This window comes from Fringilla coelebs (assembly GCF_963513975.1).
Source record: "Fringilla coelebs genome assembly, chromosome: 18".
Classification (NCBI taxonomy): domain Eukaryota; kingdom Metazoa; phylum Chordata; class Aves; order Passeriformes; family Fringillidae; genus Fringilla; species Fringilla coelebs.
The window spans coordinates 10,661,483-10,803,450 of NC_140044.1; the positions used below are offsets into that span (position 1 = coordinate 10,661,483).

General features: G+C 46.3%; 5 protein-coding genes across 8 annotated transcripts; all 5 read right to left on the reverse strand.

The window, feature by feature from the left end:
• Nucleotides 1–388: 388 nt before the first annotated feature.
• Nucleotides 389–29,452, reverse strand: DHX35 (DEAH-box helicase 35; the record flags this gene model as incomplete). 3 transcript variants are annotated; one of them, XM_084217730.1, is made up of 22 exons in its annotated part: nt 389–2,055; nt 4,406–4,544; nt 6,144–6,215; nt 6,759–6,840; nt 7,539–7,668; nt 8,774–8,851; nt 9,425–9,519; nt 9,880–9,975; nt 15,247–15,301; nt 15,747–15,871; nt 18,223–18,433; nt 19,693–19,851; nt 20,930–21,026; nt 21,185–21,297; nt 23,201–23,260; nt 23,857–23,926; nt 24,572–24,633; nt 25,486–25,590; nt 27,171–27,248; nt 27,407–27,499; nt 27,882–28,015; nt 29,398–29,452. In XM_084217730.1, the coding sequence occupies 22 exons, from the start codon at nt 29,435–29,437 to the stop codon at nt 2,011–2,013; spliced, it is 2,139 nt and encodes a 712-aa protein (XP_084073856.1). In that variant the 3' UTR covers nt 389–2,010. The 3 variants fall into 3 exon arrangements, 2 of the variants coding, with proteins under 2 accessions (XP_084073856.1, XP_084073857.1); XM_084217731.1 differs by having other exon boundaries at nt 4,433–4,544; nt 29,398–29,437; XR_014616603.1 differs by lacking the exons at nt 389–2,055; nt 4,406–4,544; nt 7,539–7,668 and having other exon boundaries at nt 6,138–6,215; nt 29,398–29,437.
• A 4,164-nt stretch (nt 29,453–33,616) lies between these two features.
• Nucleotides 33,617–37,077, reverse strand: LOC311160929 (protein FAM83D-B-like; the record flags this gene model as incomplete). The annotated part of the gene is made up of 5 exons (XM_084218095.1): nt 33,617–34,007; nt 34,254–34,378; nt 34,952–35,119; nt 36,014–36,689; nt 37,070–37,077. 5 exons carry the CDS (start codon nt 37,075–37,077, stop codon nt 33,617–33,619), a joined length of 1,368 nt encoding a protein of 455 aa, XP_084074221.1.
• Nucleotides 37,078–38,451: 1,374 nt separating this feature from the next.
• Nucleotides 38,452–43,782, reverse strand: LOC311160915 (protein FAM83D-like; the record flags this gene model as incomplete). The annotated part of the gene is made up of 4 exons (XM_084218066.1): nt 38,452–39,406; nt 39,758–39,882; nt 40,585–40,752; nt 43,333–43,782. The coding sequence occupies 4 exons, from the start codon at nt 43,780–43,782 to the stop codon at nt 38,452–38,454; spliced, it is 1,698 nt and encodes a 565-aa protein (XP_084074192.1).
• A 971-nt stretch (nt 43,783–44,753) lies between these two features.
• On the reverse strand, nt 44,754–88,464 carry PPP1R16B (protein phosphatase 1 regulatory subunit 16B). Of its 2 annotated transcripts, XM_084217879.1 has the most exons (10): nt 88,099–88,464; nt 58,492–58,562; nt 56,463–56,608; nt 55,230–55,333; nt 54,824–54,948; nt 52,944–53,069; nt 52,532–52,607; nt 52,046–52,175; nt 51,104–51,272; nt 44,754–50,542 (listed from the first exon to the last, which is right to left on the reverse strand). In XM_084217879.1, the coding sequence occupies exons 1-10, from the start codon at nt 88,343–88,345 to the stop codon at nt 50,021–50,023; spliced, it is 1,716 nt and encodes a 571-aa protein (XP_084074005.1). In that variant the 5' UTR covers nt 88,346–88,464; the 3' UTR covers nt 44,754–50,020. The 2 variants fall into 2 exon arrangements, with proteins under 2 accessions (XP_084074005.1, XP_084074006.1); XM_084217880.1 differs by lacking the exon at nt 58,492–58,562 and having other exon boundaries at nt 88,099–88,131.
• Nucleotides 88,465–129,744: 41,280 nt separating this feature from the next.
• On the reverse strand, nt 129,745–139,144 carry ACTR5 (actin related protein 5). Its single transcript, XM_084217753.1, has 9 exons — nt 138,753–139,144; nt 137,823–138,052; nt 136,801–136,970; nt 135,342–135,559; nt 134,827–135,009; nt 132,788–132,910; nt 132,121–132,260; nt 131,122–131,254; nt 129,745–130,657 (listed from the first exon to the last, which is right to left on the reverse strand). Exons 1-9 carry the CDS (start codon nt 139,134–139,136, stop codon nt 130,412–130,414), a joined length of 1,827 nt encoding a protein of 608 aa, XP_084073879.1. The 5' UTR covers nt 139,137–139,144; the 3' UTR covers nt 129,745–130,411.
• Between the last annotated feature and the right edge of the window lie 2,824 nt (nt 139,145–141,968).

The following is a 141,968-nucleotide window of genomic DNA, read 5'->3' on the forward strand; positions in this document are numbered from 1 at the left end:
CAATTTGAAAAACTGCTAAAAAGTCTCAATCTTTTTGTTTTGTTTATAAAGACCTACTGCACTCATTCTTACCTAACTATGATGGTTTGCAGCATGTGACAAAGCTTGCACATCCCTGGGTTCTGACCTCAGCAGGACTCACAACCACTCCTAGAGGAAATTCTGCAGCTGTGCAGCCAGGTAAAAGAACGAGACAGGTCTCCAGAGCCACCCAAAATCCTCAGAGCTGGCAAATGCAGTGGCCACCCACTGCCAGCCCAGCCCAACACACCCTGCTCAGGCCAAAGTAATGCATTCTCAAGCTTCCTCAATTCAACAGTTTTATTTTTCTTAAGAATACTTCCAGAGGACAGAGAAACACAGACAATTGACAAGTCTTCATATTCAGTTCTTTCTCCGATCCTTTAAGAGAAAAAAACCTGCAAATGAAATCTTTTGAGCGAGTTCCAACACTGCTCTCAGCTCTGGCTAGGAGACAGTCCCTGCCCCGAGGAGCTTCCAGTCTAAGAGAGTGATTGATACAAAGGTGAGGGGCACAGGGACAACACGGAGGAAGGTGACACAGTTTTCATGCTGCTGGTGCCATTCCTGGAGACTGGTACATGTGTTTGTGCTGGCAGTCAGGATGGACACACTGAGGAGACCACGCAGTGCACGTGGCACAACGTGTTCTCTCTGCAGGTATTTGGAAGGGACAAGGTAAAGAAGCTCTCAAGAAAGTTTTCAAGGCAGTCCTGTGATGAGGAAGGCATTTTTTCTATGTAGAAATTTTTGCCTATTTACATTCTTTTTTTTTTTAAGAAAATAAAACAGTTAATATGCCAAAAAACACATTCATCAAATCAGTTGAATTAGAAAAATAAAATTTTCAAGCGATGTCTTTCTAAAATAAATAGCAATAGGTAAAAATGGAAAATGGAAATAAATAAATATGTGTATCCAAGCTGTCTTGTTAAAACACAAACAAGCATAATTCCTTACTGAAAAGTAGCCATGGAATCCCAATTAAAGCAGCAACTGTTCAGAGCATCCTTCTCCTCAGTAACAGAGGAAAACGAGTCCCAAGCAGCAAAGAACAGATTTGTAATAAAAGAAATATAAAGGACTGTGTTCCTTGCAGGAAAGTATAGAACATTTCCTTCTTTGCTGATCAACAGAGGCTAAAAAACAGAGTTCCATGATATTCTCCAATGAAATTTACTGGCATTTCCAACCAGTGGAAGGTCAACATTTTTTCCCTCATAGGATAAAAAAGAAAAGTAAAGCCCCTTCTGTGAACTTGATTGATTGTGAACATACATCTTTAGTGCCCTGATTGAGCAGAAAATTAATCCATCTTAAAAATACTGAGCTGCTCTTTCTCCCCTTCCCCAAACAGCAACTCCCATGAGCAGAACCCAGACATTTGAGTCCCCAGGGACTGCTCAGCACAGTGGGCTGGGCCAGCTCAGCCTTGGGCAGGACACTTTTACTGCTTGGGAGCACAAGCTGCACCAGTTTGGGATGGTCCAACAGGAATCCATGTTTCCATGGCAGCACCTTGCATTTCAAGGGGTAGTTGATTGCCCAGTGCTCCTGCTGGCAGGAGCCAGGCTCAGTTTGGCCGGTGTAAGTCACAGTGCTCTGGGTGACAGGAGGCAGGGTACCCTACTCCCCACGCTCATAAGGCAGTACCACTCCAGGAAATCTGTTTCTTTCTTGAAGGTTTCAGGTTTTTTGTGGTCCTGTATGTCCTCTTACTTTTTAAGTTGTTTTTCTACCTATTTAAAAGGAGCAACATGCCCAGATTAACAAGAGAGGTCAAGAAGGCAAAGATTAAAATGTCCACAATGCAAGCTCTAGGTTTACAATGTACTGGTCATGCATAAACCCCTACAGATCCTGGCAGGCATTTAAACATTTAGGTTGATGGAAGATCAAATTGCTAATGAATTGACTGCTGAATGGACTGTAGCCAGCTTGAAATCACTGGTAGATTCTGCTTCTGATGTCACAGCAACTGAAGTCATGTCAGTGGTCATCTACTTTAGCCCTTTTTGCTTTCAAAGAAAGATGCTGCAAGAAAAGAACAAAAAAACTGCTTAGCAGATACACCAAAATTAGGGGAAAAAATCAACTACAATGCTTTCTATCCCTAATCACAATTTAAATAAATTCTAACTCAAATATCCACACCCATCCAACCTTTGCTTGCTACTGACACAACTAAAATAAACCCATTAAATAAAAACCCACATGTACCCCAAACTGATATTCTGGCTTGTAATAAAATAACTCCTAGTTCTTCTGTACTAGCTGCAAGCATAGAAGCAATTTCCCACTGGAAGCAAATTTCCAGGTGTAAAAATGCACAGAAAGATGTGTTCCCGACAATACATCTGCAAAAAACACCAGGAGAATGTATGTGAAGGATAAGATTTTAACAACTGTATTGATCCTGAAGTTGCACTGGATCTTTGGAACCTCTGTGCCCTTAAAGACATACAAATGTGCAAGGAAATATGAAAAGAATTCTGCAAAACTTGGAATGAGAAATAACTGACCAAGATCAAGCTGTAGAAGAACATTTTTTAAGAGTCCTATTCAGTGGTAATTTGTTTGTAACTTGACAAAGGAATAAAACCTTTCCTTCCTAGCACAAAGACGTATCCTTCAGTAGAAAAAGGGTCTGAATATCTACAGATTAACATAAACCTGTGTGATTTGCAACAGTTCACTTATTCAAATTTTACATGTATGACTCAAAGTTTTACATAAGAGAAATATTTCTAATTTTCAAACATTTTATAAGGACACCCAAGACTTTTGGCTGATATGGATAACTGACCAGGCTGGAAGAGAGAATTTTCCCCAAAACCAGCACCATCCTTTAGAGCTACCATTTATTTTAGGAAGAAAGTAATGATTAGATCATACTGCAAACTACCTTCACTTGATCAAAAGGTAAAAGACTTGGTAAAGACTGAGTTTTGATGTAATTTCCTAGAATATCTACAGCAGTAGTAGCACTACCCTGAAAAGCATGTTCCCTCATTCAAGACAAGTCCTCTTTGCTACCACCTACCTAAAGGAAAACCTCACCCCAAACTTCAGCCCATGGAGAGGTCACAACAGGATTTTGTGTGGGTGTGGGTTGCTAAATGTAAATTATGTGACAACTGTAAATATGTGAGTCAAAGCACTAATTATTGCAGGAACAGATTTGATACAGCATTGGCTCAGCTCCTTTTTACACCATGTCTGCAGATCATCTCCCAGCAGTGGAAGGCTCAAGGCTCTGCCCCACAGGGGTCATCACTGCCTTTGTCCAATGTCTTATAGGAAAAAGGCAAAAAATATTCAGCAGCTTAGTAAGTCCATTTATAGAGGGGAATTGTCTGGATAATTGAGATGAATTATCCAAGATGAGCATAAAAAACCCCTGTCTCAAGTCAATCACATGAACAGATACCAAACTGTTGGGAACTGTAACCACAGAGGTGTCCTAAGGTGCTCCCTGCACCACAGGATTCTCCATTTTGACAGAACTCCAAGGAACTGAAGAAAACAAACATCAGATTCTCCAAGAAGTCCAATAGTGAAGCAGATGTATAAATTAGAAACACACCACCTTTTTCATAGGTCTGATATGCATATGTATTTTTTCACTCAAATTTTGGAAATATTTCATTGATTTAAAATATAAAGCTCAGTAGATATTAATGTCCCATGAGAAATTCAAACACAAGATCAATTTGGAAATCTGTACAGTATTCATAGGCTATGTGGTACCAACAGCTCCAGCTGAACTAACATTTAGATAATATTTAATACCAATTCAGTTCTCAGAATGACCAGTAAGTCTGGATTGACAGATTGACATGGGACAGTCAATACAGGTTGGTGACAACTACTAAAAGAGACTTATAAATAAAAGGTATCTGTATCACACACAGCAATTTGCAATAAAGCTTTGCACAAACAGCAGCTGTTCTTTGCCATTTCCCATTTGAACAGATCAGAACTCAAAAAAAAAAAGGCTCAGGATTTTCACAAACAATTGCAAAACATGCAAAGGTCCTCCTAAAATTATTATGCAAAATGTGACCACTGCCTACCTACAGAGCTGCTCAGGGAAGTGCTACCAAGGCCCTATATTGAAATGTGGAATGGCTGAAGGCTTCGTTTCCCAAAGTGATACCATGGTAAATGTAACTTCACCAGCAAATGGATCTCATTTTGTAACTCTGAGACCCCCTGGCTGGATCATAGGGAAAAACATTTCATGCATCAACTTTTTAACCTCCTCCTTTATATTAAAACCACTACAACGACCAGAGCCTACTTAATTTCTGTCCCATTAGACCAAGCAAAACATAAACCCCTAGAAAGGTCAGACACAAGAGCTGCTGTGCAGCAATGGTACCGTTTGGCCTTTATGCCGATTCCGTACCGTTCCTTGCTGGTAAAAGTGGGGCGCCAGCTCCAACAGCCAGGAGGATTCCACAGCTGTCACATCTCTCATGTAGTATTTAGCAGTCTGTATGACTTCATTGTAGACTACCCTGGGAGAAAGGAGACAAAAATGAATAGTGTTTGCTGTCAAGCAATGAGGGAGAGCTGATTAACAGCATATTTAGACAGGTTCACATACATGCTGCCAGAGGTGGCACTTACAGAGTGACAAGAGAGTCCTTAAGCTGCAATTCAGCCTCTAGCCTCTTTCTCTCTGGTTGGTCAGAGCTGTCCACATTGAGACAATCCTTAGATTGCCATGAAAACAACCTCACATACTACCAGACCCTATGCGTGCAAGGTATACATGAAAGATTTCTTATAATAGGGTCAAGGGGGACTCACAACTGATGCTTTGGAAGACAGAATATGAATTACTCTGTGATATCATAAGGGAAAATGTCCAAAGCACCAAAACCCTGCACCCACAACAAGGAGGGCACAAACCCCAGCATGACTATCCCTGGCGCCAGTCTGCAGACAGGCGAGATAAGCATCAGAGGAAGGAATCAGCTTTAACTCCTGCCAGAACATCTCCTGGGAAGAGATTTAGGAACATCCAACCATGTGGACTCATCCCCACTGCCAGCACAGTCAGGTTGCCAGCATGGACAATCTATTTCTGAGGTCACCTTCAGTAGGTAAGGTCATTTTCCCCAAGAAGTGCAAACTCTTGCACTGAAGGGGCAGCTACCAAATCCTTAAGTCACCATCTGCCTTCTACACACAGCAGAGCTGCAAACACCTGAGGTTTGTGGTTTCTCATTAATTGGTATTTAGCTCTCAAAAGCAAAGGGGAAAGAATCCAAAATTCTCTTTGCCAAATGTGTCCTGAGACATGGCAACTAACACAACTAAAAATAAATCAGAGGGAAACAAACCAGAATGGAAACACATTTCCTATACACTTGTAGCAGAGAGAGAACTGAAGCCCTCAATAGAGGATGGCTGCCCAGGCTGCAGCAGCACTGAAATTTAGGTTGCTGACTAAGTTAACTGCTATGTGACAGGATGGCACCAGGCCAAGCTTATCCTTCTAAGTCTTAGCAGCAGGCAGTGCAAGATGGAAGTCCACATACTGCAGGCTGATCATGCTGACCTGAGAGCTCCACACACATTTCTGTTTGTTATCTGAGGACCTTTGACCTGCAAATGGAATGATCATATCCCAGCTAATGGGAGGCACAGCCAGTTTTTCCTCAATCTGCTGGACATCCATAACTTCTCACATCATGCATTTTATGTGTAAGCCCTTTTCCTGCAATCCATTTGCCATTTCTGCAGCACCTGTTTGACAGGATATTTCCTTAATAGGTTTAACGAAAGTAAATTAACCCTAGCTCTGTTTAGGTGCAGAGACTACTTGGAGAACAATCTGCAGTGCAAGATGTGATGCCCACTAAACAGGGTCACCTGGCTCTGCTTTCCAACCTCTGCAGGTTTCTTTGACAGTCAAACATCACTTTATTCCCCTTACTTATTTGGATACTCCCAAAAAAATGTTGCAAAGGAAACACCACATGGATTCTCCCTGTGGGAACTATGACCTTCTACATCTATTCCTCCAATGATGGAGAGAAGCAATTCAATTTGGATGCTGCAAATCCCTTTAAAAAATCCCCAAAGAAGAGGAAGCAGCTTTAACTTACCAGCGTGGAGGTTTCTCTGCATACAGCACTGAGCTGGGGTGGATATGGAGCTCGTGGTCATCACGGATAGTCCTTGAAAACAAGACACTATTTCAGACTGTGCTTCTCTTTATTGCTTAACATTTGGTTCCTTTCTGCCCCAGTATGAATGTTTAATAAAAGCAAGAATGAAAGGGCTGGAGTAAATTAACAATATTTGCATTTAATGAGCAGATGAAACCAGGCTCATATGCTGGCGAAAGGAACAATAAATAATTTAATGTCCTAAAAGAGTTTTATCTATATTAAATGAAAAAGTAGCATTTCAGGCTTTTACTCAGTGCTCTGGGAGTGCTACAACACTACTGCACTATAACTGTACTTGCTTAACTTAAAGCAATCTAATCACTACCAGTAGCTACCCACTATTAATAATTTTGGTTATATTTGCCAAAGAGAAGAGATAAACACTGAGGCAGTTTCCAAATACAGAACTTCAAATATTTAGTGCATTGATTGTCACATGTTCCTAATTGCAAATTAGGAGAAACATCTGCTTGTTGATTAAACTTAGATTTATCCATCAGGGGAGCTTTCCAAGCAAGCACCAGCTGTAGTGAAACTGTATATAGTCACCTGTAAGCTCCTGTGGAGTGGAATTTAGCTGCATTAGCAAAGAATCCAGAAACTATGCACCTCAAAACAGGATCTGGATCACCTGGAAAGAAGAATTTTTCTGTAAGATGAGTCAATGGAAAGGCAAAAATCCCTAAAATACCACTTAATCATCTCAAACAACTTTTCAGAGTGTATCAGGCTTTGACAGCAAAGGTAGGAGAGCAGACAAACCCTGCAATTCCTTTTGACTTCAGTTTCACAGCAAAGCAAAAATTGCTTCCTAAAAAACGAATGTTGCCACCTGTGTCTCCATGAAGAGTTTCACAGTCTCTAAAGCAGCCCAGTGTGACAGCTGAGCACTGAAGGCTGATTTTTCAGAGCACGTAGAGACAAGTGTTAAGAACCAGTCCCAGTACCCAGGCACACACAGCACAGCTGGAAATCACATCCCAAAGGCTGAACAGCATTTTGAACAAAAATGGCCTTTTTGAAAAGACAAAGAGGGAACAGAGTGACCTATTTATGAGTCTTTTGGAAAATCTGTCCATTAAATAGATAATCAGTGGTTTAAACTTTTGCTGGAAATCTCAACTAACGAAGACTGGACTAAAATTTAATTGTACCAACAGTCTAAAGTACTCATCTGCAGCCATTTTTAGGAAAAGAATCTGGTCTAAATTAACATTATTTTGAGGCCAGGATAAAAATACTCCAAAGGTTACAAGAAAAGCAGGGAGCAGACTGACAGTTTGGAAACTACTTCACTATGTATTGGACAAGAGCTTAAAAAACAATCACCTTCACTGGACTTCTTTGGCACTTTAAAGCGGACGAGAAGTTTTTTCAGCTGCTCTCTTACAACAGAAGCTCTCACAAGCCCTTTGTAGTTCAGAAAGTGTTCCTGACACCACTGGGAGCTCTTGCTGTGCTGTACAGTGAGAAAAAAAATCTTAATGAGATGCCATCAGCAAAGCAAACCCAATCTTTTAGATAGCCTTGTTCTGTCTTAATTCTGATCACCTGCAACAAATTTCTTGTGGTTTTCCCTGAAAATTAACTATTTACAGAGCAACTAACAAGGGTATGTAGCACTAGTAACTAAAAAACGTGTCTCAAACAACTTGTAAATAGCAGCAGATCAAATGCTATGGAGTATTTTCAAACAGATGTGCTTCATTTCTTCATATGTGGTGAAAGAGAAGAGCAGCAGTCATTCCATTTAATTTTCTCAGATCATAAACTCATCTGTTTTCAACCTCAAAATCTAAACAACCTTTTCAGTGCTGTTTTCATTGGTCTTCTCTCTGCAAAGGGCTGTTTCTCCAGAACCCAGCACTTCCTCTAAGAACTTTTGCATCTGACTGTTTCTAAGAGAATTACACAGATACAAAATGTGAAAGGGCAACATTTCAGTTGGTGCCTGCCTGGCTGCTTTGTGGCTGGGGAAAAAAAAGTCATGTTTGAACACTTGGGTGGTTACAGAGCTTCAACTCAGCACTGCTGCAAGTATTTTACTACAGAAGTGGTTTATGCCACCAAAATATACTTTTCCCAAATAGGTTTAGCAACTTCAAAACTATTAAATAAACCTCAGCTTACAGAACAGTACTAAGGTTGGTGTTAGACCTCAGGGTATGATGATCAATGAGTTAATTTAACACCAGAAAAAAGACTGCTAGATTTAAATGCAGATTACCATCAGTAAAACATGAAAAAAAATATTAATTTCATTGGAAATTTGTTTTTCCCAAGCCCCAAGACCAAATCCCTGTCTCCTCGAAAACACAGCTGTCTACCCATAAGATTTCCATGCTGTACCCCAACAAAATTTTCTTTCACTCCCTGTTCAGAGAACTGTGAAAGGTCTGTCATAAATGGTGACCAGAGAGTCTTTTAATGTAGACTTATCACTTGATAGGCTTGGTAAATCCTCAGCTTTGAGGTCTTTTTGTATCCAGAACTTCCAGATTCAGGAGTGAGAACCTCAGGCTCCTCCTGTTCCTGCAAATCCAAATCCACTTGAACTGACTTACTTTGACAAAGGCTTCATAAACATTCAGCATGGTCAGATGATCACCTTCCTCCACGGCAAACTTTCTGTGTTGCCTGGCCTGCAGAACAAGAAATACCATTTTATAGGCAGACTGATTTTTGCTGAAATCATATCTGACATGCCCAGTTCCCTTCAGCTCTGTATTTCCTGGGGACTGTTAAATTCTTACCATCTAGAGCAGCTCCTCTGGGCAACAGCAATACTTTAATAGCACCCCTAAACTCAGGAACACTTCTAAAACTGAAACTGGAAAAATGAACAGATCAAGAATCTCCATTCATTAAAATCAGGCTATTAAAAATTTGCTACATCCTCCCTGTTTTGTTCATCTCAAAAGGAAATGATGTGTGGGAAGGTTTTGGGGGATTTTTTTGCAAACCCTTCCACTGACCAATATTGCTTTACAACCTTTCATGTTCCTGGACCTCAGAAGGAGGTTTCTAGCACTACTAAAAGATTCCAAGGTTCCCCTGTTATTTGGTTTCTTCTACCTACAACAAACAGATACAATTCCAGACCTTCTTTTATTTTCAAACAAAGTTGCAGTTTGCAATAGGCACCAGTAAAACACTTGCCAGAAGTCCAGAAATGTGGGAACAACAAACAGAAAAGGAGACACAACTGAACTTACAGCCTGGTTTTTTTGATTTGGAGGGATCACAAAGATGTTTTGAATCTGCATCATGGCAGCAATTGTCAAGATCTCTTGGGAGCAGCCAAAATTTCCTAAAGAGTAAATGAAGAAATTCAATAAAGGAAATCTTCCATTCAACTTACCCCCATAGAGAATTAAATGAAAAAGAAGAAGAATCTTTTTTTATAGTATTTAAAACAAAAATACATAAACTCCTAGATTATTTTTTTTAGTATAAAAGTGAATGTTTTTAGTGGAAAACTTAAGAGGCAAATGTTAGACTTATTAGACTGTGAAATGTCTTAGACTAATTATTTAATAGAGATTTTAACCAACTCTTTTCACTGCAGACCACACCAAGATGAAGTATAGTTTGAGTTTAGCAAATGTCTAGCCATTCATTACAACTACATGACTGAAACTGGTGAAGAAACTGATCTTTTTCCTCCTACCTGATTCCAGAAGCATCTTTGCAAACATAGGATTCAAAGGAAACTCTGCTATTCTCATCCCAAGAGGCTCTGTTAATCGGCAGTGCATGTCCAAACCTGCAGCACATTAAGAAATGTAGCTGGGACACAGGCAAAACAGCACAGCAAGGCTTCTTTTACAGTTAAACTGTACTAAAGAGCAGAATTATAAGCTAAAATATAGCAAATGCACCTTGGAGTTGCTAAGTGTATATTACACTTAGCTTAAAGGCAATCCACAATACCCATTTACTCTCCCATGGGTCACCAGATTTATTTTTCAAAAATACTTGAACACACAAGTTTTTTAATTTTGACCAAGTTTTACTCTTACTGTCAATAATTTTAAAAACCTGTAGTCCAAGTCAATGCCATGGTCAGTGGGGATATTAGCTGTTAGACCTCTGATCCTCTTTTTAAATATTTAGTAACATCTTTGTTCATGGGGATGTAAAACAGATGAGAATGAACATGGGGGATAAACGTGGGACAGGCATTATTGCAGGAACAGGAGGCACTGCTGATGGTAGGGTGTCATTTTTCTAAGCACATCTGTCACAGACATATTTTCTGAAAAATCCTTTTGCCAGGATTTTTTTCTCCTGAGAAGCTGAGAAGCCTCAGAGGAAAAGAAAAACAATAATTTGCTGCTGTGGAATGCAACAGGTGCATCTTTGATTGGTCCATGTGAGTTGTTTCTACTTGATGACCAATCACAGGTCCAGCTATGCTGGGACTCTGGTCAGTCACAAGATTTTATTATCATTCCATTCCTTTCCTTTCTTTGCTAGCTTCCTGATGAAAACCTTTCTCTTTCTTTAGTATAGTTTTAGTATATCATTTTCTTTTCATATAATATATATCATAAAATAATAAATCAGCCTTCTGAAACATGGAGTCAAGATTCTCATCTCTTCCCTCGTCCTGGGACTCCTGTGAACACCACCACAGACATCTACTTAGGCCATGGAGAAAAATAATGCATTATTATGTAAACAAGAGATGCACAGCTGATAAAGCTTTTCTACAGTTTAGTCTGTATCATCCACCCAGCTGCCAGTCATGCTCCAGCTGTAGCCTTTTCCCTGGAGATGGCACAGGAGGGAGGCCTGACAGCTTGATCTGTGATGGCCAGAGCAACCCTGAACATTTACCATTTGAGAGGTTTGGCTCCCTCCTGTCAAACCCCTGCAGCAAGGGTGACTCATGCAAAGCACAGGTCACAGTCTAACTCTGAGCTTTATACTGAGATTTCAGGGAAAGATTTAAATGGAAAAGCCTTTCCTTTGCAAGGGGATGTAGAATTAAAAAAAAAAAATACACAGGGAACAATAATAAGGAAAAAAAGCTTGCTAAGAAAGGCAGCAAAGAGTAAAAATTGAAAGAGAAGACTTCAAGAGGCTAAATTGTATGGGGTATGACAAAGAGGTAAAGCACAAGGCTACACAAGCAGGGGTGAGAGCCCAATAGCAGGACTTTGGGGCACTGCAGGTTGCATAACCAACCACAGCAAAGCAACCTGAGGAAGCACAACCACAGCTTTCACATTATATGAACACATTATTTGTCAGACTGTGTGCTGGTAACAAAGCCACAGCTGCACTGCAGCTCTGTTTCACTGAGAAAAGCAAAACCACAACTCAGGTCAAGGAATGAGATCTCCTATAACTCATGTCAGCATATCTGAACCCACAGATCCCTCCAGCCAGTGTTTATTTTATTATTTGATATGCTATCAACTCATGACAACGTAGTGATTCATTCACACACCCCTACACTGTCCAACAAAACCTACCAGGCTTTTCACATAATGTCACAGAGTCTTCCTCAGAAACAGGTACCAAAGGCAGCTTTTGTGCAATGGTGAACTAACATATTTAAACACAAAGTCCCAGCACCTGCAAAAATTAAGGTATGATAGCTTTCATTTGACTAGTGCCATATGAGAAGTTTAACTTCTAACACAGCTAATAGCTTAGATAGGTTTTCATCTTCAGAAGGACAACTGCATCCTAAGTAGGAAAAAGGAAAAATTTCCATATATTTATGCACCACTTCTACAGGTGCATCAAGCCAAAATCCTTTGGCTTCTGCTGCATCCTACAAATGTCAATACAATTTTGTATGATCTATATATGGGTTGTGCACAGATCTATTTGTAGTAATAAGCTTGAATATAGCCTCCAATGGATACTAGTTTGGAATAGGTGAAAGTTTTCTTCAAATAATCCTGGAAGCAATCACTGAATCCACATATATACAGGAAATTAAAGATCTTAGAAAAAGATATTATAAAGATTTTAATTAATGTGCTCAGGAGAGATTATTCAAGTACCATGGCACTAAAATGTTTCAAGTAACAACCATTAGTGTGTGACAGGCTGAGGGCTTAAAACTATCCTTTTTAAACTTAGGTAGAGTGGTTGTTTCTGATAGGTGACAACTCTCAAACAAATCTTCAACAAAGACCTGAAATAACCCTAAAAATAAAGCCACTTTTTGCCTGCTTATTTACCTCTTAAATTATGCTTAAAACCAATAAGCTCCAACTGACAACTCAGACTCTCAAGAGGGCATCAAAGAAGAAGGCTGAGGAGAGATAGTCCTGATGTAATCAGTTTGCACCACTGTAAAAATAATCCCTCTACAAACAGTGGTGTGTTTATTCAACACAGCTATCTCACCTTAGGAGCATCTGCCCTGCACAAGGTGGCACCATGCTGGCACAACAGGGGCCTGACCCCAAACTGCCTTTCTGAATGTGGCTGCAATGCCAATGATGAAATTCATGTTCCTACTTGCACAAGAGAAATTTAATCCTCACTGCACCTGCAAATGCTTGGCCAGCTTCACCTCTTCACTTGTTATAAAATCTTTGTAATAAACCACTAAAACTTAACTTCACCTTAAACTTCAGGAAAAACTGAAGAGTGTATCACACACATGCACACACATTTCCTTCCATCTGAAACACCAAGATCAGCACTTCTCTGTTCTGCCACAAAGCTGTGCAGCCAAGAGAATAAGAGCTCTTTGAAGCTACACGAGCAGAACATTTCTGCCAAAACATCACCCAGCTAATCAGTGAGTTTATTGAACTTTCCTCTCCATTTCCCTAAGGTGGTTTTGGCCTGTGAATTCATCCTTGCAACACATTCCTGAGCCACTGTGAAGGTCCTTGTTCCAAGCTTGCAGAGGTTGCCAAGAACCAAGTGTCTTAAGTGAAACCCTCCTTTGCGAGACGAAACTGAACCAGCACAGGGCAAAATCCTGGCCAAGCACAGTTATAGCTCCATGAGAATAAAAAGAGAGCAGACTGCCACAAGTTACAGCACAGCATCTGTGAGTGGTCTAAAAACAGCCACAAACCCCTGGAAGCTTCCAAAACTTACACAATCTCCTTTATGCTGCCTCATGTTTATATTATGGAACAAACATTGTCAACTCTGAATTAGCTACAAACAAGGAGCTGAAGTCAAACACAGCTTAGTTTTTACCATTTGGCCTCACATCAAGTTTCTGTTTTGTTTAGTTTGTCGCATTCAAAAAGATTACACAGCTGTCAAAAAAAACTCAACAATATAACAGTTCTTCCTATAAACAAAATTAGGCAGCAGGAATCTCACTCACCACAGAAAAAGGAGTTGAAAACTGTGTATGAAAACATATTACTACAGTGTGATCTGAGTGTTAAAACTAGCCAAGAGCAGCATAATGAATAAAACCAGAAAGAACACACTTAGAATCAAAAACTATCTCAAGTTGGAAAGGACCCACCCATAAGGCTCAAGTCCAAGTCCCTGCTCCTGACAGAACCACCTAAAACCAAACCATATTCCAACAGTGCTGTTCAGACTCCAATGAATTGGAGAACAAGCTGTAATTAGTAACACAGAGAATAGAATTTTAAAAAAATATACTCTTTTAAGTAGCTAAATAGTAGAAAAGTACTTTGAATTATGCTCTCAAGATCTGTCAGACTAATCTTTTCTTTTCATTACAAGTTTGTGTGTATCTGTTGACTTGCCCATAACTGGCAAATTCCATACTAAAACTAGAACAGAGTCTTTGCAAGTGGCATGAATTTAAAAGCATGAAAAGCCAGAAAGCTCTTCACTGAAACACACACACTGCCTTGAGAAACACGTTCCAGCTCATCCAGGAGAAAATGTGCTGGTTTTAGGGATGATCAGGGGTTTTTGTTGCTGGTTGTATCACAGCTAATAGAATCACAACAGTTTGGTTTGCTGTGGGTTTGAACTTTGCCTCAGCTGCAGGACCAACAGCGCAAACTTGAAGAGCATTACACTACAGCAGGTGTAGCCTTTCAGCCACAGCCCATCCTGAATCCAGAGCAGAGAACAGACTGGAATTCATTTGAAAAATTATAATTAAATTAGCTCTTAATAACTTCTGTCAGTAAAACCTTCAAAATCATAGCAAGGAAGCAGTTTGAAAACGATCACACTCTCTGTGGGGTTTCATGCTCAGCCTCCAGGGACTGAGCTCCAGATCAGGCATCCCAGATCCAGGAATCACATTTGACTCACAATACTTAGGCAGCACGCACACAGCAAGATCAGATAATGACTGCAATATGTTAACAGGAAAATTTACAATAGACAGGCTATGCTCTTCAAAGTCCCACTAAGAAACAAAGTTGCAATTCTATCAGCCTTGGTAAATTCTGGGTCATTACAGTCAAACCTTTGTTTGCAACTTTTCCTGTTTATATCTGCAAGTGTTACATGTTTCCATTGCTGGCACAGTAACATGAAATAAAAGACCACCACACCAAGTCTTAGGTACATAACAATTTATCTAACTGGGTGCAGGTAAAGTTAGTGTCTAACTCCTCTACTGTTCTAATTAGTGTCCAAACTCCATTTTCATCTTCATACCACTCTGTAAGGACTGAAGGAACACAAAGAGGATCTGCCAGGGAAAAAACACCCTCATCAGCTCAGAGCCCTGTTCCTAACAAGGCTAAATATCTGGTTTCCTCCCATGAAATTGCAAGGAAATACAGATAAGATAGCTATAAAATATTCATTTACCCAGTCTGGATAGTTAAATTCTAGTTTAAACTCCATTGCTGCTGTTTGCTTGCTTACCCATCTGAAATACCCAAAAGAAAAGACAGTAAATCCAGAAGAGACTGAGGTACACTCTAAAAACCCACCAACAAAAAATTTCCTCCAGTCTCACCTGGGTTCCTCCTTCTTTCTCAAAGCACAGTTCTGAAATGCAAATTTTATTCATGTCCCTCTAACACCAAGTACAAATTACAGGTTTTTTTCACAACTCCTGCAATATAGCTACAAATAAAGCAAAGCATTAGAATCTCACCTCCTAAAGCATACAGCAACTCTAAAGCTTGCACCATCGACTGTGCAGGGGGTGGCTGTGAAGAGAAAATGTACATTCATTGAAGTTATCAGCACAGAACATGAATTCATACATCTTCCTCTTTTGCAAAATCCTTAACTACCTACTCTCTGTTGCAATATGAACAAAGAGCTCTCATGCTCTTCCTCCTTCATACATTCAGTGCAAAGGGACTGCAGTTACAATTCTACAGAACCTCACAGTTTGCTTTTTTAATTTCCTAACTTCTCAATAATTGAAACATGAAACTCTGGAATACAAATGGTTGTTTCTAAGTGGTCACACACATTATTTGCACTATTGATTCCCAGGAACACACTTTGCTGCCTGACAGGGGACAATGAGCTACACTTTCCAAACCAGCAGGGCAATGTGAATGGTTCTGTGGGCTATCCCCAGGTCATCCCCTGATCTCTCTTCAGCCCAAGGAAAGCTGGCAGCCTTCAGAGCCTGGGACTCACCGAAAGGAAGGGGAACCTGAGCACGTTGTCAATGCCCAAAGCCTTGAGCTGCAGGATGACAGGGGCCAGGTTGCTGCGCTGCATCTCCGGCACCGTGGACTTGGGCAGCTTCTCAAAGTCCTCCTCTGTGGGGGGAGAAAAACACAGCTGGGAACTGAGCTTCAACTCCCATTCATGCAGTCACCACAACAGAATCAGACACATTTCAAGTTTAAATTATCACATATGGATAATTAACAGCTGTTAAAAGACAATCTCTCTCCTAAAGATGATCTTTCTCCAATTACTTTATTTTACATTACTTTTATTTAAGTAGAAATTCAATGGTTTTGGCTACAGTTTTGATTTTGTAGTTCACCCACCCACATTTCAATTTGAAATGTTATAAATTCTTCACAGAAATCTGGAAATGTTTTGTTTCTCTTCTGTTTAATGTTTTTGTCAGAAAATAAAAGGCAGGGTGCAATACTACAAAAAAAAAGCATTTTTTTAAAGATTCATGGAAAAGTTTCAAAGCAACATACTTTTAGTACAAGAACACTATTTTTGTAACTACTCAAACAAATGGTTTAAAATATATACTTTAAATAAAGATTAAGGATGGAAAACCAATTTACTTAACAATGCCTTTTTAAAATCACATTCACTATTAAATCCAAGTCTGGAAAAATACTCCATGTGAGGATAAAACCTTCCACTAACCAACTGTTCTGCAGTAAAAAAAAGGGCACATTCTGCATAATTTTCACCCAAATTATTTTCATTTCTACAAAACCCTTTTCTTTCTCAAACCTTCCCTAGGACAAAGACAGTGCTGTTTCTCTGCTGCTGTTCACTCTGTGCAATTTCTTCTTTTCTTTTTTATTTTGCCCTCCTTTAAAACACTTCTTACAGCACTCCCTAGACCTTGAGCTCTTGAGCACATAAAAATATCTTCAGTGTAGTCATGGTTTCTCCAGTAAAACACTCCCAAAGCTATGTAAGCTTGGGATATTGTTTAGCACATATTGTCTCCTTATTCTTACTGGGCACATATAAATTCAGGGCATAAATCATGGCTTGGTTTAATGTGGCAACTGCTGGCAAGCACAAACATATTTTAAAGGAAAATGCTTCATCTCCAGCATCTCAGAGCTCCAGTAAAACTAGAGGGGACCTGAAGCCCATCAGCAATGGGAGTGTTCAGCTGCAAAGCCTTTTCTCATTAAGCAGCTGAGAACAGACACTTTGATTGCAGCTTTCTGGACAGTGTGAGGTAGCCAAGAGATTTATTTATAAGCGCAATTTTTGTGCACTGCCAGGGTCATTGATTCAAGGGAAGAATTTGGGGTTGGCAGCTATTCCTAGGAAAAAAAAGACATGAAGTTTTCTCTGAGTTATGTAAAGGATTTCCAGAGCCCTTTTGTTAAATGTGAGGTCTATAAAGACTTCAGTCAGAGAAAAGAGATTATAATACTGGTAAGTACAAAAAACTGAAACTGCTCAGAAACCAAAATCCTTAAAGAACAAACTTCTTAATAAGCTCACCACTTTTAACAGCTGCCTTAACGTTTCATGTTTGCAACTGTCTGCCTCATTTGTGCTTCTGATTCACAAAAAGATTCAGTTTCTAACATCTAGCACATAAGAATGAGGTATTTCTAAAGAAGCTAGAGGAACAACTGTGGGAATCAGAAAAATAGAAACTTCCACAGATACTAAAGAGTTTGATTTACAGCCTCAGAAGAAGCTTAAATTGATGTAAAAATACAATACACAGACATTAAACAGAAAAATCATAAACTTATGTTTCTATAGTTGTAAGTAAGAATATAACTTAAGTAAGTGACCAACTGTATTGATAAGATAGTGACAGGTTTATAATGTAGGGGTGAGGTTATATAGATTATGTAGGTTATAGATATGTAGTGTAGAGGCTATACAGAATAAGCTAAGAGTTTAGAAGTTATAATAGAAATGTGTATATGTATAACAGCAGCATGTGAGACTATATCCACAGTGAAGTAGAAGTGGTAAGTTAAAAAAACAAAATAAACCTTATAACATCTGTCCATTAAACTGGAAAGTACATAAATAGTTATAAATATATAACTAGAACGTTATATATTATATAAAATTATATCAATACATATAAATATTATATAAAATTATATAAATATTCTATAAATATATGACTAGAAAGTTATATATTCCTTTGTAACAAAGAAACTTGTGACTACTCTTGAACTATAACCAGCTACTTACTCTCAACCTCTAAAACTAATATTTATCTAAATAATATATCTCACAACCTGTAAAACTAATATTTATCTAAATAATAAATCGTTCTTAACCCAAAAGCAATCCCATGACAACCATGACAAATAACAAAGGGAAATATTGTTCTTTCGATGAATGAACAAGCAGAGCCTTTTCTCTTTACTCTCACACTGAAGGAGAAGCACACACACAGCAGTGAGGCCCTGGAGCTGCTGACCTGTGTAGAGCCGGTAGCACTTCCCGGAGCGGTTGCGGCCGGCACGCCCCGCCCGCTGGTTGGCCGAGGCTTTGGACACGGGCACCACCACCAGGCACTCGATGGCCGTCTTGGGGTTGTAGGCACGCAGCTTCACAAAGCCACAGTCGATGACAAAGGCGATGCCGTGCACCGTGATGGAGGTCTCAGCAATGTTGGTGGCAACGATCACCTGCAGGCACGGGCACAGAGAGGATCCTGTGAGCTCTCAGTGAGCCCATCAGCCAAATACCAGCCAGGGACATCTCAGCCATGAGAGGCCCAGGACACACTCAGGAGCACACACACAGAAAGATACAGTACAAGCAGCAGAAGGAGCTGTCAGCTTGAAATAAGCCCAGTTTGCACAGCAGTTCTCACAGCTTCATAACCACTTTCTTATTCAAATTTATTCTCTCTTCATAAAAGAGCTTGGCAGTGTTTGCAGAGAAAAAGATTAACTGACTGTAAATCAAGTGTCCTTACGTAGCAAACTAAGAATGTTTTCTTTCTGCTTCTCAGTTACACTGAACTATTCTTTGCACACTCACAAAGCTATGTAAGGCGAGGTGGGAAGATATAAAGCTATGGAAGGAGTAAGGTGGGAGATAGGAGGGGAACAGAGTTGATTAAGAGTTCCACATTCAGCATTCCTGCAGGGATTCACTTATATATGTACGCCCTAAAATAATAAAATAATTGTTCCCAGACAACAGTGGGAAACCTAATGTTTATTTCACCTGAAATTAAAAAGTAAATTTTGAAAGTTAACTGATTAATGTCATATCCCGGAGAGAATTATTTATATGAAATGTTCTTCAATGGCAGATGAACAATTTCACTTGTCAAACCCCAGCAGATACAAGAATTACAAGTCACCTTGGTGTAGTTTTGTCAGCTTATTTCAGCCCCCACACAGCCTCTGCATAAGCAGAAAGTGCTAGTCACATCCAATTGTATACTTCTGTGACATTAAATGTCCAAACAAGACTTGCAGAAGTCAAAAACTTTTTTCCCACTAAAATCAAGTAAGCTTGAACTTGCTCCTTAGATAAAAATACAGAACTTACCCCCTTTGTCACTAATTTTTCTACAACTGGTGGAAAACAGACAAGGACATTTAGATCACAAAAAGAAAGAAAAAGGTAAAAGCGAAGGAGTTCAGAGGGTAAGAAGACAAATACAAAGTTGTATGGAGACACTTAAAATTGCAGAGTTGATGAGGCACGGAGGAGAGTTGGAACTGACATGTCTGGGAGTGATCAAAGATGAAAAGGGAAGCCAGGGAGCATGTTCTTGGTTCCCAGTTTGAAACCTGACAGCACTGATGGGAGATGCAGAAAGCCTCCCTCAAAGCAGCATTTGCAATAGTCCCTTAACCTGATAAATGCAACCTGTGTGCTGCAGACAACCTTCTAGGTGGTGGAAATTGAGACAGACACAAGAGCTCACCTTCCTGACAGTGTGAGGGACTCTCTCAAACACTTTCAGCTGCTCAGGAGAAGGCAGCCCAGCATACATGGGCAGAACACGGAGGTGCTTCTTCATCCCGGTGCGAGCGAGGGCCCGAGCCTGCTCTATGAGCATGGAAACAACAGTCTCCACTTCCTCCTGCAGCCAGAGCAGCACAGGGCACACACTGAGAGAAGTTGCACTTTAACAGCACATTTCTGTCACCTAGATACAGAACCAAATAATACCACTGTAGTTGTCCCAACTCCAGGACTTTGACTAGCTCACTCCATGCTGTAATATTCTTAAGATAAATTGCTATTAGTAATAAATAAAGTTTTATACACATGTTTGTGTTCACTGTTATTTGAGTCAATGTCATATAACAAACATATGAGCAAAATCATGGGGAACCAAGCTTAGGAGGAAGTAAATTAATTTTCCTGTCTATCTCAACTGGTGAGAGCAAAATGGGAGGCCAAAATATTTTGGCAGAGCAGAATGCCGTGGGCCTGGATCAGGAATGGCACAGGAACAGCACTGACATCTCTTGCTCAACTTAATGTTTAATCTCAGCTGTGGCACCTCACTCTTAAAGACAGAAAACAAAATGTTCAAACACTGTCTCATAAAAAAGCAAATTCATATTCCAAAGTTAAATCAATAAAGAGGAGGAAGAATTGCTTTTGAAAATATGCAAGATGTTACTGAAGTTCTTCAAGGTAGCTCCTCACTGGAGAAATGAGCTGCCTCCCATTTGCTCTTCCCAGCTGCAAAGTGAGCTGACAAGCATAAATAGAGCAGAAGAGACCAGTACATTTTGATCTCATGGCAATTTGTTTTTCTGTCAGACACTTCGGATGTTAAGCCTAACAAATGGAAATTCCATTTGCCTTAACTATTAATGATGACTCACCGTCAATTTAACAACTGGGTATGTGTGACTTGCACCAGCAAACCACACAGAATTCCACTCACTAACAAGGCTGAGAAATACAGCATTAAATGACAAAAACTATCATCCATCACTAGCTTTGATAAATACAGGCCATATATTGTCTTCACATCTTTGGGACTGGCCTAGTTTTGCTCCCATCAATAGAGAAATGCTTGTCACCTTTACTGAGAATAAAGTAGGCACAACTGAGGAAAACCTCAGGAGACTGAGGCAGCTTTGCAAAGCTCATAATACAGCACTGTAAAGCAAAAAGAAAAAAAAAATTGCTTATGTGTATACCTGGCCAGTTAAAAATGCCAGTATATCACCATCATTCTCCATCTGGTGAATTTTCATTGTCGTTTCCACAGTTGATTTTATATAGTCAGGAACAGGGCTATGGGGAGAGAAAACAGCAGAGACATGAGCAGAAAAATAGGTACAGACTGCTCCCCTCCAGCAGGAACAAGCAGAGCAGCTTTGGGACACCAGAGCTCTAACCTAGACAAAATGATAGCACAGTCTCATTACTGCCAAGAGCAGACAGGAACACACCTCTGTAGGTAAAAGATGTCCACAGGAAACGTCCTCCCCTCAACAGTGAGGATCACACTGGTGTCTTTGCTGGGGTCACCGGTATCATTTTGATTAAAGAAATCCCTGAATTTCTACATTAAAATAAAAACAAACACTTTCAGTTTGACATTTCAAGGAATGGAGAGAAAAACCTAAAGACACAAAGAAGTTAAATTACTACTACTTGGATGTTTACTTCATCAATATGACAATGTCAATTAAAAAATATGAAAGTTTGATTTTGTTGCCTTCTATTCTGTCTGGGTTCAGGCATTTAGCACAAATAGTGTTGCAATGTCTCATTACTTTGAGTAGTAAAAATTGGAAAGGGAAATAAAATTAATTATATCAGCTGCTACAGTTGGAAAAAGAAGATGAAGAAACTTTTAACTGGAAGTTAAATCTATCAAATTAGCAAAGTCAAAGCTAAGAACTTATAAATAATTGGGGCAAAAAGGTTTGTGTAGGGCCTGCATATTCTCATCCATTTTTGAGTGAGTTAATTTTACAGCCCTTACTGAACACCGAGATAGCACTTTGTAAAAGCAGAGTTAGGCATGATCTATGAAAGTTTTTGATTTATGTATTGTGAGACACCTTCATAAATTTAGATCTATTGTAATGAAGTATTTTCAATAAATAACAGCAAAAGATGGAACTTAAGAACCCATATAATTCATCTCAACTTTTATGAGCATTGTAGAGATAACCATCAACTCTCTGTATTAAAAAATATATTTATGTAGTCACACCGATCATTTTGCTGTATTAACTCATTTTAGATTAACAGTCATCTATTTGAAATGTGGTTTCTGGCAGTTAAAATTCTGCTTTGTAATGTACAGAATATACATCAGTGCAAACTCTCCCAAAGCACAGCACACTACCAACATTCATGGCATATGGTATTTGTCACTAAAGGAAATCTCTGTGTGCCCACACCTTCAGTGCCACATGCAAGCTCTCACCACCACATCTTATTAAGGACAGAGCAGTTAGGAAAAGTGGAGAAGAGGAATGAACATGATATAGGAGATGGAATAGCTGCCATATGAGGAGAGACTGAAAAGGCTGTGCTTGGGGAGTACAAGGTTGAGAAGACACAGCTGAGGTTTACAGAATCAAAGGTGACAAAGTAAATGTAAAACTTGTTTTGGGGGTGTTTTTTTTAAACACAAATACCCAGTACAGGAACTGGGAGATCCTTGATGAAACTAACAGGTTTGAAAGAATTAGACCAAGTACTTCATTATACAGCAGGTGGCAAACTCCTGGAAATTACTCATGGTGTCCTGGAGACTTGCAGATTCAAAGACAAATGAACTAACAGCAGGTCCATAAACACATAGTAGAGGGAAACAGCAGGAAGGTGCTGACTAATATCTGTCCTACAACTACTGCAGCTGCTGAGGCAGCTCAGACTGAACAGACCCACAGCAGGTGCACAGCCTCACATGCTCTCCCTAAACAGCATCCCCTGTTGCTGCTGCTACAAGCAGAACACAGGGCTGGGTGAAACACTGCTCAGCTCCAAGAGTTCCTCTTCTATTCCTACTCAAAATTAAATTCAGGTTGTTTTTACTAAGTTTACGTATGTGTCCACAGGCCATGAGTCAATCAGGGATGTAGTAAGATCTCACTGATATTAAATCTATGAATCTATCACTTATTTTTACTTGTCTATAGTTGCCTCAGGTTATTTCTATCAGCAAAACTGAGCAAAATGTCCCTTAATAAATTAAGCCAAGAGAACATATTTTTATAAAGAATACAATAAAGAGAAAAAAGATATCAATATATAAAAAGCAAATTCGTATTTAAATTCACATCCAAAACAGTTTGCTAACAGAATATGAAAACCAAACAGAGCAACTGAACTACAGCAGATTTTTCCCTGCAACCACTCAAGCAGCACAGAGGATAAGCTGTACATGAATAGCAGAGGAGCTAATGTCCTAATGTCACCTCATTTCAACCCAAATCCCTGAGCTGTACCTCTGCATCCAAGGTGGCTGAAGCTACAATCAGGCGAAGATCCCCACGCTTCTTCTGAACCTGGGAGAGAGACCAACAACACCCAGAGTTAAAGCTGCTTTCTGAAATATAAGACTTAGAGAATCCAGATTACCAAAATCCTCTCTGTAAAACTACAAGACAGGTGATGAATGAAGCAGCCATATCGACCCACAGGTCTAAGAACCCAGTGACTGTTTGGATTTAATGTATTTATTTTAAGGGCATTCAGTCAGTTATTTTAATTTACTCCTGATTTCTGTTGGGAGTCAGATCTTTAGTAGGCTGAAAGTCAGCAACAAGCCCCAATCAGATCACTTCACATGATGAGCAGAAGCAGAATCAACAGTGTATTTTTGGAACCATCAGCTAAGGAGACATTTCAGCACCGGGGAAATAAACAGAGGATCCTCAATGTCAGATGACTAAAGTAAATAGCTGGGTATGTACAATAGGCTGCAGGATAAATGAGGAAGCAGCAATCACACTCTCTAAATGAGGAAGCTGCAATCACACTCCCTCAATTACCAGCCATCAGGATCAGAGGTTGAATGAAAAGGATGGAAATTAAAAGAGTTACAGAGAAGTGTATTAAAATCACCAAATTAAAAAATTACAGTGAATTAAAAAAGAAGTACCTTTTTTAGTAAGCCAATGGCAATGTCTGTATAAAGAGTCCTTTCATGAGCTTCATCCAGCATAAGGACACTGTGAAAAAAGCAGAAAGGTAAGGTTTCAAAAAGTACTTGACTGACACTAGAATCAGTATCTCCCTGTCTTCTAGAAACACCATTATTTGAAATCTGCTGCTGGACTATTACTGTTCATAGCCATTTACAGAACTGGGGAAGTTAAAAGAACTTGCAGCAGTGAAGCAGGGAGAAAAATGTACCTGACATCACATGGGACATACACACTGTTCTCTATTCAGGTTAGTTTTTGGAAAGGAGTAGAAAGAAAAAAGTCTATGTTTTACTGTACTGTATAGGTTTTCTGGATATCAGAAAAGCCTGTTTGTTGTTGATTTTTTACATTAGTATAAGGAAGAAAAAATAATCTAAAATTATGAAATGAAACAATTCAGACTCCATAAGGCTTCTTTAGCTTTCATCTCAAAACTACAGGATCAAATCCTGTTGGTTTTGGTGTTGCAATGATGAATTAACAATATGATGCTGCTAAAAACAATGTCACTTTTACAACATTAAGAATTTCTACAATAATTTTCACTTTTTTGGTATTTAATTTTGAATAACCACTAATAATTGACAAAAGCTGCTATCATAATAGATTGAAAAAAGCAGGTTTTTACCAAATTACACTTCAGAAAGCACTCATCCCATGTTTTCTTACCTGTATCTTGTTAATAAAGGATCAGCCATCATTTCCCTCACCAGCATACCATCAGTTAGAAACTAGAAGTAAATGGAAAAAAAAAAAGTAAAAAAATTCTTGTCATATAGTCTCCACTAACTGTGATTTTTATAGATGCTTTTGTAGGCTTTTGCCTGAAAGTTTCTTGGCCTCTTTCTAATGATCTATCAAATTAGACTGTGATTGCAACTGTGCTCTTGAACTAAGTAAGAATTGATGGTAAAACCCTCCAAATTTCCAACTCTAAACAAGTAATCATGTTTAAATAAATTAAATTCAGTTCTATTTAATGAACAAATATCTCCATTTCTTTCACTGTAAAAGGAACACCAGCCTCTAAAAAAAAAAAATCACAAAGCAAATTGTCTCATTCATCATCACTGCTATTGCAGCACAACTAAAGCAAATCCTCTGCTGCTGAACACAAGCAACACTAACATTGCTCACAGCACTGAAAAACAGCTGCAAAATTGCCATTTAATCCACCAAATTATCTCTCAGCCCACTCATCTTGGGTTTTATCTGTGCTTTTAATCAAAATCTATTCTTGGAGGAGGATACTTTTAATCTGTGATTCACTACAGCCTTTTCCTATGACTTTGAGCGACACACAGGTCACACCAGTGCTGTACCAACAGCTGGCCATACCTTGAAATTGTCCTCTAGATTTAAAATGGTGCTTGTCAGACTATCAGAATAGAACAGGTACTCATTTTATTAAGGTTTGGATTGCCACAGCCATTTCAAGCACAATTTTGTGGTACCCACCTGGGAAACTGAAATGTTACCTATTCTCTTGAGTGGGCATCACAAGGTTCTCATTAATTTTGCCAAAGAACTTGAAGAGTTCCAACTAATCCCTTCAGAGTAACCACACACTGTTGGTGTTTCACCTTAATTCTTGTAGCCTGTGGGTCTGTGCAGTCATCAAAGCGGATGCAATATCCAACCTCGTGTCCCAGCACTGCACCTCTCTCATCAGCAACTCGGCCTGCAACCTGAGAAAAGAGGTCCTCATGAGCAACAAACAGCTCAGCACCCTTCAGCCTTGTGTCATCACAAACTACAAAGACATCTATAAAACTCCAAAATACAAGAATTAGTGCCTGTAGAATTCCAACCACAAGTTAGTGTCAGTCATGTGAGTGACACTCTAGCCCATACCTACAGGCAGTGAATTCATTATTTCAGTTGGAATCCTATCACCCCATCAATTTCAGCCCAAGAATGCAGGATAATTGTCAGTCTGGGTAATGCAAGCAGAAGTGCAGGAATTTCTAAACTATGCTTTATAGCTTTGCAGCTACATTTCTTTATTTCTAACAACCCACATGCTGTAGATGGGAGAGCAGATAAGTCACCTATTAAAATAAAATATCATTTTCAGCTCAGGACAAAGCAATAAATCATCAGTTATATTTCTCATCTCCAGTAACAGCCACAGTCCAGGCAGTCTGCAATAACAGTCTCAAAGAAAAACCCTGCTGGGTCCATGTACTAAGCCTGAATGGAATAATCTTTCTATTTTAGGCTTAAAAATGACGCATTGAGACATGAAAGAGAAAAGAGAAGAGAGTTTGCTGTGAGAAATCATTGCAGCACTCACAACATCTCCTGTAAAACTTGTGCTCTGTCAGCTGGATGCCCTGTGAAGGAGAAAAGGGAGGACACTGCAGGCAGACTGCCCAAAGCACAAGATGCAGAGCACTGCTAGAGACTGTCCCCTTAACCAGGGCTGGATCTGGTCAAGGAATACTGGATTCTACACTACCTACTGAGGTAAATACTGGTGTGTTGTACATACCACTTATTATATTACAGAGAACAGGCAAAATGAGGGTCATAAAATGGCACCTCAGCTCTCTGTAAAAAAAGAATGCTGCAGCAGAAACTTCACCCAAATCAGAGGCTGGCAGCAGTTGTGAAGACAAAGGAGCAGTGGATGCTTTCTGTGCATGCTGCTACCAGACAGAAGAAGTCACTGCCCTCAGCACTACTTTTCCCCCTCATAGCACATCCAGATGATGTTATGCTCTCCAAGACAAATTATGCAAACATCTCTCACAATAAAACTGTTTCTCCTTCTGTCTGATTTTTACAAGGAGAAACAAAACCCCCACACCTCATAAAAACAACAAGAAACAAACACAAAAAAAATATTAAAAACCTGGTTATGAATTGCTAGAAAGAGGCACACAACCTCTTGTTTCTTCCACTGGCTGCATAACTATACACAGATTTACATCACTGTTTCACCTTGTGAAAGAAGTTGAGGGTCACACAAGCACAGTTCTAGTCTTGAGTCAATCACAGCTCAGCCTAAGTTCTGCACACAGTTCTGCTGACATCAGTCAGTTTTATTTCAAAGCTTCTACATCTGCAGTTCTGGAATGCTGGAATGTTTGGCCAGACGCACAAATCAGGTAGAATTCAGTGTGTAACACCAGCAGCTCTTTGAGAAAGAGAAGCAGAAACATCTTCTCCTTCAGGAGCTTGTGCAGATTCCTGCTATTCAGCAAAGCCTGCTGATACACTGGAGGTTCTAATGCCAACAGACTGGGAAGACGGGGACACTCACTGAAACTGCAGCAACCCGACGAGGCTGTGTCACCCCAACAACTCTTCCTTCAGCTGTCCAGCCAGCTTCTGCCAGGTACTGCAAACAACAGTGGGGATAAGAGAGACACTGTCATGCTGTGGTTGCACCAAGGTGTTAGCTCCTCACACTTTGTGTTTTTACTTGGTTCTGCTCAATATTCCATGGAAAATCCCCTGGGGGAGTACCTGATCTCACCAACCCAAACAGACACTTACTTGTGGAATCTGTGTTGATTTCCCACATCCTGTTTCCCCAATAATCACCAGGGTCTGGTAGTTCTCCACTAGGTAAAGTATGTGATTTCTTAGCTGAAAGATAAGATGACATTTAAACATAAAAAGCAGATTGTACAAAAATAAGAAAACAATTAAAATTACAATATTTACATATCTGGCGGTCACAGTAACTTCTTGTTACATGGAGTTCACTGCCAAAAGCTAAAGAGTCCTTTAAAATCTATAAATGACATGTACAGCATATAGTAAATAAAATCCATCAACAAAGCCCTTAGAACTGTCACTTACAGTTGCCAAACAGGACAATAAATTCCAACAAACAGAGAGCAAAGCCATAAAATTATTATTTATGTTGCAATGTGATTTTATACTGCTCTTAAAAAAAAAACCAACAAAAAAACACAAGAACCAGACATCATACAACACATTTAATAATCAAAAAGAACTCCTGTACCTTAAAAACAGGCAGCTTTTGCCTTTGCTGTTCAATGGAGAGGGAAGCATAAGGGTTGTAGATGACAGTGACAGCGCTGCTCTCAGCAGGGCTCTGCCTCTCCTCCGAGACACTGACACCAGGACCTTCTGAGCCTACACAACAGGAATGAATTTTAACTGGAACAACACACTTCTGCCTGGGGTATCACAATACAGCCAAAATAAACATGTTTCATACAAATAGGAATCAAGGGTGGCAGCATATTAAAAAAAAAACCAAACAAGTTTTCTGTGAAAGCAATCAAAAATTACCTAACAATAAACAAGGGATATGCCCCTCACTTCAGCTCTGAATTTACCTCAGGAACTGACACTTGATTTATTCCTGCTGCAAATTATCACAAAGCTACTGACAACTGAAACTGTGGAATCACGCAAGGGAACTAGAGGCAAAAACTCATCTCAGTAACAGAATGGGTCATCTCCAGCTGCAGATTCAACCAGGAAAGTCTGAGAGCAAAGAGGAGGAATCCCCTGTTCTGTAGGATTTCCTTGCTTGCACTTCTCCCACTGTTAAAAGGTTAGTCTTTTTCAGAGCTGCCAAGCAGTTCTGCCACAAATCAACATCAACATTATTTCCAAGGTGCTTCTCCACAGAGCTGCTCTCCCTGGTATTAACCACGGTTATTCCCACCCCTGGCCAGGATCTCAGAATTCCTTGGGATTCCCCTGCACACTTCACATCCCCTGGAGACCCCGGCAAAGGGCAGCACACCCACCCCACAAACCACCCACCCCACACTAGGCAGCACCCAGCCTGAGCCACAAACACCCCCGGGGCTTTGGCAGGGAGGGGACAGCCATTTCCCCACTGCCCTCCTGGATCATCAAGGTTGGAAAAGACCTTCAGCATCATCCAGCCCAACCATCACCATCACTGTAATCCCTAAGCCACATCACCCAGCACTAAACTCAGATGCCTCTTAAAAACCCTCACGGACGGTGACTCCACCACCTCCCCGGGCAAATTATTGCAATGCCTGACCACCTGAACAGTGAAATAAAAAATTATAATAGCTAATGGGAAAATTATAATAGCTAACAGGAAAATTGTAATAGCTAATGCCGTGTCTCAGTTTAAGGCTATTTCCTCGGTTCTCTGACGGCAGACACCGCAGAAGGGACCGGCTCAGCACAGCCTCCTGTCAGAGAGTTGTAGGGAGCGATGAGGTCACCCCTAAGCCTCCTCTTCTGGAGACTCAGCAAAGCCAGCTCCCCCCGCCGCTCTCCACAAGACACGTTCTCGAATCCTTTCCGAGCCTTGTTACCCTTCGCTGTAAATGCGCCAGCGACCCCAGAGAGCCGAGGGGGGCAGCGCCGCACCCCTCACCACGGCCAGCCAGCTCGGAGCTCTGTCCCCCACACCCCTCACCACGGCCAGCAGGGCTCCATTCCCCGCACCCCTCACCGCGGGCAACCCGCGGCGGTGCTCCGTGCGCCGCACCCCCGCATCCCGCACCCCCCACATCCCTCACCCGGCTTCCAAAACTTCACCGGCCCCACGGGCGCCGCCATCTTGGGGTGAGAGGGCGGCCGGAAGAGGCGCGCGGCGCCCACGTGACGCGGCCCGCGTTGCCATGGAGACCGCGCCCCCTCCCTGGGTTCGGTCCGGGGCAGATCTGCCCTTCGTCCCGTGAAAAATGCCTATTTTATATCGGCTTTTCGCAAATATTAAACTGGATATTATCTGTGTTGTGTTAGAAAGTAATGCTGTATTGATTCTCTTAAGTAGTGTGGTAAATATAGTTTTAGGTTATAACAAAATTTAACGTAGAAACTATGCTATGCAGGATACTTTTTTTTCCTAAAGAAAGAACTCACACCGAGATAGCAGCGACAGGACACCTACATCTTTCAGAGAAAGAGAATTTATTGCCCCATCAGGAGATATGAACTTCTTCCTGCCTCGCTCAGCCCTGAAGATGCCATCAGGATTCAGAGGCAGAAGCTGACACTGCCCAGACAGAATCCTGTGTGTGAATGGAATTGATGCATCATGGATGAGGTGTATGAATATGCAACAGGCTGTTGCTTTTAAGGGTTAATCCTCTGTTAATGTGGGTCCTTTTTCGGGCTTATTTTGCCCAGAAAGAGGTACCCAGACTGTCCATAACTCTTTGTTTCTATTGTCTCATACTGTCCTAATTCAAATTGTCCAAATTATTATTACTCTAAGTGCATTACTATTTTTATAATTTTATTACTATTAACCTTTTAAAATTCTAAAAACAAGCCACTGGCGTTTTTCACATTCCCTCTGCCTTTCTTCCCTCACAAGGCAAGGACCTGCAGCCAAGTTACTGTTATCACTTAATAACAGCTAGTTTGGCAAACTGCCTTGCAGGTGGCAGAGTTGGCAGTGGACTATGAGGGAATAAGGTACAAACTGGCATCAGGTGAGACCCTGGCACTCAGCAGCTGTGGCTGCCCCTGGATCCCTGGCAGTGTTCCAGAGCAGGTTGGACACTGGGGCTTGGAACAGCCTGGTATAGTGAAATGTGTCCCTGCCATGGCAGGGGTTGGGATGAGATCGGCTTTCAGGTCCTGGAACAGCCTGGGATAGCGAAATGTGTCCCTGCTCACGACTGTGTTATAAATGAGAAGCTTGACTAGGCCAATATTGAAGCAGCAATCAATTTATTAATTAATATGGTAAAGTATGAGCAAAACACTGCTGGGTACAGTGGAGGCAGTTTTCCCTCCAATTGCACGCCGATATTTGGGGCTTACGGGTATATATAGGGGTACTCATAAGCTTTCTCAGCAGTTTCTATTCCAATTTTTTTACTCATCAGCAGTTTCTATTTCTAATTTTTACATCACAATTCTATACACTATTGTGATTTAGTTTTTCTCAGGATGGGTCCCAAAAAGGAGGATCCCCAGATGGTGGTGGTAGTTTCTGAGATGTTGGTCCAGTTTCAGCAAGAATAAAGACGAATCCCATCTGGTGAAGACCAACTCCCCAGATGTGGGTCCCCCTTTTTATTACAATGACTGTAAATCTCACAACAGTGATGTCCGGCTTCCCTTGGTCGAAATTATAAATCCTTGAGATGATATCCATCTTCCTTTCTCAAGCTGTTTTTCTCAGTTTTGTTAAGACATGAGATAAGCATATTTCCTTTATATATATTCCAAAGCTATAGTTTCAAGGATACAAGCAATACTCTAAAATTATACTTCAAAAGGTTATTTTTGCAGTACTCTTTAAGGCCTGACTACAAGCAAAAAGCAACACCCTTAAATGCTCCTAAATCAATCCAGGTTAATTGCAAACAAAGGATAGGTTCAAAGGCCTTCTTCCATGCTTTACTTTCCTCAGTTATGATTAGAATTTGCAGCTGTCCCGTGGTCGCTGTCCACACGTATCACAATCACAAACACACACATTGCCTGTCTGTACCTGACACCAAACACAGCTTTGTATTTCACAGCAGGGGTTGGGATCAAATTGGCTTTGAGGTCTTCTCCAACCCAACCCCTTCTCTGCTCACCTGGGGGAGCACCTAGGATTTAACAAGGTTAAAGATCACTGCCCAGAAGTCCCTGCTCATTAATTAATTAGAGCTGATTCCTTCTGCAGTGAAGGATGCCTTCACACTACCCCCACCACAGCTGCTGCACTTTACACCAGGCAGCTGAAGGACAAGAAAGAAAATTATCACACTAATAGTGAAAAGATACAGCTGTGCCCCACCACAGGCTGCTTACAGCCCGTTTAAACCACAAACACACCCATGAAAGTCCATGGAAGTTACTATTGAATCAAACTTAATGTAGGCTTTGAGTTAATTAAGTAGAAGCTAAAGGAAATACAAAAAATAGCCCAAACTGTTTCTAGTAAGTTTAGTAATACTGTCATAAATTCATGCTTATGGGAAAGTAAAAATCTAATCACATCTTGTATTCTTATAACTTCCCACGCTAGCAGTGCAGTTATGGTGATTAGCACAAACTGCACCTCACAACACTCTACCTCCCTGGTCACTTGTTATGCTGAGTAACCACATGGAAAAGAGGTTATTAAGTTATAATTGTGATGTTCTTTAAAGTTCTAAGCATATGTTTTGATATTAAGCATACTTTTGATATTAAGTCCACACTATCAAAAATAAACACAACTCACAGTATTTTGTATCATCAATATATTAGTAATCGTTGAGAAAAAATCCCACATGGAAAGAGCTGCCTATTAAAGTAATGAGATGAATAACAAAGTGGTGAAGTTATGCTTGAGAAAATATATACAGATAATTATTATGAAAATAAGACTGCACAAACAGTATTTTGCATAGAGTCCAACATTGTATGGGGTTTGCCTTTATGGAAAATATAGCTAAGAATAAAAATACATGTTTCAAACTTTACATCTGGATGGAAGTTAATAGTACAAAGCTATAAACTATTGAATATTTACAGATTAGGAGAGCCAGAGTGATTACATTTCCATGATTGTCAGTGCAGAAAAAACAGGGCCCAGATTAGTTGCATATTAATCAGTATATTTTTGCGATGTACATTTCTGTAAGATACATCTGTCCAGTTTAATGTCACCTTGCTGCTGTTTAGCTAAAATTCCTCTGCCAGGTTTTAACCTTCCCCTCGGAAGCCCAGAACCCACAAGACACTCACAGAAGCACATATCTGAGTATCTGGCAGTAGAAGAGCCACAAGAACAATTGAGAAATGATAAACCTTTGTTGTGCCTAATGAGTATCTGCATTGGAAGGATGCTGGAACTTCAGTGCCCCAATGTGCAGCTGTTTGGGAGGATAGCTTATTCATTTGAGGGTGATTTTTTTCCCTCCAGAAATGAATGGATTAAAAAATAATAATAAAAATTTGAGCTTCCAAGAGACCTTAAAAATAGTTCTGTCACTGACTTCTGTGTCATTGCATTTCTGGTGAAATTAGGACTTCTGTGAAGAGGCAGCAGCTTCACAGATTTCAGATCTACTCAGCTTTTCCCACAAGACCAGACAGCAGCAGCAGCCACAAAGATAACAAAAAGTCTGTCTGGTAATGCCAAGGAATTGGTCTCATTTGGCTCTCCTACAAACATAGTGGGTCCTTTAGTATATTATCACTTGCACACATTTATTGCATGATGTCCAGCAATCCAACCAGTCTAATGTAAGGGCCATTTGAAATTCAGTCACACTAAAGCCTTGTTTGCTGACATTAGCTCCTTCTGCCTGCAAGCATAGCTTTGTATGAAGAAAATGTAACATTTGAAGAGTAGTAGTGTGGTACTGACCTACTGGTTTCTAGATTAGGGTTACTCCTGGTTTGTGTCATGAACCAGTTGGTGGAGAGCTTGTACAGGGCCAAGACTGATTTCAGAGCCTGCTTTTATCTTGGAACAGACTTTCAAGCAATATGAATTTCAATACCTAGATTTCTCAATTAAAAAAAAAAAAAAAGTGTTGAGCTACTGAGCTATGACACTGCCAACCCATCAGCTTAAAACATGCATGAACAGGTTGAGAAATGAAAATTTAACAGAATAGTAGAAGTCAATAATGGCTTTATAGTATTCTTCAAACAAAGCCACAATCCCAGTTTCATTTTCTCTCAGTCTGAAGTTTCTTTCCCAGCTGCCCTCACAAACACACTGCAGGACAGTGCTGGGCAGGGATGGACGGACGTGGTTCCTGAGATTCTGCTGCTTGCTCTGCATGGACATGCAGTTCATCTCTCTATGATCCAGTGTGGCCTCATAACCAGGGAGCCATTCCTCTTAGTCAGCGGGGGAGAGGTGTGCATCGTGTTATTTGGGCTGTACACAGCCTCCCTGGAGGCGTGCAGCCAGCTCCTCTTCCTCTTCAGATCTCCTACAAATGCTCTCAGATACAAAAATTCCATTCTCAGGAAGTGTTCCCTGGTCATGTCTCTGGAAGCCACTGTTATCCTGAACAGCTGGTCCCACACCCTGTTCTTCTTGCAGCTAGAAAACTCTTTGAGGTTGATAGGCTTTGACCGTGAATGAAGAATCCGAAATTCCAGGTCAAAGTGTGCAACTGTGGGGCCTGACAGGATCAAAATGTTACTGCTGTTCAGCTTCCCATCTGTCCACGTAAAACTAGCAAAGGAAAAGTGAAAAAATGATGAGTTAATTCAAAATAATCAGTAAAGAAAGTATTCACTAGAAATTCTCCTTCATCACATTTAGTTATGTTGTTCTTAAAACCCAACTGATGAGCAGTGTGCTCTTTTAAGGATAAATGTTAGTCATAAAATCTGATGAGGAAAGCAATCTGCAGTATTGCTGGTTTTGCTTTCCATGGAGAAAAATCATGTAAAGCAAGAGAAAGAAATTGGCACTTGCCTGTAGGAGCCTGTTGTCACTCTAATGCCATCAATCAGCATGAATTTTTCACGGACTTTTCCAATGATTTTGGTGCCCGACCTGGTGCAGTACGTGCTCCCCGTGATAATCCGAACCCTCATCAACTGTTAAACACACAGCAAGAGTCAGGTGCACTGCAAAGTTCAGTGATTGCATTAAAGGAGTAACACAGAAACAACTTCCCCTGATGCACTGGGACAAGAGTCACCCACAGGGAACAAAGTGAGGATTTTGTCTTGTTTTTGTAGGCAAAGAGGTGACAAACCCATAAACTGACTGTGCAGAATGGGACTTCGAAAATTCCTGTCACCTAATCATCAGGATCCAAATTCCACAGACTCCTGAGAACCTGCTTCTCCCTCAGCCTTCAAAGTCTCGGCAAGCCCAAGCCACTCCAGTCATGCTTTAGGAAGTGGACATTCCTCCTGCATTTCCTTGAACTTTCAATTAGTATTTGTGTTCAGAAAGCAGCTGTAACATCCAATTATAAAGGTTTCAGATTTTCTGTTAATTACTGTCTTATGTAGGAATAGTTAAATCTTCCAAGATAGAGCTGGAGCTACATAACACCAATTTTAAATTGTGGCAGCAGGTGTAATAATTTCTTCTTTTGCAGCTTAAATATTACAGTCATAAGAGGATCAGTTCCCGACCCCTATAAATATGACAAAGCTCACCTTTTCCTGCTCAAGGTCAACTCCCAGATCCTTGCACATTTTTAGAAAATGGGAAAATGAAGACTGATCTAGAAGGATATACACTTTAACTTGCCGTTGGCTACAGGCTTCCAAGAGGTCTGTGAAGATATCAGTGTCTGTGAAGGAATCCATAACCAGGGCAATCATCTGAAATGAGTTTCAGAAAAAACCATTAGGCTGTTTTCACAGTACTGCAAAGGAGATAGCACATGAGAAATATGAGTTTCAAATTAAATGCTCCCCCCTGCCTTTTTTTCTGGTGGTTATGGAGCATGGTACAGTTTCCTGTGATAAAGAATATTCTTTCTCGCCCTGAGACAGAATTAGACCCCTGGTTTTGCCCTATGTTAGGCAAATTTGATCTCTTCCTAAGCAGAAGAGGTTTCTTTCTTGAGAACAGATGTCTTTTCCTCAAAAGCACTGCCAGAAGAAAAAGTTGAGCTTACTTCTAATACTACAGTTTCCCCATCTTCCAACTTTTCAAATATGAAAAGAAACAGTAAGAAAACCAAAACCACCAGTGTCTGACTGCTCTTTATATCTCAGCTCTCTGTTTAACATAAAAGTCAGATTCGTCTTCACCTTTATTCAGATTCTAATATTTCAAGTCAAGATCTGAATAAAAGATCCCTTGAGAGCCAGCTCCTACCCCCGCAGATCTTCCCCATGGACTGAACCCCAGGATTTGCCGTGGATCCTCCGCAGGATGGGCAAGCAACGGCGATTTCAAAAAGCTGGGAATGGGCACTCCGGATTTATCGGTCACGGGTGCCAACTCCGAGGGAACTTAGCGGCACCCAGAGAGCCCATTCAGCAGAATAGGGGAGGGGGGGAAGCTGGTAAATTATGAACCTGATTAAAAAAATAACTACAAAAGATGGTGGAAAAGACATAAAGCAACACGAAACAGCAGAATAATTAAAAACGGAAGAGTAAGTAAGTAAGAGTATGTAAGAGTAAGCGGGGAGGACGCGCAGCGGGAGCAGAGCGCTCCGCGGGCACTCGCTCACTACTCACTCACTCACTCACTCACTCACTGACCTGTCGGGCGGAGCGGATCTGGCGCCGCACCGCCTCCTTGCAGCCGTAGATGCTGTCCCCGCAGCCGGGCTGGAAATGCGCCTCCACCCGCGTCAGCCCGCGGAAGGCGCCGCTGGCGAAGCCCGGCCAGCCCAGCTCCAGCGCGGGCGGCTCCAGGTCCGAGCGCTCGGGGAAGTAGGTGAGCGACGAGGCGTCCAGCGACGCTCCGGCCGACGGCTCGGCCGCCGGCTCCGGGCCCGCGGCGGGCGGCAGCGCGGCCCGAGCGATGTCCTGCACCTCGGGCTCCGACAGGAAGGGCGGCAGCTGCTCCCGCCGCAGGAAAGCGCGCAGCGCCTCGGGGCCGCCCGCCACCAGCTCCTCCAGCGCCAGCCGCTGCGCCTCGCTGTACGGCCCGGCCGGCGGCGGCCAGCGCCCCGAGCCCTCCTCCAGACACTGCGACGCGTTGGCCATGGCCGGAGCGCCCCGGCGCTGCCCCGGCTCTTTATAGCGCTCCGCGGGCTGCTCCGCGCCTTCCCCGCCCGGCTCCGCTCCTCCCGGCCGCTCGCCCACGGCACAGTCACGGGTGGCACAGCCCGCAGCTTTCCCCACGCCCAGGGAAGCGCCCGCAAAAGAGCCAACCTCGAAGGAGGAAGGATCGGCCCAGCCCTGGTCCTGCTGCCCAGCCCGGATCAAAAGGCTGCTCCAAAAGTTGGAGAGGGCAAATGGCCCCAGCCGGAAAGGACCAAGAGTGGACAAGTGACTTAGTCACCTCGATTTAAAATGCCAAATAAACAGAAAGCAAAGCTCAGCGATGATCAGGTGAAAGCCCCATGGCAAAAAGGAGTTTATTTGTAAACTGTTTCTTGTTCCTGTTAGAGTACCTTAACAGCAGCACGGTATAATAAAGTTTAAAAGCACATAGAACAAACAAGGTAATTTTCCGTACATCAAGAACTGCAGGACTTGAGCTCATAAAAATACAACTCGATATTGGCTTTGAAGGTGTAATCTTGGCTCCCTCCCTGCAACTTGGTTTGCTGCCAGTGTTCCAGATCCACAAATCAAGCAATAAAGTACCTTATCATTTTGAACAAGTGCAGACAGAACTTTTTTCCCCACCTCCAGCTTTAGTGAAGGAGTGGCTGCTTAGAAATCCAAGCAATAAAAGTAGCTAAGCCTCGTTCTCCACAGAGATTTCAGACAGAAATGCCAAAGTTAGTTACTCTCAACACTTGGAACCTTTTTGAGTTATGGATATTTTTATTCATTCATTCATTCTGTATTCAAGCCGACAGCTGAAATATGCCATCTACTGGACACACATGCTCCTAAATAAAAAAATACATAACCCAGACTCCGATTTGATTTGGCAGAATTCAGTGTGGTTGGTCACTGAATTACTGAGATGCAGGTCTAAAGAAAAATAGTACAGGCCAGATCTCAGGGAGACTGCACACACTGCTCAGGTAAGAGACCCAGCAAGCACAGACATGCACAGAAATCTGCAAACAGTCAGATAAAGGCTTTGCAAAGCAACCAAACCTCAGGTCCACTCAATATTGGAAGTATCTGCAAAAACTAGAGTGGCACTTTAGCTCCTCAAACCAAGTTAGTAGTGGAAAAATGATAGAGCTGGAAAGAGTATTTCAGACAGCAAAGTTAAAAAGAGAAAAATGTTAATTTAACTCCTACAGTTACTTGTAAATTAACATTACCCACATAACCCATAACATTCCCTAGTGCATTTGTCAGTTTACTATTGAACAGGGGTTTTGTCACATGCCCTCAGTAATTGTCTCGCCTTGGAGTTCACTGCAAAGAAGGAAGCACACACGTACACACACACATATCTTTATATATCTCTAAACAAAGGCATAAGAGCATGATCAAACTAAAGGTCTAGTTAGGTCATTCTGTTTCAGAAGGCTTAAACAAAGGAAAAATAATACAGTTGAAGATAACCTGCAACTGTTTCAACACTCTTTGCAACTTTAGTGGAAGAGTAACATATATATCACAGAAGTTAGAATAAAATCAGCTTTATAGCTCTTTGTAAAAGCTGATTCCTCTCCTGTCAAAGATAAGTAGAAATAAAAGCCAATATTGGAAAAAAAGATAGAGAATTGTTGATATAAGATCGATCTCCAAAGGTACTCTGAGCAAGTTCAGTGTGACTCAGATTTTTCCAAGTTTATATAAATTAAAACTAGGGCATTAGCTATCCTGGAAAGCAGTAACAAGTTCCTTTTTGAGGTTAAATACCCAGAATTAAAATGATCTTTACCACTAGTCTCTTTTTCATCACTTACATTGCATAGTATAAAACAAAGTGCTGGAGAGTGGTGTATTAAAAAAGTATTGAAGAAATAAAAGTGCTGGACGGAAGTGGAAGAATTTTTAGGTATAAAGTGACAGCAACTTGAGCCTGGGGTTTGTGTGATGTGTGGTCAGGGCAGGAATCACTTGTTGAGGGAAAAGAGCGAGGCATCGCGCAGGCTGTGCAGGCTGGCGCTGATGTCGCGCCTCTGCTTCAGGCTGCCCCTGGCAGGGAACTGGCTCAGGTAGGTGGCAGGGACACGGCCCCGCCGGGACAGGATGGCCACCATGTGGCTCAGCTTCGACCTGATCGTCGAGTAGTGGAACTGCCTCTCTTTGTGCAGTTTTTGGAAATATTGTGCCCTGTGACTACTGGGATAGTCAAAGGAGCGGAGAGAGGATATTGAGCCTGTAGAGCTTGCAAGAGAGCACTGGGACGATGATGAAGACAATGATTGCAGACTACAGTTGGATACTGCCTTTGCAGACAGAAAATACTCTTCTTTTGACAACTTTCTGGGAAGGAGGGGTGTTTCTGTGCCCTCCTCTTCCTTTGTCTGTGTCACTGCAGTCTTCATCAAAATGGATGTCTGAGTGCCTGTCACTCTGGCTGTGACAGAAGCCTGAGTGCCAGTGTCTGCTGTGGCAGTGCTGGCCTGAGTGGCTGCATTACATTTGGTCACAGCTGCCATCTCTCCCCACGGGCCAGTTTGAGTTGATGCACTTCTCTGTTCCACTGTGGCCACTTGATTGCTGAACAACTCCTCTTCACACAGGCAAGAATGCCCCAGGTTACAAAGCTTTCCTGCAAGAGTATATTCAGTTTGATCTGCTTTTTCCAGCAATTTCTTTGGCGTGCTAGACAGTCTGGCAAATTCTGCTCTCAAGTTGCCTTCCACAGTATATTCTTTGGAGGATTCTGTTCTGGTCAGCAGGTGATCAAACATGCCACTGTTCCTGCAGCTGGACGGTCGCTTTGGGCTGATGGGCAGTGACTGGGCATAAAGAATCCTGAACTGCAGGTCAAAGTGTTCAACCACCTGACCTGACAAAACCAGCAAGTTGCTGCTGTTCAGCTTTCCATCAGACCATGTAAAACTGTTGAAAACAAACCAGGACTCACAGTTAATCTCTAGTGCATTTCAACAATACAGCTACAGACAGCAAGACTCAGCTTAAAAAATGAAGATAAGGTAAGAAGTCAATAGACCATTCATTTCTGCTGGAAAAACTCTATTTAGCCATGACCAAGCTCTCTGCTAGCAACAAGCTGAGTAAACCAGTTTTCCAAAGGTGTTTTCAGATTTGTGTCAGCCCCATTTGGACTCAGCTAATCCATGTGCCATTGGCACTCATTAACATGGGGCAAACAGCAAAGTTAATACATTCTTTTGCAGCAAATCTAGATTTTTACAGCTTTACTGGGCACCAGCAGACCCCAATACTTGCCTGTAGGAGCCTGTTGCCACTCTAATGCCATCAATTAACATGAACTTCTCCTTGGCTTTCCCAACAATTTTGGCACCTGACCTCATGTAGTACGTGCTCCCTGTGAGACTTCGAACTCTCATCATCTGGTTCAGAAAAGAAAGGAAAAAAGTGACCTCAAATTTAACTTCCAAAAACTTTTGATTAGCAATTCTACTTATAAGCAGCTAAGCACAGTATGGAAGATAGGAGTGAAATGAACCTTTTTATACAGTCTGAGTGTTTTTAATCACACAGTGCTAAATTGCTGTTAGATTAGAAGACAACAGTCAGTTCCAATTAATTACTGCCCTGGAAGGCAGGAGTGTTTTTCCCTCTCCAGAGAAACTTTTACTGCAGTGAACATAAGCCTATCCAAGCCAAGCCATAACACAGCCATGTCCATTTATATTCACAGCAGCTAAACAAATCACCTGGCTTACATCATCCAAACCCTCTTAAAAGAAAGTATTAGGAAAGAAAACAGATGGTACCAGAGCTGTACCACCCTTCAGCTTCCCATGTTTCTGTTTTCCTTAGCAAGCAGTTCCTAGAGCCAAAGAATAAAGCTATTTAAACATTGCAAAATTAAATCCCTGAAAATTACTACATCCTCAGGACAGGGATCCCAGTGCACACAGCACATGGGGCTGGTACACATCATGGTTGTAGCTCCTGCATATGGACAACAGACAGGTTGCTTTAGCCTTTCAAGGCAGTCTGATGCTTTATAGAAAGATTTCTTTGATATGCATACACTGTACCACAAAAATAAAAACAAACCACACTGACCCCAATTCAGTACTTACACTTTCCTGCTCAGGACAAACTCCCAAATTGTTGCACATTTCCAAGAAATGGGGTACAAAGTCCTGGTCAAGAAGGATGTAGACAGGGACTTGGCGGTTGTTATAGGCATCCTGAAGGTCACTGAAGATCTCAATGTCTGTGAAGGAATCCATCACAAGGGCAATCACCTGCAAGGAAAGACACACCACTTACTCAAGAGACTTATTTTACACTGCTTCCCCCAGCCATTTTTTCCTGCTGCTATCATCAGGGCCTCATGCACACCTCCTTGTCCTCCTGCACAGGCTCTAGCAAGCTCTAAATGATTTCTATATTCCCACACCACTCCTGTAAATTCATTGTGCCTTAGCATGCAAAGCACAGACCTGAAGAGGTTTTTCCTCTGTCTGCTGCTTTTGTACACTTTCACTCCTCCTTTCCTACACAACCCCCTGTAAGTGTGGCCAGGCTGGGGAAGGTATCACAGCAGAATCTGGCCTCCAGACAAACCATCTCCACACCTGTTCTCCCAGTGATTCAAGAAGCTACAGGAGAATTAGCTCGAATGGCCTCCTTGCTGTCAGAGCTCACAAACCCCAGCTGATCTCCAGACTCTTCCTGGTCTTACTGAGTTTCTATCCCTTACCTTCACAGGATATCCCTCCACTCAACCAATAGTTCTTTCAAAAAGGCAAATCCTAAAATGGGAATATCACGTGTATGAACCATCTCTTTAGCTAATTCAGAGCCACCTCACACACCAATTTGGTGCTTGAGTTCTCACCCTTCCAAACCACTTCTGTGTAGGGACACAAAGGATTCAGCTTTATGACTGAATTTTCCACTTTTCTATTAAACCAGCATAAAGAACAATGAGAATACAACCACTGGGGGTACCTGGCACTTGCCCTTATCAGATGGGAGGCTGCTGCAGCACACCCAAGGTCTATAAGCACGCAACACAGCTGCTCTGTGTGTGGCACAGCCTGTACTCACAGGAAACCTTTCCCACAGGAACAGGCTGAGCTCTGCATTCCCACCTCTGTCCTGCTCCCTAAGGGACTGGTTCTGTTTGGCTGAGTTGACATATAACATGCACAAGCACATGGGTATTTCTAGATAAAGTTACTTTATGTTGGTGCTTCTTGCATGTGTCCTGAGGCTCTTGCCACCCAATCACTTGTCTAAGTGTTGAAGAAGATTAAAAACCAATAAGATGCTTTTGACAAGACCAGACGAGTAAGAAAACCACCCCTGAGAACAAAAAAATTCACACTAAATCCTTGGGAACACTGATGCCTTCATATGACAGCTCAATTCACAGCACATTTGAGTTCTAGTCCCAGAATTAGCAGGTGAAAAAGAAATGCAGTTTTGCCCAAAATGTTTAGAGGAAAGAGAGAAAAACCTTTTCTCTACTCATCCATTCAGGATAGCAAGGACAAGATCACAGCAGACACTTGAACTAACTGCATTTGAGTACATTAACTAGGGAAGAAATTATGCAGGATCTGAAGTTTTCCCAGTCTTCACATTAACTTGAGGAACTCAGAAATTACTGAGAAGTATCACACAGAATCTGACATTCAGTAAATCTTAGGGTGTCAAAAAAGTCCATTTATGTCCACAAAATTTTCCCTGGACCAGGCACAGCCACAAATGGGGCAGGAGTAACTTGCCTGGCTCTTGGCTCAGAGTGAGGGAAGGTGTTTGACAGGATGCTGCAAGGACAATATTATAAACAAGTACAAGTATACTTTTGGGGGGAATAAATGCCTTTATGGTGTTTACTCGAGTTACCAGACTGGTCTCATATACCTGTAGGGATTGTTTGAGAACAGAACTTCTCTGTGACCGTTTCTGGCAAGGAGCCCATCGTTCATGTCATCCTCACACACTCCCTAAGCTTCTGCCCTCGCAAGGGAGTAGAGACTAAGCTCGGTTCTGATTCAGGGTGTGCCGCGCACGTTACACAAAGAGACAGGAGTTGCTTCATCTGGCCACCCAAAAAGGAAGCTACACATTTAAATTTTAGCTGAGCCAATGGAATGGCTGCTAAGGAGAAGGGTGGTTCCCGGCTGGGGATTACAGTTGGAGGCTATAAACTCCGGGAATGCAATGAGTTACAGGGAACGGTTACAACTTCCTACGCCACGTGGTTTTCAAGCCATTCTGTGCATCAGAACAAAAGCGTTCACTCTGTAGGGAGAAAGTCCTGTCAAAAGCAGTTCTGTACGTCACTTAGTGAGCTAAGGAAGGAAAATACAATCACGGTGTTACATCTATAGGTAACCTCTTAAAAAAGAGGCTTATTCTGTATCACACCTTTAAAGGACAGTAGGAGGTTTCTGCAAGCGCACCTGTATGGCAGAGAATATCAGTGGGGAATCTTGAATAGGAGACCTTTTGCTCCGAGTGAAAGCAGGGTCAGCGGCTGTGCTGGCCACGGCAGCTGCGCTGCGGGACGGGGAGCTCTCGACGCATCACCCAGAGCATCACCCGGGAAAGGGAGGGCTCGCAGATACAGCAGAGTGCCGCTTTTTCTGTATTTTCGAGCTTGTCCTCCTTAACGACACTGTCTGCTCGACAAGAGTTTTAAAGCCACTTGGCTTTGCTCGGTGTCCCGTGGCGACGCGCAGCGTTGCCGATTCTTGATGCGCTCGCAGACCCAGGGGAGAGGGGCCCCGGGCAGGGCAGGGCAGGGCAGGGCAGGGCAGGGCGCTCCGCGGGCACTCACTATTCACTCACTCACTCACTCACTGACTGACCTGTCGGGCGGAGCGGATCTGGCGCCGCACCGCCTCCTTGCAGCCGTAGATGCTGTCCCCGCAGCCGGGCTGGAAATGCGCCTCCACCCGCGTCAGCCCGCGGAAGGCGCCGCTGGCGAAGCCCGGCCAGCCCAGCTCCAGCGCGGGCGGCTCCAGGTCCGAGCGCTCGGGGAAGTAGGTGAGCGACGAGGCGTCCAGCGACGCTCCGGCCGACGGCTCGGCCGCCGGCTCCGGGCCCGCGGCGGGCGGCAGCGCGGCCCGAGCGATGTCCTGCACCTCGGGCTCCGACAGGAAGGGCGGCAGCTGCTCCCGCCGCAGGAAAGCGCGCAGCGCCTCGGGGCCGCCCGCCACCAGCTCCTCCAGCGCCAGCCGCTGCGCCTCGCTGTACGGCCCGGCCGGCGGCGGCCAGCGCCCCGAGCCCTCCTCCAGACACTGCGACGCGTTGGCCATGGCCGGAGCGCGGCTCCGAGCCCGCCGGGATCGCTTTGCGGCGAGTTTGAATCCAAACAGCGCGGCCGCCGCTGGAGCCTTCCCCGCCCCGCGCCGCCGTTGGCTCCGGCCGGGCGGCACCGCCTCCGCCGGGCGGGACCGGGACAGCGCTCCCGGCTGCAGACAGCCCGGCTGCCCTGCAATGGAGCCGGGACAGCCCTGCTGCCCTGCAATGGAGCTCCCGGCTGCGGACAGCCCTGCTGCCCTGCAATGGAGCTCCCGGCTGCGGACAGCCCTGCTGCCCTGCAATGGAGCTCCCGGCTGCGGACAGCCCTGCTGCCCTGCAATGGAGCTCCCGGCTGCGGACAGCCCTGCTGCCCTGCAATGGAGCTCCCGGCTGCGGACAGCCCTGCCCGAGCCCTGCCGGCCTTCAGGGGATCGCGGAGCTTTTGCCCTGAACACAACCCAGCCCCTTTGACAAGGGCGCTCGTACATATATGCGTGCTAACAAATGCTGGAGCTAAAGCCTTGAAGGCTCTCACGGAAGGCAGGCATAGCTTTGGCTCTCCAGCTTGTGTCCAGCTCCAACTGCCGCCACTTCACAGCATCACAGAATATTCTGTGCTGGAAGGGATCCCCAAGCCTCATCAAAGTCCAATTTCCGGCCATGCACAGGGCAGCATCAAGAATGCCACTATAGCCCTGAGAGAATTGTCCAAACGCTTCCTGAGCTCTGCATTTGAAACCAAAAGTTACATCCACCCACTGCCTAGATTTCCTTCTCTAGATATCCCCTGGCTGTAGACAGTTGAGAGGCAAAGATATTTAACAGTGCCAAAACTCAAACCAGTTAAAAACCAACCAACCAACCAAAAGAAAAAATAACCCTCAGTAGCATTTTTGTATTATTAAAAGAAATTTAATATAATTTTTAAATTAAAAAATTCAATCTCTCTATTAAAGACACTGAGTCAGGTGCTAATACTGTCAAACATATGCTTTTGGCATGAGTTTACATAAAGTTTAAGATTTTATGCATTGCTTCAACATGTTAAGAAACCATCTTCATACTTACAGTAGCAATAAAGTCAATTCCATACAATATCAAATATCCTTTTTTAAAAAAAGTTTTAAATATATTAGACTCTGATTGCCAAATGCCATTTTATACACAAAGCTGCTAATACAATATACAGTTCTTACATTTTTTTTTTCTTCACATAAAATACATTTCATCAAGTTTTATCTGTACATCGCTTACTACTGATCAGTGGAATTACGAGTTATTGCAGAAGGCTTGCCATCATCTCTTATTGTCCTGCCTGTACCAGGCTTATCCACACTCCTGCAACCTCACACTGCAATCTAAAGGCTGAAGACATGGTGGTGGCAATGCTAAGGCTGCATCTGCACTGTTTAAAAACCCGTGTGTCCCCTCCAGCTGTGGGTGGAGATCATTGCATTGGTGTAGCTTTGGGAACAGGTATTTCGAGCAGAGTCTCCTCTGCTACAGCTTCCATGGTTGAAATACAGCAAAATGTTCTAGGTCGTAATTGTGCCATGGCAGATGTTGCCAGGAGAGCCCAGTGGTACTTGAATTATGTGAGGGAACTGAGAAGTCCATTAGCAGTTTGGCCAATGTGAAAACAGAATAAGGGTGAAGAACAGCCAGGGAGAATGGTTCAAAACAAAACAAAAAATGTAAATGTGTTCTGGTGTAAGAAGTGAGATCTTGCTGCTGCAAACATGTTCTGAATTCTGCCTGCAGAGAACTGACACACCAAAGCAGTCAACATGATTTGTTAAAATACAACAAAGCCCTGTGCATTTCCTTTCTGTGTATTTAGGAAGAGACAAGTGGCGCTCATGAGAGAAATTGAAAGAGCAAAGAATAATGTCACAATCTGGCATGCCCTGGACTGTTATCCCCTTGCAAAAGTCTCCAAGTTAAAGATCAGCAAGAACTGTATCACCACTACAAACCTTCCAGAGACAAGTTACCTTTAGCAAGTATAAGGCACAGAAATAACCCAGGTGTAGGGAGAAACCTTCCAGCAGACAGTTCATCCATGGCTCACTGGAGACCAGTGCTATTGCTTTCTCAGGATATTCCGTTTTCCATGGTAACTGATTTAGTTTCAGCAGGGATGATGGGGGTAATCAGAGCTCCAGGACTGAAGAAAAAAGATACAAGGCAGAAGTTATAATGTCATTTGGGAGCTTTTAAGGGAACCCCATGAAGTAAGATCCTGCTCAATAACCTCAAGAATTCACTGCCTCCACTGAGTATTGCACTGAGTCGTTATTGCTATTGCCCAGCCATGCTCTTCTCCTTGCCTACCAGGAGTTCCTCATCCAGGTGGTTCTTCAACCACACCTCCAAAATGGCACAGAATCACTTCAGCTAGAGTCAGCTCTTCCCAAAATTGGGAGGGTTTTAAGATTCAGGAGCACCAAAGAAGTGAAATTTAATGGGCTGAAATCGCATCATGTGGTATGTGAGACACAGATCCAGGTCTGATTTCAAACAGATCCCAGCAATGGGACTTTAGCCCTTATCTAACATTTCAGTGCTGAGCTCACTAAAATAGAGACATTGTTTTGAAAGACACCTTTTTCCTCCATCTAACACATTTCTTTCAACATGGAATGTAAAGCTGCTCTCATCAACCACTGGAAACAGTACAAATTCAGCACACAGGAAAATGTGAGGAGAAGGAAGGGTTATTCCCATACAGCTCTGCCTGCAACACACCTGTCAGTACATTCACATTCTCAGATCTTTGCACGGTCTCTGTGAACAACTACAACCTTTGGCTCACTGGTAACTGAACAGGGACTCTAATCTGGCCTTGAATCTGTAATTAGATATTTATTGATCTTAAAAACATTCAGTATATCATAAAAACCTTAAATGCTCCTCTAATAAACTAAGATATGCCAGTCACAACATGATTTCTAGGTTCTACAGATTTTTTTAGCCATATTAAGATCCAATGAAAGAGCCAAGTGCCCTCTGCTCTGTACCTCAGAGCTTTCCTCTGGGATGGTCTTTAAAACACAGATATCAAACCCCCACTATTGTTGTAACACTGCTAAATTTTACAGTGCAAAGTGTTATTCCTAGAGGTAGGGTGCTACAATGCCCGTATATAGAATCTATGTGTTTTTTTATTCCCCAAAAAGCCTGTTTTTCTCCACAAAATAGTCCACCAGAAGCAAGTTAATTACCCTCCTTACAGAATCCCTCATCCCAGACCTACAACCAACAGCTCTGCCAGTGTTCTACAGGCAGTGACCATTATATCCCAAATGTCACCACACAGAAGCATGAATCCATTCCAGGCCATTCTTCAACAGCCTCCCAGCTCACACCCTGGTGCAACTTCACCCCAAAGCCAGCAGCAGGTAAACATTTGGCAGGGCTGTGAAACATATCCTGCAAGATTTATCCATTACTGCCTCTTGCCATTAATAACTCTCCTGTCTGATTAAGAATGGCTTACGTTTGATCTGACACCACTGGAGTCACAGCTCGGATGATGAGTTCCCAGAGTTTTACTTCTGTGAAATACCAGTGGAAGCCAAAAAGCTGTTTGTCTAAAATGGACTGGTTTCCTGCAGTTTTAACCTATTAATAGCTCTCAGTGAAAAGAAGCCTCCAACTACTTTACACTATTGCATTCACTGATCTTCTTTTCATTTCCTTGGAATTAGGCAGGGTTCAATACACTTGCTAGCACAAAGTTGCTCTGAGAAGGAAAAGGGCCCAACTCCTCCTTTGCTGGGAGGGAAGGCAACATCTGGGCCCAGATTTTGCACCATATACAACCCTAGTAGATAGCGGCACCAAAATTTGTTAGAGTCAGTTCAGAAATCTCATCAGGATGGATGTGGAGAGACAAACCTACCACCATGGGAGAAGAGAGGCACCTGAAAGAATCATCTCCCCACAGTTCTGAACAACAGCCAGGGCACACTTGGTGTTATCCCAGAATAATTTACTCAAGATAATCAGAAGATCCACTGTTAACCACAGACAGATGCAGTAAAGTCCTTCCAGTTACCAAATTATCCTCTTACTACTAGAGAATGACTTAAAAAACTCTTAAGGTCAAGCACAAGAAGCATTTCCTAATTCTATAATTAGCATATGTTTCAACAATGGAGGGAGCCCAACTTCTCTGAATGCTTCAAGCTCTGCCTTTAGCAGAACTGGGGTTTTAAGTGAACCAGATCAACTGCTGCCACTTTCTAGTTTGCACCTAAAACCGGAGAGGAAAGAGAATTCTATCTTCTTACAATTCAAACCATTGAATTGTCAGCCTGGTACCTCACAGGTCCAAAGGTGTGTCCTGCACAGCATGGCAGTGGTGGTGGCACACAGCCACCTCTGCTGCCTCGAGGAGCCCTGCATGGGAATGTATCCAGCCCCAGCAATGGGGGCATTTGATGTGGGGCAGAGGGTAGCACTTAACAGTCACTGGCAGCCTCAGTCAACTTTTTATAGCCTATAGAAAAAAGTTAAGGCTGTGAGGATCCCCACAGAGGGAGAGTACATGTGGAAGGAAATATTGATGTCTAACAGGTGCCAGATAAAAGGAAAATGGGTGGAAGGTGCATTTGCTGTTGCTTGGCTGAAGCACAGCTACGTGAACTGGATTTAATCCACTGAGGCTTACAGAAACCCAAACAGGTTCATGTCTTCAGAGTTTGGAATTTAAGCTGCCCAAGAAGACACATATCATGCAGGCAGACAGTTATGTGTGTGACAGCCCCTCTGTGCAGAGGAGTTAGAGATTTACAGTTATTTCTTAGATACAACTGAAGTGTGGCCAGTTCCTCAGAGCTGTCCCCCACTCTCCTCTCACCTCCCCCAGGTACACAAAGGCTGAACCTGCTGCAAAGCCAGTGCCAAACCCCCAGGTGACCCCGTGCCAGTGTCTGCCAGGTGGGCTGTCAGAGCTCACATGAACTACACCAAGACAGTGCTGGCACTGCAGCTGCTCCACAGCAGAGAGGCTTTGTTAAGTGTCAGGCAACTCCCCCAGACACAGAGGCATTTAAACCTTCCTCTGCCAGCTGCTACCCACTGCTGACAGCTTCAGCAAGGGAGCTGGAAAACAGAACAAAACATCTCCTGTCCTGCTGCAGCGTTCAGCTACCACAGCAATGGTCACAGTTATTTCTCAGCCAAAGACTGCAGGTTCATGCAAGTGTCGTTCACATCTACGGGATCAGAAATGCTTTCATGGCCTTCCTGGGTTAGTGTTGGCAAGCCTTTCCTTCCCATCCCTCCTGAGCCCTGTGGTTCTGGAAATCCAGAAAAAAATCAGAACACAAAGCATATTGCCCCTACTATTTGTGTACATACAGAGTAAACAAACAGAATCAATAGGAAAGTGAGATCAACAAAAGTCTTTTCAGTTTTAACAAATTAAGAGTCTAAATAGTACAAATAAGTTTTTTAAATTACTTATCCCAATATAGACCTTTGTCAGTATTTTATTGCAGTAAAATTCTATTGCCAGGGCCCCTTTATTGCAACATCAGTTTTAAAGCCTATTGAGTGAAGCCTGTTCCAGGAAAAGTTCTGCTTCAAACCTGATGGCAGTCTGCAGTGACGAGCTGGCAGAGCAGAACAGGACCCAGCCAGTGCACAGTTTGTGATGGTGAGCTGTCACTGCAAGGAGGTAACACCTTGCAAACTTCCTAAGTGCAGCATCTGTGCTTGCTTGTTGCTCCAGCCCAGGAAGTGCTAGATCCAGCTGTGTGGAAAACAGCTCTGTCCACTCTTGCAAACCTCACGTGGGGGCTGACCTTCCCTCCAGGATATCTGCATCCCCCAAGAGTGAAAACACAGGTCTGAACTGTCACCTTCCAGCTGCTTGGTGACTTACAGCAAGAGGCTCAGACACAAAGATTTGAATTCAGATCCTTTCTTTGTTCCAAGGCATCTCATGACTTCCCAAGGATGGGGAGGCAGCACACCATACCTTCTTCCCCAGGGAGCAAGACTCAGGAGACTCTTTTGACATCATATTGATGTGCATCCCTCCTAAGAGCCTTGCTCCACCTGCATTACTCATCCAGCTGCAATGGAAGTAATTGGCAGGGTAAAGTACAATTTGAGATTCGAACAAGGCTGCCACAGTCAGGATGTCCATAACCAAATTCTCCCTTTGAAATGCAAACAACCCGGCCACTGTGATAGATCCAACCCACGTCTCGTGTCCTCCGGGGCGAGACACAGACCAGACTAGGAAATCCTGCAGCACCCATGCACCTTCTCTTCCATTTCCTCCATGGGAGCTTTGAATTTCAGGAGGGGCGGATCACCACTGGACACTGTGTAATACACCGAGGTCCCATTGGAGCTGTAGGGAGAAGTCCTGGATTCCATTAAGTGCGACTTGGCCTCGCCCACATTCTCAGCAACTCCTGCCATGCCAGTGCTGAAGTGGGTGCTGAGGAAGGGGTGCTGGAGCAGCTTGGCTGCAGCTCGCTGCCGCTTCAGCTCCGACAGCGTTTGGTGGTTGTGCTCCTTGTAGGCGCCCCAGAGCTGCGGTGCCTCGGGCAGCCCGGGGTTGCCGTAGGGCAGCACGTGCCCGGGGTTGCTCTCGGGGTCGGGGTGCATGCTCCAAATGTCCCCGTTGGAAAAGGTGTACTGGTAAGGGCTGGCAGATGCCATCAGTCCATTCTGGAGAGGGATCTCGGTGTCACACTGGGTGCTTTTGTTCGCTAGCTCCGGGAGGAGGGAGGAGTTCTCCAGCACTGAATTCTGTAACAACGAGACATGAAAGAGCATTTTCCCCTGTTCCCCATAGCAGGGTTCATCCCTGTGACAACCTCCTAAGTCTGCTCACACTCAGCCTTTCTACCAGACAGCACAAACATTGAATTCCCCCCCTAATGCTGTCAGCCCCAACCAGGAACTGTTTCCCAAACAGGACAGAGAACCTTAACTCAGAAGGCCTCACACACACACACACAAATAATATGCTTATCTACATAAAACTTAATTAAAAACAAGTCACTGCAAAGCAACTTTACAATTCTTTTGTGCTTACCAGTTTGTGAGCTTTAGAATGAAAGACAGACACTATTTTTTTGGAGCAGCCTGGTTCATTTTTATCTCAAAACAATGCATGCAGCTGTACATCCAAAACAGGCTTTCCACTAGACTGGGTCATCCTGGTGTATACCAAACAAGAATTTGGTCTTTTGCTTACACCTGGTGGATGAGGTCTACAAATTTTCCAGCCACCTTCCACCCACTGCTACTGAAGCTGCACCACCAGCCCTCCTCAGTGACTCCCACAAAAGAGAAGAGATTCCTTACAGGGTCTGTATTCTCCTGGTCAGACCGAGTCTCCCCAGTTTCTCCAATGAGACTCGAGTTTCTTCCTTCTTCTGCTGCCCCCAGTTGCTGCCACACCATGGCCTCCTTCTCACACTCCTTCCTGTAAAGGTTTGTCCTGTCCGAAAGGCTGGCCCTCCTCACCACCTTCCTGTGGGACAGGGACAAGGGGCATCAAAGCTGTGAGCAGGACATGACATTTCCTCTTAGCCTGTAGCTCTTCTCACCTCCTCTTCCTCCTCCTCACAGCCTCTCCCTCTGGAATGGAACGTGGATTCAGCTTCCTGGCACCCACACAAAGTGAAGGCACTGAGGTGGATACTGAAGGTGGGAGGAATTTTAAGGAGCTCTAAACTGGCACTGCAGATTTGTTTTAGAGCTCATGCAGGCACTGCAAATTTGTTTTAGAGCTCATGCAGGTCACCTTATGGACCTATTCTGCATCCAGTGGAGGAATGTAGAAGGAAATGGCCCATGGACTGCTTAGGGAGCTTTGTGCTGTGTGCAGGACTGCTTTGGTGTCTAGAAACATCTCACAGAGACCTCTGCAAACTCTGTCTCAGCACTGCCTCTTGGCCATGTAGCATACTACTGAAAAGCTGAAGTTAATCCACTTGAAGCACTGATTTTCCAACACCAGATTCAGTGGTTTAACAGGCTAAATTCTCACCATTTGGTCCTGTCCTCTGGGCAGTTCTTAAACCACATCAGCACAAAACCATTTTCCCCCCCAAGAATTAGCACCTCTTCCTAGTGAAAAAAACACTCTTCAAAGGAGCTCTGCTTTCAGCAACCAAAGTGAGCCAGTGCCTTTCATTCAGAAAGGACAGATGGGTTGTTCTCACTGACCTCAGGGTGCTCTGAACCACACCTGGGTGTCCAGGCCAGTGGCCCAGGTGACCTGCAGGGAAGAGCAGAACTCACCCCCGGCTGCCCGTGCTGGAGGTCCTGCGGCTCAGGGAGGATTTGTGCCTCATCTGAGACTTCATGATCACATCGTGCTTGTGCTTCAGCTCCAGAAGCAGTACTTTGAATTCCTCCTCTTCACACAGATCTATGGCACACACAGACCAAGCTCTCAGTAACACCACATTACTAATTGTGACTTCCTAGTTAGACACCCAGGTCTTAGGGCTGCACACAACAGCAGGGAGGCTCTCAAGCACAAGGGATAACAGAGGAAACACACAGCAGGAAGACTTGCTGCTTGGGATATGCTTTCTTCCTTCTCTGAATGAGCAGGAAGAAGCATTTTCTGTAGTAAAGTGGTGCTTCAAAACTTCAGTCCCAGTTAAAGAAGCTTTGATTCTAAAAGGATATCTAAAACATTATGTTAATGCTTCTGAAAGCACCATGTGAGGACTCCAGCCATTTCTTAAACATTTCTGTCTTTAAGCTTCATAAACTCACCAATTGGCATCTCATCCAAAGATGTCCTGGCACTCAAACTAGCCCCATGGGACACGAGCAATTCAGCCATCTGCATCTAAAGAATGGAAAGGAAGCCAGGTTGATAGAGGTATTTTAGGCAATTTAAGCTTTCCTCCCCAAAGCTGAAAGGCTGGAATAAGATGAGAGGCAGGTTCAACTCGCCTCAAATAACTCTGGTATGTGTGTGATGTTAAACACTGTTCCCACCATCCACCTGCACTGGCATGCTCTGTGTGAAATTTCTCAGCAACCAGTTCTTTTTGGAGCCCTTGGGATCTCCTCTGATGCCCAGCCCCAGTTCAGATTTATTCCATTTGCAGAGCATTCCACTGTTTGTCCAAGCAGGAAGAAATGCCACCCTCACACATGACACTTCCAGCAAAATCCTTACCTGTCCCCAGAAAGCAGCAGCATGCAGAGGCTCCCAGCCATCCCAGTCCTTAACATCCAGGCTTGCCCCCTGGTCAAGAAGCACTTCAGCTGCATGCAGATAACCATTGGCTGCAGCTATATGCAGCTAGGAGAAAAGGAACAGGTCATGAGCTGCCTGCAAGAACCGCAAATGTTTTTATACACCGAGTTTCAGAAGATTTTCTTGGATGATGTTTGAGCCTAGAGCTGGGCAGGCAGCACATTTTACACTGGGCAGATGGCAGCAGGTCAAAAGCAGGTCGTTCCTGTTATTAAAGCTCAGAATTGCCTGCATGTAATTCTGTTTGGAGAGGAAATTGCTTAACAGTTCTCAGAATAACTTAGATATATGGATGAGAAAAATAATGTATTCACATTTTAAATCAGGGGCTTTTAAGTGCTTTCCAGTCTGTAGGGAAAGCACCATCAAAACACGAGCCTGCAATGCAGAACATTATCCCCTCTATGCCAGAAGAACATCTCCTCTTCCCTACTGAAGTGCTGTGGATGGGATTTTTTTTGAATAAAATTTACAGCCTGCTTTAGTCAGGACTCTCTCTGTGCAATTGCACTTCCAATGACACTGTAATTATTTTCACCATTTGAAAGTCAAAAACATTTTAAACCTTTGCTACTTTAACTTAAGGGAGGATGATTTTTCAGATATTTGCTTGCAACTACAGCCACCATTTTGGTGACAATCAATAATGGTCTCTTAAGTTCCCCAGCTTCATGTCTCTGAAGATTTTCTTAATTGCAGTCTGCTGTTGCATCTCTGAGCAAAACATTGACCCATGCACTGCTCTGAAGGGATTAACTCCACTCAGAGCTCCTACTACTTCAGCTGTGCTAAATGAGAGAATCAAAGCTTCTTTTCAAAAAATTGTCATGAGGATGCCAACACACGGAGTTAAAACTTCATCTGGAAATAAATCCTGATGCTTTCTGGCAACTCAATTAATTTCTACACAAATTTTATGCCACTTTCTAGAGGCCACATGAATTAATAAGGAATCAGTTGGGGGTGATACAAAAGGGGGAGTCCAGGGGTCTGCTTAAATGTATCTTTATAATCCCTGTTAAAGGGAAAAATGTGTTAAAAAATAAGCTGCAATAAAAACTTCAATCATCCAAGCTTACCTTCAGGGGAGCCTGCCCTTCCCTTGCACTTCTGGTATATGCTGAAGGTGACATTTAGATTAAGAAACTGGAATGCACTGCTGTGGCCTGGCCCTCAAACACACGAGCCAAGTGCCTGTTTTCAGTTATGTCTGGACCCAAGCATTAAATGCCCATGGTTGTATGAAATTCCCAGCACATTTGACCTCCTTACTGAACTTTCCCTAAGCTGGGACTGCTCTAAGATACCAATTAGGAGACACATTTGTGGGGTAAAAAGAGCTAGGATTGTTCAGCCTTCCCAGTCCCTGTGCAGACAAATCAGATGCCAGCTTGCTTTGTGCTGTGCTCTTGTCCTGGGTGCCCACCTCTGCCCAGGGCCAGGTGCCACCAGTGTGAACAAACAGTGGCCACTGACTCTGTGTGAGCCAGACCTACACAAAGCAGAAAGGAGGCAGGAGGTCTCCAGGGTTCTCTGCACTGGATCCTGCTCCTGGGAAAACCAGAGGGCTCTCACATCCCCTCCACCACAGGAGTCCAACCAGCCCATGAGAAGCAAGAGGTTACTGGGAGGTCTTCCAGGGCCAGTTCCCTACAGGTCAGCAGATGGGTTATGTTCTGTGGGACTTCTCCTCTCAGTGACTTGAACCTGTTGATTTTGTGTAACTCCTGCTCCAGGGCAGGTTTCATAACCTCTGGGCTGAAGGAAAGCAAAACTGAAGCCTCTGCAGTTTCACTCACCAGCGTAGCACCTTGGGCATCAGTCCTGTTCAGGTCTTGGCCAGTGGCAAGTATGTCGTGAATGTCACAGATCATGACCTGCTCTGGAGCAGCTCGCATCTCATTGATCCTTTCCTGGGTAATCCCTGTTAAAATTCCAGTTAAAAGAGGACAGTTGGAAAGGCTGAGTAAAATTTTCCACTGGTTGAGTAAAATAAGAATTATGATCCTGGTTGATATGACCCCACATCCTTCACCCTCATGATCTTTAGGAATCAGAATAACCATACAGAGTCAGGTCCCAAGAAATGATGCCAGGAGCAGCTCTCTGCTTCTCTCCAGAGGCAAATCAAGAGCTGAGAAACAGGGTCATTTTTAGTACCACATTGACCCATTTCTGTATTTTACATAAACTCAGTCTCCTTACCTTGATAGGCCATGCAAGTCTCAATGACATCCAGGGTTGGTTCATCTTCACAGAGGTCATATGGCATGTTGCCATCTGCATTGACTGCCAACAGGTCTGCTCCACTGCAAGGGAAAAACTGAGTTACACCAGCAAGGACCTCAGACATCCTGGAGCAGACAGTGCCAAACACTGGGATAAATTGTTAGGAAAAACTATCTGGGATTTGACAGTTGCCCAAATGCCTCCAAGGTACATATGAGATAAGATTTGAAGCAAAGCTGTGGAGCTATGAGTGGAGAAGATTAATTCCAGAACTGGATGAAAGGCAGCACACTACACCTCCTTCCTGAGTCAGTAATGCCCTGTGTTCCACATCTGCTCCATTTTTATAACCTCCAAAAATTTCCTAACCCAAGTGGGAACATCCTCCAAGGGATGCTTGACTGCATCCTCTTCTCTCCTTCATTATACAGTCAAAGAAGAGCCAAATTTTCAATGCTTATGTCCCAGATGACAGCACCACAGGGAGAAGTCTCCCTCCCTGGGAAGAAGCAGCAGGCACAGCTGTGCAAGGCAGCAGGTTAGCACTCCCTAAGCACCAGCACTCTGGGAAAGGGAGAAGAGGGCTCCATCCACAGGCACAACTATCTGCTCCAGGCAGGATTCACCACAGGTGCTCATGAAACAGCTCAAAACACACCTGGCTTCCTCCTCCTTGCTGGCACATCTAGGAAGACTTGAGCTTTTAGGACTTGGTCAAGCACCCTGTGCCACCACCGGGGATCAAATATTGCAGGAAGTTTGGTGATCACTAATTAAGAGCCAGTGAGACAGGTCACAAAGTTCACCCAGGTGTCTGAGTTACACAAGCACACTGCTGCCCTCCTACACCAGTGGCTGCTTGACTGGGGCTAGAAGATCTTCAGTGCTGTTTAGGAGCTTGAAGGTGGATCCTGCTCACACAGACACACCAGAATACAGGCAAAAAGGGGCACATTTTGGCCCAGTCTCCAGAAGCTTCACAAAACTGAGCCTAGTCATCCAGGGTTTTATTGTCTCCTGAGCCTTTCTGCTCTTCCTCTTTCACTCCCTTCTCCCCCAGGCAGGAAGGACCCCCACGAGCAGCCTGAAAGCAGGGAATCACCACCACTGCTGCAACCTCCCAAGGTCCTAAACAGTCTCAGTTTCCATCCACAGAAGCTGTGGGTAGAATGAGACCCACAGAAAGGACAGAGACAAAAAGCCACCTACTGCTGGATGAGGATCTTCACCAGGTTGATGTGACCACAGGTGGCTGCTGCATGCAGTGGAGTCCAGAGCTCGTTGTCCTTGGCGTTGACGTTGGCCCCGTGGTTGAGGAGGAGCTTCACTATGTCCTCATAGTTGTCTATGCAGCACTGGGGAGGAAGAAATAAAGACAGATTGGGGTTTTTTTAAACTTTGGGAACATGAGGGTTCATACCTGCTCAGCTGTAAAATAATAAAGGGCACCTGGACATGGAGACCTACTTTATCCTGCACTGCTTGGCAAGGAGAGGTAAACACCAAATTGAGCCCCAGGTCAGAAAGGCAGAACAGCTACACTGGACAGACCAAAGGGTCACTGGTGTTTTCCAGGGCCAATTCTGGCAGAACCAGCAGGGAATAACAGCAAACACACTCACAGCTTCTATTCCACTGGGTCTTCCATATTCAAGAGCAAACATAGCAGAAATTCAATGTAACCAGTAGAACCACATACCAGGGGATGAGCTGACAAGCTGACATTCCCTTTTCTTAGGGAGAATCCCACACATGGCATGTGAGCAAAAGTCTTCTCAGGAGCTCATGCTACCTACCACAGTTATCTGGGGAGGCACAAACTGGATTCCCAGAATTATGGGGCACTTTGTAGGGCATTTTTCACTTCCTGAAAAAAAACAGTTTCCTTCCTGCATTTAGAGTATAGCCCAGCAGGCCTCAACCTCCTTCCTTTGGTGAACGTGGAATTTGCTCTTTGATCCACCTCTTGTTCACCTTTAGACATGAATGTGCATGTGATAAAGACATTAAAATAAGATTTATTCTTGTGCAAGAAGGCTGTTGGTGGTCTGTGCATTGCTGCAGACCCACAGAGCTCAGCACACAGTACAGGCTGTTAATGGGGCTGAATTCCAACACACAGCAAACATTTCAGCAGCTGAGTGACAAGGACCTTTCAGGTATTTCTATTTTGTTCACTATTTGTACATGGAAGTGGGGTTAAAGTCATGCCTGTCACACAGCCAAGTTATCACAGAAGTGGAAGGAAGTCACATTCAGTGTAAGGAATGCTAATGTGCCCACTGAGGGGCTTCTCTGTGCTCAGGGATTCAGTGAATTCCAGTGCATACAAAGCTCCCAGCAGAACTCCCAAATGCACCTTTACAGTGGGCAAGGTGGGATTCTCCAGGCTTCAGAGCCTGGCTGGGAGAGCAAGGAGGCTGTCAGTGTCTCTGAGAGCAGGATAACCTCTCTTCAGAGAGGTGATGGTGGTGGGACCTTTTGTTCTCCCAGGAGCCAGTTTGCATTTTTGAACAAACATTCATGCAGCTTTGAAGAGAGCAGGCGACTGGCAAAAGAATCCAAAATCCCAAGTCAATGGGGGCATTCAGAGCAGGAAGCTCTGGCCAGAAAGCCCCGAGTGCTCGTGTGACAACCACGCCACTGTTGTTACAGGCAGTGGGGGCGGCAGCTGCCAGGCACAGCCAGTCCCACGTGCCTGAGAAAGAATAGAAAAACCCTTCTGGAAACAGCACAGGGGCTCCAAGGAAGGCCACAGACCTACACACCACTACAGCAAGTCTGTATTTCACTGGTGAGCAGCTACTGCCATCTCATACTGACTTTGGAAGTCCCTGAGCCTACAGCGAGCAGCAGCGGATTCTTCAAGCATCTCGTGCATCATTTATTTAAATCACTTTCAAACCTCATGGATTGCCAAGGTCTCTAAATTTGAGTTTATCTGTTATGAGAATTTAAAGCCCAGTCCTACCTACAAAAATTAAAGAGTGGGAGAAATGCTGTTCACATATGAAGTCCAGCCCTGACCCTGAGTTCTTATTATCACTGAATAAAATCTGGGATACAGCAAGATTTCATCTCAGTTTGCTCGCCAAGAAACCAGACTGCCAGCACAACTTGGTGAGGTTTCACTGCTTTAACAGAGGGGAAAAAAAGAAATCTGAGAGGTCTCCCTGTTAGAGCTGGCCAGGTTGGCTGGGTGGGCAGCAGGGAGGTGTGAGCTCCTGCCACGCCTCACCTGATGCAGCGCAGTTAATCCATCCTCATTGCACAGGTCGGGGCTGATGTTGCTCTTCAGCAGGTAACACACTGCAAGGCAAGGACAGAGGAGAGTCAGAGCAGCCACCCTGCCACATCTCGTGCTCCCAGCCAGCCCTGGACAGTTCAAGGCAATGCATTTCACACCAGCAGTGCGGGCAGAGCTGCGGGAGCCACAAGCCCAGCGCTGGCTTGTCACGGCAGTGAGAGCAGAGCCTTCCTGGCTGTATCCAGCAGAGAGCACCAGCACACAATTTTCCCCCAAGTTCCTTCCAAAGGAGACTTAGCACAGTTACAATTTTCCTTCAGTTGTGCTGGAACACTCTCCATTTTTGTAGCGTGCTTGACAATGCCCGAGTGCAACCTCTGCTCTCTGTGGCCCAGGAGAGCCCAAAGGGGATTTTGGGGTCCCCAGTTACAACCATGGAAGAGATTCCTCCCACCATGAGAGGAATGAGGCCTTGCCTCAAGAAGTAATCTATGCATTCAGGGCCCTGCCACATTGAATGCACCAGGGCTGCTTTGGACACTGCACTTGAGCTGCTGGGTGCTTGGAGAAAGTTTCCCAGAGGCATTAGTTTTTAATCACTGCACTTGGGGGGAAAGGGTAAATAAAAGGGAATTTTATTCCATTAAAATGCAAATTTCTGAAACACATGAAAAATCATTAGCCCCCAGGTGAAAAACTTGCACAGGGCAACAGCAACAAGGTTGGCAGAGGGCACAAAATAATAGCAACACCAGAAACTCTTCAAATTCAACACTGCTGACAGCTCTTGATGATCCATGGCTTTTTCTGTTGTTTCCTTGCTCATTCCCTGTTTTTTCTCCAGAGATTTCACTACCTAATGCTTTTCCTACCTCAAATGTCACTGACAGCACAAGCACAAGCCAGAGGTTCATAATCATCTCCCCAGGGCCAGAGCAGCAACAGATATTCACATCATTCACATCACATCTGATTTGATGGCAGGCATGCAAGCACTGAGTAAAACCGGAGCTGCACAACCAGGAACACTGACAGAGCTCAGAGGGCAATAACTTTCCTCAGAGCTGGCAATCAAAAATACTGCAAGGCTGCTCACCCCAGAGCATCCTGCAGCCTCTGATCCCTGAGCTGCTGTCAGAGGGAGCTCTTTCCCCAGCACATCCACAGGGAGAACCATCTGCAGGGCTGTCCCTGGGGACAGAGCACTTCTGGCACGCAAAACAGAACATGGAAAACACACCCACCGTGACATCAGTGATGATTTATGAGGCTTTGTTTAAAAGATCTGGAAAAGGCACTTGCAAGAAAGGCAAATCGAAAGCAAAGTGAAATTTTGATTGGAAGCCACTGCTCTGACGTTATCACAAAGGAAGGCAAAAGCAGGCAGAAGTGAAATAAAACACTTCACATCACAGAGTTGTTTCACCCAACTCAAAATGAATGCTTGGATTTACTTTTGCTGGAAATAATTTCAAGGCATTGACACCTGCTCGATGAAACTGCTGCAGAAAAGCAGAATACAGCAAAGACAAAACTCATCCAGCACCACAGTGAATCCAAAGCCTTTTTATTTTATTTTTTTTCCCCAGCTCAAAGGCCAGTGCAGGAAGCCCACGCCTACACTGGACTCCCAGCCCCAACACTTGCATGCTGAACAGTAATAAGAGCACTGAACCTCAGCCAGTATATCCAATTTAATGACTCTGCTTCTACTGTTTCTGGCCAGCCCTGAGCTCCTGCTCTCCTAATCCAAACTGAGTGATAGACGAGTCATCCACCAGTGGGTCTGCTTGTCTCTTATTTACCTTGGATGCTCTGCCATTAGGGTTTTAATTCAATCTCAGTCAGTTAAGTGCCATTGTGTACTAATGACACACAGCTCCATAATCATGTTTTGCCTGATTATGGAGATTTGGACAAGTAGATGCTGGCAAATTAACCTTGTAAGTGCTGTCTCTCTATGGGAAGAAGCAGCAGCATAAATCCCAGCTTGTTACAGGGTTTTGTGTCAAAGGCACTGTGATCATGGCTTGAAAGAGCTTGTAAAAGAGGCCCTGAAGGGTTAAGATTCAGAGAAGTTTTAATCTTACCCTAAAGAAGCTTTGAATTCTTCCCTAACCCCTGCAGCAGCCGTCCTGTTCCCAGTGCACCTCCCCTTGGCTCCCTTCTGCCCTCAGGACAGGCTCACCCTATTTCCCAGTACCTCCCAACACACTGAAGACTGACAACCACAAGACACCAGAAAAAAGCTCAGAAAAGTCAGATAATGCAGCCAGGCATGGATGTGGTACCACTGAGTCCAGGCAAACAAGGCAGGAAGAGAGATCAGACTGCTTTCTGTCCAGTCCTAAGCTGAAGATTGCATTTCAGGGCTCAGGAAATGCATTTCAGGGCTCGGCAGGGGAGCACAGGTCAGGCAGCAACAAGCTTTCATCCCTGCTCACCAGCCCAAATTCACAGCAGAACACAGCCCCATTCCTGCCCAGCAGCCCAAGTTCACAGCAGAACACAGCCCCATTCCTGCTCACCAGCCCAAGTTGACAGCAGAACACAGCCCCATTCCTGCCCACCAGCCCAAGTTCAGAGCAGAACACAGCCCCATCCCTGCCCAGCAGCAGGGCATGGGGTGGCAATGAGCAGCTCCATCCCCCCTCTCCCTGTGAGCTGCAGAGGCACATGGAGGGAGGACTTGGACACCTTCTCCATGCCCACTCCCCAGGAACAGCCCTTCCCAAACGGCCAGGAAGAACAAGTCCTCCTTTCTGATAAACTTCAGGAGAAAAATGTGCCTTTGTGGGTTATCCAGTGCCCTAAGAATAGGAAAGGGGAGGCTCATCTGTGCTGCTGTGCAGTGCCACGGGCAGCTCTGCTGCTTCACGCACAGCATCAGTTACAGTGACCTGAGCGTGCAAAACGCTTCTCTCCTCAAGCCCTGCTGCTGTCCCACGCTCCTCTGCAGAGCCCCACACCTTCTCCCCCACCTCCAGGCACGACTGATGCTGTCCAGGTAGGCAGCAAACCCTTCACTCCCAAGGACACAGATTAATCACCCAGCACCAGCTGATCGCCTTCTGTCGGCTCAAGCCTCAGCCTGCGCTGGTGGAAGGACGATCCCCCCGTGCTCGTGGAACAGCACAGAGATGAGCCCTCTGCAAGGCCCTGAGCCCCACAGAAGGGGCTCTTTGGGGTCACATCAGCGTGCTCAGCAGCATCAGGCTCCACACTAACACCTGATTAACTTCTTAGAGAGCTCAGGGCCAAAACTGCTGAGCCCTGTCAGAGCCGCGCGCTGGCGTGGGCGGAGGCAGGTGGGGAGCAGGGGCTGGGTGCCTGGAGATTCTTCATTACACGTCGAGCACAAGTTGTGGGAAGCAGTTCCAAAAGCATGGCAAATGAAGGAATGAAAATGATGGCAATAAGAGCTGGGTGAACAAATTGTTGTGAATAATTCATTGCAAATTGTATTAACTGAGCGATCACTCAAATGTATTTTCCATTATTCTCCTCGCTCTGCCTATAATTGAAACTCTCACACACCAAGATGGTGTACATTAATCTTCAATTTCTATTTTATCATCCACATCTGTGCTGTGTTAAATGGAAAAAGCTCCCACAGCAGCTGTAAAAATACAGCCTCGGTTTTAAGCCTCCCTCCATCAGATGTCCCGGGGCAGCCTTAGAAAGATTCTCCTCCCCAAACATAGCAAACCCCTTCTCAGGAGCTCCTTTTCCTCCCAGCCTCACTTATTCTCCCCAAAAACTAAAAAGCAGGGGAAAGGCAAAAACAACACTGCAAAGGTCCTAAGGAAAATTCAACACGGGGCAATCGACCCTCCAGCCTGAAGAGATGTTGCAGTGCCATCATTTTTTATTGGTGTTACTTCCCACTGAGTTTACTCTAGAAACAGCTTTTCCAGAAAAGTTCTTAAACCAGATGAAGGAAAAAAAGGCCTCTGTTGGTGCAGTTTCCCCTAAGTCAATAAGCTACACCATAAAATCCTGGATACTGTTACACTCCCATCTATACCAAGCACTTGCATACCTCAAGCATTAATAACTCATAAGAGGAAAAGCCAGCTGGAACTGATATGGATATCATGGAGGGATTAAAAAAAAAATCTAACAGACACCTTCCTGATAGGAGGTCCTGATTCCTCCCAAAAATATGTAATGGCAGACTGCCTCTCCTGGCAAGCAGGCTTACCTGTGTGCTCCAAGTTTACGTACACACACAGGCCATTACTTTGCAAAAATCCAGGTTTGTATCAATCCTTTTTACTCAACAATTTCTCTTTGAAATCATCCAAACTCTTCAAGTTCACCTTTTAGTGAAGCAGGCACTTTCAGGCCACCTTTAAAGGTGGGGTGTCTATGACAGTACAATAATTTCTGTATGTTCACACATGACTTCACTGCATAAAATGAAGTTTCACTTGGGTTAATAAACCATTTTTACACATTGCTCCAAGTCCCTTTCACCCAAATGCAGCTTTAGTCAGAGACCCAGTGTAGCAGAAGCAGCTCCTTCCAGCATTATTTGTAGTGACATACACACAGGGGTGTTGGCAAATGTCTGCAAAGACTGATCCCAGCCTGCCAGGCATGGGGCTGTGGAGGAGCTCAGCTACTTCAAAGCTGCATGTTTACTGCTGTGGTTGTGCAGGGATATTTATTACACAGGAGAAACAATGCCAGGAAAACAGCACTGAAGCTGTGAGTGCTCTGCCAGCTCCCTAGCCCAGCACACAATGATACTCACATTTTACAGCACATCTAAACTCTGAGCAATAACAGGATGAACTCGCTCAGCCTTATCCTCCCCTCCCTGCAATGTACAACTGATAGCCCATGCTGGTCCATTGATAAACTCCACAGCTCCCTAAAGCTTTCTGAAAGACAGAAAAACCCCTCAGAAAGCAAAATGCCACACTCAGCTTCAAACACAGAGTACACCTAAAAATAAATATGGCCCAGTTTGCCTGCTGAGCCAGCGGCCGAGACGTCCCATCCTGATTGATCACTGAGCTTTCTCAGGAAGGTTCAAAGCCTGTTAAACACTTCCCACCCAGCTGATAGCCAGGCACACACACTGCTCCTGATATACCCACAAAATCTGGCAAGTCTGGAGAGAGGCCAGCAGAGCCCCATCTGCTCGGTGCCACATTCAGGGCAGGCACTCTGCACGCAGCCACACTCAGTCCAGGGGCTGCTTCTCTCAAGGAAAATCTATTTCTGACTTTGATGCTTCTTACCTAAGAGGGCATAGCCTTCCTCAGCCCTGAGGAGCTGTTTTTCACAGCAGGCTCCTCCTGCATGACTGGGGGCCTGGTTTATAAAGGTTTTATTCTGACAGAGAGTCAGTGAGGTGCACATTTATTTAATGCATAGAGTCCAATTCTTTCTCCCCCTGTTTCTGCATATTTCAATCCATTTTTTGCTTTATGCTTTCACCCCTTACCCATCACTGCAACACCACAGCAGCAAGAGCAATGCTACAAAGAGACAACCTCCTACAGCTGCTTCTCAGATGGATGGGGACAGCCTGCCCCCCCACCCTTCTGCATCCCACATTTTTCTTTTTCTGCATGCAGGACTTCAAGCTCTGATAATCCACTTAGTGCTAGTGATGATAAAGCATCTTTCCTCAATGGCTGCCATCCACCTGGGATTACTGGGATAAGGAAATGTGTAAGTTACCCATCTGCAGCCACGGTGCTTAAAGGGCGTAGCAGAAACAAAGCCAAATTTATTTCAGTTGGGAAAATAAAAATTAGAGGATGCTGCCATTTGACACACCTTTCTAAGGATGTAGTGTCATGTTCAAAAGTATCCTGATCCTCTCCTCATGTCAAGCCAACAGTGAAATTGGTCCACACTGGAAATGTTAAATACATAAAGCAAAATTAAAGTCAAAGGTTACCTCCCTGGCTTCCCATTTGTCATCTGGTATTGGAAGAATAAATAAATCATTTCAGGATGGTTTTTAACCAGATGATGGGATTTGAAAGGGATGAGTGTTTTATATAACCTTTGGGCTCAGCTGCCTTCAGCAGGATTGCTGTGGGCAGGGAGCCAGGAAAGCAGATTCCCCAATATCACCGTGACAGAAACACCTGGGCTGCAGCAGAGCCTCCTCTCTCTTTAGAGGCATTTCAGAGCAGTTATTTGAACAGTCCTGATTTAAAGAGTAGTAAAATACATATTAACTCAGACTTTGGGGGGCATGGACCAAGCAACCCAAAGCCAAGTTTCCCAAGGATGACTCAGGAGCTTGGCATCAGCAGAGCAGTGCTGGCTTTTAGGGTGTGAGAGCTCCCAAAGGTCCTGCTGTGGTGGAACCACACGAGCCAGTGGCCTGAGCAGGGAACAACCACACAAAGAGAGGGATGATGGACAGCCACATCCTCCAGCAGCAGCTCCAGGGGCACCTGCACCCCCCATCTGCTGAGGTCACACCTGACTTTTTGGGTTTGGTGGGCCCAAGCAGGAGAGCAACACATCTCAGTTTAATTTTAGCTTCAGGCAGAGTGAGACAAAGGGCACCTACAGAGCCAGAAACTCAACCAGGACCTCCTGTTCTCCCACTCCTCTGGCTGCTTCCAGCCTTCTTCCTACAAAAAGCACTTCTTGGAAGTCATCACAACACAAGCAAATCCATTCAGACAACACAAAATCAACACTACTGTGCCTTTTATCTGAGCAGCACAGAGGATCTCACTTGAATACGAGTTCAGAGACAACTTTTGATGTGTTGGACCAAAATCCATCAACTGAGACATGGAGCACTCAGCACCTGTCTGTACTAATCTTATCAGAAATTAAGTCTTTCAGGGTACTAGAAAGGAAATGCATCATAAAAATTAATTGGCTTTAATAGAAATGACAGCCTGAGAAGTGTTTAGATAAAAGGGAGCAATGGTGTCAGGAGGGAAACTTCTGCAGCTGTCTGTGAAGAGCTTCCCCAGCCACATTACCACAATAACCTAACAGGTGATCAGAGGAGCAGGATTGCAAAGGCCCCCTCCAACCTCCACACAGAGCCAGACTGCCAGGATTTGCAAGAGGATACTCTGATGTGCTCTGTGTAGCAGGAAATAGCTCCTATTGCCACTTGAAAGTGCTCTTAGGTTCCAGAGCCAACAGCCTCTGCCCCAGCTCGTGTTTCAGGCATCCTCTGGCCTCAGCTAAGCAGCTGTGTGCTGACCTGAACCACAGGAACGTTTTGAAGAGTTTCAATTATAAAACAGGAAACTTTCTACTCAGAGTAACGGAAGAGAGGTTGTGCTGGAGGGTGGGGGAATCCAGATCTGCTTCTCAAGCTGCCCTGAGTTCCTGCTGAACGATTCCCTGCACTGACAGCCCGCTGACCACATCCCAGCAGCTCCTGGCAGGCTGGGCTCTCCTCCTCTGCCCAGGACTCTTGTTCTGTGTTTCTCTAACCACACTGCTCTTCACAGAGCTCTGGTGTGTTCTCCCCATCTGCTCTGCCTGTTTCAGTACCTGCTCCATTCTGACCTCAATCAGTCCTGCTTATTGGGGTTTTTTCCCTCCCCACCTCCAAAGTTGTCTCTTTCTGGTTTAGGATGAGCACAGTGGGGATGGAGATGCTTCAGAGCTACAGATGCACATCACACCCTCAGGTCTGCTCCCATGGATGGCTGCACTCCTGCCCCAGGGTGCCCCAGGCCCTGCTGTGAACACCTGCAAGGGCCTGGTGTGCCAGTGTGAAAAATGTGTATTTTATGATTGGCTTTTTGCAAATATTAAAATGAATATTACATGTGTTGTGTTAGAAAGTGATGCTGTACTAATTTTTTTAAGCAGTGTGTTAAATATAGTTTAGGTTATAACATAATGTTAAAGTAGAAACTATGTATGTGGGATATTTTTTTAAGAAAGGAATGAGGTGCTCACACCAGATAGCAGCCACAGGACACCTGAATCTTTCAGAGAAAGAGAATTTATTGCTCCATTATCAGGAGAAATGAACTTCTTCCTGCCTCCTCAGCCCTGAAGACACCATCAGGACTCAGAGGAAGAAGCTGACAGTGACCAGACAGAATCCTGTGTGTGAATGGAATTGATGCACCATGGATGAGGTGTATGAATATGCAACAGGCTGTTGCTTTTAAGGGTTAATCCTCTGTTAACGTGGGGCCTTTTTGGGGCTTATGTTGCCCATGAAAAGGTACCTGGACTGTCCATAACTCCTTGTTTTTATTGTCTCATATTGTCCTAATTCAAATTGTCCAAATGATTATTACTCTAATTATATTGGTATTTTATAACCATTTTATTATCATTAAAATTTTATAAACAAGTGATTGGCATTTTTCACACCAGGACACGTGCCCAGCTCTGTGTGACAGTGCCACAGCAGGAGCTGCTGCCAGCCCAGATGTGCCTCACACCTTTACCCACCTGGGAGACCACAAGGGACATGCCAGCAGTTAAAGAGTAATCTGCTAAACCTCAGCTCCTTGGCACGAACTGGAAATGCTGTGCTGCCGTGCAGTGTGGGAAGGGAAATGTCTACAAAAGCAGAAAATCACCTCCCCACACCTCCTTTTCTAATATCAGATAAAGACAGACTATGGTTTCGTTTTTAAAACCAAACATTACGGAAAAAACTTTCATGCAAGTTTAGCAGCAACCTGAACTTTACCAGAGAAGCACTGGAAATCCTTAGCAACCCTTTTGCAACCTGCAATTATTCAGCAGGAAATTTCACACATTTCAGAGATTTGAATTTCAACAGCACCTTCCACCAGAGATCTCCCAAAGTGCAGCTGCCTGCAGTAGAGTGAGCTCCAGGCTATCTCCTGGATTTTACAATCAGTTTTTGCCTCGTTTCACAGCTGTGACATCTCAGCCCAAGTTAGACCAAGGCTCTGGAGGCTCAGGGACCTTTCTTTGCCAAGGTGACAGTGACAGTCCATGGCACAGCTGTGACACTGCCCTTGAGCCCAGCTCTGCCTCTTAAGCACAAGAGAACTCCTCTCTCTCCCATCCTTTCTGCTCTTCAGAACTGGACAAAGCAGCTGAAACCTCAGTGCTAACAGCAATTTTTTATCCCTACTCTCACATGCCCAAGTCCAAGTTTGCAATTTTTAAGGGCTGATCAAATCTTGCTATTCCCCCAGACTTTCCAACCACTTCTCTCTGAGCCTTCATTTCAGCACCTGTCACACAGACAAATCACACAGCCCACAACTCATTCTTTGTGCTAACAAAGCAATGCACTCAGATTTGCTCTCCAGGTCAAACACCTCCAACCCCAAAGCAATCCCCAAAGTCCAGTGTCCCTTGGTTACCAATAAATTCTTCTCAGAGAAGTCAGCTTTATCTGTGAACATCATCACCACCAGAGGCATTCAGCACTGCAGGGAAAGCAGCTCATACATGTGAGGGTGGAATCAAAAGTTAGCACCTGAGCTTGGCAGAAATGCAGGTTTTTCACAGCTACAGTGGTGCTTGCAATAAATGAGGCAGAGACTCCAAAAAAGCCTTCAAATTTGGTCAAAACAAGCAGGCACACAGCCATTCAGCCTGGTCTACAACCTGCCTGTGAGTGCTGTGCACACAGATCACCTTGCTTTAATAATTATCTCATCTGTTCCATCACACAACGTTGAAAACTCTCTCTAACAACTTCTGCCACAAGCTCCACATGATTTCTGCTTGCCACCACGTGGAGAGGGAGAAGTTGAGCGTTCCCAGGCAGGGTGATGCAGCCCTGTGACTGCTGGGAGGCAGCTCCAGAGCTTGACAGGTCATTCAGAGCTTAGAAAGGCACAAAAAAGCCCAACTGGCTGTCTTCACCCAGCCCTGCCCTGTGCACAGACACCAAAGGGCAGCCTCATGTGAACTCAGGACAGCTTTTGCTGCCAGCTCCCCTCTGCTGAGCTTGCAGCACTTTGATGCAGAGAAAAAAGGAACTGAGCACGGGGCTGGCAGCACTTTCCTTTTCCACCTCACTTTCAAAAGCCATCTCCATCAGTTTCCATCTTTCATCTGCACAATACAGCCTGAACTCAGCAAACCCCTTCAGATCAGTGATGGGCACAGAGAGAAAAGCTCTCCATTTCCTGGCAGGACAACAAAGATGCTCCCTCGAGCAGGGACAGGTTTGGGGTCCAAACCTACAGCAGCTCAGAGTGGAGCTCTGAGCTCAGGACTCTGCCAGCCTTTGGGGCAGCCTGAGAGCCTTTTACTCAACATAAAGAGGAAAAGAACTGAAAATCTCCTCCAGAAAGTGCTTTGTCTTAGTGCTTCAGGCCAGGTCACTGATGTGAGATGAGCGCTTCAGTCTCTATGCATACACTGATTTATTTATTCTTAATTCATTGCTTTGTGTTTACATGCTGAGCTTATTATAATTATATGTATTATGCATTATCTGAATATATTGTTGTAATATATATTAACAAAACACATGGTTCAAACCACCAAATTAAAAAACACGTCATTCCTGCAGCTCCTACACAGGTTTCAAGCACCCCACTTATCAGAGCAGTATCTCTGAACATTGAAGCCACAGCTCCTCGATGCTGGGAACAAGGAGTTACAGGCAGCAGCAGGGAGCAGAGAGAGCACAATATATCCCACTTAGAATCACAGAATGGCTAAGGTTGGAAAAGACTTTTAAGATCATCAAGTCCAACCATCTGTTGACTTCTCTCCCTTCATCCCTGTGAGAGGACTCTTATCCTGGGATAAAAGACAAGTCTCCACGTAAGAATTGCAAGGGAAATGCCTCCCCCAGCCTCTGCAGCAAGAGGCAGCTCAGAGGAGTTCTAGTTTTCCTTTCTGCACCACTGGAGAACAGCTTCAGTTTGCCACAGCATATCACGTTTCCCAATAAAATGGCAGTTTGCAAAATAATTAACAGCCATTAAAATTCCCCATTAAGTTTTGCCACTAGCAACAGCAGGACCATTCTCCTCCCAGCAGCAGTGAAAACTCTGCTTATTTCTGTAGTAAACCCAGTGCTGTTAATGAGCCATTTTATCCCATCCTGTTTGTTTCTGAAAGCTCCCTCACCAGCAGATCCCTCTTATCAGAGAGCTTTTTCATTACATATTTAACACTACAAGATCCTGAGTGCCATGGACCACCTTTGAGCTGTCACAGAGCAGGAATGGTGACATCCATCTTCTGGGCTTGAATGGCAGACTGCTCTGAGCTCACTGCTCCCCTTACACCGAGGAGTAAAGGGGGAGTAAAGGAGCCTCCTTACTCTCTCCTGCCATGCTGCTTGAGGAGAACAGACTACATGATCAAATTAACAAAAATAACCCCAAATTTGAACATTAAAGCAAGAGGAAATCTAGGCTCCAGCTTGGCACCATCCCCCATCAATTCTGCAGTCTAATATTTTGACTTGAACATTTACAGGAACAACAAAATGCTTTAGTAGCTCAACCCACCTGGGTAAGTCCATTAAAGTAATTAATGCTGAAGTGGCTGCTTACAGCTCTGCTGACAGCACTAATTACAGGCTGCAGAGGTGGATCCCAGTGACAGCAAAGGAGCTGGTGTGGGGATGGGCAGATGTGCAGCCCTGTGCCATCCCAGGGCTGGACCCAGCACTCCCCTGCTTCCTCCTGGCTCCTAACCCCAAAATTCAGCATCTCCAGCACTCAGTGTAACTGAGCAACTCCAGCAGCTGCTGCTCTTTTTCTGCAGACCAACACCCAGCAGAAGAGACCTGGAGCATCCTCCTAAACACCTTTTTGAGAGCAAGCTCTTCATTAACAGGAGTAGGGCTGCCTAGCAAGGGGACAGGGCCCTCACAGAGGAGAGCAATCCAAGCAATCCAAGTGTTCTGGTTCCTGGAGACATCATGGACCATTTAATTTCCTGTGAAATGAAGTGGGAGGGTTGTACTCTCCCTCACTAAACCGGGGGTAGAACATTCCTCACTCAAGAAGGCATGGGCAGAGACCCTCACATGCTCAGTGTGACTTGTGCCAAGAACACCTGTGTCTGTTTTGGGAGATGCAGGAGATCTGATCCTCATTGCTGGATCAAGCACAAGATCCCTCCCCAGCTGTTTTGGGTTCACCTTTGTCTGGGAAAAACACAGGCTTAAAGAAAAATGTTATTTTTCCAGTCAGTTGTTTGTAAGAAATGCTTTTGATACGTTTCCCACATTTCACAGGCTGAGGCAATCCCACTCCAAGCCTCCATCAGCACCCAATTAGTGCTACAAGAGAGGAATCCTGTTTCTTTCTGTTCATCTGATCACACAGAACCATTCCCAGGGAAAGGAGCCCACCCCACCAGGAGCATCCCACGAGGCTGGATCTCACAAGCAGCTGCAACCAGTACAGTTGTATAATGGAAACCTGACCTACAAACCCTGAACCAAATTCTGCTTGTCCCCCTTTGAGGAGTGAGCACGTGAAGGCTGCACACATCTTCTGCCCTGGCTGCTGCCACCTCCCACAGCTGTAATCCCACCTTGGCTGCACATCCCAACAGGACTGCTGCCTCTCCTCCAGCCAGCACAGCTGGCAGGAAGAGGACTGTCAAAATTCAGGACATCCCTCTGGCTGTCCTGGATTGCCAGAACCTCTGCCAGGGGGGCTCAGAGACCCTGGCACAGAGCCCAAGTCACCTGTGACTTTGATTATCACCCATGGAGCAAGTTACCAACTTTGTATGAAAATCTGCAAGCCACGAAAGTCTAAGTAGAATAATAATTAGTTTGTCATGGGATGGAAAAATAGATTTTAGGGGTTTTTAGAATGGGGGTTCAGGGGGCAAGATGGAGGAATCTGGGCATGTCCAGCCTTTCTCCTTCTTCTTCTTCTTGGCCTCCACCTTCTGCTGGGATGGTGGCACCTTTGGATTGGTTTGGAGTATAAGCTCACTGTCTAACATAGGTGATAGGTATTGGGAAGTTATGGTATATAATGCACACGTATAAAAAGATGACACCACCCTGGGGGCAGGCAGAGTGCCTCTGTCTGACCTGCTGAACAGACCTCAGCAGGCCAGAGAAAGAATTTTATAGATAAGAAACAATAAACAACCTTGAGAATGAGAACAGAAGAGTTCTGACTCCTTCTTTGACAGCCGGGCTGGGAAAAGAGACTTTCTAACTCATCTCAGGGTCACTGTGAGCAGCTAGAGTCTCCAGAGAGGACCACCAGCAAAAAGTGAGTTCAAAATGAGCCCTGGTTGCACAAATTGCATCCTCTGTGCCTCCTACAACTCAGGGATGGGTGTGTTTTGGTGGCCAAGCTCTCCACACATCATCAGCCACCCCTGGGTTGAAGGGCACACAAAGGAGCAGCTGGAGCTGCCACCCACCAGGGCATTCCCCAGCACACACACACATCCCTCACAGAGCTCACAGAACTGCTGTCTGGTGATCAAGGTGACAACCAGGTGACACACAGAGGTTTTGGGACAGACAGCATTAACCTCTCAGCTGCTGGAGCCCTGCTCTCCAGTGCAACCCCAGCTCCTCAGGAGGGCTCTTTCTCTTCACAGACCCAGATTGGTTTGAGGTGCTTGGTGCCTGTGATGCACAGCAGCACCAAAGACATTGAGAAGAAGAATATATTGCACCAGAGAGTCTAACAGATAACTCACCATAAAAGCAGAGATGAAAGCTCAGCACATGCAAGCTAATCACAGCAGCTGGGAACTGCAGAGTCACCCTGGGAAGGGGACAAGAGGCAAGGCAAAGCCATCTCCTCCTCCACCCCAGCACAGCCAGGACAGCCCTGGTCAGGTGGGAATATGGACACACCTGAGCCCCAGAGCAGCTCTACAAACTGCTGCCCATACAAACCTTCCCCTGGGTTTCTGTTCTGCAGTAAAATTCCAAAAAGCATTAGAAGGAGGTTCCTCAAAGGAGCAGGAGCTCTCATAAGGAGGTCCTCACACTGTCAGCAGTTTTGAGATGCTTTGCTGATCCCTCCTTCCCCATGCAGCATATTCAATATTTAAATCAAGGAGTTTCTTCAGAGAGTGGACTAGATGTGAATGATAAGGCTTCCCAGCTCCCTGGCTGGAAATCTTTTATTTTCCTACAGTCTTGCTGAAAATAAGGAGAAATCTGCACGTTCCCAGCAGTGATGGACAGGGGCCAGGCTGTGCTGACCCACTGACCAGTCCTGCTTGGCCACACTCCTGGGCCAGCCCCACGTGTCTGCACACAGGGTACAGCACTGCCCCCTCACAAGAAAGGCAGCTGGATAAAAGCTGCCCTCTTGGACCTGCCCCAAGAGAAAAACCAGCCCAGCCTGCAGTCAGGAAGGGGCTACACGAGCCAGTGGGGAAGATGAGTTGGGCAGATGCTGCTTCACCCCCTCCTGCCTTTCCCAGTGGGCAGTCTGAGTGTGTCACAGACACCAGGAGCACAGTGAGAGGGGTTTCAGCCATCACAGGTAACCCCAGTGGATAACAACTCACTAAACACCTGATTTACTTGATGACAGCTTCACAAAATTGGGTGATTCCAGAAGTACTCAGGGCTTTGCTGCTGCTCCCATTTGCAGCCAAGCCCCAGAGCAAGGCAGGAACACTGAGATTTCCCCCAGCTGCTTTTATCTTGTCTCACAGAATTGGAAAGTGGGACCTCTTGAGAGCAAACAAACAAGCCATGGCATTCAGTGAACTCTGCTGTAAATCACTGCAGGGACAGGCTCTTCATGCAGGAGTGACAAGGAAGATGTGTCTGCAATGGTTTTATGGCACATCAGCACAGAAAATGGTTTTATGTCCCTAAAAGCAGGTGATTAAAATTCCAAGATGTCACAGATTTTAATCCTGAGCTAATTTTTTCCTCTCTTCTATGCTGTATCACACATCACTGCCATCAAGAGAGCAGAGCTCTCAAAAATCAGATTTCCTGAAGCTAGAATACAAGAAAATTATGTTTTCTACAGCAAATCAGTTCAACAGAGGCTCAATAAAACATGATTGATAATTAGTGTTTTCTTTTTGGCAGCTAGTAGCAATTGTCTTCTCCTTAAGCCTAGTGCATTTGCCAATTTAAAACTAATCTGTCCAAAAATGAAACAAAACATCTGCCAAAAAAATTCCCAGTGAATATTGGTTAAGATTTACAAAGTTCCACAGCAGAGTGTCACTTGCTACAGCATCAGACAACTCAGCAGTAATTAGGGTAGAGCTGAGACAGCCTTGTGGAAAGAGCCATCAGGCAAATGGAAAATGGATGGGAATAGCTAAATCAGTTTAGATTTCCTTAACAGAGGTAGATCAAAAGAAAACTAACCCGATTAGGAGGGAGAGAGACACTGATCCAGATTCATGGAGCAAAGCAGAACAGCTATAAAGTGATATTTATGCCTGTTTTCCTTTCTAGGGCTGCACAAAGCATCAGCATGTACCAGTAGATCTGGCCCAGATTTATGGGCTAAGGGTAGACCCTTTTAAACCAGGACAGCTTCTCTTCTCCAGTTTACTTTCCCAGTTAAGCAACTGTCCAAAAAAAGGAAAAAAAAAATTAAAATAGGCCATAAAAAAAAAAAGCCACCCAAATTCAATTAAATGGAGTGGGTGACAGTGACAGCCAGTGCCTGCTGGCAGTGCCATTCTCCCTGCTCAGGGCACCTTGTCCTGCTTGTAGCAGGGCAGGGATGCACTGCCAGAGCCCAGCTCTGGTGCCAGGCACAGGTCTCTGAGGATGCCAGCGTGGCTCTGTGGCCCCTGACACCAAGCAGGGCACTCAGTGCTGCTGCTGGGATGCTGCAGCACTGAATATTGCAGAATATAACACACACAGTCCCCCAGGAGCACTGTGCTGCTCCCTGCACCAGCCACCACCTCCTGCAGCAAACCCTCTGCTGCAGAGCTGCCAGCACTGCTGCTCAGGGCTCATCTCAGCTGCTCAGGGACTTTGGGCTCCTCATTAGCCACCCCAGCACAGCCCCAGGGCAGGTGCCCTTGCAGCAACAGCCACCCTCTGCCAGGGTAAAAAGCTCCATGGAGCCACTCCTGCTGTCCCCAAACCCACGGGAAGGACTCACCGCCCAGAGATAAGGACAGCACAAAAGCTCCCTGCCACCAGCAGGCTCAGAGAAGGCCACCCTGGCAGTGTCCCCACGTGCTCCTGGCAGCCCTGCTGCTTTCCAGAGCTGTGAGTGTCCCAGGGGATGTGTGAGCACAGGTACACAGCATTTTTCCAAAGCAAGTAGGCTGCCAAGCCTGTGACACTTTGGCTCAGGTGAAACAGCCATGCCCCCAAGGCAGTGTTTTACAGCATTGCTCTACACCACAAATGTGCCCAACCTAAAAAGGGTTTTGTTGCTGAGGAGGCTGTGCCAGAATTCAGACACCCCAACAAGAGCAAAGGGATGCCCAAAATAAAAGAGCCCAAAGCCCCCTCATATCTTAGTGAGACATTGAGGTATTTGCTGGGTCCCCAGGATGAGGAGGAATCGAGATCTGACTCCATGTTCTTGGAAGGATCATATCATATCATATCATATCATATCATATCATATCATATCATATCATATCATATCATATCATATCATGCTATACTAAAACTATACTAAAGAAAGAGAGGATACAGACAGAAGGCTACAAGGAATGATAATGAAAACTCGTGACTGACTCCTCAGAGCCCTGACAGAGCTGGCTGTGATTGGTCATTAAGTAAAAACAATTCACATGAAACCAATCAAACAATGGCCAGTTGGTAAACAACCTCCAGACCACATTCCAAAGCAGCAAACACAGGAGAAGCAATCAGATTAATTATTGGTTTCATTTCTCTCTGAGGCTTCTCAGCTTCCCAGGAGAAGAAATCCTGGCGAAGGGATTTTTCAGAAAATATGAAAGTGACAAGAGATAAACACAGCTGAGACTTGCCATGAGTGCCACCTTCCTCCACACACATGTGTGATGTCCCCTGGCACCTCCCCAGGAGCTGATATTGATTGGATGTTATTAGGATCTAACACACAAGTTTTTTGGGGACAGGACAGAAACAACTTTGGTCACTGCAGGGCCAGCAAACACCCTTCTGGTGCCCTCCAGCCCCAGGATCTGGGGTGACCAAGCTGCTCTTGTCATGTCCAGTCACACAGGACATGCTGGGCTGGGTTTGGAGAGCCTCTCCAGCTGTAGCACCTCAGGATGCTCCAAGCAGAGGGAACAAACAGCAGAGGGAACAGCAGAGACAGGACAGCTGACAAACGAGGCCCCAGCTGGGAGCAGCGTGGGACAAGGAGCAGCTTTAAACAGATGTGAGCAGCTCAGTGGGCAGGTAAACAGGATCCCCACTTCTTTCCTGTTGCACAGCTGGAAAACCCACAGGCCCTTCCTGCAGGAAGGGAAGGAGCAGGGTGGGGAGCCCACAGCACTGGGGTCAGCTTCCCAAACTGGGAGCTGGCTGTCCCAGGGAACTACTCCTGCCCATGGCACACACAGGGTGTTTCCACTGCTGCTGGGAACTCCTGGCTCTGATCAGGGTGATTCCTAAGGACTCCAAATGCCATGTCAATATATTTTAATCCCACAGGATTAAATGGGGTGGTCTGTACAGCAGCATGCAGCAGGAAGGAGCTGAGTGGACTCTGGATCCAATGGAGCACAGTGCTTTGCCTTGCTGGCACCAGCCCTGTTCCAACCTGGTGGGCAGCTGATGGTGTCCATGGCAGAGTTACCTGCACACAGCTTCTGTTTGGTCCTTTGTGGCACCTTCAAAACATTTCCATGTGGAGCAGCAAGGGTTAGAACTTGCATGGTTCTGGTTGCAATGATGGGGGCTGAGACCCCATGGCCTGGTGTATTCATGGTCTTTTAAATTATCTGATCTGAAGGATGCTCTGTGTCAACTGACCCAACCAAACTGATGGCAATAAAGGCAAACACCCAAATATCTTCAGAGGTCTGTGCCAAAATGCTCAGGGATCCCCAGGAGGTCCCCATCAGTGGTAGCTGAAGGTGAGAGCACCCAGGACAGGGGGGTGAGCAAGGTGTTTGTGGGAGCTCTGAACCCCATGAGAATGACACGAGGTGGCCACACCTCGGGCTCAGCACCCTGGCCCTGCTCTGGGCACAGCTCCTTCCACCTCCACCTGCAATCCAAGCTGTCAATCCCACCCCACAGGAGAAAAATCAGCCAACAAATCTTGCCCTTGAGCTACGAGACGAGTCTCTGGATGTAAGCAAAGCAAGAAATATTTCCTGTTCGCTTGTTCCCCACAGGGTAACTGACAGATCAGTGCTGCAAACATTCCCATGACTGAACACATGGCAGATCCTACAGCACTGAGTGAGACACTGCAGTGGTGAGCCAAGCCTTGAATTAGTGCTACAGATCCAGTGCTCTGATGAACCTTTCCTGGCTCTGAAGAGTGGTAGAAAATTGAGAGTAATTTGGGTCAGGGGACAGAGCAGCAGCTTTTTCATAGCTATTTCACAACTGCATGATTGCAGCTATAAGAAATAAATTTCCTATGAAAGCACAAGGAATCCTGCTTATGTGCCTTTTCAGATGAGATTTTAAACCCATTTGCCCTTCTAATAAAATCAAAATGAACTTCCAGCACCTCTCCATGACCCACTGCCACCTCCCAAACCAGAGATGCTGTGGTTTTGGCACAGCATCCAGCAGCAGGTCAGAAGATGGTTACAGCCCAGACTGGAACTTCATATCACACTCAGGCCTTGCATCAGCTTTAGGAGGAAAGGAACCCCTGTGCTAACAACCCTGACAGGCAGGAGGCTGTCACTGCAGAGCCACAGGGACTGCCCTCCTTCACTGGAGCTCTGGCTCTTTCTAACTCCTGCTATTTCAGGCTGTTACACCAAAATTTTAATTAAAACAAGAGGCCCATTTGAGCTTCTGTGGAGCCCTGCTCTAGCCTTGCTAATTAAAGACAAACTGACAGGATCTGAAGCGATAAAATAAACCAGGTCTGACGAGTTTGAGGGGCACAGGATGAGTCTGAGCCCTAAGTAGGTTGAGGTTTGCCCTCTGTGGGAGCACTGTGTCCAGCCCCAGGTTGCTGAGGGAGGTCCTGCTCTCTGTGGAGCTGGTGGGCTCTCCAGAGGGTGAATCAGCCCCCAGGTCAGATCTCAGCACACAAGATCTGAAGCCAACGTTGGCTACAGACAGATAGGGGAAGTTCTCTGCAGGTCCCTAACCCAAGGGGAAGGGCTGTTCTTTACTGCAGGGTCCCTGCTCCTCTCCAGCCCCAAGAGGCTGAGCTGGGATGGATTTCCAGCTGAATTCCTTGACCCAAGTGATTGGGCAAACCACAAACAGCCTGCAGCAATGAAACCTTGGTGCTCTGTTCCTGTGCAAGGGCTTCACTTTTCAGATGGGTTGGACACAGAGCATCCTTCAGAGCAGATAATTTAAGAGACCATGAATACACCAAGCCATGGGGTCTCAGCCCTCATCATTGCCACCAGAGCCATGCAAGTGGCAGCACCTCACCTCTAACCCTTACTGCTCCACAGGGAAATGCTTTGAGGGTGCCACAAAGGACCAAACAGAAGCTGTGTGCAGGTAACTCTGCCATGGACACCATCAGCTGCCCACCAGGCTGGAACAGGGCTGGTGCCAGCAAGGGTGTGACAGTGCCTTAGAGGTTAATTCCTGCTCTAGTCTCCCCCTTTTTTAGAGCTGAACTCTATAGCAATAGCCCTTAGGACAAAAAAAATGAGAGTGTTGTTTTGTTTGGTGGGTGGGTTGCTCGGGGTTTTATTATGGAGGAGGATTGTGGTTAATATATTTTTTTACTAATGGGATTTCTGTTGTCAGCCCAGGTAAAGGCAGACAAAGATCAATGAGACTTTGGAAGTTTCCCACTGCATTTCAGAGCTTGATGCTCTTACACTCAAGGCAGGCACCTCTATGCTGCTTTGAAAGCAGAGCCCAGCACAGCAGCCCAAACCACCAGAGAAATGTGAATTAAGGCCTAGCTTGAAAACCATGGCCAAACTGAGAAATGCTGTGAACTGTTATAAAAAGATACTCAGATCAGGAGAAACACCCCAGAGTGACTGAAGCCCATTTCCCACACGAGTGGCACTTGCAGCCAGCCTACCTCACACTGTCCAGGGAATCCAGAGGCCAAAAGCAGCAACAAACAGTTGCAAATTGCAGGGACCTCAGTGGAAACTGCATCCACTGGCTCAGAGCTGCACATGGGCTCTTGTTCCCCGAATTAAAAGGGAGTGCAAGGTGCTTGATTGCATCTTGGCTCTTGATTACAAATGCACCAGCAGCCAGAATTAAACAGTTTGCTTCCTGGCCTATTTAGCATCCTTTAGTGCTGGAGTAGAAGGTGGGCAAGGCTTAGGGGATGTTTTTATATACCAGCATCTGATTTTTTTAATTTTTTTTTTTTTTCTCAAGACACCCTCAGTGAATGGTAACGTTTCCCAAAGATCTGGCCAAGCTCCAGAGGGAAAAACAAGCAGTGGAAGTGTCTGTGGAAGCAGCTCTGCACTAGGCTATGAGGCTCTGCCTGAACCAGCTGCCATAGCAACTGCTATTAAAGAAAGAATTAGAGCATTCTTCACGGAAGTAGGAAAACTCCCAGTCAATGAGTGTAAGGATGAGATGCAAAGCAAAAAAAAAAAAAGGAGGATAAATATAAGCAAGTAGGAAAAATATGCACAACTGAATGAGAAGCAGGGCTCCTTGCACAGGTAGATGTGGAGATGCCTATAAATACACTAAGATACCTAACTCCACCCTCATTAGCAAGCATTTTAGATACAGTTGATCCTGCCTTGGGGCAGGAGGTGGATTACATGACCTCCTGAGGCCCTCTCAACCTCTATTTTCCATGATTCTAGGAGGGAGAAATCTACACCAGCTCAGCTGAGCTGGCCTCTCTCCAGAAAGGCAGGAATTTAAATCTGGAAAAAAAATAGATTTAATCCACTTTTCAAGTTCTCCTTGACCAGGAGAAAGGGCCAGAAAGCAGAGCCTGCAACCACAGCTTAGAGGCAAAAAAATGCATTTTCAGCTGTAGCAGTACAGCAGCAACATCAGGTTTCACCCTGCAGGAAGGATTCACCCCCAAAAGTATTCATTTCCCCACCAAGACTCATTTGCAAAGAACAATCAGATAGGTGGCTGCAGACCTGTGGTTTTGGTTGTGGGCTGCTGTACAAAATACACCTGAAAAGAGAATGATGCTGCAAAAAGCCAGCGAGCTCTGAGGAGCAATCAGGCTCATGTCCCACATCCCTTGGAGCAGACCCCACAGCACAGCCCCAGAGCAGGACACAGCCTTGGCTCTCAGAGCTCACAGCCAAGCACAGAAAGCACAAAATTCCCCTCTGGGTTGTGCTGCTTGCTACACAGAAAACACCAGAGACTCCAGTGGTTCATGCTTTCTGATCCCTCACTACTGGAGTGGGACAAAACAGCAGAATAAATCATGTGAGACTCCATTTTCTACATGTGGAAAAGCCTGTTCTTTAGTCACACAACTCATTTTATACTCTTTTTACAGAACTCATGTGCAACTGTAATTGGTTAATAGTTTTCTTACCAATTCCTCTATTGCTTAGTAAAAGTATTTTACTTGTCCATCAAATCTCTCTGTTCTTAAATTGTTTACACATTTCCTTCGCTGATTTTCATGGGACAGATTTAATGTTTATGTAGGTGCTAGCTGTTTTTCACCCAGGAATAGATTGTTATGTTAACATACTGTTCACACCAAGATTGTTTTCACATGGGAACTTGCAAAGTACTGGCTGCACTTAAAAGAAATGACAGGCCAGCCATCAATCTAACAGAGCAGGCCTGATCTTATGAAGCCTTTCTTTGATAATTTTTCCACCTGACTGCAACAACAAAACACACCATGAATTGGAGCACAGGAAACAACACTCACCTGGAAGGCAGCCAGGCAGCAAGAAACACTCTGCCTGCAAGAAAAACCCCCATGGGCCATCTCCTGGGGCAAGGACCTGGCTGGGCTGTAGTGCCAGCCCTTCCAGCTGCTGTGCCAGCCCTTCCAGCTGTTGTGCCAGCCCTTCCAGCTGTGGTGCCAGCCCTTCCAGCTGTTGTGCCAGCGAGCAGGAGCCAGGTGTGCTGCTCCCAGTGCTCCATCCCACTGGTCCCCCTCAGGCACATGGCAGGCAGTGGTCCCCTCAGGAGGAAACACAAGGACAGCCAAGCTGGGAAGTTACAGGCTAGAAAGAGTCACTTGTTGGAGAAGATGAAAGAGGAAAGCCTTATAGATATGACTGCCTGGAAAATGATTTTGAGAATATGGAAACTCTAAGTGAGATTGAAATGAAAGCAAGCTCTGAGATCTCTTAGTTACTGAACAACTGGAAAACAATGGTGTGGCCAGCTGAAGGCAATCCCCTTTTGATCAGACAACCCCCTCTGCTTGCAGACAGCTCCAAGGGGCAGAGCAGACCCCACTGGCTTGGCAGAAGGGGCCCAGAGAGGAGTTTTTGGGGTTTAAAATGTAACACAGCAGGGTGATGTGATGATTCTTATAGGCTGTATGTAAATGCTGTAGGATTTGTATCTTGTAGTAGATTGGTTGGTGAGAATTAGAATATTCACACAGAAGAAGATTTATGGTGTTGTAACAGGAGCCTCGCTTTCTTACGCTCTTATCCTCTTTTACTCTTCCTCTCTCTCTCATTTTCTCTTTACCATGCTCTTGCCTTCTCTCTCTTTACCACTCTCTCTACTGCTCTGAGCTGTGCCTGGCAGCTCCCTGCAGGTCCCTGCCCCCAGCCCCTGTGCAATAAACCCAAGTTCCAGACCTGGCTCCAGAGATCTCTCGTGTCCGTCTGTCCTGACCGTCCTACACCCGACACTCCTACAGCCACTGGCACATCAGCAAGCAGTAGCAGACTTGGAAGTCCTGGCTTGGACACTTGGCAGCTCTGCAGACAGCAGGAAACAAGCAGGCATGCAGGGCTGCCTCCTCATCACAGGAAGCAGAGCAGCCAGGACAGGGAAGGGTTAAATGGCACTGATTTAGCACCTGTAGGCAGGGACATCTGCAGGCACCTGGTTGAATTAAGGTCCCAGTGATAATCTGCCTTGGGCTCACTAAAGTCTGACATTCCTGTTCTGAGCCCTCCTGTGGTATTTTCGGGGTCCCCCGTGGCAGGAGGGAAATGATTGAATCTGACTCCATGTTCTCAGAAGGCTAATTTATTATTTTATGATACTGTATTATATTAAAGAATACCATACTAAACTATACTAAAGAATAGAGAAAGGATATAGACAGAAGGCTACAAAGAATGATAATGAAAACTCGTGACTCTCTCCAGAGTCAGACACAGCCTGACTGGGATTGGTCATTAAGTCAAAACAATTCACATGAAACCAATCAAACAATCACCTGTTGGGTAAACAATCTCCAAACACATTCCAAAGCAGCAAAACACAGGAGAAGCAAATGAGATAATATTGTTTTCCTTCTTCTCTGAGCTTCCCAGGAGAAGAATCCTGGGCAAGGGGATTTTTCAGAGAATGTGAATGTGACACCCTCCCTGCCGTGGTTTGGCCAGGCAGGGCTGGAGAGCAGATGGTGCCCTGACATATCCTACCTGCTGCACCTTGCAGCACCACCTGAGCAGGTCCAGCCTCTCCTCCCTGTTATTTTAGGATATGAAACAGAAAGATGTGGGTATTGGATTTTTTAAGGTAAAAAAAGGGAAGTTTAATTTTTACTTTAATATTTATATATTTTTAAAAGTGACAGTGGATTGGAGGGTGACAGTGTCACCTCTCCAATGGCACTGAAAAAAATAAGTTTATTAAATATTTTCTTTTTTATAAAAGAATGTAAAACAATAAGTTATGTACCTAAAGTGTGTGAGAAAGTTTGTTACAAAAATATCAACATCAAAAGACTTTAAAAAACTTAAAAAAATCAAAACAACACCTTCCTATTACCCAGATCTCCTTGGGAGGCAGAACACTCCTCACACACGGCCACATTAACACCCCAACAACATCATAAACCAAGGAAATGTCCAGTTTGTATTTAGGTGCACATGCAACCAAGGAGACACTGAGGTTCTCCTCCAAAACACACCGTAGCCAAATGTTGGCAGATGATTAAGTGGTTTAAGCTACCTCTTGTAAGAAACAAAATCTTGACAACAGCGACTGGCCAATCCCTGTTTGATTAAAAACACCTTAAACCCAAACAGAATTCTTACTGCAGCTTGAATCCAATGTTTATTCATTACCCTGTAATCCTATTACAAAATACACCAGAAATATTTTCAGTGGTATCAGAAACGGTGGGAGGCAGCACACGTGTGAAAGCCAGAAAGTGAAATGATGTGGAAATGAGCAACTTCTGAGAAATAAAAGAAGTATTTCTGATCAAACTTTTTGTTTGATTGTCAAATGAATTGGTGAAGTTGACCCCAGATTTGGGGAGGGAGGGCCTCATCCCAGAAAAACCCTAGGTGGACTTTCAGTGTTAATTTGGAGACAGTAAAGTTGGCATTTGAAGCTCTTATAGATATAATTTCCCCACTTGACTGAATTTCAGAGAGTAGGGGGAAAAAATTTTAAAATATTTACTTGTTATGACAACAGAGAAAGTTGCTGATTCAATATTGCTCATGCTCCCAGATGCCTCTCGTTAGCTGCCATATGCAAATCACCCCACGTTGGCATCACACCCAAATTGCATGAAAAAGCCAAGTTAAAATGTGGCCAAATACGTGAATCTGCTTTTGGAAGACATACCAACAACCCCCATTAACAAAATTAACAAAATTCATCACTGCCAAGGGCTCCCACATGCAGCTTCCTAAAGAGGACAGCTCTCATTTCCACACCCAGTGAGTTTAAAACTGAAGAAATGCCTTTGTTATTAAAAAGAAACTTTTCATTTCTGACTCAAACCATTCCCAAATGCGCAGATAGACACTCAGACTGATGGTGATAAGAGATCTTTTCTTTTCAGAGCCCTTCAAAGGACACAAAACCCAGGGGAAAAACCTTCTCAGACAGATAAATGCACTTACTCACAGACCTGGACACGGGAACCCCACAAAAAAAAGCTTCAGGAGATTAATAATGTGGGTGGAAAATTAAGGCACCTCATAAAGGGTTTGAAGTAACAAGGGAACAGATCACATCAGCTTGGAAAGGTTAAAGAAAGCAATTTATAGACACTAATTAGGGCCTCCTTTAAAAGTGCCTTTGCAAATGACAAGGTTGGGTTTATTCCAGAGGTGCAAAGGGAGCACGGTCGGGGATGCTCCCAGAAGGTGCATGAACCATGCTGGGCACCATGGCACAGGAACAGATTTGGGATGGCACAAAGGGAAGCAGGGGAGATGGGTTGATAGGAATAAGTTGCTTTCTCCCCAGGGAAGTCTTCCCCACACAGTGAGCTCCAAGCTAATGCTCTCTGCTCTGTCGCTGTTTCATCAAACACCAAGTCCAAGGTCACCAGAGCTGAGTTTTCCTGCATTTTCAGGCTCACCAGCCACGAGGATCTGCACAGTTGAACTCCTGCAGAAGTGCTGCTTTATGCAACACTCTGGCTCTGACAAGGTTTTGCTTGCAGGATGAAGTGCCAGGAGGTGGGAGCTGAAGGACTCTGCTGCCATGCCAGGGGCAGCCCTCACCCAAGAGCAGGAGAAACCAGGGCACCTCTGGTGCTGCTGGGAGGTGAATCAATCCTTGGGTTGATGGCTCCTTGAAGGAGCCCAGCTCACCCTGAAGCCAATGCCAACACCTGCAGTCTGTGCCATTCAAACAGCACACCACAAACAGCTCAGGTGTGCAAAGGGAGCTCCAGACAGCAAAGGCCACATGTTTGTACAAGCAGCCACTTTACCCACCTCTGGGATCTGTTTTTTTTCAGTTTACAGAACACCAGCTCATCTCCCCATGCTCTGGGGCTACTTTTAGAAAAGCTCAGTGATGTGGAAAGACCTGGACATGACAGCCCCGGCTGCTTTTGGGGCCGAGGTGCTGCCCTGGGAATGGCAGGACCAGCCTCCTCTCCATGGCTTCAGTCCATCACCTCACAGAACAGCCTCAAAGGGCCACAGCCCTCAGCAATTTCTTATCTTCTCAAATCCTCTGCCATCATCACTAGAGCAGCTCATAAAGCATTCCTTTATGGCATTATAAAGCAACTCTGCAGCCATCAGAACAGCCCAGAGGCTGCACCCAGCACCACACCCCTGGAAGCTCTGTGTGGGCTGGGGGTCCTCCCTGTGCACCATCCCTTTGAAACCAGCTGGGATGGAGCCCAGAGCTGGGAGAGGACTGGAGCTGTTTCCCAGTAAAATGGAGATGGTGTGGGATGCCCCTCCCCAGCACTCCCATTCCCAGTGCTCTGGGCTCCCACCTCAGGCTCACCCAGGAGCTGTCTGGAGCTATCCCAGCTCACCAAACTGGAGGTGCAGGCAGCCCAGGGGTCTCAGGCTGGGGTCACTCACTGCCTGTCACCTCGCTGTCCCCAGCCTGGCTGCCTGCTCACATCTGCCACCAGCGTGTTTGCAGTGTGCTCCCTGCCCCTCTTCTGTCAGCAGACATCCACGGGAGCTTTTAATAGCAGCTTGTTTGTTTGTTTTGACAGATCTGTTGCAGAAGATGAGAGGAGCAGGCAGACAGGAGCCAGCAGCCCTGCACAGCTCCTGCCCACGCTGATGGTCTGCAGGAGCCCCTGCCTTCAGTCCTGCTTGGCCACCACACTGACCATGGAGCCACAGAACAAGTGAGGCTGGAAAAGCCCTCCAGGATCAGAGCCCAGCCCTTCTCCCAGCACTAAACCACGGCCCCAGGTGCCACACGGATGCATCTCTGAAATCCCTCCAGGGATGGCTGCTCAACCACTGCCTGGGCAGCCTGTGCCAGGGCTGGACAACCCTTTGGGTGAAGAAATCTTTCCTAATAACCAACCAAAACCTACCCTGGGGTGCAACTTGAGGCCATTTCCTCTTGCCTTTCACATGTCACCAGGCACACAGCAGCTCTCTCGACTACACCTGGGCAAGAGGCAGGCAAAGGACAGTGAAAGCAGCATGTCCAGGAGCCCTGAAGAGCAGGGCTGGGTACTGCTCCATCCTACAGCACTCAGCCACCACCTCAGGAGGTGTCACACACACCACAGCCTCAGACACCCTGTGGACAAAGAGCCAACCCAGCACCCAACTCCCCTTTCTCCTCCCTGGTTCTGTTGCACAGCACCCACCACCATCCCTCTCCCACTTTGGGGCTGAGGATGACAAAAGTGAGCAGAGAAGTCACAAGGGATGGAAGTGGCACAGCCACCCAGAGGTGCCACGTGCCAGCTGCACCCCCAGCTCCAACCCTCCTCACACTGACTTATCAACTCCTTCATCATTTATATTTCACCTCCCCCTCCACATCCCACATGGAAACAAAAGATGATTCATAGATCAAAATAATCACTTGGGACCTCCAAAAGCCCACGAGTTTCCACACTTTCTTGATAAAGAATTTTGCCAGTTTGGCACCTGGGTTTGACTCTGTCCCCTCCTCCCTTCATACTGGTCCCACTCCACAGAGGGGGCAGAGCTGGCACAGAACCTGCCCACACTCTACTTTTAGGAATTAAGTTAATTGAGAACAAAACAAGATCACTGTAAAAACTTGAGGCATCTGAAAAATCCAGCTACTTGGGAAAGACCTGTGCCCTGGCAATACTGTCCCTTGTCCTCTCACAGGGTGAGAAAATTGATTTTCTGTCAGCAGGGAAGGGGCTGTGTAACATTTGGGTTTTATCACCAGCATCACACTGGAAAGAACAGCTGCTGGTTCGAGCCCACACCCTGGGCTTGCCCCAGGAAGAGTGAACAGGATTATGGTGCCAAAAGAGACCTGCAGTGATGGATTTTCCCTCACAGGAGGTAAAGAGTGAAGCTGGGAGCTGAAAGATCAACTCTGCAGCTTCAGCAGTCAAGAACCCACGTCCACCTGTGGTGCAAGAGCACTTCCACAGGACCCTGCCACCAGAACACTGGTGTCACAGCCTGAACACAGGCCAGCCCTGCCTGCTCATGACCCTCAGGGAGCACAGCCACCCTTCACCAGGGCCCTGACCACAAACACCTCCCCATTCCTGCCTCCCCCACCAAATGACAGAGCATCTGTAGGACAGACAGTGAGGAGCTGTCCTCCTTCTAAAGGGCCCAGAGAGCTGAAAGCAAAGCTGCAGGGCTGGGCCTCTTGCAGACCCATCACCCCACAGCCACAGCACTGAGCAGAGGCACCAGCACCAAAAGGAAGGAGATAAAACTCTCATCATCCATCCCAGTGCTGTCACTGGCAGCTGGGTGTGAAACCCAAACCACAGCCTGCCAACACCTGCCAGCACAGGCAGAGGTGATACAAGTCCCAAACCTGCCCCTCAGGCAGTGGCAGCAGCCACAGCTGGCTTCACAGCTGGAGCCCTCCTAGGAGAACACAGCAGCTCAGAGTGAGAAACACAACATGGGCCACCGAGGCAGAGAGCTGGAGAGAGCTATGGAAGGAATAAACACCTGCAGTTCCAGGGCATTATCCCAGGTCTGCTGTCCCAGGGAGGTCACAAATGAACCAGAGCCACGGCAGGGCTTGGCAAATGCAGTGACAATGCCCAGGCAGGGTCACCACTGTCCGTGCTCTGTTTCCAAACAGGAGCAGAACACACACACAAGGACAAGTTACAGGCAGGAAAGGCTTGCTCAGAAACAGGGACATGACTTTGGGGAGATTCTCCACCAGACAAGACGTGATCCTTGCCTTCCACCCACGAACCAGGCAAGGACACACTGCCTCTTGCAGAGGGTGCTGGAAACTAGAGCAGCATTCTCTGGCAGAGATGCTCAGCTGGCCAGGTTTCCTAAGCACCCTCCTGTGCCACGCCAAGGGATCAGGAAGATCACACCAATTGTGCTGCCTTGCAGAGCACCAAGCCCAAAGGCTGCTCCAGCTCTCCTGCAGGAGATATTTTCACTCCTCTGCAGAGAAGCACTCTCTGGCTCCCCAGAGCTCACAGGTTTTCCCCCGTGCTGTGCTGAGGCTAATGGTTATTGACTTTTAGACATATTTTTTTCCTCCTCCCTTCAGATTTTCTAGCAAAGCACTTTCATCCACTTTGAAATGGTGCAATTAAGCCAATTTGGGAACGATTTGCAGGTCTGTTCTTCGAGAAGCACTAAGCTGTGCTTCCCAGCATTTTGGGGAAAAATTCATACACTCAAGTAGCTCTGCATGCATGCCCTCGAGCAGGGAAAGCGAAGATATTCACACTGACATGTAAATCCCTGCGACAGACTCCTCTAAAACCACAGAGAGGCACACCCAGAAGGCAAGGAAGTGTTTCACACCTCCTGCAAGTAGGAAGTGTGAGAAGGAAAGAGATGAAAACTGCCTTCCTTCACCCAAACCCCAGTCACAACTCCTGCCCTATCCTGGCACTCACACACCCACTCCTGATGCCAGCCAAGGTAACGCTGGGGCTTTGGGCACCAGGGATGGAAATGCTTTAGAGCCCAACACCAAGGGCAGTCCATGGATGACAGCACAGATGCCTCTGCACACCCACAGATGCCTTCACACCACATGGAGCTCACGGGCAGCCAGACAGAACCTGCCAGGCACCAGTGCCATACCTTCCTCCACGTCATTCCTCAGGGAAGCCTCCAGCAGAGCAACGCTGGCTTCAAAGGACACCTTCTTTCTGTTCACAGCATTTCTCTTCTTTTCATGCTTCCTCTTCTTGTGCTGCATCTCCTTCTCATACTGGGCCCACTTCTTCAGCTGCTGAGCCCTGCGTTTCTGGGCTGCCCGCAGCCTCTCCAGCGTGGGCACCTTGTCCAGCAGCTGCAGCTCGGTCAGCAGGTCCACGTGGGCATCCATGGCTCCTGCCCAGACAGGGGACGGGGAGGATGGCCCAGGGGGAAGGGATGGCCCACCACAGCTCCTCTGGATGGCAGCCTCCTGCTGCTATACCAGCATGCTGAGGCCGAGCTGGGGAGGGCCCATGGCAGAGTCGGGTGGGAAGGTGGTGGGAACCTGAAATGAGGAGAAAAGCAGGAGAGATCAGATGTCATCAAGCACACGAGTTCAGCAGGCTGGAAAACACAACAGGCAACACCTACCACCTCAAAAGGCAGCTGAGCTAACTGTGCTTTAATTGCTCTGATTGCTTTAATTGTTCTTACCAGCCTTGGTTATTTCTCCCTTCTCCCTGCTCAGCTGGCCAGGTTTCCTAAGCACCCTCCTCTGCCACACCAAGGGATCAGGGAGATCACACCAACTGTGCTGCCTTGCAGAGCACCAACCCCAAAGGCTGCTCCAGCTCTCCTGCAAGAGATATTTTTACTCTAAACATCCCAGCAAACCCCCCTTGATTAAGCAGAAGTTCCACTGTGCTTTCATGTCTATTGCTCACGTTAACCCTCTCCTACAAGCAGAATAAAGTCTTAATGAGCAAAGACCTTCCACATGCTGGATACCATTTGTCAGAGAACTTGGGAGCAGTTTGAGTCCTGAGACTCCTGTCCATCCTTCTCTGGGCTGGTGCTCCCCACCACCCTGTTCCAGGTGTCCCCACCCCACAGCCCTGCTCCAGTACACACCAGCAGCCACCTCCCTGGGTCATTTCAGTCTGAGCAGCCAGGCACGGGTCAGAGGGGGCCAGGCTGCAGTGCCCAGGGCAGTCAGACAGGGCACAGACACCAGGCAGGGCCATTCCAGCACAAGAAGCCAGAGGCTGGACATACCTGGGGACACCTGTCAGGTGCCACGAGGCCAGGCAGGTTTGCCCAGAGGAACTCTCCCCACCAGGAGCATCACCTGTGCTGCTCTGCCTCATCCACCCAGCCCCAGCTGAGGGCAGAGGGACAGACCTGGCTCTCGGGTATTAGTAACACTTAAACCACCTCAGCTCTAAAAAACACAAGAGTTGTGTTCATTTCGCTCTTCCCTCAGGTTTTCTCTTCACCACACACTAAATCACTCCGGTTTTGCTGTTCAGGTCCACCAGCAATGAGAGCAGACAAGTTCACAGCTCCTGACCCTTGGTGTGACCACAACAGAAACCTCTGAACAGGGCTACCCACAGTGACCAACAGGAGGAGGAAACACAGCCCAGATTTCAGGAGATGTCCATTTGAAATAAAGCTGATATCACAAGCAATTTGAATTTATCCTTTCCAATCAGACCTGTGCAAAGCACATTGAATGGCTCATGCAAAATCCACGTAAGCAGCAAATAATCAGTTATGAGATGAGAGCTTGTGTGGTCCAGCCAGCTCAGAGGGGACAAAGAAAAATATAAAAATAAAGTGTTGATGGGAAAGGGCAACTGAGAAACTGAAGTATTGGCATCTGAGAAAGCCTTAATAAGACAGCTGAAGATCAACCCTGCTGCTGCAAAAGAGAGGAAGCAGCAGCCTTGTAAGCATTGGATGCAGAGATTCTATGGGAAAAGGAGCAGAGGATTCTATGGGAAAAGGAGCTGAGAGCCATGGTGAGAGCACCAAACCTGACCCAGCTGAGAGCCATGGTGAGAGCACCAAACCTGACCCAATTGCCATGGTGAGCACACCAAACCTTCCCCAGCTGCCATGGTGAGAGCGCCAAACCTGATCCAGCTGAGAGCCATGGTGAGCACACCAAATTGACCCAGCTGACATGGTGAGAGCACCAAACTGACCCAGCTGAGAGCCATGGTGAGAGCATCAAACTGACCCAGCTGACATGGTGAGAGCACCAAACTGACCCAGCTGAGAGCCATGGTGAGAGCACCAAACCTGACCCAATTGCCATGGTGAGCACACCAAACCTGACTCAGCTGAGAGCCATGGTGAGGACACCAAACCTGGCCAGGCTGTCATGGTGAGAGCACCAACCTGACCCAGCTGCCATGGTGAGCACACCAAACCGACCCAGCTGCCATGGTGAGCACACCAAACCTCACCCAGAGCCATGGTGAGAGCACCAAACCTCACCCAGAGCCATGGTGAGAGCACCAAACCTTCCCCAGCTGCCATGGTGAGAGCACCAAACTGACCCAGCTGAGAGCCATGGTGAGAGCACCAAACCTGACCCAGCTGTCATGGTGAGAGCACCAAACCTGACCCAGCTGCCATGGTGAGAGCACCAAACCTGACCCAGCTGCCATGGTGAGAGCACCAAACCTGACCCAGCTGCCATGGTGAGAGCACCAAACCTGACCCAGCTGCCATGGTGAGGACACCAAACCTGACCCACGCAGGGGAGGCAGGAAAAGCCCCAGCTCATCCCTGTCAGAGGGTGAAGCAGCCCGTGGAGGAGACTCGGAGGGGCTGCAGGGCAGTGTCCACAGCACATCCAGCACTTCCCAGGGAATCCTGGCTGAGGCATCCACACCTACTAAACACTGCTCCAGACCTTCCACAGGGCTTTGACCTTACCTATAAATATCTGGGCAGACTGAGAGCGAGACAGGCCATTTCCTCCAAGAGATAATTGGTTTGGGAACTGAAAACAAACAAACTCAGCCAGAGCACACAGGCAGGTCCAGGCAGCTGCTTTGTCCAGCAAATGGCCAAGGACAGCTTCAGCAGCACCTGCAAACCTTAGTTTGGAGGCTTCAGGATAGACCTGAACAGAAAAAAAAAACAAACCTCTGCTTAATCCCACAAGAATTTAAGAATGCAAAAAATTGCTTTAGCTTCGCACAGGAACAAACCCAAATCCTTGCAAAGTTTTTCATAAGCGAGCTACTAACTCAAAATTCAAACTCAACTCACTTGCTTGAGATGGAAAACACCAACCTGTGGCTTTAGCACGTCACTGGAAAGCAAGGGCAGGGTGGCATGGCTCCTCCACAGCACTCACAGCTCTCCCTGACCCCTGCCCACTGCCCAGGACTCACCACAGTCCCCAGAAACGCCGCAGAAAAGGCACGAATGCACTTCCCAAGAAGCTTCTCCTTTGGGACAGACACTTCCCCACGAAGGCACTCAGCTGGAAAGCTCTTCAGCACCTCTGGTGAACTCAGCTCCTGCCCCTGGCAAGCATTCCTGGGCAGTATCTTTGCTGGCAATCTCAGCCTCTGCTGCAGCAGCACAGCCTGCAGATCTGAGAGCCCAGTTACAATACCTCGAAGGAGGGGAGATAAGGGCAGGAAATGCCTCTCAGAATACTGCACAGGCACTCCCACCTCGCTCCTTTTCCAGGCCACTTCTGCCATTGTTTGCTCAAAGATGAACAAATATTTTCCAAAACATACCTGGAGTAGAAATGAGGACCTCATTCTGCAGGATTGTTAAAGCAGGAAACTTTATTTCAGCATTTCACAAGAGAGGCTGGAGGTTTTCTTGCGGGTTTAGGACTGCACCTTGGAAAGTGCAATTTATAAGTAAAGGACAAGTGTGGCTGGGCTTGCCCATGTTTCAGCTTTCCTGCATGCACCTCATCCTCTCACAACAGAAGGAATGGGAGATTCAGGTGGTCTGCAAAGGGGAGTGGAATGGAGAGGGGAGGTCCACAGACATCAAGACACGTCTGGAATGCCAGCATGTCCTCAATCCAACCAGGAAACAAACCTCTAGAGGAGATAAAAGGCCACCCTGAGAGCTCTTCCTGAAGTGGACACAGCTCAATTTCACCCAGACATAATTCTTTATCACTCTCACAGACCCCAGAGCCCCCAAAAAGACTCTGTCCCCGTAGCTGCCTGCTTTCCAGTGCCCTGGTTCCTTCCCTGTACCTCAAGAAACGGCACATTGACTTGTGGCACAAACAGGTCAGGCTAACTATAGCACAGGTGGAGGCCCCAGCATTTGTTTACCTGCAAAGTGACACAGAAGTGCCTGTGTGGGTGTCTGTGGCTTGCAAGGCATCACACTTTGAGTTTCTGCTTTATTTAAAGAAGCAGAGGGGGCAGGAAAAAAAGCACCATCCTGGCGTGGGACCGAGCTGAGCAGTTTCCATGAGCTCAGCAGAAGTGGTGATGAGCACATCCTGCCCCACACACACAGACAGACAGACACACAGCCCCTGGCCCTGCAGGGACCAGGGGGGCTCCTGCAGGGGCCAAAAGGAAGGCAAGGCACTGGTGCCATCCCCCTCCTCCCGGTGCTGCAGCAGGGAAAGGCTCCTCTGACCAAAGACTGGCTCCTGAGAAGGGCACACAAGTGTTGGCCAACAGCATGGTGGGGTTTTTTTGGTAAATTTGCATTTCCTGTGTGTTTTGCATCACCTGACTCAGCCCAAAAGGGCTCTCAGGGCAAGGTTACTCACTGCCAGCGCAAGAGAAGGCAGCAGTTCTGTGAAGTGGGAGTTCACTGAGTCAGGGATTCTGCCACCAGCCCTGTCTGAAGGCGTCTCTCACACACAAACTCCTTCCCATTTCACTCCTTGAGGCTGGAACCTGCCTCCCTCAAAGGTCAGAACCAAAGGCACTCATTTCCTCCACCTGCCCTTCCTCCTAAGCATTCAGCCAGCAGACAGTTTGCCCCAACACTGCTGAGGTCTGGTAAAGCAGCCATGCAGCTGAGAGAGGCTGGAGAGGCTCCTCATCTCCCATCTGGGGATGAAGCTGGAGCTGAGACCTGAAAATCCTCTGTCACATCTTCCCAAGGCAGCAGTTAGAGCACAGCATGACACTGATGCAGAACACAAACACTCACAGGAGCCCTTCACTTAAGTGTCATCAACTGATTTCAGTTTTATTCCACTTAAAAAAAAAAAACCACCCACAAACCACGGAAGAGCAACCCTCGAACACTTTGAAGTGAAAGACTGGAGATTTTTTTAAAGTTTTCAAGCAAAGGGAAAGCAGAAAACTTCAGAAGTGGCTACTCTGGGCCTAAGGAGATTGTTCCAAACACTGGATTGCTGGTGGTGAGACACCTGCAGGGCTGGGCCTGGATGATCAGGTGAGGTTTCTGCAGCACAAAGTCAAGCCAGTGGCTTGAGCAGACAGAAATAGCCCTGTCCTCCCCACACCAAGCTAATCTCTCCACTGGAATTGGAAACCAAGCACCAAAGCCTACAGCAGGGATCTGAGTGCACGAGCAGCCAGCAGAGGAGCTGGAGCCTGATTTATTGATTTCATTAACATCAACACCTGCACATGGCAAGGTGAGCAGTTGCCAAATTCACCTTTTCTGCTCCCTGTGAGGGCCAGGGCCAGTCTGTGTGTTCCTGTCCCATGAAATGCAAGGGGACCAGCCCACTGCAGCCCCTGTGCTGAGCCCACCCTCTGGCAGCAGGCACCAGTGAAGAACTCACAGGCTTTTCCCTTGGGCATCACCTCCAGCACTGTCCCTGCTGAGGGACACAGGCCAGCCAAGGATGTGTGTTCTGCATGGGTGCAGAACTGCTGGCCAGGATCTTCCCAGGGTCTGGAGGAAGCAGCAGAGCAGCTCTGCACCCCTTGGTGCCCAATGAGGCAGGAAAAAAAGGCAAACACAGCCAGCCAGAAAGCCACAGAGAGGAGGAGGAGACAGCCCAAGGGTCAGGCAGGGAAAGGCAGGCACAGAGCTCAGCCATCCCCAGGGAGGACAAGGATCTGGGGATGTGCCCTGGGGCTGAGCACACACAAGGAGCTCAGGTCCTTCCCCTCCTCCCCACAGCCCAGCAGTGTCCCCCTCCCAGGGGAACATCTCCAGGTCATTTCTAAGCCCTGTCCCACAGAGCAGGGACACACAGCAGCTCTGCCCAGGCACTCCCCACCCCACCAGGCACACCTGAGCTGCTTTCATCTGCTGCACCTCCAGAAGATGGGAAACAAACCCCTCTCCTGCCCTGCTGAGGGGAACAGGAGCCCTGTGCTGGACAGGAGCTCTTGGGGTTTGTGTGGTTTATTTGTTTAATTAGTAGAGAGTGCATCAAATCAAGAAGGTCCTCCATGCTTAGACCACCACAGCCTAAAACTGTTTTTTTTTTTTTTTTTTTTTATAAAGCTGCCTCTGTTACTTCCTGCCTTGGGGAAAACATTTCATGAGAGCATCATCAAAAAGGACACTGCCTGGCACAGCCTCACACACCCACACCTGGGCACTGGCCACTGGGCTTTCACACACACACACAGAGGGGTGACACCAACAGTGACCACATGGCAAACTGGGAAGGGTTTCAAATCACAAGAGCAATTCCTCCATGGAATCACAGCCCCAAAACATTCATTTTCACCTGCAGTGCCACAGGACACAGTCTCATTTTCACAGAGCCATGTTTCCTGCCTCCTGAAGGGTTTCCTTCTCTCTTGAAGCCTAAATGTTTATTTCCCAGTATCACCTGCCAGGCAGGTTGTACCATGTCCCTTGTCTGTGTGCACGGAGTGTGACACAGGAGGGCACTGACACCATCTCCTCTGGCCATCAGGGCTGGTGGCAAGGCTGAAACCTGCCCAGAGCCCAAGGGCACATCTACCAACAGCTGGACACACACCCCAGCCAGCACCCCCACAATCACCTGCACAAAACCCTTCTCCAGAGCATCCCCAGGCGAGCAGATAACACAGACCAAAGTCACTGGCATCTCTGTGGGCAGCAAGCTCACTGCAAGAGCCACATCACCACCTCAGCATTGTTATTTCTAGCCCTGTGCTCCTGCCACAAGGGGCTGGTGGAACCTACTGCTCCCTCAGGGCTGCTCTGAGAGCTCTGGCTATTGCTCCTGGTGGGAAATTCTTCTTGCACACTGTGTGATTCTCTGTGAGCTCCACAGCACCCACAGGTTAACCACGTGGAGGAGTGAAATGATGAAAATTGCTGCTGTCTGATTTGATTTCACTGGTATCTTAGAAGTAAACAGCTCCTTTCCTCTCTCAGGGCTTTAGCTACACTTTAAGCAGCAGATGCTCAGCACTGCCAGAAGAATGGTTCCTCCTGAGGGAATGACAGGGAAAGTGGCAGGAAACATCACTTTTTAAAAATATATAAATATATATGTATTTCAGCCAGGACCCCTTAGGGAACACAACTCCTACATCTGCCCTGCAGTGTTGGTGGGAAAGAGCAGGTACAGAAATATTCTGGGTGAGAGATCTCATCAGAAATTGGGAGAGATTCTTGGCTTTCCCACAGGTTTCTTGTATGCAAAGTAAGTAACTTAATCTGTGCCCCAATTACCTTCTTAAAGGGAAGATACTGTTTTACCATCTGCAGCAGAGGAACTTTCATTGCTGCCTGCTGCAAAGGTGTATCATTGAAAAAATATTTTTCTAGCCTGATGGAAAGCTCAAAATTTCAAGCTAAATTCTGCTTCAGAGAATTAAAAAGATTTTAGTTTGGCTGCTTTATCTCTAATTCCAGATAATCTCTCTGTCTTCAATGAGCTCCTTCCCAGCAGAGGGAATAAAAATACAAGCAAAAAGAAAAAAAAGTGAAGAAGAAAGTTAAAAAAAAATCTCTTTGGAGCCAACACTGGTAATAGAAAATTTTAAGTGCTTCTTTCTTTTCTCCTCACAACTGCTCCACTCCTAACAATACTGGCAGTTGTTTGAGGAAAGCCCCTCAGTATTTTCACTATATAGTTCCTGTAAACACCCAACACAGCACAATATACATTCTTTTTCCTGTCAATATTTCAACGTGGGCTTCCTTAAAGAAATTAAAAAAAAAAAATTTAAAAACCCTTCTGTGCCAAGCAGTCCTCCCCCAGATCAGCATGCAGTGACCCAAACCTGGTGGTGGTGCCCAGACACAGCAGGTCAGGCTTTGGGCACAGCTCACACCCAGGATTTAGGGGCACACCAGAGCATTAAAGCTAAACCAGCTCAGATCTCACTTCCCTCTATATGGCTCCTGGGCAGAGCAGCTCCTGGAGCCCAGCACAAGGCAGCAGCTCCTGGAGGTGTTTAAAAACCTTCCTCCAAAAGCTCTGCAGAGCAAATGCACCTTTCTGTTCTGCTCCCTTCAGAGCTGCCACCTGTGAGACATGAGTAATGCCATGGCTGACTCTCACAATTAAAGGGCAAATATTATGTATATGTTAAGGGAAGTTCTATAGATTTATAGCTGTGTTTCACCACCCCTTGCATTGTTATCAGGGGGTGGCCTGGGATATTTGGGAGGGGTGGCTTGTTATTATGGCAACAGCTGACCTCCAGTCAAGGTGTAGGAGATGTCCACCTCTGGACAGTCAAGAAGGAGTCAATGGACAGAACTTTGGGAGGGGCTAAAGGGTTAAAAGGTGGAACATCAATTTTTTGGATGAGCACATGGTGGGAAAAATCCTTTGCTCCCAGTGCTGTAATATTTTCTCTATTCAGTCTTCTGTTGTATTTTTGATAAGGTTTTAATAGACATTTTAAATTTTTTGAGTGTGAGTACCATTTCTCACACACCTTCCTGCATTAGGCTGCCCTTGCCTGGAGACATTTTCAAATCAGAATTTCCATGTGGATGGTTTTCCCACTCACTAAGAGTTGGGGGTTTCTTCTCCCCTCTCTGTTTTTATTCCCTGTCATCTTCCTCCCCAGCCAAGCTCCACTCTCCCTGGCTCTTCCTCCACATCCATGGGCAGAATGGGTTTTTCCAGCCCCAGATTGAGGTGTAGCTCTAGTCCAGGCACTGGGAACAACTTGAAGGATGCACTGGAGCTGTAAAAACTGCTCAGCCCCCTTGTACTTCCCAAGAGGGACACCTGGGGCTCCCATCTGCTTTCAGGTCTATCAGTGAATCAGTAAAAACAGACACCCTGGGCTCTTGGCTATGAAATTCCACAAGGAGAAGGGAGGGGGGCATTTCTGCCAGCTTGAACTTGAAAACCTCGACGGCGATTTCGAGTCGAGTTAAAAATCAGAAAGAAACTTCAGGGCTCAATTTCAAACTGCAGCAGGAGGAGGCATTCCCCCTTAACCCAGTGCACAGAGGAACCCCACTCAACAACTCTCACTAATTGCCCTGATTGCTTTTCTGCCTGAGCTCAGGGCTCAGCACGAGGAGCCAGAGCAGAGCTCTCCCCTCTGACCGTGCCCCAGACAGCTCCAGGGAAGATGATGCTTGAAGACAAGGAAATTTTATTCCTTCAAGAATCCAGCACACACCACTCCCCTCTCCCCTTTGCTCCCCTTAGCAGAAAAGTGTCTGCTAACAAAATTTATCTGCAGCATCAGAGGAGCAGAAGGATCCCTGCCCTTAGGCAAAGAAAGAAGGATCAGAATGGGATTTCTGTGCAAACACGAAGCGAATCCCAACTTCCCTCGCATGAGAGCAGCCCCATCCTCCGAGCCAGGCAGTTAAATATTGAAGGAAAGGCATGCAGCAGCTCTGATTATGTGGAACAAAAATTAATTGAGGGCATAAGTCTCCGATTGGGCTCCCAATTTATTTTTTTCACAGCACATTATACGGGAGTGGGGATTGCAATGCAGACACCTGCAGGGAAAGCAGCCCGACCCATCTGTGACAGCGATATTACCTCTTTTTATTTGTTTTTCTGGTTAGAGCTTCCATTTTTTATCAACCCTGCCACAGACAGATGTGTGGAGGCTTCCAAAACTGCATCCCTCTTCCTGACATTTTCAGCTACCCATTGAGAGATCTGTAATTTGGAAAACAACAATTTTCCCTCAAAACAGCCTTGAAAATAAGACATGGGGTAAATTTAAAATAATAAAAAAAATAGCCAACCCCAAGCTAATTTCCAACAGAATCTCAAAAAACACCACTGGAAGAGCCCACACCCTTCCCTGAAGATATAAATTACAACCCTATTCACACCCGCACCCCACTCTTTTTAACAGAAATCCTTCCATTGTTTAAAGCCATTTACACATATTTTGGCCCACGGAAAAAAAAAAAAAAATAATCCTAGGAACAGCCTTATTCTGGCACAGCAACAAGTTAGATAAGTGCCTGGATTTTCCATTTGCAACTCCTGGGCACCTCAGGCCGTGCCAGGGGGATGTGCCAGCAGCAGGGTCCCAGCTATGGACAGGGATGTGCCTTTCCTTGGGAATTCCCACTGCAGGCATCCCCCACGCAGATATGCACCCCCAGGGCTGTGCCTTTGTACAGGCAGTTACCATCCAGTGGGACTGCATTCCACAATTTTTATTGATTCTCTGGGGTTTTTGCCACTGAAACAAAGTGCTGCCTCGCTGGTCCCTTTCCAAGGAGAGGTGTGATTCTGTCAGCTTTATGGCACCACGGTGACAAAGCCAGTGACTGGCAGAACCTAAAAGCATTTGCTACACACCTGACAGGAGGAATATTGATTTTGTGGGAGATTTATGAGAGGATTCTCCTCCCAGCCACCTGATCCATCCATTTCAACCAGCGGTTGCATTTAATTACCACTAACAAAATGCTTTCAACTCTAAAGCTTATGGACATTATTGAGTGGATCTATAACAATTCCAATAATCCTCAAAAGGCCTTACCAAAATAGCATAAAAAGACACCCTCTGACCCATCCTGCATCCATCAGGGAGCCCGTACAGCTGCTCAGGATTGTGTTACTCTCCCAGCGTGCCCAAAGGGTCTGCTGGGAGAGTAAAGAGGTGAGACTTTGGGAAAAATTAATTATCCATGTGACAGTGTGGGATGCTTTGTTCCAGACAGCTCAAACATCTGGATTTGTTGTCTAGGATTTACCCTTAGACCTTGGTGAACTCCATGATGACTTCTTGACCTGCTAAACCACACGGGTTACCAAAAAATTCATCCTCCAGCTCCCCCAGATTCTGCAGGTCACGTTTAGCCCCCAGCACTCAAGAAGGGGGCCCTGAGGCTGCTGATCCAACACTTACAGACCAGGTCAGACCCCTTGCAGCACCCTACAGCTGCTATAGGGCACCAGGGCCAGCCCACTCACAGCAGCAGCACCCACAATCAGCACGCCTGGACTAGGGCAACCCAGGCTGTTCTCCCTGGAAGCCTGCAGGAATATTACAAGAGCATCTTCTAGAAAGTGGAACCACAATACTTGAAGAGGACAAAGGCTCCTTAAGATGCAGATGAGCAGAAAAGCTGCACGGGAAGAGCAGCACCGCCTCTCACTTCCACCTCTGCCCGCCCGCTCCAGAGGAACTCGCCTTATCTCACATGCAAGCCATGAGATGGAAACGAAATGTTTTGCTAGCAGAATGCTAACAAAACGTTAGCACAGCTCTCTGCGCTGCCAACATCGCCAGTTTCAGTCTGAAATCAGACTCTGGGAGCAGCTTGCCACTGCCTTGCTTGCGAGGCAGATTTGCTGTTTCTGAAGGACCTTATTTTTATCAGCCCGCACGTCACCATGCGTGCCCTACTTTCTGTGCTTTCTGCATCTCCTCTTGGCCACAGTCGGGGTGGTTGTTGGCTTGACTTGCTGCTCTGACAACACAAGTGCTCTGACATCTAGTTTAATCAAATATTTACCACTTACTCGTTTGAAAGTAGGGTTTCTGATACTTCAGATTAACTTGACTTGCGAGCATGGAACCAGAATTGCTGGTGCAGCTCTCCTCCTCACCAGTCCAGTTTTTACTTTGCTTCTGCCATTTCTGGGATTAGCAGCACAAGGGCTCTGCTGCCACAGGCCAAGGAGAACCAAGGAAAACCTTGGAAAAACCTCAGCCACTGATGAGCCCAACATTCAGCCATTCTTCTCTGCTGTCCCAATGTGCAAACAGTCAGAGCTGTCCAGGGGAGACTCTTCCCAAAGATATCAAGATTTAAGGCCTCAGCTGGGAAGAACAGCTGCTCTTTGGGAAGCCTTTCTGGAGGGCTGCCTGGGCAAAGGTGCCAACCCTGCCACTCAGTAGGTACCTCACTTGAATGTTTGTTCTGAAAAGAAATGTTCTTTGGATGGCAGGAAAACCAGTGCAGAAGTCAAATTCAGGTAACAGGGGCACCTTAAAGCCTGAAATCTGATCTGCTCCAGCAGATGGTGGGGATGACCCTTCTGCATCCCACTGACAGCCCTACAGCCCTGCTCCCACCCACTACTTGGAAGGGTTAAGCAAAGCCCACCCAGTACAAAACCCACTTAATTTCACATACCAAATGAACTCTTCCTCGAGACCCCACTAGTAAAAAGCCAAGTCCTACACAAATCCCTAAATCTCAGCTTAGCCCCACCAAGGAGAGAAAATGAAGGTATTACTGGACACCTCACAGCCAGCAGAGGGTTCTCCTCCTTCCTTCCTTGGTCTTTCTCCTTAGAGGACTATTTGACCTTTGAGCTGCTGTGCCAGTCATCAAGCAGAATCTGTACCCATAAAATGCTGGCAAACTCCAAAACCACCACATGGAGCACCTTAGGGCAAGGTCTGATACTTGGGGTTTTCCCATGTGGATCATTAAGGGTGCCATAACATCATATGGAGCAGCTGGGATAAAATTAAGGCAATTGGTCCTGATGAATGGAGATGTGCATCTCCATCCTTCCCTCCTGGGCTGTCCTCGCTCTTCTCTTCCAGGAATACCCAACCTGCAACTCCTGCCCCTCTCAGCTCAAGGACAGAGCAGCAAGACAAGGCAGGCCCTCACCTACAAAGCAGGGACAAGAGCAAGCTCACAAGGAAGGTCTCTTGGCAACTCAGGGTGAGAGAAAAGGAGGGGGAAGTTGCTGCCAGCTTGTTTGTGTGCACTTCGGGTGGCATTCCCAACCCTGTAATTGTTGCATAATGAATTTAGCAATGGAGTTCAAGAGCAGTGAATCATTCAGGCCAAGAAAGCATGAGTCAGCCCCCAAAGAATCAGGAGATGTTAAAATTACATACATTTAACTTGAGATTGACAAATCCAGAGGAGCAATGTCCCAGCACAACTCAAACCATCATGCCAACATCCTCACTGTTCCTCCTGATGGATACAAGACCACAGCAGCAGAGCAGAGCACAGCAGAGCAGAGCCTTTGGCCACTGCAAATAATTTACACCTGCCACCCCTGGCCAGCCCAAATTATCAGCCCCAGCTCTGAAAAAACCACCTGATGCTGCCTCTCAGCTGCTGCTCACACTGACTCACTGAGAAAGGTGGCGAGCCTGAGAAAAGCTCTTTGCACAATCCTGACAGGGACTGAGCACTCGGGATGCTCATTTCACTGAGTGTGACCTGCTCAGGAGCTGGATGGGGACAGGGGAGGGCAGCAGAGGTGGCTGTGGGAGCTGGCAGTCAGGCTGTTGGAGCAAAGCACAGAGCTGGGGTGGGAAAGGAGCACAGGTCTCTGTGGGGGACTGAGAATGAAACAGGGCAGATTCACAACAGAGAAGGATGCCTGAATTAAGGAGTGTGTGTGGATGCAGAGAAGACCTCAGGAAAAAGAAGGTGTTTTCCTGGCTCTGGTGAGGATCCTGCTTAAGCCATGCCCTGTATTTTGCATTTACAGGGCCGGCATAGATGGAAGGAAAGTTATCTTGAAGTGAGATAGGGCACAAATTCAAAGCAGAACAACTATTCTGGGTTAACTCCCCAGGTGGCTTCTTATTCTAGAGTGGCAGTACCTTTTTCTAGTTTAATTCACTGTAAAAATAGATTAGGCCAATGGTTCTCATCTGCAAGGCCATGGTAGCTGGCCTGCTGCTTTTAGAGCATCCTTAATTGGAGCCTGGCTATGGGGACACGGGGGGCTCTGGGATGCAGGTGTGGTACTCTCCGTTTGGGAACATCACATTAACTTAAACCAGGAGAAAAACAACCACCTGCAGGAGCGTCTGCACAGCCACAGGGCTGTCCCTCAGCAGGTGCACAGGACACACAAGGCAGGGGACAGAGCCTGCAGTGCTCTCTGCCCACCATAACCAAACAGCACCGCAGCAGACCCACAGCCTGCCTTTTACACGCACCCCAAGGCCTCCTTGTAAAGCCATTTTTGTTTGAGGTTCCTTTGAATTTACCATTTATCAAGCTTCTGTTTAGCCCCGTTAATCACAGCCTATCAAGCTCTTTCAAATGCAAACAGAAATGTACCCAGCAACTGCACTTCTCCCGTTTATCCTTCTCCTGCTGGAACCATGGAGGGCTACAAAGCAGGAATGCCAACCCACCTGTCTCACGCTTTTCAACCACTTCCCATGGGATGAAATCAGCTGACTCTTCTGGAAAAAAACAGACTGATCTCTTTCCCTGCCAACTAGCAACATTCAAGGAGAGCAAACAATGTGTTGTGCAGGAGAAAGAGCACCCATCCCTGTGAAAGTCAAGGGGAGAGGCAGATGGGCGGCTCCAGCAGCTCAGCACCTGCATCAGCACATGGACGCTGTCTCTGGAAGCAGGGACAGCCAAGCCACCTCTGTCACAGGCTGTGCATTTCCTAGCTGGGCCTCTAGAGCCAGAGATCTCACAGCTCACTTAATCCCCGTCAAACGATACACCTTTTTTTTTTTTTTTTTTTTTTTTTGCTTTGTTTGGGTATTAAGGCTTAGCCTTCCTCAAGCTATTCATTCTTTTTCCTCAGTGCCTACGTGGCTGTTAACCCCAGTGCTGACATGCTTCTGAGAGCTGCAAGGAAAAGCTCTGTCAGGAAGAGCCACATCACTCTGCAGGTGTCGTTTGTCCCAGACAGCAGCGCTGAGTCCTGACTCAGTCCTGTGTCAGAGCCTCACTGACAAACCCCTGCCCACTGCTGTGAGACCCAGGGTGTTGCATTCATTCCTCTCACCTCCCCAAGTCTGACAGCTTTTCTGCTGCTGTTTGCCCAAGCCAAGCCCAGCACAGCAAACTATCCTGATTTCATCCCTGGGAATTATCCTGATTTCAGGGGCGAAGTGCAGGTGACTGCCTCCCACCACCACCTGCCCCTGGTGCTGCTGCTGTGGCCAAGCACCCCGTGCTCCACACTGAGCAGGACCTGACCTAGGAGTGGGCTTTGCCTTAATCAGAGCTGGACTCAGCTTGCTGCTGGTACCACCCTGCATCTCCACCCAGCCAGCAAAGCACCCGGGCTCCACTGTCCTTTCAGGAGCATCACCTTCAGAGAAAACCTTGAAAAATATAGTATCTCTCTATATATAACAAAAAAAACCATGTTGGATGGTAAAATGTGACAGTCCACAACTGTGCAAGCCCTAAAAAAGGCTCTGGCAAGCAGCAGAGCTGGAGTGGGGCAGCAGCAGAGCGGGGCTGTGGAGGTGAATGCGCAGGGGAACGCTCGGGAAGGAGACAAGGAGAGACAAGCAGATTAATAGAAGACGACAGATTTCTAGTAAGATTGTGATAAGCCTCTTGAAACTTCCCTAAAGGATGAGCCAGCTGGCAAGCCCGTCCTAGGAGGTGGTGTAAGTCGACTAACAGCCTTGCAAAAGCCACCAGCTGACCCCTTTCACACATCCCAGCTCACTCCTGCAGCTGCTTAAGCAAGGAAAGCTGAGCAGGCCACACCTGGATGCTTCTATACCCTGGCACTCACCTGCAGTTCCAGCTCTCCTTGCAGAGAAGCCACTGGCCCTGAGCTGTTCAGAACAAGCAGCAAGGCTGGGCTGACCACAGCACAGCTCAGTGCCCTGCTCTGCTCTCCCCAGCTGGCACCCAGCGCTGCCCACAAGGGGTTAACCCCGACCCGTGTCCCCAGCATGGGGGAGCTGCCAGGCATCTTTGGGAAGTGGCACATGGCTCCTGGAAAGGGCTTTGCCAAAGCAGGGATGGGAATGGCAAGGTGATGAGCAGGGCCCCTGCATTACGCTTTGCATTCCTTCCTACATTCAGCTCTGCTGGGATCCCCCCAGAGCCAAGTCCTCCAAAAACACCACAGCCCAGTGAGCACCCTCTGAGGAGGAAGAGGAGAGGGCTATCCACAGGGGAAGGCAAGCTTGAAGAGTTAAGATTTTTATCCTTCAAAGGACAATACCTTCAAAACCTGCTGGAGGTGGAGTGGACGCCACACCCAGGTATGGCCCAAAGAAAGAGCTCACTGTGTCCCCTTGCCAGTGCCACCACAAAACCCTGTCACTGCTTGAAACTGGAGCTTTCACCTGGAGCATCTTCCTCAGGATAATGAACAGCAGCAGCTAGTTTATTTGGTATCAGGCAAGTTTTTCTTCTTAGGCCAATTAGCTGCTGATATAATTTGCCCACTGAGGTCACTGAATCATCATTTAGCAGTTTCAAAGGAGATGAGATGAACTGCAGGCCAATTTCCCCCCTCCAGCTCAATGAGTGATTCAAAATGCAGTTAATGATAGTGGCTCATAAGTATCTGGCAGAGGATTTGAGAGAGCAATTTATTGCCCAAAAAGAGGTTGATCTCTTTCAGCCAAAGCAGCTCAGCTGGTGAAGATGCAGGACCTGATTTTGCCACCTTACTTGACATTTGTTAAATACTCAAGAGCTGCTAAACTTTAGTCAGACACAAGTAAAAGGAAAAAGGAGAAGACAACCCAAAATCAGGATAAGGAAGGTCACAGTTAAAACCCACTTTGTCACCAGCAGACGAGAGACCTTTTAAAGGATGGGGAAAAGAACAAAGTAATAACCAACAAGACTTTCAGCACAAATCCTGCATTTTTGTGAGTTTATATAAGATAAAAATGAGACACCCCCTCATCCACAAAAGCTTCATTATTTGTCAACCTCAGGCTTCGTAACCAGTAAACACTGGTTGATGTTTTTCTTCTTGCTGGATGAAATGTGCCTAGAGGCAACAGGCATTTTATAAATTATTAAACCAAGGGAAAATAAGGTTCCAACAAAGTGACTGCAGAAGCGATGCAGAAGCACCGAGGAGCTGGTACAATTGGTACCAGCACATTTACACAGAGTCATTTTTCCTGCAACAACTGACTCAACAACAAGACATTGTTAGAAATGCACATCCTGGACACGTGGTCTTGATGGCAAAAAGAAGACGTGATATCTCAGCATTTCATCACATCCATCACACATATCTGGAGTTCAACACTTTAAACCTTATTTTTCTTATGAAATAGTCACTTATGTTGTTCACTCAGAGGGAAAATTAGCTTTTTTTTAATTTCAACCTCATGAGAGACCTTAGGACATAAAGCAAAACCCATGAAAATGCTGTAATAACAGTACTTTAATATCATCCACAGTTTTTTATCCAACCCATAGCCTTGAGAAGGAAAGGAAGGAAAAAGCATGAATGAAAAAAGTACTCTTCACTCCCAGGGTTTAATGCATTACATCTTACACAACAAACACAACCCACCTCCAGACTAAGTTCTGTTCTGGCCAGAAAAAACCCTTCTGCTTTCTGCCATAACAGCACTTGGCCCTTCCATCTGTGAAAAACCACTTAACAGTAATGGCAGGGCTCAGGACAGCAGGTCAGGGGAGGCTGGGTCAAGGTGACAGCGAGGGCAGCCCAGGCAGCCGCTGCTCCCGAGGTTCCCTGAGGGTTTGCTAGGGAACAGGAGGGCTCAGAGATGGGTTTGGGTGGGTTTTTTTCCATGTTTGTGAACCCTCTCTGAAAAATTGTGAAAAGCCACTTTTCCAGCTATTACTCTACTGCAGCTTGAAGCATCTTCCTCCTCCTCCTCCTCCTCGAGCGGTTTTCACCGTGCAGAACAGATCTTTTCACGATAACCAAGTAGAGAGATAAACCAGAATTTGGTGGCTTGTCAGTCAAAAGCATCTCTACCACCACTGCCACCTCAGGCCCTGGAGCTGGAGAAGGGACTAAAGTTCAGACTGAAGTTCCCCGGGTCTGCCAGAGCCTGATGGAGACTGTCCCCAAAAACCCTTCACCTCACCTGAAATTAGCACTTACAACCCCGGTGACAATTTCAGCAATTACAGTTGCTTGTATTTATGCTACCTCGAGTAAATTTCTTCCACACCCCTTTCGTGCCAGAAGGGATCGGAATTCCACACGCACCGAGCAAAACCCACCCACGAACAGCCCGGAACATCCACAGCGCCCGGCGACCCGCGGTGCAAACACCGCTCCGAGCCGAGCCACAAAAGCTCCGCGGAGCCGGAGAGGGGGAAGGAGCCGCGTCCCCGTCCATGTGCCGGGGAAGGGGCCGGGCTGAGCCGTGCCGGGCTCCCGGGCAGGGCACAGCCCGCTCCGGGCTGGAGTTACCCAAACTCCGCCGTGGCTGCGGCGGGGACCGCGCCCGCCCGCGGCTCGGCAGCACCGCCGCACCCCCGCAGCATCCCCGGCCGGACCGGACCGGACCGAGCCGAGCCGAGCCAGCCCCAGCCCCAGCCCCAACCCCAACCCCAACCCCCGCCGCTCCCCCCGCACGGCCCCGGCCCCGCACTCACCGCGGAGCTGCGCGCAGCGGGCCCGGCCCCGCAGCACGGCGGGCGGAGAGAAGCGCAGCGAGAGAGGCAGCGGCGCCGCGCAGAGCCGGTCCCCGCCCGCCTCCGGCCCCGGTTGCGGCCGCAGCTCCGCCCCGAGGAGGGGCCGGGGCCGGAGGCGGGCGGGGAGCGGCGCCCGCCCCGCAGGTGAAGGCGCGGAGCATCCCCGGGGATGCTGCGGGAGCGGCCGCTGCGGGCTCCGGGGAGCGAGGGCTCGTCCGCATGGGGCGGGCGGGGCTGCTTCTGTCGCCGGGAGGCGTAATTAGGATAAATAAATAAATATATAAATATTTTTTTAAAAAACCTCTTTGAATTTCGGTGGAAGGTCGCGCCCCTGCGTGCCTGCCCAGCTGCCTATGGGTAAGATTTACCCTGAGTTTTGGCTTAGCACAAGGGTGCTGCTGCCCCCACTGAGGCTGGAAGGTGGATATGTGGCTTAGAAACTGTTTTGCCAGGGTTTTTGGCATAAATATCCGAGCCTGGCAGCAGGTTCCTATTTGCCATAGAGTGATGGGATGGGGTCCCAGAGAATTTTTTTAGGAGGAACCAAAATTCCCCGCAATGCATCGCTTTAAACACAGTGACTGATACCAAAACCAAACGCCATTCCTGAAGTGTGCCTTATGCCAATTTTATAGGCAGATAAGAGCCATTGCCAGGAGTCAAACCAGTCACTGGAGCTGGGAGAGAATCCAAGAAGCCTCCTGGGCCAGGGAGTGGCACTGGAGAGCCCACACTCACCCACTGGGAGCAGAGCAGAGCAGATTCCTCATGCTGCTGTCAGATATTGTGTCTGGGATCAGCTGCCTTTTCCAGGGTGAAATGGGTTTCGGAAGGTTTGGAGGATTAATCACCATGGACTCTATTTCTCCTTGGGAAAGAGCCTCCTCCCAGGCCGAACAGATCCATGGGGAGCAGCTCTGACACCGAGCTGTGGGGTTTCACTGAAACCCTTCTCACTCAAGAGAGGCCTTTATGTTCAAAATGTGAGTCACTCCCTGAAACAGGACAAGGTGTAGGTAAGTGTTCACAGGTAACAAACCTGAATCTTTGCAATTGTACAGGATGTGAGACACCATCCACAGGGTGAAGGTCTGGCTAAGGTGGGAGCTTGCTCGGACATGTGAGTGAGAGCTCTGTCCAGAATTCATTTATCACTACTGCAACATGGCAGAACCCCAGTTTAGGAGTCAGCAAGTGACCCACAGAGACACAGCTTACTGTAAAACTTGTCTTATTGCTGCCTCTGTGGGTGCAAAAACTCTGCAAACAAAGCTGATGAGAAGAAAGTGCATCTGTGTTCCCCTCCTCTCTGTATCCACAGAGATATAGGTGCAGGATGGATGGAATGGGAAAAGCTTTGGCCACGTTAGAGGTTAATTACAGCTCTGGGACTAGACTTGGATCAGCAGGCAGGACCTTGGCAGCCCTGGGCTGCGCAGGGTGGAGGCGGCTTTCCAAAGCCCGAGTCTGGCAGCAGGAGCCTTAGCCCAGGGCACTGGAGAGCTCAGCAACTTTGCATCAGTCTCTGAAGTCCATAATTCAGTTGTCTGTTTATTGAAATTGTGTTGTAAGCCCAGCTGCTTTCTGAGGCACGTATGGAAATGAAGGGGAGTCTCATAAATACCCTGGCTCTGTGCCAGACCCATGAGTCAGCGTAAAGAGCTGAAACGCAGCTTAACAGCTACATGAGAAAAATCCCCTCAAATATCCTCAAAATTGCTCCCCCAGCTCCCCCCCACCCCTCCTTTTCTGTTCAAATTTGGGTATCAGTGTTATTATTGGGGAGAGAAGGACAGTCTCAGCAGGATCTTGCAGTGCCCAGGGCCTGGGACTAAGGAAGGTGGAGACCTTCAGGGCAGAGGGAGGGCTGAGCTCATCTGAGAGCCTGCAGGCATCTGCATCATCCTCATTTCTGCTGGCAAATCAAAGCCTTTGCTTCAGTTGCCAATGCAAAGATTTGGAGCTAGAAGAGAAATAGAAATGTTTGTTTACTAATATAGTCAAAATTCACAGCATCAAGTTTTCCTTCTTTTTTCCCCCAGTACAAATAAAATTTTGCAGGGACCTCAGTTAAGGAAAAAAAAAAAAAAGACATTTCAAAGGTGAACTTGCACAAAAAGCACCAATAAAGCATCCAGCAGTTTCAAAGACTCAATTCCTAGATTCCTCTTCCTCATCCAGCATTCAATCCAATTTCACAGGTAGCTTTGGTTGCTCAAACTCCTTTTTTCAGGGAGCTCACTATTTGCTGCAAAGATTTCACCCAGGCCTAAGAAGGGGATTTTTCTCTTGTGCTTCTGTAGTACATAAATTGCTCAGTGGTCAGAGGAGCCTCCTGGATTAAACAAACAGGTGGAAAGCTGCAGAGGCTGAAGGACACTGAGCAGTCCCTGTGGCTTGGATGAACAGAAGGAGCTGCCATGGGATGTGCTGGGGGTTTAAAGTGAAGAAGTGAGGTGACAGCAGAGCTCCTGCCCTGCTCTGCAGGCATGCAGGACACGTGTGGCCGTGGTCTCTGCTCCAGGGTGCAGTGCTGCTGTCAAACACACAGCTGGGCACAGCTGGGCTGCAGCCCCACACAGGCCTGAGGGTGCTGCTGTGTTCTCCTCTCCCCTCTTCAATTTTGTGCTTCCAATCTCTGCAGTTTTAGTGCCCTGGCAAAGTTCTCCTTTCCTGGTGTTTCAAGGTCTCCTGGTGTTTTTGTTTGACTCCAGCTCAGAGCTGCTGTCTGATGGAGAGCGAGCAGCCCGTGTCCTCTCTTCAACCTGCTGCGAAGGAGGGAGAGCCTCTGCAGAGCAGGGGAACGTGTCCTCTCCCTGCCTGCACATCCAAACACCCCTGGGAATGCCCACAGGCACTCTGGCAGCACGGTGAGGGCTGGGCAGGAGGAGCAAGGCATGAGACAACAAATGAAGGCAGAAGCTGGCCACGGCTCCTCCGAGCACTGGGGCGCACCCAGGGCAGGAGGTGAAGCCAAGGCAGGCACAGAAAGCGCTGGGAGGGTGCTGGGAAGGAAGGTGGGTAAAAAAAGAGATGGGGAAAGAGAAGGAAATAGGCAAACTTGCAGATGAGGGCAGGTTTTGAACAGAGATAGTGGGAGGAAATCAGTGGTGCAGCACAAGGGGAACTGCGGGGTGGTGGGAGGGGAGGAGTGATCCAGCTGTGGGGTGTGGGTTCCCCAGAAGGCAAAAGCAAGGAACAAGAAAAGGAAATGGTGTTCAGGCCAGAGAGCTGCCACTGGTGAAACAATATCATAGAGAAAGATTCATGAGTAAGAACACTGACATTGATTATTCTCTATTAAACAAACAAACAATGGATTCAAGGGCTTGAAAAGTGCTGATGTCATGGGAAAGCTCTCAAATGTCTTACACGTGAAATAACCAGAGTCTGACTTAAAAAGGAAAATTAGATGAAGGAAATCAGTAAGAGAAGAGAGGACACAGGAGGGCACCAAGGGAAAGGCGAAAGTAGCAGCAGAATTGAGGGACTAAAAGAGACAGAGTAGATCTGGGATATTCATACTGATTTCAGTAGAAGGTCAGGGATGTTCATGCTGATTTCAGTAGAATATCAGGAATATTCATGCTGATTTCAGTAGAAGGTCAGGAGAGGATATCAGAGATTAGCTGAAGAATAAACCAGGATGCAAAAACAAGGTGCATTCATCTGGTACGGCTGAATTAAAAAGTGCTGTAGCAAGAAAAGTCAAAAGTAACTGTTATTTCATGCTCCACCTTCAGATGAGTAAAAAACCTTGCAAAGGTTGGTGGGAGGGGCTGTGACCTTGAGGACATCACCTGCACCAGGAAAGTTCACTGGGCAGGAATTCCCAACACACCCACAAGCTCTCCGAGTGTATCCTCACCACTGCAGGAAAATTGAGACGTGGGATGGTGCCACTGGCAGTTTGTACCTTGTAAATAGACCAAAAGAAGAAAAAGGATTGATTGATCAATCCCCAATATTTGTACAACACACCCTTATCACAGGCTGCCACTCACTCCCCTTCTGCAGGCACAAAGGCCAGCTCCTGCAGGCAGAACACTCAGGGCCAGCCCCAGCACTCACCAAGGCAGTGAAAGCTGCACTGCCACACCAGGACTTTCCCAGCACCCCCACCTGCAGACATAAGAGCCAGGAGCAGGTCTGGAGAGGAAAACCTCTCTAAACCCACCAAGAGCCACCACCAGGCTGACCTAAGAAGGATCTCAAGCCTTGGCAGGAAGGAAATGTTGCAGGCTGGTGGGCAAAGATCCACAGCTTGCGAGGTGACAAGTGAAAATCCCTGTGGATAGGAGCTGTCTGCTCACCCAGGGTGAAGCTGTGTCCCAGCTGCTCCTCCTCATCCTCGGGCTGAAGGAACGGGCACTGCCTGCCCCACCCTGCCAGGGATGCCTGCAGCCAGGGCAGTGCCCTGGTGTCAGGTGGGCACACCTGTGAGGTCACCTGGGTGCCTGGCATGGGATGCTCTGGGGTTTGCTTTGAGGGGATTTGCTCTGGAGGTGGTTTCCCCCTCCCACTGTGCACAGGAGCTGCAGTGGCAGGCAGGAATTGCAGCACAGCACAGCCCTCCAGCCCTGCAGCAGCCCTGGTTTCATCTCACAGCTAACCTCTACCCCTTCTCCAGTGCCTCCAATCCCTGCTGGGGCCTCCCTCCTGCTGCAGCATGTGGGGTGAGTGCCATCTCCAGAACTTTCTGGGAAGACCACCCAGACAGCTCCAAGCATTTCTCTCTGCCCATAGCTTGGAGATGAAATCCTTTTATACTTATATAGCTTTTTTCCTTCCTCTCACCCTCACATGGCACTTTAATACTTGTTACTTACCTTCTTCACTGCATTCTGGGGAGATTAATCACAAAGATCATCTCAAGGTGCAAACTTTGCACCTGGCTGGACACTTTGAAGGTCAGCAGCAAGCTGGTTTGTGTTTATTACATAAAACATGAAAGCACAACACTGCTGGTGCTGCACAGGCTCACTGCACTGCCACACTGGCAATAGACTCATATCAGGGACTTTAAAGGTCACAGCTGCTCATGAGGAGGGGAACCTCAAAATACAGTCTCCAAAAAGAGTGAATCAGAACAAGGCCCTCTGGCTACCTGAAATCAGGCCATGCTGGACAGCTCTGGTGTCATTGATGAAGGCTTTTAGGAAGAAAATGCTTTTAGGATGCTTCTAAAGTATCTCAGCACTGGGCTACTGAAAGATGCTTTAGCATTTAGATGAGACAATGCTATTTTATTTGCAGCTCTCCTTCCTGATAACATCCTTGAATTTCTCAGTTTCTGGCCTTGAGGAAATCACCCAGCCCATAATTCACTTGTGGAACAGGGTGGGCCTTCACCTGTAGTTCACAAAGCTGATGGAAATTTGGAAAATAATTGCCATGCTGCTGATCTCCAGCCTGGGAACTATGCCCAGAGAAAGCAGAGACTTACACAGAACCCCAGAGCAGAGCTGTGCTGCCAGGTTTGGTACCCCTGCAAAATGGGGTCTGCACCATCCTCAAACACCTGCAGCACCACTCATTGCTCTAAATTCTGGTTTCTTTAATCTGTTTTAAAAAGTCTGAGAATAAAGCCCTTGATTACAGGAATGCAACAATGTTCAGTGTAATGGCAAATACAAAGAGCAACACTGGTTTTTGAAAGCAAATGTCACTTTTGCAGAGGGCTGTGGTTTAGAGGGAAAGTCAGGGCACTACCAGAGGAAAACCATGGCATTTTCTACACAACTCTCACACACTGCTCCCATTAAAGGCCCTTCCACCTTCCATTAGGCAGCCATTGATTGGAATTAATTAAAATATCTCCTGTGCACTGGACTTGAAACTCATCAGTGCTTTGTCATTATCTGTGAGCTTTCTCCCCAGTTAAAGCAAATATTGTCCAATAATCTGGTTTGCAGTAAGTGTACAGAACATTTAGCTACAAAATACCCTGTGGCATTCAGGTATTTGACAAGCTGGAGGGTTTAAGGGTGTGCCTGGCATTTCTGTTTAGATATACAACTGTGCAATGTATTTTTTAATCCAAGCTCACATAGAAACTTGGCCTCAGAACCCTCTGGAACAGAAAAACTGCAAACATGTTTCTGGAGTCATAACCTCAGGCCCTTGGCTTGTTCTGGCACTTAACCCTTGAGATGAAACAGCCACGCTGTCCTGGCAGCCTGCTCAGTCACCTGGTTCTGCTGGCTGAGGCTTCATCTTCCAGTCTCCAGGTGGGTTTATTCTCAGGAATGTGGAAACCCAGGGCACTGGGAATATTTCTCTGTTTGCTTTGGGGTGTTCTGACTCCCAGGGCAGCCCTGACTTTGACCTTTATTCATGGAGAAAGTTTCCTGGACTTCAAGATAGACCAGAATCCACAAAAGTGTGCAATAGATTATAGAGAGCAGTGTGGGTGTGTCACTGGGTGAGAAATTGAGGTTTTGGGATTTTTAGTATGTTGTGGATGGAAGCAAGATGGAGGGCACAGGGTGTCATCCTGGGTTTCTTCTTCATGCTGCTTCTTCCTTCTCTCCATGGGTTTGGGTGGCATTTTGTAATTGGGCAGAAAACTCTGCATTGCATGCTTCCAGAGATGAGTTATTGGGTTAAAAAGGAAAATTATTGTATTTGCTGGGAAATGTCCTGACAAAGGCAGGAATGATGAATCTGACTCCATGTTCTCAGAAGGCTAATTTATTACTTTATTTATTATTATACTATTAGATATTATTTATTATTATACTATATTATATTAAAGAACACTATACAGTACTAAAGAATACAGAAAGGATACTTACTGAATGCTACAGAGATAATAATGAAAACTGGTGACTCTCTCCAGAGCCCTGACACAGCTTGGCCCTGAGTGGCCAAAGAGTGAAAACAACTCCCAGCAGAACCCAATGGAACAATCACCTGTGGGTGAACAATCTCCAAACACATTCCACACGTGAGCACAACACAGGAGAAGCAAATGAGATCAGAATTGTTTTCCTTTTATCTGAGGCTCCTCAGCTTCCCAGGAGAAAAACCCTGGGTGAAGGGATTTTTCCAGAGAATGTGAATGGCATAGAAAACAATCTAGGTGTCTTTTCCTAATTAGATACTTTAGTCTTTAAAGACCTTGTAACGAGAGATTGTTGGCTATTCTGTGCCTTCTAATGAAAAGCTGCTGAACTCACAGCAGTGAGATGTTTTACTGATAAGAAATAATAAACACCTGAGTGTGAACATGAACTGCTGCCTCACGTGCCTTCAGTCCAGACCCAGAGAAACCAACACAGGAGCTTCTCTCCAGCCACTCCCATGGCTCTGGTGCCTTCAGCCAGGTCCTGCTCCCTTCCCAGGAGTGAGCACACCCTTTGTCCCCTGGAGCAGCACCCAGAGCTGCTGTGCAAGGCTGGCAGTGCCACCCCTGACTCTGAGCCAGCCTCAGAGGGTCTGAGCTCAGCAGGACTTGGCCATCTGGGAAGGGAAGGAGCACAAGGAGACTGTGGATGCTGGAGCTGCTGCTGCCAGCCCGGGCAGAGCTGCCCCAGGGAAATGATCCTGACAGGCCATGCATCTTTAATGGTGCTCTCTGCACAGAACACATTTGATAGCTGAAGGCACAAAAGCCTCAGCAGGAGTGTCAGGAGCCTTTGTCCATCTTTCAGAGCCAGATCCAGTTTCTACAGTTGATGAAAGTCGCCCTGTTAGTTTTAGCAGGGCCTGAGGAAGGAAAGCTGCAGCTCGGGCTCACGGCTGTGAGAGTCAGGGGCTGGTTTGTAGGGATTTAAACACAGATATTCCATGCTTAGCACTTTCTCCTCTGTGAGAGGGATGGCTTTACTGGTCAGCTGCCCTGACAGTGATGATGCTGTGCAAACACAAGACTGCGGCAGCAGCATTCAAACAACCTGGGTCATGTTCTCAGAGTTCCCCTGTCACTCATGCCCACTGTTTCCAAAAGAGAACACAATGCCTTTGCTCTTTAAATCCACAAATTCACATTTAAATAATCAGCATTTAAGAACAGGGAGAATGAGAACAAAGCAACACCAAAAGACACATGAGGAGACAGCAGGAACTCAGCCCTTTATCAGAGTTCCCTGACATTCTGAATACAGACCCAAGGTTAAGGCAGCCAGCCCCAATTGAATATTCAGTATTACACAACGCACACAGCACTAAAAGCAACATCAGGATTCTTTTTCTCCCCCTGAGGCCACTGAGACCTGGTTTAATGTTGTATCAAGACACCCTGACAGAGCAGGACACACAGAGCAAACCCCATTCCCTGGTCATGGGGACACAGAGGTCACTCCTGCCCTAAACTTGGGGTTTGTTTTTTCAACCCCCCAAATTTCCCCACTTTTCTTGAGCTTTTAGCAAAGCAGATCAATGGGTTTTTTGCCTTTCCCTGTGCATTCAGCAAATCATTTGGGCATGGCTCTGCATCTATTGCAGGTCAAGATGTTCCTAATTGCTTTCACATGTATTCCAGCTAACCAGCCCTGGTCATGTTACACTGCAAATAAAAAACCATTTTTTCATTGAAATCCTAACGAGTAGGAAAAAATCAATATGACAACTGTAGCAGGAAAAGCGATGATGACAACACACACTGTCCTACAGTATCTAAAATGAGGGGGGGATATTGATTCTGATCAATATTAATTGGAAGTTTCCTGCTCTGAGTGCTTGTTGAAAGTCTGGTTCACAGCTGTACCACCTGGTCTGATCGTGGGCATTACTGTGCCACAGAGTTTGGCTGATATCTTTTGACACAAAGATGAACTTCCAGGAAAAAGAAATACTAAGGAAAAAAGGAGCAAAGAGCAAGATGATGGTTGTTTCACAAATGAGTTCTCCTCACATACTTCTCCATTTTATATGACATAAAGCTGTAATTTCTCATTCCCCTTGGAAGATTTGACCAGGCAGAGTGCAGAGGGCTTTATTTCAAGTTCTCATCCATGCCCAACATCCCCTCTTCAACTGCTGCTGCTTGTTTAACAATAACCACGTTCAACCATGCAGTTATTCTGCTGTTCTAAAGGTGACAGCTTGGATAAAAACTCACAGCACTGGGGATGAAGCTACCAAAAAGGAGCCTTGGCCACTCACATTACATAAACACACTTATTTCAGTCTGAAAGCACTCCAGGTGTTGTCTCAGTAGCCAGGACAAGCACAGAGCTACCACACTGCTCAAGCTCCCAGGAAAACACAAGTTTTGGCATTGGAAAATGTGAGAGGACCCTGTGTGAAGTTATTCCAAAGCACACAAGACGCTGCTCAATGTTGATAACTGCTTAGCATTAATTGATTTTTTTTTAATTCCACCCACAGGTGAAGGAATAAAGCCCTGATGTTTGAAATGAGCACTTTTGAAGGCTCAGCAGAATTAATGCTGTGATGACTCAGTGCTGGTTACCAGCAGAACTTGAACTGGTGGCACTAAAGAGGGACAGGGCCAACTCACAGCAGCACCTGTCCCAGTGCTCTGCAAGCCTAACCCCACTCATTTCCTAAAGGTTTTTGAGAAGGATTATTCTGGAGGAGAGGGAAAGAAGGGAAGATTTGTTATGGGTAATCTCAGTAATTCTTAAGGAGCTGCTGTATGTTTATAGTGATCAGAGAAATCCAGTTCTGCAGATTGGAGTGTGGGGGGAATTAGGGAGAGCTGTTCCCATGGCTGGAGATGGACAAGCTGCTCCTTGAGGAGATGTTTTGGCACCCAGGGAGATGGACAAGCTGCTCCTGGCTTTGAGGAGATGCTTTGGCACTTGTGCTAAGTCATTCCTGAGGAAAAGTGTTTAAAGTGGGAGACTTCTGCTCTGCCTTGTGCCAACAGACTGCAGCCAGCTCTGTCAGCTGGGATGGAGCCCTCTCAAGACAGCCACCAAAGCCTGCAGGTGTGGGATTAAACTACCCCTCCCTTCCTCAGAAACCCCTGCTCAGCACTTTGGGGCACTAAATAACATATAACACAGAATGCTGTGGCTAAGCTTCTTTGGTAAGGCCATAAATTTTCTTGGTAATAATGTTTTAGAGGCATATGGGGGGGTGAGGCATCAGTGAAGTCACCAGAAACACAGATTTACATCTATTAAATCTATTAAAGCTGCAGTGAGTATTCACAGTAAAATTATTTTCTTGGCTGTGCCTTAACAAATAATTTTAATACCTGGACTACAGCAGCATGGTGTTAAAATATCACTGCCTTCTATCAAGGAGATATTCCTATCCCTGACCATGAAACAGTGGGGAAAAAATCATCTAAATCTGAAATACAGTAGGGAAAAGGAAGGTTTCCAAAAGCAGTGAATGCTGGTTTAAGTCTGCTCCCAAATACCAACAGAAGCTTTGTCTTGTTATCAGGCTGGACACTTGCAAATCACCTCATAATGCCTGAAATACAAATTCTGCTGAGCAAGGGACAAAATCTTGCCTTTTCCCCTGGGTGGTGGGCTGTAAGTCCTCACTCAGGTGTGTACAAATAAAAATAAATGAAATACATACATCCATGAAGTGTAACTGAAGTTTCAGGTTTGACTTATTTTTTAAAAAATCTGTTTGCAGCTCTCATGGGCACAGAGATACTGAGGCTCACTTTGGAGGCCAGGGCTCTGGAGGTACCCCTGGCTTGGCAGCACTGTCCCCCAGCCCATGGAGAAGCCCTGGGAGCTGCCTGGGGAGCCCAGCTGCAGGTGGGAGATGTTGCAGGGACTGCAGGTTGGAGATGCCCCACTCCCAATTCACACGTGTGGGAGGGAGAGAGAAAAATCCTCTCCTGCTTCCTTTTACTGATTCATGCAGGCAGCTCCTTGCATTTCTTAAGACAAGAATTAGCAGAGTTAGTGGGTTGCTATCAATTCCTTCTCTCACTGCCTCTGCCCAGCACAGGCACACAGCAGCTCTGGAAGGGAAAAGTCCCTGTGGTTTCCTTGGGCTCTGACATGGCCTGGGGGACGCCCAATTCAGAGATCACCAAGAACTCTGAATGACCTCTGGACAGGCATGAGCCCTTCCCCTGCCCAGAGGGGCTGCAGGAGCAGCCAGAAATGCCAGGAGGAGGCACACTGGAGATGTGTACCTGGCTGGCCCCAGGCTCGCCCGGGTCACAACCTCGTTTGTCCTCTGACCACCTCACCCGGTGCTTCTGGGCACCTCCATTTGCTGGGAACTTAAAAAGAACCTAAAGCACTCCTGCTCAGGTTCCTGGGGCTCCAGCACACAGCAGGATGAGCCCCCAGCAGCATGAACCTCTCCAGAAGTCAGCCAGCACCCTGAGGGAATCACTCCTTTCCCCTCAGTGTCCTTCCACAGCGTGCCAAGGCAGCCCCAAAGAGGAGTGGCACCAAAACCACCTGGGATCAGACACTTCAACAGAGACCAGGAGCAGAAGAACAACTCAAACAGTAAATTTGTGCCCTCCATAGCACCCTCCTTTCACCATGGAGGTGACAGTCCCAGCCCCTCAGCAGTGGCCCAGCCCTGCCAGGCTGCAGCTCAGCGAGTCCCCAGCACACCTGGCAGGGGCACCAAGTGCTGCTGGCACACCTGGCTGAACCTGCTCAGCCTGACTGCTTCCCTTCAGCCCAGCCTGAGCATACCCACAGCTGGAGACAGCCCCTGGCTGCTGGCACTGAGCTGTGAGGCACAGACACTGCTGCCAAGGGTGTTGCAGTGGATTTTGCTCCCCTGCAGGTCCAGTTGTCCCCACTGTGACAATTGGCTTTTTCCCTTCCTTCTTCCTGCCCTAATCAGCCCCAGTGCCCAGCCTGGCCTTGCACAGGTGTGGCACAAATGGGGAGGGGTCTGGGAAAGAGAGAGTCCCCAGGGGCAGGAGAAGCAAAGCATAATCCATGGATAGATTCTTTTCAGGCAGCAGAGAGATGGGGAAACAGTCCTGCTGCTGGTGATCCCTGGAGAGATGCTTCTCTGAGCAGCTGCAGCAGGAAACACTCTCTGAGCCATCATTAAGCCTTCTCTTAATTCAAGAGTAAGGAGAATGTTATCTTAGATACATTTACAGCTTTCCTCCCTGTCTGCTGTGGGAAACCTGGGCTCTCCTACCTAGAGCAAGCCTCCTTCTCTTCTCCTCTCCTTCTCTTCTACCTAGAGCAAAGCCAAAGGGAGCCAGTGACCACTGCAGGGTTTCTGCAAGGAGCTCTGCTCACCAGGAGCCAGAGCCACCTGTCCTGCAGAAACACCATCCCAATTCCAACCCCAGCACACACCCATCCCAAACAGCTTGAGCCAAGCAGGGAGCTGAGCCAGGGGTCTAACAGGAGTTACAGGACTCCTTGGGAATACCTGAGCTGGGATACACTGGGGTTACTCTACTACAGAAGGAAAAGCAGCAAATCACAGACCTGTTTTCCTCCCCTCCTAACAGCAGCCATCAGTGCAAACCAACAGACCCCAAATTTCTGAAATCACACAGCTGAGAATCAAACCCCTGTGAGACAAAGCTGATTCCCAGCTGGACAACCTCCACACTCATTATTCCATCCCTCTGAGCTCATCTCCTGCCTACCCACACCTCCTCCACGGGCTGAGCCCACCAGCAGGCACTCAAATGCACCCACCAACACAGCACAGGCACAGCTGGGCAGGATCCCTTTTATTCTGCAAGGATTAGAAATGCTCCAACCAAATGTGCCATGTAATTATTGCAGTAATGTATAAAGCAGAGTGGAGGTGGTGAGTAGTTCATGGTGCCTTATTTAGTGGCAGGTGATTAGTTAAGTTACAGGGTTGGGGATTTATTTTTTTTCTTTCTTTCTTAATCTTTCACTCCTCTGTGAAAAATTCAATTTGCCTTAAGGCAGTGTTGAGAGCTGATACTGACCTAATCCCTGAGCAGCTGGACCTGACCTGCTGCAAATCCCCACCTCTATCACAAAACCACATTCCTCTCCCTGACAATACAATGGCCCCTGGATCCTTTTACCTTCAGACCCTGCTTAAAATGTGTGCTTCAAAGCACATTATATAATTGTGAATCAAGAGTCAGATCTGAGCCAGCAGGTGAAAATGTATTTGTCTTGTTCTGCCAGCCTGAAAAAGCAGCATTAAATATTTTCTTTAGTTCTTTGAAGGCTTCCAGGTTTTCCTTCTCCTCCCTTCCCTGTTTGGATCTTAATCTTTCTGCTCAGCAAACATTAATTCTCTTCTGTCCTGCTAGTGTTAAAATTGGCCTCTCTGTTGATCACTTTTGCTCCCTTCCCTGTGCACCTAATTGATCATCATCACTGCTAATGTCACCAGGAATCTGGGAGGGATACTTAACATCAGAGTTCTCCTGTGGAACAGCTCAAGGAGGAACTGCAGGCAGAAATGTGCATTTATTTCTTCTTCCAGCCCTGCAGTAACAGAGAGCTTGACGTACACTCTCCTCCCTCTGCATTCAGAAGTTTAAGCAAATAATTTGAAGGTTGTATTCTCGAGCACAAGGGTGTTCCAACACCCTCCCAGTGTCACCCAGCTGTATTCCTGATAATAGTGGCCTTGGACATGTGGGTGTCAGCGTGCAGCCATGTGGAAGGAAAAGGCACAAATGTATTTACATCCCATGAAAATGTGGGCTGGTGGCTCGGAGGTGAGCAGGGATGTGTGAGCAAAGCTGTGGCACATTGTACCAGGGTGTGCATGGAGCACATCCCAGCTGCACCATTCTGCTCCTGCTCGAGCCATTAGTGCTGCATTTCCACCAGGAGAAGATAAATGCTCCCAGGCTCCAGGAGTCGATGGCAGAATGTGCTGTGCTGGAGATAAAGGTGTCAGTGCTGGCATTGTGACCCCTGTGGGATGCACCAGGGACAGCCAGGGGTGCTTCACTCACAGCAGGGCAGCAATGCAGCCAGCAGACCCTGGAGAAAAAGAGCGAAGCATAAAGTCACACCAGGGCACCTTCCCAGAGCATCCCCACAGCAGTGTGCTGGACACTGAGTGCAGGAGCTTAGAGCTGAATGAAAATCACCCAGTCATGGCATGGGCTGGGCTGGAAGGGACCTCAGAGACCACCCAGCTACACCCCCTGCCGTGGGCAGGAACACCTTCCACTGCCCAAGGCTGCTCCAAGCCCTGTCCAACCTGGCCAGGGATCCAGGGGCAGCCACAGCTGCTCTGGGCACTCTGTGCCAGGGCCTCACCACCCTCACAGGGAGGAATTTATTCCCCATATTTAATCCAAATCTACCCTCTCCCAGTATAAAATGTCTCTGTGGGCACAGGCTCACAGGTTTATAAACCTCTCTGGAAAGAGTCACTGGAGGGCTGGGCATGACAGCAGGGTCATTGCTGCTTCTCTGCACATGCTCTGCTTCCCAAAATGGCCAGGGAATGCAGTTTTGACAAATATTGGAGGGAGCAGTGGAAAACAGAGCATATCCTGTGGAGCTCTGACAAGCAAAGGCTTTTCATTCTGTTTTCATGGAACAGTGCTGAGAGGAAAAGGGACAACTCTGGAAAATCCCACTGCTCCACCTGCACCTGGGTGTGCTTGTTTGGGCTGGGATGGAGTTAATTTTCTTCCCAGTGGCTGCTATGGGTCTGTTTTGGGTTTGTGCTGGACACAGAGCTGATAACACAGGGGTTGCCTTAAACTTCTCTTTCCAATAGCTAAATTATTTTAAAAATCTTGTCATTGACTCATTTGACGAAACTCTCTTTTCTCTGGAGAAATGATTCCATCGTTCTGTTCAGTAAGGCAGAAATTGAGCATGATCATATTAATTATAGTTCTTCATTTAACATAAAGCTGTAATCAAATGGCTTTTATGTCTAAACAGTTCTGGCAGTGCTACTAAAAAATTGTGTCATTAAAGGCTTGCCCTTAACTTCAAAATATTGGAATTATACATCTCAGAAAAAATTGATGCCACACTGAGAGGTACAACCTTTTTATTTTCAAGCAGAAACACGAACGTGCAAAACACTTTTAAAATAAACATATTTTGGCTTTAATTTCCAGGAAGATCTGAAATTATATATATATATATATATAGATAGATATTTATAATAATATAAAATACAAGGATGGTTTTTGCTTAGATTTAAGCCATGGTGCCTTCTTTTGAAAGGAAGGGGCAGCCTGGTTGGACCTTTTCTGACAAAGCCCACTAAACAAAAATATGTCAAGGACATGAAGTCTGCAAAGCAGGAGAACTGGAATCTGGAATTCTGGCAGGGCTGGACTTACTGGGCTCCTACCAGCCTGATGGGGACTGCTGGTGTCTGTGGCTCCAAAGTCAGCCTCAGATTTGAAGACTGATTTCCTGAGCCAGAAAACCCAGGAGCATTTCTGTCTGCGTTTCAGGAAAACACTTCCTTCAATTCAGGAGCTGGAGCTGCTCAAACAGCCGCCTACAAGGAAGAAAAATAGGAAATGGTCAGTGGGGCTGCTCAGAACGAGTCACGGAGGGTTCCTTCTATGGGAAACACCAAATTGCTATTTTGGGTCCAAAATCACAACAGTGGTGTTTGGAGGGGTAATTTTTTTGTTGTTTTCTTAATATCTACTTTACCAGAGCAGGGACATTCCCATGTGAACCAGTTCCACTTCCCACATGGCTCTGTAGCTCAGTCCCTGCTGCCAGCCCCAGCAGAGGGGTGTTGGAGAGCACTTGAAAGTTAAAGCTCTCCTGAAACAGTGACCATCTACTTAACCCCTTCCCATAAAGCCCAGAGCTTGAGATAAAACCCCTCTCTCAGCCCTGCTTCCCAGAGTGTAAGGGTGCACCTTGATACCTGGTAAAATCAATTGTTGGTGGCTGCTGGCTCCTGGGACTGAAGTGACACTGCTTGTAAAACTCCCATCCACAGCTCCTAAATTCATAATTAAATACACATTTCCAAGGTCTCTGTAAGACACAGAGCACAACCAGTGCTTGTACCTATTTCAAATCCCAGCATGTAAAATTGCAGTAGGTTGAAGGTGATATAACGTTATAAAGTGCACTTTGAGTTGGGTAAACACACTCAAGGGGTTTATGGTTCCTGGGAATTGTCATCTCTGCTGCCTGGGGAGGCTGTTGTGTGGTGAAAAACAGTATTAACTATGATTCCTAGCATGTATCCAAGAGACTGGGCTCAGGGGGAGTTCAGATATGAGTGATTCCCTCCATTTTTGCATCATTATAGAAGCTGTTTTCACCCAGTACCTGGACAAATGGATCAGGGCAGCAAGGGGCAGAAAGAGCCTCCTGTGAGCAGGAGCTGTGGTGAAAGGCACGGGTGTGGCAGTTTTACAGCACAGGGGCAAGCCAAGCCCTGGGGAGCTGGGGAATCATCCCTGGCAGCCCGGACTCAGTGCAGCCCCTGGGGGAGGAGGCCTGAGCAAAGCTCTCCAGGATCACATGTTGGGAATCTCCACCTCTCCCAGGCATGAACCCGAAGCATGAACCCAATACAAAAAGCTCTGTATCCTCCTAGTTCTTCTCTCCTGAGAAAAACTCCACAAATTCCCAGAGCTGCCCAGTCGCATCTTCTCCCCCTGCCGGCGCTGCAGCACCACCAGCTGCTCTCAGCCACCTTTGCTGCTGGCCAGGGACATTGCTGGGGCACGGGAGGGCAGGGCTGGGCACAAATCACCGTGGGGAAATAGATTTGTAAAGAATTCTTCAAACCCGAGAGAAAGTTTACACAATTTTGCTACATTGTGTAGCAAAAGCTAATAGGCTAAAAAACATTTAAAAGGTATTTTGACCAAGAAATAGGTTTGCTTCTGGTAGAATAGCATTAAGTTTTGCATCTCTTATGTCTTACCTTTAATTGAGACTGATAATAGAATAAAATATTCTATTTTGACTGATAATAGAATAAATATTATATTCTATTTTCTCTGAAAAACTAAGAGTAATCCAACCCAGCAGGCTGGGGACAGCCCACAATGGGCAATGTGCAGTGCCAGGACAGCAGGACCGCAGCCCCTGGCCAGGGCTGGATGAGCCCGGCTCAGCTCTTCCCGTTCCCAGGCCAGGGGACATCCCGGGGCTGAATATCAAAGGCCTCCTGCAAACCAAGTCAGGCAAAAAGCATAAATAAACCCTCCAGAGGAGTCACAGCAGTTCCCACAACAAGAAGTTAGCAGCGGTTAACAAAGGATAAAAGCAAATAACCGAGCCCCCAGTTCCTTCCATCGGCACCACCCCGGAGCAGGAGGGTGTCCATCGCTGCTGGAATCAAAGCCTTCCTCTCCATTGTTCCCGAGGCAGCCAGGACAGCCCGTGGCTGTCTGCCACAGCAGAGCTGGCTGGAAGGAGCCTGCAGCTCCTCCTGCTGCTGTCCCTGCTCCTCTGGCCGGGCAGGAGCAGAGCCGGGCTCGCCGCGTCCCCTCCCAGCCCTGCCCTGCTGGGCACAGCTTGGGGCTGGCCCAGCCTGGGGCTGCAGGCTCGGCAGCATCCCCAGCCCGTGGCATTCACATTCTCTGAAAAATCCCTTCACCCAGGGTTTTTCTCCTGGGAAGCTGAGGAGCCTCAGAGAAAAGGAAAACAATTCTGATCTCATTTGCTTCTCCTGTGTTGTGCTCACCTGTGGAATGTGTTTGGAGATTGTTCACCCACAGGTGATTGTTCCATTGGGTTCTGCTGGGAGTTGTTTTCACTCTTTGGCCAACCTGTGTCAGGACTCTGGAGAGAGTCACCAGTTTTCATTATCTTTTTAGCATTCTGTCTGTATCCTTTCTGCATTCTTAAATATAGAATAGTTTAGTATTCTTTAATATAATATAGATCATAAAATAATAAATCAGCCTTCTGAGAACTTGGAGTCAGACTCATCATTCCTGCCTTCATGGGGCCACCCTGAGAATACAATACCAGCCCAGCACTCCAATGTGATGCTCAGTCCCACATGGTGTTGGTACCCAAACTCATCTGGATGCTTTCACCTGTCCTGTCAACACATGTGAGAGGACAGGGCTGTGGGGTGGATCCCACTCCAGGAGCACTGTGCTCCCGGGTCCCTGGCTGTGTAGCAGTGACCAGCTGGGATGATTTCCCATCCCCTCCCTGTTTTACACACAAATCACATTGCTCCTATTCCTGTACTTCCCCCCAAACATCTCCTGGAGCTCACTTCCAGGACCAGGCTGGAGGAACCTTTGATCCAACAAGCCTGTATGTTTATTAAGGGAAGTTAATGACTGAGTCTGCATAAAACTATTTTGACTTAACCACCTTTATGGTGTCTATATGGAGACTTTGGCCACATGGCAGCCTGAGTTCTGCTGGTCTCCCCATCTACTTTTGCAAGGATGCAAATTTCTGCTTCACCCACAGGGAACTTGCTCCAACAGGGTCTCAATCAATGACAATACTTGTAAAAATCAAGCAGAAAATAGTTATTGAATAGGGAGGCAAAAACTCTGCTCACCATTACCAGCAAAAACAAGGTTTGATGTCATGGACTATCTTTCAGGGAGACTTGTATCCTAAATGGGGCTTTTCATGAGAAATCCACTTAGTATTCCTCTAAAATTCCAGGAGGGTGAAATCCCCCACTCCTTCATCTCATTAAGGATGAAAGAATGCCAGGTATGTGGCAGGAATCTGGGGTGAGAGGAGGAGTGGGGTATATTTTAACCAAGTTGTAGAATGGGGAAAAATAAACTGAGCTAAGGATTGAGGATATGAAATATATTTCCCAAAGCTCAGAAGCAGTGTCAGCCAGGAGAAATGTGCTAATGCACAAGGAACACAAAACTGTGTTTAAAGGTTACATGTCATAGTGGATGCACTCAAGAAAGCTCTTTGGGACCCTCTCAAGGCATTTTGCCTTTGGAGCACTGAGATTTTATCAGTTGATGGCTTCTAGATCAGGTGGATTTATCTAAGTGTAGCAGACAAAATGCTAAAAGGCAGCAGGTGGCTCAAGATGAGGGGGTGACAGAGACTTCTGTGTACCCCAGAGGACTTCTGGGCATTCTAGCAGGGACTGAGTTATTTCTAAAATGCTGTGGGGAAGCCCTGTGATGCTCTCAAAGCAGAGCAGGAAGATCAGACCAACAGGACTGCTCCTCATCTGGGGCTGCTGTTCAGGTGCAGAACAAGTGTCAGTGAGGCAGGACAGTTTTACCCATCGGTATTCTCCTTTGAAAGGGATGAAAACACCCTGAAGAACAAAACCTCCACATCAAATTGTTTAGTGGAAAGATAAGACTGGACCAAAAACTGTTTGCACAGACTGGAACTTGCTGCCAAGCAAGCTCAGACAAGGCAGTGAGTGCCCAGCCTCCCAGGCTTGTACATAAGGAGCCATTTAGGAGCAGGGAGCACACTCCAGGGAGAGCTGCAGAAACAGAGTGATTGTTTGGAGAGAGGGAAATCAGCCTCTGCTGCAGCCAACAGCCTCCCAACCCTCCTGAGCATCAGGGCACTCAGGAAAGTGTCCCCACAGCCTTTTGGTGGCAGGTTGCCATCATCCCTCAAACCTTCTCCCACCCAGAGGTCCACCATGCATCCTTGCCCTTCACCTAAATCAGGAAGGCACCCAGTGCCCCATGGTCTCCCTGCTATCCAATACTCTATCACCCACTATATTCCTAAAAGGCTCAAGCAAGGGGAGCTTTCCAAAGGTCTCTCTCCTCTGGAACTCATTTGACATAGGTTTGAACAAAGCCACACTTTTCCCCTGCATGTTCTGATGCTCATTGGTTTAGCCAGACCTGTGACAAGCTTCCCTGGGGATGAGCTTCCTCCTGATGGAACAGCCTGACTACTGGAAGTGCAGGAACTTGGATGCCTTCACAGAACATCACTGACAACACAAAAATGCTTTCCCCATCAGCACTGCATATTGACCTCCTGTCAGATGAGGGGAGAAGCTGTTTCATATTTCCCCTCAGTTCTGAAATAATTCAAAAGCTAAAAAAATACTGTCCTGACTAAACCCAGGAATTTTAAGAGCACAAAAGTTTCTCAGTCAGACCATAAATCCAGCTTGCTTCTTGGTCTGATAGTGGGGAACAGCAATTGTTTAAAAATAAAAGTATACCTGCACAGAGTGATTCTAACCATACTTGAGACTTCTGCTGGCTTCAGGAAAGGAGTGGTTTGAAGATTTTACCGCTTGGCACACTGTGCAGTGAGCACAGATGGACCAAGTCTCCATGATTTTACTTGACCTCTTCCTTCCCCAGAGGAGTTGTGCACTCTGTCAAAGCCTCAGCCAGCACCACTCTCAGGTTGGCTCTGCTGAGACAGAACTGAGGGCAGAGCAACAGCTGTGAATTGTCACGAGCAAACATTGCTATGAGCTGGATCCATGAAAATGGTTCTTTCATCATGGCCTCTGCTGCATTAGGAAATGGGAACCAAACCCACTGCTCAAAAAGAGAAAGAAAAGACCCCTAAGGGTACAAAAAAAGCAATTAACTTAAAAATAAACAACCAAAAAAAAAATCACTTGAAACTATGACACCTTGCTAACATGAGGGCTGAGATTGTGTGAACAAGGAGGGGGAAAAGGTGTTTGTCAACTACACACAGGAAGCTGAGTGCCTGAAAAGGAATGAAAGGAGCTGAAAATCTCTTGGCAAACCATGCTCAGGGTCTGAGCCATTGAAACCCGAGTTCTGCTGCAGCTGATGCTCAGGGAGCAGTGGGAGTAAGCAGTGGGGATCAGCACAGCTGCCTGTGCCTGGCGTTCCCAGCCATCGCTGGAAATCCCACCATATGACTTTGGGGATAATGTTAAATCCATTACAGCATTCTCCTCTCCCCTGCTCATCCCACACAAGCTTCAAAACTTGTGGTTTATGACTGACTGCCAAAGGATCACTGTGGGCTGTCTCTGGAGGGATAATCCTAAATTTTAAGTGACACTTCACGGGCATCTTCTCTTTCTTCTGAGATGCTGTCTTACACAGCACATTAAGCATTCCAGAGATTAATAACTGGAGCAGAGAGTTCTAATCTTGGTGTCCTAGCAGAGATTTAGCAAAGAACATGTTTGAAGTTGCTGTGGCACAGGAAGCATAAGAAGCCTTGAAGCCCCAAAGCGAGGCTTGTCGGCAGCTCCAAAGGAAATCTGGGACATGGGACACGTGATGGATGTTCAGTCTCCAGGGCTGCTCACTGACGTGGTGTTTCCACCCAGAGCAGATCTTAGGGACCCTGTGAAAGGTGGGACCCAGTTTGAGCTCTCTTTTAAATAGACCAAACTCAGCACTGCTGTGAAATCATACTTTCGTATTCTTTGACCTGAATTAGGGCACAAATGAATTGTATAACCAGGTTACAGGTTGCTTTGAACTTCATTTTACCAAGGACCAAATGGGAACCACTTGGCCATCTCAGACCTGGGTCAGCTTGGAGGACACTGCCAGGATAAGCATAGCAATGATTCTGAGGCTGCTGGCACAGCAGCTCGCTCAACAGCAGCTCTGCCATCACTTGCCAAAGGCTCTCACGGCAGCACTTTGAGATTGCTGTCCACAGCAGGATTATTTTTCCTCTTACTGCTCCTCATCCAACCAAAAGTCCACTAAAAAGAGGCCTATCAGGTGACTTTTGACCCTCTCAGGGGGCATAAACCAATGACAGGAGACAGCCCAAGCCCCTTCTGGGTTTGGAGAGCTCTGTGCCACTCACATGGAAAACAACCAAATTCTTCTGCACATGGGGGTGAGAAAACCTTGCCACAAGTGTCCCAATGGTGAAGCTCCACAAGGACTCCAACACTACTGTCTGAAATGACACTGTTGTGTCCTCCTGCCCTCAGCACCACACTCCCATTTCTCTCCTGCCAGCACCAATGTGCAGGTAGCACCACAGCAAATCATTACCAGGGAACTGAACTGAAATGACTAAAATTCATCCCATTCTACAAGATTAATGATTTTCATGGTGCTGCTCCAAGCACCTGAATGGCCACCAGCACACTCAGAGCAGCCTGTGACAGTGATCACCTGGCCCAAGTTCATCAGTTACTCTGGCTACTGTGGCACAAAGTAACAAATTACCAGCTCATATTCAGGATATTATAAAATTCTGCTTCCTTAAAGCTGTTTAATCAGCTGCTCTGGCACCTCTTTGAGAATTAGACAGCTCTGCTTTGAATTAATGCAAGAGAAGTGGCTGGCACAATTTGGCTGTAGATTTAGAAGTCACATAATCATGCATTATAGATGCCCTTTCAGGCCCTAATTCTGGAACTTTTTTATGCACAACACACTTATCTATTTAGCAGGCAACACCAAGTATCAGAAGCATTTCCATACCTTGGGTAGTCCTTTTGCCTAAAGTAAAGCTAAAGATGGGTCAGAGAGGGGTCATATAGCAATGGGACAGCATGGCCTCCAGGTCACTGAGATCAGAAAAGACATCTTCGGTGTAACTTGGCTGGTTTCAGCACAGCACGTTTCTCCACATTCTTTACCACCCACAGAATTCCCTTAATTGTCCTAAAAACTGCCTCCAGGCAGCCAGGGATGGGATCAATAACCCAAACTTGAGGTCACCTGGAGGCAGCCAGCTCCCTTCTCCTGCCCTGCCCAACAGCCCGTGAGGAACGGGCAGGGGCCACCAAGACCAGCATCCCACCTGGGACTGGCCAGTGCTGGGTGCCACAGGAACTGTGTGAGAGCAGGTCTGCAACAACCCTTCCCTCACAGGCTCTCTGAAAAACACTCAATGCACAGGTGAGACCTCAATATTTGCCCACAAATTTCTCTTTTATAAAAAATTGTAAATCTCAGTAATACTTTTGAATCCAAAATTCTTATCCTGTGGCAACCAACTTCAGCAAAAGCAAGTTTCTCATGTTCTTTGCTTTGAATCTGCCAGATGACAGCTTACCTTGATGCTCTGCAGCCCTTGGGGATACCAAACATCACTTCTATACCTTCTTCATTTCGGTTACAGTCTGGATATTTTCCCCATTACCTTGCCTTTTCCAGCTTTTGCCAAAATGATGGAGTCTCCTTAGATTTGGGTTCAGCATTCAGGATGGATTATTCTTTTGGGAAGGCAACAAGTTGTTCAGTGGGACAGCTGAATCCAAAGGCAAATTGTACAGCAGGACAGGGGCCTGCAAACCTGTGTTTTTAAACAAGGTACAACAAATCAAACACATCCTCAGCTCTAAAGAGGTGAAATCACTGAAACACATAAGTTAGTGGTAAAGGCAAAAAGCTTTGCTTTATTGCTACAACAACTTTTGATCAAAAAGTCCCATCAGAGAGCTGCCCTGCTCAGCCTGCAGAACCACTCCAGGGTAGCAGAAGGCTTGGCAGTGCCTCTGGACTGTGCTTTATGGAGGGCTGTGTCTGTCTGCATGTGCCCAGCTCTCCAGTTTCAGCCACAACATCGCTATCTCTGACATCGATGGAGACAAGAAGTACCCAGTGGTTGTTTGGTGCTGGTTTAGCAGGAAGGAGATGGAGCACGAGGCCTCGGGAGGCAGGGCTGAGCTCAGCCACCCTGGTGTCCTGCAGCACGACCTGCCCGACATGTCCCGACAGACGATTGTGACACGGGCAAGGGGGACACCTGCTGGGCTGCCTGCCTTGCTACAGCCCAGCTGCAATAAAAACCATATAAAACCAGGACATTTCATTCCATCTTAAAAAGCTGTAAAACACACACTCTCCAAAACCCCTGAGCCTTACTATGACAGTCTCTAAGAGGGAGTTTTCCTCTCCACGAGCTGCTGTGCGTGAGCAGCACTGATCTGTGCCGGCGTGTCCCATCCTCCTGGGCCAAGGAGCGGGATGGGAGCTCAGCAGGCAGAGAGGCTCCGCCCTGCTGCACAGCAGGAACCCTTCCCTGCAGCGCTGAGGGTGCCAAGGACAGGGCTATGCCTGCTCACTGGGGTTCCCTGTGCCCGAGGCTCTGCTGGGAGCCTCTGCTGCCCGTGGGGCCTGCTTGGGAAGGCGGATGGGAACATAGACGTTGGAGGCACAGTGCTCCTTGAGGTATTCCCCTCCTTTCTCCTCATAGTCCTTCCTGCTGATCCAGCCTTCCTCACGGTTCATGTGCTCCACTGCCCAGTCCCTAGCCCCGTACCAGGCATCCAGGACGGGGCTGGAAGCAAGGCTAACCTGGATGGAAGGAAAACAGAACAATGTCAATTCAGGACAGGGAAGGGAAGCCCTTTTAACCCTGGTTACAATGGTATATGACACACACAACTGAATATCAGAAATCTGAGCTGATCACTCAGTGCCTCTCAGACAGAGTAAATGTTAGGTTCAACTCTGTTTTCACCTTGTTATCAATTCCTAAGCAATCAATTTGCAAATTTCCAGCCAAACACGCTTTTGTGTGCATGGTCCTTTAGTAGAAGCAGAGTTTCCTGTTCCCTACTCACTATGCTGTCTTCACAAAGAGCAACTGAATCTTTGCTAACCTGCACCTTCTCAGGTCAAAAAGCTGTTTGCAGAGTCTTGCTTTAAAACCCTCTCCATGCCCATACTTTAGAGTACTTTTGCTCTGCACTTCACCCAGTTTCATCTGAACACAGCAGAACAGGCTGTTCACATAAACACCATGGCAATACACACACCTGAAAGGATGACTGGAATGGCCTCATTTCCAGCAGTTCTTTCTGGATTCTGGCTTTCAGTCCAGGGTACATTGTATTTCCACCAGTGAGAAAAACATTCTGGACAAGGATAGCCTGTTGTTCTTTGGAATATCTGTGAAGAGCAAGAACAGCTTCAGCTTTTCTCAAGGACATCTGTCCTATGAACTGGAACAGCTGTGGGGAACACTGCTACCTTGTCCTAGGATTCATTATGAGAAACTTCATTTTCCTAGCACCAAAAACTTTTTTTGTTTTCTGGAAATTAAGGGGGTGGCAGAAAAAGTCCTAAAAGCACTCAGCTCCCCATAAATCAACAACTGGATTTCTTTCTAGGGCTGGAATTCCTACCTTTCAGATAATGTGATTTTTTATGTTCATACAGTTCAGAGGTGACATTTCTTCAATGCTAATTTGTCTGGAAATGTCCAGCAGGTGTGCCTGTATCTTAACTTTAAAATGTTACCGCTGATTTTGGTTTCTCAAAACCAGAGACTGCCAGCTCACTGTTGCAAGTGTCTGCTGTTTCCCTCAATAATGAGCTGGACCAGGGATTTCTAAACTGGGGTCTGTGCAAAACATTCCCAGGGGTGCAGGGAGAAAAATGGATAAATACATTTAAATAGTGTTTATTTCACCTTGAGCTCGTTCTTCTGTAATTTCTATTTTTGTGTATGTTTCAAAATGTTCATAATACATTAGTTTAGTAGTAGCTGCAGTTTATAAATATACATATATTGGAGGTGTGTGCTCAAAAATTTTTCATTGATGGGGTTATAGATCAAAAACCTTTGTAGACTCAATGACTTAAGCAGAGCTACATGTGGCTTTGAGGAAGACATGTCTAACCTGCAATTCTTGACTCCACCAAAAATAACTATTCACCATATTTCTTCAAATTATTGCTAAATCCCCAGCATTTCAAAAGCTGGTATGAAATGAAGAATAGCTTGTTTGAAGTTAATAGTTCTGTAAACTCACCTCTCAAGGACATATTGCATGGTTTCTGCTATCCCAGCCTGGTCCTCTCCTATCAAGGAGGGCTGGAAGACAATCTCTGGAGCCCTGATTCTTTCAGTGCCAAGGAAAAGCTGGTGGTACTCTGCCAGGTTAAACACGGGCTTTAAAAACATTGAGAAGTGGTGGGGAATTATGTTAAAGAACAATAACAGTCTACAATAAGCAATGTCTCCAAACAATTCTGTACAAAAACCTAAATGGTAATGCTCCCACAGAGAAGTAGCACTATGCTAAAGGTTCCAAAAGGTCAGGGAAGCTGGACTTTTCCTGTAATTTATTCTGCTTGGAGACACTTAATTCTAAGGCTCAACCTCACAAGTTGAAAGCTGTGTCCACTGGGATATCAGGCTATGGATCACAGACAGAAACACTTGAGCAGAACTTCTTTCCCTTAATAACACAGCACTGCCACACCAGGCACTGCCTGCAGAGTGAGCCAAGAGGGAATTCTCATCCTAAACCACCAGCTAAGATTTCCAGGATTTCTCTCTTCATGTCCTGTTCAGGTAGTTCAGGCATCTCTTCCAAGAGCAGGCAAACAATGTTTGCATGAGGAGACATGTTAGCAGACTGGCTGGACAACTGGGATGCAAACCCTTGGCACAAGGTGTAAATACAGAAACCAAACCTGCACTGCAGCAACTGGCTTCTCAACTTCAGGCTGCTCCTCAGCAAATAAAGGCTCAAACTCATTAATACTTTCCACATCCTCCAGGGACTGCTCACTGCCCAGTGGATCCAAGTCAGGAGTCTGCAAACAGAGCAAGTTATGGTAGCTTAGCTCAGGTGTGATTTCAATTCTGGTGACATGGCTGGAAAACTCAGTCTCCTCAAATCTCAACCCTTAACTCTTTAACATGCCTGAAAGCAAATATGCCCAGGAAATAGAAATACAGACATTCAGGCAAAGCACAAAAAATCAAACACTTCCAATAAATTTATCCTAATGCCAGCTCAGAAATGCAGGCCTCAGTCACCAGGCTGACTGCCAGGATCCCAGGCAGCCATGTCCTAAGCATAACAGCACATTAAAACTTGATAAAATAGCTTTTTATATTGGTTAAGACCTGGTACCCTTCCAACACCTCTAACTGCTCTATAATTACCATTAAATTCCTTATTTTGCTTGTGTGGGACTGGAAAACAAATATTTGCTAGCTACAAAGCCACCACACAATTTTTGAGAGTTTCAACTGTCTACTATTTGCTCACAGGATGCACCAAATCCCCTTTTATTTTACACAGACATGAAGCTCTATCCTAATGAAAAGCATCACTCAAAATCCTACAAGACTCCTGTTGTGAGGTAGGAACAGGTTTTTTAGTATCTTCATTTTCTTGTGGTACAATGTTACCTCTGGGATTTTGTTACTAAATATTTGGTTTTGCTATTTTAAACTTGAAACATTTGTTGCAATGCCACCATGAGCCAAAATGACATCTTTCAAACATTCCTCAATGTCTATTTTATATCTATTTAATAAATTCAATTAATCAGACTGAAGTTTAGAAGTGTTCATTGTTCCAGCAAAAAATGTAGTCTCATGAAGTCCTCTTAAGTGCATTTCTTTTTTTATCTTATAAAAAAAAGGAAAAAGACAAAACCAGAAAGATACACAGACTCAGCCGAACAGGTGGTCTTACAAATGGATTTTGTGATAATTCTAAGTGCTCTCTCAAGGCACAGACCAAATTACAAAGCTTGTGGATTCACTCTGAGGTCTGAGATTGCACCCAGCAAAGAGCAGGGAGATGCTGGAATTTAGGCACAGTCACTGAGAAAAATCACAGGTAGCTGCTAATCTTTCAATTCTCTTTTTTCTAGAATATCTTCTTTTGACGGAAGGCAGAAAGATTCTTCACCACAATGATAAGCCCATCATCTCCCTGAATTTTGCTGAAGGACACTAATTCTGATTCTTGCACTGAAAATCATAGAAACATGGAATGGTTTGGGTTGGAAGGGACCTCAAAACCTCATCCAGTTCCAGGGATAGGCCAGCCATGGCTTATCTGGGCAACCTAAATAAGGATTTCCCCTCTATGCTTCGATTTTCTCTTTTTCTCTCTCTCTTTTCCCTGAACAGAAGATGAAAAAGCTAAAAAAGCTCTGTCTTAAGTGACTTGAAAGGCAATTAAAAGCACATGCACAAGCAGCCTTAGAGCAGCCCTTGGCAGCAGCTGCTGTGTGCTGGGCCTGTGTTAGTCTGGCAAAGCAGACAAGGAGCTCCTCATCTTCAAGACAACTCCAACAACCACGTGTAGCAATTAATCTTTCATTAAGGAACCAAAACAGAACATGCTGCTTAAATCCACCAAAAATAGACAGCTACAATGAAGGCAGGGATGGTTGTTTACCATTCAGTTTTCTGCACCTGAAGGAGAAGAACAAAAAGGAAAACAAATACTTGTTTTAACAAAAAGATGGATGGGTTGTATCTTTATCTCCTCAGTATCTATAATGAAAGACTACTGAAGATTAAGGATTGTGGTCTCAGGACATTCTCTCTGAAAAGAGAGAAACAGTTGCCAACTAAATAATGACTTGCAATGTGTTAAAGAAAAAGGTTAATTCATCAATGGAAGTCTGAAGGGGCACATTTTCAAGCACAGAAGTTTAATTCATTCAGAAATAAAGTGAGGATTATCTTGGTGAAAACATCCTACCTCTGGCTTGCTGTCCACAACATCTACTTCAATATTGACTTCTGACTGTAGGATTTTCTGCTTTGTCTGTTCAACAGACAGACTCAATTTGTTGATGTAAGACTGAAGCTCTTCTGCAGAGTCCATGTTCAGCTCCACCAAAGCTTTGTGGAACTGATCCATCTGACCATCCTCTAAAAGTTCCTGTGGACAGATCAGAGCAGCTGTGATGAACAAGACAGGGCAACAGCAGTCAGCAGTGATGTACAGACACTCTGCTTGCATGACTAGAGACTATGATGCGCACACTTTGACAGCATTTGAAGTATTTCCCAGAAGTGCTGCTCAGAAACTGAAAACATCCCCTGCATCAATAATCTCTCTCTATGAACTCACAACTAACCTTGGCAAGCTCCTATCAGGGAACACCCACGACAGTCACTGCTTCTTTACCATGATGTGTGACCTTCTGATAGAGCTCTGAGGGCAGCCTGCCATCCTCCCAAGCCACCACACTGCAACTCTGCCTGCATTACCTGCACATACAACAACCTGTCCAGCCTCTCCTGGTCCAGCTGCAGCTTTTCCTCCCGACGTCGCGCGTTGAGCTCCTGCAGTCGCCGCAGCTGCTGCTGCCTCTTCTCCTGCTTCTCCTCAGATGCCACAGTGCTGCCCAGCAGCTTGTTGGAGAAAGGCAGCTGCATCTTGTGCACATTGTTCTCGTAGTACTCTGGGCACCGCCACTTCTGCAGCTCTGGGCATTTGGAAAGCAAAGTAACTTTTTGTTCTGGCAGCACAAAACTGTGTGCGTGTTATGAGCACCTCGTGTGAAGGATGAAAGGTGAGCAACGAAGGCAAAAAAAGTGCAAGCACAGCATTCTGTCAGCTCTTGGCAGCTGTTCCCAAGCTTGGCTGTCCCCTCTGAGTGCTGCCTCCAGGTCACACACTCAGTGCAGGCAGCTCTGAGTGCTCTGACCTGCAGGAAACACCAAGTACTACAAAGTGCAAGTGCACTGCCCAAGGGGAGGGAGAGTGCTCACACATTTCTAAGGTAGGCCCATTTATAAGTGACAAATTTAAAAAAAACACTTCTCTTCAGGTACTACTTCAGATGACATTTGCCATGGAAATTTTAAAACTGATTTAATTCACAAAAAGTCATGAGAAATGTCCCGTGCAATTTTGGAAAGCTTAGAGCAGATAAGAAACACAGAAATCCTAACGCACTAAGAGGTTTCATTGACACATAAAGGAAAGAAATAGCTCGTTTTAAATTCTTTTCTGCTGAAACCATCACAATTTTTATTCACAGAGAAATGTGAACCAATACCAAAACAGAAGTAGAATATTTCTGTAAGAATTTGAGCTGAGTTCAAAGCAAGGGGTAGAGAAGACAAACTAAAAACATTGAGAACTAGTGAGGAATTATGTTAAAGAACAACAATGTGGGTGGGTGAACAACAACAACAATAAGGTGAGAAAGATTCCAAGACTTCAAGATAGACTGGAATCCACAAAAATGGAATAGATTCTAGAGAGTAGTGTAGGTGTATCACTTGGTGAGAAATTGAGGTTTTGGGATTTTTAGTGTGTTGTGGATGGAAGCAAGATGGAGGGCACAGGGTGTAATCCTGGACTTCTTCTTCATGCTGCTTCTCCATGGGTTTGGGCGGCATTTTGCAATTTCGCAGAAAAGTCCCCACTACAGCTCTTTGGGATCAGTTATTGGGTTAAAAGGGAAATAATCCAGGTTTCAGTTCTTAATTGGACAGTTTAGCCTTAAAAGACCTTGTAACAAGAGCTTGTTGGCCATTTTGTGCCTTCTAATGAAAAGCTGCTGAACTCACAGCAGTGAGACTGTTTCACTGATAAGAAACAATAAACACCTGAGTGTGAACATGAACTGCTGCCTCAAGTGCCTTCAATCCAGACCCAGAGAAACCCACAACTGGTACCCCCACAAGTGAGCAGGTGGTGAATGAGAGCTGGTTTTACCTTCTATGTAGTCCTGGGCGATGTAGCTGTGCTCGTGCAGGATCTCCTCCATGCGGCTCAGCGTGATGGCTGCGAAATGCCCGGGGTACTTGAGCTGCAGCAGGCGCTGCAGGTACACGGCAGCCTGGCACCCCCCCAGGTTAATGCGCTTGCAGTTCTTGGCATCCAGCCTCAAAATGCAAACAGACACAGCTCACACTCAGGGAATTCACAGCAAACCAAACAGAGCTCCTGCTTCCCCCCAAATTATTTGATTTCTGCTGTTGAATATTCACAGGTAAATATTTCAAGGTTCGGTTACCAGAGAATCGAACACACCTGCTTTTGTCAGGCAACAGCAAAATCACTGCTGTGTTCACTGTTTTATTGTGAAAGGCTCTGCTCTGCTGTTAAAAAGAAACAAAATATTAAATAAATTTAGCTACAGCAAGCAGATGTTCTGTTCTAACACAGAACACATCTAAGGAGATGTTCACTTCTAAGAGAAGTGATGGGTAGTGGCGCTAAAAGTAGTTTTTTAACCTTTGTAACATTCAGTAGTTGGACAAGTGTAAACCTTAAAAATTTATTACCAGATATAATAAAGTCATCTCCTGCACTAAGGAATAAAAAAGATTTAAAAACGGCAAAAAAGAAAGTAGAGCAATGTAGCAGAATAACCAAAATGATAAAAGCCTCCAGCACTACAGAAGTCTCATACACAGAGCACTTCCCTTTGTCCCAAAGCTGCTTTAAAACCTAAATTATGTTTGTTAATGCCCAGTTTCACTTGGGGCACATATCCCCTTTTCCCTTTGAAAGTACAAATCAAGGCACAATTAACAACTAAAACACAACATTTACAAGAGCTGCATTGCTTCTTCAATTCAAAACTCAACACAACTTAGCAAAATCTGCAGACCTGGTTTTAACTCATCAGTATAAATTACAACAAGAGTTAATAGTGCAGGGCTGGAGGAAGAGGTATTTGCATCATTTGAAAAGCCAGTGGCTGCACCAGACTTAAGACACTCAGAACTCACCTGCCTTCTAAGACTGGCAAAATGTGTGTGCACTGGTACCCAGAGGATATCACCAAACCACTGCAGGGCCAGTTCTGCCTCCTGTTGTGATAAAAACTGTACAGGCTGTCCACGCCATAGGACACCTTTGGCACTTGGTAGCATTCAAAGAGGAGCTCAGACATCATTTGCCTTGAGTACAGAGGGTTGCAAACTGCTTCTGTCAGAACAACTGGGTGATCCACACAGCCCTGGGAGAGACAAGGAGAAAGAACAGTAATAAAGGTATGAAGGGAAAAGCCAGGGTGAGTTATCTCTGCTTCTTCTTTTAAGCATCAGCAAAAACTCCTCCAAAATGAGAAAGCCCTTTATGAGCAGGATATTAACAATGAAATTAAAATTATATCTAGTCTTTAAGAGGGTAAAAAAGATGTTAATGTTAATTCATCAAGGAATAAACTCATGATGGTGGAGGATAATGGACTTTTAAAGGCATGTATAAATTATTAAAAATCTAAGCAACCAAAATCCATGCAACAAGGAGGTGAGCAAAAACCAGTGGAAGTTTAGTTCCACTCTGAGTAAAGCTTTCGAACTGGTGTTGTCATGCAGGCAGAGGGCTCCAGGGTGTGAGAAGCATCTCTCAACACAGCTGGGTATGCAGGTGGTCAGTAAACACCACTAATAACAGCATTACCCAGCAGTAAGTTTAGGGGAGTACGTTTAGATTAGATATTAAGACAAGATTTCTTCTTGTGAGGGACTGGCACAGGTTACCCAGGGAAGTTGTGGATGCCCAATCCCTGGAAGTATCCAAGGCCAGGCTGCACGGGAATCTGAGCAACCTGGGCCAGTGCAAGCTGTCCATGCCCATGGCAAGGGATGGAACGCGGTCCCTTCCAACCCAAACCATCCCAGATCCACAGGCGGCTCCGCCCGGCCCGGCCGTACCTGCGAGGAGACTCCGAGGCGCTGGAAGACGTGGTCGAGGAGCAGCTCCTGCAGCTCCAGCTGGACGGGCACGTTGCGGTCGAAGGGCGAGCGCAGCAGCCAGCGCAGGGGCTCGGGGCTGCCCAGGTCGTTCCCCACCTGGGTCTCTGCGCCGGCCCCGCCGCGGGCCCCGCGGCTCCGCGCCGCCAGCGAGCGGAACCGCAGCAGCGGCTCGGCGGGCACGGAGGGGTCGGGGCAGGCCCATCCCGCCCGCGTTTGGAAGGAGCCGTTGTCGATGACCAGCGGCGCCGGCTGCGGGCTCCGCACGGCCGCGCTCGGCTCCAGCACCGGGTCCGGGGCCCAGCGCGCGTCCCGGAACGCGAACACCCGCGTGGGCGCCGCCATGGCGGGCGCGCCTCCCGCCCGCGTCCGGCCGGCAACGCGGGGCCGCTCCGGGGTTCCGGGGCACCGCTGCTGTGAGGCGCGGGGCCTTGAAACAATGGAGATAATCTGAAATGGGTGTGCTCTGTAATGTGAGAGCGTTGTGGGCTTCCAAGGAGAGAGACCCAGCCTGTGGGACAGGAGCAGCCAGCACAGCACAGAATCGTGGAGTGGACCTGAAGAGATCTCATCCCACCCCTGCCATGGCAGGGACACCTTCCACTGTCCCAGGTGCTCCCAGCCCTGTCCAGCCTGGCCTTGGGCACTGCCAGGGATCCAGGGGCAGCCACAGCTGCTCTGGGCACCCTGTGCCCTGGCCTCACAGTAAAATAATATCTTCCTAATATTGAACTTAAATTTCCCCTCTTTCGACTTGTACCATTCCCCCTTGCTGTCACTGTCACTGCAGGAAGAGTCACTGCCCGGCTTCCCTGTAGCTCCTTCACCCGCTGGAAACGTGCCCCGAGCTCTGCACACACCTTCCCCTGTCCAGGCTGAACAGCCCCGGCTCTCGGGCCCGTCTCGAGGTGCTCCAGTGCCCTCAGAGCACCGTGGCTTCCCCAGGACCTGCTCCAGCAGCTCCATGTCCCTCTGCTGCTGGGGACATCCCAGCTGTGCCCAGGGTGTGAGGTGGGGACAATCGTCTGCTCTCACCTGCTGGCATCTCTTACAGCATCACTGGGCTTGGAAAATGCTCCTGAGATCATCGAGTCCAGCCTATGACCTAAGACAACCATGTCAACAGACCAGAGCCTCATCCAGACATATTTTCTGAAAAATCCTCTCACTAGGATCTTTTCTCCCGAGAAGCTTGGGAGCTTCAGCTTCTCCATGTTTTGCTGCTTTGGAATGCGATTTGGAGAATTGTTTACCCAGCATGTTAATTGTTTTTAATTGATGACCAATGACAGCCACCTGTGTCGAGGCTGTGAGCAGATTTTATTATTCATTCCTTTGCTTTCCAGCTTTCTGATGTCTCCTTTCTCTTTCTTTAGTATATAATTTTCTTTTAATATAACATATATCATAAAATAATAAATCAGCCTTCAGAAACATGAAGTCAAGTTCTCATCTCTTCCCTCACTCTGGGGACCCTCAAACAGCACCCCACCAGCCCTGGATATTGTCCTTCCTGGACTGAGGGGCCCAGAGCTGGGCACAGGAGCTGAGGTGACCCTCTCCAGTGCCCAGCACAGGGCAGGAATCACTTTCCTGCTGGCCACAGTGTTCCTGAGACAGGCCAGGGTGCCATGGACTTTGTTGGGTCCCTGGGTACAGCTGGCTCATGTTCAGCCACTGTCCACCAGCACCCCCAGGGTGGAACCTGCTGAGATTATCTTAAATTGGGGTATTCTTTGAGCTAAGATCTTTTTGTGCTTTCAAGCCTAATGAGCAAGAAAGGAGACCTGATCAGTGGAGCAGGCAGCAGGATCATCCCTTAGTCAAGGGCATCCTGAGCTTTAAGGATGTAGCAAATGAAAATGTTGATGTATGTCTCTCTGTGTATTGCTGACTTGACAAAATACTCAAGGTCCATTTGTCCTAGTGCTGAACACATTCATTATCATACTAAAAAAGACCCTTCCCCTGAGAATGCCCAGAAATTGCTGGGCTGATGTAACTTGCATGGAACTTACTAAGCAGTCCTAACTTCCAAGAGGGGCTGTGCTTGGAAATTCACTAACTCTGAATTTCTGTGTATAAATAACGGCAGGGCAAGTCCCTGGGGGTGTGCTGGATTTCTGGAGTACCACTGAGCACCCGGGCTGGGGCAGCTCTGAAATAAACAACATCCCTCCCGAGTGTGTCATTATTGGCTTTTTGCACACCAGGTACCAAATCCAGTTTTGTGGGTACCACCATTAGCCTGGGGCTGGGCTGTATCCCTGATCCCCTTCACACAGGGCACTCCTGCCCTTTAAATTTGGGCTGGGAGACCTCCCCAATGGCTGTGCCTTGTGTGGAGGTGAAACCCCAGAGCCCTGGCCCTGCCACTTGCCCAGGAGATCACTGGCACAGCCCAGGCTCCTGCCCCTCCTGTGCCACCAGCCAGGGAGTGGGGAGGGCCTTTCCCCCTTATTTCACCCCCCATTCCCTGGGGAGAAGGGGTTCCAGGGTGGGATCCATCCTGCCGTGCCAACAAGGATGTCCCAGGCTGGCTCAGCTCAGTGAGAGCCAGCGTGGACCCCAAGGGCTGCCTGTGATGTGACTGAGACACAGCTTCATCATTAAAATTAAACAGATCACAGCTTCAGCTGCTTTCCATCCCTCTCAGCACTGTAGACAAACTATCAACAGCCTGATTTCCAGAGGTGCCCCCAACCTGCCACCCCCACTGCCTGAAATGGGGACTCAAATATTGAGCATCCTTGAAGCTCAGGGCTTTAATGGCTTTTCTCACTTGTTTACCCAATGCACAGAGCAGGGCTAATAGCTTTCTTTTATCATGCAAAGGTGTTATTTGTGTGAATTAATAAGAATTTGCAGAGTTCATTTTGATCTTGGGATTAAAAAGGCTCATTTCTAGGGGCTGTTACTACATAAAAACAAACACACAGAGCAAGAACATTAAATGCAGGCAATCATTTGTAACATGCATTTACATCACTGCTCTCTTCTCCTGAGAGCTACACAAACACAATCTAGTCAAACAACCCTCTGTGAGGTAAGCAATAGATTATGGCTTTGCTTTATTGAAGGAGAAACCCACAGCATGATGAATATCAAGTTGTCAAGTCCATATCTCCTTCCTTCTTTGATCACTGCTGAATTCCTTTACTCCTAAGCAATGCTTTT

What these genes read in the sequence shown, in the direction of transcription:
- PPP1R16B (XM_084217879.1), bottom strand. Translation starts at nt 88,345, where the DNA reads ATGGATGCCCACGTGGACCTGCTGACCGAGCTGCAGCTGCTGGACAAG. An exon ending in GATTAACTGCGCTGCATCAG is followed by an intron (nt 56,609 to 58,491) that starts GTGAGGCGTGGC and finishes CTTCCTCCCCAG; the next exon opens with TGCTGCATAGACAACTATGA. An exon ending in CTGCTGCTTTCTGGGGACAG is followed by an intron (nt 52,608 to 52,943) that starts GTAAGGATTTTG and finishes TCCATTCTTTAG; the next exon opens with ATGCAGATGGCTGAATTGCT.
- ACTR5 (XM_084217753.1), bottom strand. Translation starts at nt 139,136, where the DNA reads ATGGCGGCGCCCACGCGGGTGTTCGCGTTCCGGGACGCGCGCTGGGCC. An exon ending in TTGTGGACAGCAAGCCAGAG is followed by an intron (nt 132,911 to 134,826) that starts GTAGGATGTTTT and finishes CTCTGTTTGCAG; the next exon opens with ACTCCTGACTTGGATCCACT. An exon ending in ATGCAATATGTCCTTGAGAG is followed by an intron (nt 131,255 to 132,120) that starts GTGAGTTTACAG and finishes TGCTCTTCACAG; the next exon opens with ATATTCCAAAGAACAACAGG.